We start from the raw sequence: 124,996 nt of genomic DNA, 5'->3' as shown, positions 1-124,996 counted from the left end.
TATAGCCGGGGCAAAGGAATTATGGGAAAAAACACTTAAATGGAAGCTATGACAAGATAATTGATAATCGATGTTGAGTTGCTGGGAACGGGAGGAGGTGCTAAGCAACTAAAAAAAAAAAATGTCCACCGGGATGGTGGTACAGGCGAGGGTACACACCGTCATCAGTCAAGGGCTTGTGTAACTCCATTTATAGCAAATCACAGCCCAAATACAGATATTGTCCTAGCAGCTGGAATACGATCTAGTCCTAGCAGCTGGAATACGATCTAGTCCTAGCAGCTGGAATACGATCTAGTCCTAGCAGCTGGAATACGATCTAGTCCTAGCAGCTGGAATACGATCTAGTCCTAGCAGCTGGAATACGATCTAGTCCTAGCAGCTGGAATACGATCTAGTCCTAGCAGCTGGAATACGATCTAGTCCTAGCAACTGTAAATACTATTTGGTCCTAGCAGCAGAAATATTATATCTGGTCCTAGCAGCTGGATTATTATTTTAGTCCTAAGAGCTGGAATATTATATCTGGTCCTAGCAGCTGGATTATTATTTTAGTCCTAAGAGCTGGAATATTATATCTGGTCATAGCAGCTATAAGATGTATCATGGAGCATCTTTCTAATATAGTACACAACTGGTATATATTTCTAGAAATTTATAAATTCCCATGTAAATGTGGCTAATTGGTAGCCTTAAGATGAAGTTGATTTCATCGTTTATCATTATTAAAGTACTGGTATAGTCAAATATTCGCTTCCAACAGCACAAGTTGCTAAAAAAAAAAAGTGGCTTGCCCGATTGGTTTTGATTTAATAGATACATGATATAACAGCATTAATGATTCGATTTGGTAAATTCGTAAGTAAAGATTTAATAGAGTCCAAACACAAAAAGTCCTGGGAAATTACTGTATATGACGATTAATAATTACATGCTTGAGATCACATTTAAATATGTGATTTTCCAATGAATTCTTCATTGCTTATCAATATCAGGGTATGGGAATTTATATAATTAGATAGCATATCCAGCTTCCACAGACGTTCCTTGTTTGACCTCTCATTTTAACCACTATATTCTTGTCTATTCCCCCTCAGAATACTGTAGATACCTCTGTACTCTCAACTTTCCTTTTGTGCTTCATAAGGTGCATATGTTAGTGCTACATAAGTGTTGATCTCTGTTAGCTACACAATTGTGATGAATTGTGTATTACACATACATTACTGATATAAAGGCATCCTCCATGGCCTGACATATCCAATTAGTGATGGGCAGTCACAAGGTCAACCCCCTTACAGTTGGTAGATTCAGCAACTTGCATGGATAGGCAGCACACTGTGCTCTAGGACATTAGTTGTACTTCTATTTTGCCAGAAATAAAATTTATAAACCTCACTAAACCAATTAAGCTCTTCAGGAATGAGTCCTTAATCTGCCTTTGCCACGTCATAAGGGGAATAATGGATGACCACGAAGAACATAGCCGAGATGTTCTAAACATGCACGAGTTATCAACCTAGAAAAACCACTTGCTGTGCATGAGTAAGGCAAATGGATGTACTCAAGCATTAAACATTGTTGGTGTGTGTGGACATACCCATATAAGGAGTCACAAAAATGCAGTACAACAATATCATTTTTTGTATTTCGGTGTTTATGAAGACAATGATATAGAAATACTGTATAGAGTAATTGAAAATAAAGTTGTCTTTTCCCCTGAAGTGACAAGATGACTGAAACGATGTAGAAATAAACTTAAAAATCCCTCATTAGCTCAGGACATTATTAATTCTGTTACTTTATAAAAATTGTCAGAAGAAAAATGTTTACCACGGGAAGGTCTTCAAACCCAACAAAATAGAGAAAAATACTTACCAAGGTACACAAGGCATTTTTATTTCAGACTGGTCATAGTTGACTGATTTCAACATAAATAACCAGAATTTAAGTTGAAGATTACAATACTGTATTGTCATTAACATTGGAATGACTGAGGCCAAATTTCACAATTTTAGTGTAAAAAATATTTCCAAGTTTCTAAAGCCATTAAAAATAATAAAATTACAACTATTTTGTATTTGTTCTCTATGGTGGTTTTCTTTTAAAATATTAGTATTTTTTTAATTAGTTTATTTATATATACAAACGTTCTTACATTCTTGTAAAGCACTAGCATGCATAGCATATCAGGCAAGTCCCCAATCATAATTTTTTCCCCAGAATACGACCTGCCAAATCGTTAAACAACCAGGTACCCAATTCATTGCTGGCAGAACAGAGGCTACAGTTAAGGAGTGGATCCCAGTTTATCCTCCTTTGCTTTTACGCACCAGGCCAAAGTGCTCACCAAGTGCCGAGCGAGTGCTTTATTACTACGCCACAGGGACTACAATGAGTATAGTATTAGCAACATTCATTACAACTACACATATATATATATATATACATGAATGCACTTAAAACCATATAAGATTTGCTTGCTTTAACCAAAATATTCAATTCAAACATCAATACCGTTGTATACGAATGTTCTTAAAACATGACAATTTGAACTAAGCCCTCGCACAAATTACAAAACATAATATTACATTCCCAATTTGCCAGAAGATATATTATGAATCATATCTTGGATGCGCTTCAGTTCATTAAATTTCCTAGTCATCTCTTCCAGTTCTGTCTCCTTTGCTGACATGGCTTCTTCATGACTGCGTATCAGTAATTCCAATTCAGAGTTCTGGTAGGTAATAAAGAAAATGCATAGCTATTTAATTAAAGCAACGATAATTCTAAATATTGTTTATAACAGTATACAGCACATATTTCATATGCATGCTAGCAGTACATGTAAAAGTGAAGTGCCAATATTATTTACGTTTTCCATGATAGATTACTATATATATATGAACAATCAATATTTTTGTCTCTGAATTTTATCTATCAAATGAGGTGTGTCTCAATTTACTTCCACACTGACAGTCCACATGCATTTGCTCATTTCATGCTAAATTCTGAACACACACACACACACCTGAGAGTTGCACTCTCCAGAATCTAAAAATTTATTTGAAAAACTCCAAATTAAAATGTTGGTTGTAATTCAACTATGCTAAACAATCATTTGAAACAACCTGCTTCAATCATTACTAATGGAAATGGGGGGGGGGGGGGGGAGCCACTTTCATCACTGTTCTTGTCTCTTTCATTATGCTCTTTAGAAAGAAACGGCTTTTATCATTTGGTTTGGTTTCCTTTTTACATTACACCATCTCCTTTTTCTCTTACCCCTCCCCCATTTACTGATGCCAATTTAGACTAATTGCTGCTAATTTTAGTGGAGCATTACCATTTTCTTTGTTAATAGTCCAAGATGGTTTTAAGAATTACTGTTGTGGATTAGTATAGTAACAGATTTTTACCATGTAGCTGGCCAACCAAAACAATAGCTGCTGGTGACAAACTGAATTTAATTATTTACACTCATAAATAGTAAACTTTCAACACTTACATGATACTTGTTTAACGGTAACTAGTCACTATCTCAACCAGACCTTTAGTTGGTCAACATATTACTCATAACACTATATAGGCTGTTTTTACAAATATCTTGTCTACAAATTCTACTAAACTATACATAAAACTAAGTATTATTTTACCTCTTTCTTTAGCTGCACTGTCACCTTCTCCACTCGCTGGTTCTCCTTCTGCAGGTCATCATAATCTCTTCTCCCCTTTTTAAGCTCTTCTTCTAGCTTTAGATTCTGTTCTTGCATCTCTGCAATAGGTACACATGTAAATAACTGTACAGATATTAAGAGTTAAAAGCAGACCTTGGTGAATGAGAGGAGTGAGGCAACAGCATGTCTAAGATGCCTACAAGGCAAATTATTGCTAAAATTACTGTCACAGCTATAGATATGCAACTAACTTGCGTAGTACAAAAGTAAACAGAAGGGTTTTAAATGTCAGCCACTTCAGGCAGGTATTTCCAGCCCCAAGCCAGGAATCTTCAATACAAATACTATACATACTGTACGTATATTAAACTACAACATATAACAAGAAGAGTACGAGTGCTTACCTATCAATATCTACAGCATATAATGTCATGCCCTCTCTGCATCACCACCTAGCTCTTTGCATCTAGTGTTAACAAATCTCCTAACATTCATATTAATGTCATGTTTGCTCTTACAATTGTGGATTGAGGCATCTTTAAAAAACCTATTCTTTAGTGCATTCATTTTAAGTACTGTACCCCTCAATATATTAAAAGTACAATACTGTACTTAAATAAATTTTTTGAAACTTGACTGCTTTTCCAACATCCACTGGTGTTCCGTTTGCTATATTTTCTCAGGTTAAACAAGCTGTCCATGTCCACCTTTGTTCTCCTCAGTATGTTGTGCGTGCTTCTTTAACCTCTTAATTACTCCTTATTAAAAATGTTAAGTCTGCCTCATATACAGGCATACCTCAGTTTAAGAGTTTAATTGGTTCCTGGAGACGCCTCGTATTCCGAAAACTCGCATTCCGAAGCTAATTTCCCCATAAGAAATAAAGGGAAATGAATTAATCCGTTCCTGACTACCCCAAAAACCCCACATCAAACTAAATTTTTATACCTAATTCATCTAAATAAACCTACAAAACTATGTTCAAGTTATTACTTACCTTGCTGTTGAATGCTGTAGGCGTATGGAAGATGGTGAGGAGGTGGGAGGAAGAGAGGAGTTACTGTTTGGAAGGGGAGTCCCCTTCCATTATCACATCAGGCAGTGAGGACTTCACTGGTATGCACACTCTGCCACATTTTGCCTGCATACCACTAGGACTTGCTTGTTTTACTAAGAATTGGTCTAATGACACTTGTTTTTCCCTACATTTTAACACTTGTCTGTAGTAAGACATCACATTATCATTTAAAAGGTCAATGCAACGGCCTGCTGCAGCTTTATCTGGGTGAGTTTTTTCAACAAAACTTTGTAGTTCTTCCCATACTTCACACATTTTCTTAATCAAGAAGGGACATCCTCTACTGCCTCTACTCACAGCTATTTTCTTAGGTTGAACCTTATCAATGGCTTTCTTGAGACCCATGGCAAGATATATAATGACAACTTTTATGCTCAAATGGCCAAAAAACCGATAAAAAACTGTAAATCCTTGTGAAGAATTCAGGTGGGATAGTCACTGGACACGAGACACTGGTAAACTGAGGCGCAATTGCCATGCCACCACGCGCCAGTCGGCCTGTACACGTATCAACAAACTCGCGTCCCGAGGTAACCCTCGCCTTCCGAGACATATTTTTGGAGTAAATCCTGCTCGTCTTCCGAAAAACTCGCATACAGGGACACTCGCATTCCGAGGTACCACTGTATCTGGAAAGTAATAAAATTGCTTTCCCCTTGAGTAGCTGTTGGTGCAGCTGGTGGGTCCATAGCTCGTGCTACTGGAACTTATTGTTCTGAGTAGCTTAATCTAAAACAACAACAACAGCTGATGGGGGAGGTGTTAAGAACTGTAGAGGTTATGTTACTGGTTGTTGTGGTGGTAGTCATGACTGGTTGAGGTCAAGGAAGTGGCGATTGAAGGTGTGGAATGTGGATATGGTGGTTGCACTGTGCTGTGGTGGTCATTTTCAAGTTTTCTACCATCACAACCTGGCCCAAAGCCGAGCTCTCCTAGCATGGTAAGCTATTTTAGTCAACAGCCCACACTCGCACATACTGTAACCCCGCGATTATCCGGGATTCAAACATCCGGAAAACGCCCTTATACGGCCAAAATCGTGATCGGATAAAGTTATCACAACATCCGGCCAAAATGGCCACAGGAACCGGATAAAAGCTGGTTTGGCCGGATGAATATTCGGCCATACCGTAATAAACCCGTCTGTGGCTCTAGACGCATGGTGGAGGAGGGGGTGGGGTGGGTGGGTGGCGTTGGGAGGGTGGGAGGGGTGCGTCGGAAGGGACCACCTGGGTACAGGAATTACCATTAATTTTAGAACACTTAATCATAGCCAAAAACAAATGAAATAAGTACTAGTAATTATGTAATAACAAATAAATAAGTTTCCTAAAAGTAATGTGCACAGGCTGAAGTTTCCTTCAAAAATATTGTGTTTTTTTCCTCCTGACGGCCTACGTAACGAGCTATAGCTGCCCCACCCCAAGTGGACCCGTCCAACACTGGTCAACCCATGTGCGTCCATCCCTCGTGTTATACACAGTGCTGCGCCATTAGTGAAATATTTTTTTAAATAACTTTTTTATTTTCATAGTAACTTTGAACATTTTTGGCCAAGACTATGTCTGGTAGCAGCATCAATCGTTCTGGAGGTGTTAAGAGGAAGAATGTTGTCCTAGCAATTAAAGACAAGTTATGTGTTGTTCAACCAGTGAGGCGCCACAGGCAAGCCAAGCGCCTTCAACAAGTGAGGCGCAAGCAAGCAAGCGCCTTCAACAAGTGAGGCGTCACAAGCAAGCCAAATGCCTTCAACAAGTGAGGCTTCACAGGCAAGCCAAGCGCCTTCAACAAGTGAGGCGCAAGCAAGCGCCTTTAGCAAGTGAGGCATCACAGGTAAGCCAAGCGCTTCAACAAGTGAGGACATGCAAGCGCTTCAACAAGTGAGGCGCATACAAGCGAGGCCTCACAGGCAACCCAAATGCCTTCAACCAGTGAGGCTTCAGCAGCTGGCAGTCAAAACTAACTTTGCTTAATGAACTGTACAGTAATTTTAAGTGTTAATTTTAGTGTTGTGTTAGTATAGGTTACGTAAATTGTTAAGAATTCTTAACTTCAAGATGTGTGGCATCAATCAAGCAGACGAACACCAACAAGGTAAGTTGAGGTTTCTAGTTAAATATTTAATAATTATATGTGGCAAGGCAATTCAAATTATGTTGTTTGTAGTATAAAAGTAGTTGGAAATTGTCACTTTTGGACTCGTAGGTGAAAAGGTACCATTATCCGAAAAATGTGATAATCCGGCTGGGGGTCCTTCCCATATAGTCCGGATGATCGAGTGGAGACAGTACTATATTAATCTCGCTACTTCAGCACAATTTAAATTCTTCTTGAAGGATTTTTTCTATTTTGTTATCTTCCATTATTTATAGGGCCTTATATGAACATTAATTCAGTGTGTTTTAATTTACATATATAGTATATTTAATAGTACAGTACATAATAGTATGCTAAACACTAACAAAATTATAAATAAGTTAAAATTCTCACTGTGAAATTCCCTCGTCTGTAATCAGTAACTTTAAAATTAAGGTTTAATTCATTGAATTTTTTAACCCAAGTTACCTAAAATCCTAAAAGTATAAAATAATGAAATTACAAGAGCATGATGTATCTGAAAACAAAATTGAGGCCATACGAGCTCTTCATGTTCAGTCTGTAGTGTATGTGGCCAGGAGTCTAAAGATGCACATTCAAACCCACCCCCCCAACCTATACAGCCTCAATATTTTCAAAACAAAAGTATAACATTTTATAGAGTACTGTGTTGGCTACTGGAAATGACTTCAACATAAAGTAGAAATAGATGTGTAAATTGGAAAATGGTTACTTTTAAAGTGGTCAATTGGGCTTCAAATTTATGACAATTATCACTATCAGAAACTTACTCTGATGTTTTTCCTGCTCTTCCCTGATTTGCTTGTTCAGATTTTTATTCTCATTGTGAGCATCGCCCAACTGTCGCTGGAGCCGACGAATGTTCTCCTCCCGATTGTCAAGATGATCTCTCAGTGCCGAGGCTTCCCTCTGTAAGTCTAGTGCTTGTCTTTCCATTTCTGTTTTCTCCTAGAATATATTAAGAAAAATTACCTTTCAGCTGCCCAATACAAATTACTGAAATGTCTATCAAATTAGACTCCATCAATTACTATTAAGAATAATGATGAAGGTTCCAAAGCTTTAAATTAGTCGAACATTTACTTGACAAGGCACTCGAAGGTATGTATTTTCCTTGTGTATAAATAATCTAAAGGATTCACCAAGTAAGATTGTACAGCTAAAACTCACCTTACGGAAATTATCTCTAAGCTGTCTAGCAGAGTTTTGTATCTGTGAAATGCTTGACTGCACATCAGTTTTTTCTCTTTGAGCTACTTGCAAACGCTCCTCCCATGAGCACAGCAGGCTCCTCAGATGGTCATTCTGGGTGAAATAATAATGTTCATGGTAATTAAAAGTGTAAATATATTAATGGTGCACAATTTATGTCTTAACAGTCTTAACTGTCTACCACCTTTTGCATGCATAATTAAACTAACTTAATATTACAAATATTGTTAATTTGTGTTGTGCAATCACCTTTTACTTCAGTTATTTTGAGAGCATTCAATATTCTTATGTCAAACTCTTCAAAGTTATTTTAAAATAAAAGTTATCCTTACCCCTTAATTACTTTTCTCTACCAACCCCACAATCATTACCACCTTTATTAAAGATTCCCTTTTCCATCTCTCACTATTAGAAGGTAACGATCACCTGATTAAAATGATTGTAAAGGACATTAATGCCTGCATAACCTTACAATGCACTGAATTCAACAACATAAACATTTAAATAATCCCAATAATTTTTGTCTCCCTCTGTATATTCATACAAAGGAGCTTCTATCCATTTCTGTGACACAGGTTTTCTAAAATCAATTGCATATTAAATATACTATATATAACTAAACATCTTTGTACTTCAAGTTTATATACCCTATTTCTCTGCAGGCAGACCAGAAGTAATGCCATATTAAAAATCCTACACCACAGGATCTTCTGTAATATAAATCACAAAGATAAAACAATATAGTTAACATATTAAACAAGGTGTGCACTCACCTGTACTCGTGTTTGCAATAAGGAGTAATGAGTGTGACGGTTTTGTACATCTGCTGCAGTTAATGCATTTTGCAATGATGTCTCCACATGGGCCATGGCTGCCATTTTGTATTCATACATTTCCATTATGTCTGTCAAGGCACAGTCCTTCAGCTGAAAAAAAAAGGGAATTTTGCTTTAGAACTGATTATTACTAATGATATGACCTCTTTCACATTAAATATAAAAACTTGCCTATTTCTGCAACGGGCCACCTGTACTTTGCAGATGCTGCAAATCTATCACGAACATGTGTGATGTACACCAAATCATGCCTCGTTATTTGGGTTTAATATACACGTTACAGAATTACAGTACCTTTCAACTCACAAATCAATTCTGCCAGCCATATAAATGTTTCTTAAAACAATAACTATGACATGAACGAGTAAACATTTAACTCCCAATTAAATACTGACTATATATTTTAACTCCTTAGTTAAGTATCAACACTTCAGTTCATTTTTGTTTTCCCAATTTTGCAGCATCATCTCTTAGGTTAGCCCAAAAATGCCAAGCTTATACCAGACTCAAAATTTTCTACTTTACCCTCTTTTCCCTCTACCTGAGACCAGGTTTTGCTGATAATTATATTATCAAATTACTTTGACGTGTATATGCTCCAAAGCCTTACCTCCATTTTATCAACAGTACCCCTAAGTCGTGATATCATCTTTTCCACATTTTCTTCACAGCCTGGAGAGAAAAGCTGTGGATGGCACCAAGACCCGAAGAGTCTTGTCTTGGAATCAGATTGATCAAAGTTCAATGAAGGGTTAGAGGAGGCATTAGCTTCTTCTAATGCCTTTATTAGTGCACCCACACTGAAAGATCATTAAAAGAAGTTACAGTATAAAGTACTTCAGATTAATCGATAACATCTTTACATAAATAGTTTCTCATGCACAGTGCAAAAGTTTTAGAGAATCTTCATGAAACATTTCAATTAATTCAGTTCCACATAATTTTACATTTGGTAGCATTATATATAACTTGTTTTAATAAGACATTTTAGATTTAAATTAATTTTAATTTTGGCATTAAGCAAGATTTGATTTTACAAAAGCTGTGCGTATACCTTTCAATTGGCACTGTTCCCTCAGATATAATGGTGACAGCTTTGGCCACAAGCTCTGGGGTGTTAGATCGTTGACATCGAACCAAATGGGTCATCAGAAGTGGATTATTAAGCATCTATTAAGTAAAAATAATAAACACATTAAAGAAAACATATACAAGTTAATATAATCACAAAAATTTATATGAATTTCATTTCTGCTCACTTTGCCCCATGTTTTTTATAAACATTTTGGCTGTGAATGGTCAAATGGTTCTGGCTAAAATCAAGTGTAAGATACTGTATAAACAAACCTATTTGTGGTACTAATACTGAACATAACTGCAACAATGATTCAACTCAACAGCATCTCATAGCTGATGATGAAAGCCATTTTAAAATACTCACATATATGTTGTACTGGTTGTACAAGCGAGGCAATCAAATATACATACATATACTATCATTACCTCTTCTCCCACTTTCATTGGATGAGCAGGAATCAGAAATGTTGCACCAGCTAATTAATGCTATCAGTAACTCAATAATAGATAATGAATAACTACAAAACTTGCACAATTAAAAAAAACTTCAGAATTTACCTGGCTATATTCTAACATAAATTCTGCATTCTGTGAACCGAGAAGTTTGACCACTGTGAGAATAAGAACCACTGCTTGTGACACAGTCTCCACAAAGGTGCTATTCAGGTCATTTCCCGAGAGGATCGAGATATCCTGGCTGCTTTTGTAACTGGACCCACCATATCTTCAAGAGAACAAGCAGGTTCAATAAACAATCACTTTCCTTTCGGGACACTTAAATCTACATTAACCTTAATTTATGTAAACAGTATAATAAATGTTGCAGTTCATCTTTTTACTAAATATGTATTACTGAATATTTATTTCTGAAATCATTACTTTGTATTTCAAGGATCTCACTTGTCATAATACTATTTTGAGTACACACTATGCCCAACACTTTTAGTCTGGAAAATAATGGTTAGAAATTGAGAAAAAGCATTCAAACCATGGCTTTAGTAAATGCAAACTACAGTGTTATAATTTCATGAAAGTTATATTCTGCCTTTAGGTGCATCTCAAAAATAAAGGAAACTCATATTATTTCTGCATTCTATCTTTTGTACCCACATTCTTATTAATTATACAATACAGTTAAGGAAAATGTTTCTATTGGAATAATCTATCCAATTTATTTTTTAAGTATTATGAGGCAAAAAAACAGCCGAGGCTCACCCACACCAACTTAAATTTACTGTGGGCTTCTTAATGTACTCCAAGAAAACTGAATAAAAAATAATTAACCAAGCTTATAAACTCACCTACTGGCATTTGGCTCAAAATCAGAGAAGGACTGCAGTGAAGTACTTCCCGAAGATAAACAAGGGATATCAGTACTCATAATTTTCCTCAAGAGAGACGAGAATACTGATGGCTGAAGTTCAATTGCTAGTTTCAGCCGATAAGCTGTATCACGAATGCAGAGTCCTTCTAACATTGATAATGTAGCATTGATATGGTGAAGTCGATTATGGTTAATATTGAAGTCCTCGTCAAATTTCAGCGACTCCTGCAACAATTTTTGGTTGGCGATGGAATTAATGTTCAGAACAGTAGTATTTATAATTTGCAAATCAATTTACAACAGTAATTTACTGTACAGTATATATTTTATGAAGTGCACTAACAAAGGATGACCAACATAGAATATATGTATAAATAAAAATAAAAATAAAAGTACTTACTGCAACTACACCTATGAAGTTGTCCAGATTATCTATGCTGACTGACGAGTCACCCACCACAGTTATGAGTGACTGTACAACTTTCACAGCTGCTATACCACTCCGCTCTGAATGCATCCACAACATTGCCCTAATACAAAATATTTATCTTAATACAAATGCAAAATACATAACAGCAGATTTAGAATATAGTGCCAATGTGGCATATAAGAACAGTGAAACTAATCATATACAGTATCATTAACTGTAGTAAATACTAGTAGTTAAGCCTGGCCTCAGACCGGGCTCGGGAGTAGGACTCGCAGAACCCTCTCCAGGCATGTTCCAGCTAACTTTTATATTTATGATCATATATTTTAGATACTAATCCCAGTTCAAAAACATTAACGAGCAAATAAAGGATAACTGGGAGCATCATATAATAAGCTTTTTTAATTCATTAATAGTTTATATTTAACACCTTATATATTGTAATATTCTAGAAACATAGTTAACTGCATGCATAAATATAGGTTACTATGCCAAATTGTTGACAACAATTGGAACTCCATTGTAGAACTTGCTTGCAAAATATATCCTTATAGAGAGGTCGTAGCTCAGACTGGTCCAGTTCAATAATGTAGTAGAGGAGATCAAGCAGTGCTTCAACAAGAGACTCGGGGCTGTTCTCAACCATGCCACTGATCAGTGGTTGTAAATATGATGTGTAGCTTTTGTACCTGAAATATATCTTGATGTCTAAATTCGTCATTTTATTTTGTTAATACAACTGCTAATAAATTGTCAAGTTACATCATGGATACAGCTTAAAGCATGCTTATAAACCAGAGAATTGTATTTTCAATGTTTAGATTTAAAGTATTTGTAAGTACAAACATTAAAAAAAATGTTTATAAACAAACTTCCTAAAATTAATCATTTATCAAGGAAAACTGAAGATCATTAAAAACACTAGGGAACCTCACTCTCTTAGGCGGTCTTCTACACTTAGACACGACACAAGTTCCCCAAATACATCTGCAGCCAATCGAAGCCAAGAAACATTATTTTCCATAAATCCTTCAGTTGCTGCAGTGAAGACCAAGTCCAAGATGTGCTCGGTCTGCAAGGTAATGAGAAACAAAACATCTTTAGAGTTCTGTGACCGAGATAAGAGAAAACAAATAGAATAAAGATGTTGTGAAATGAAGTGAATATCAAATGTAAATCAAAGCACAGAGATGATATGTTGGTACAGTATGTGGAATACCTGTACATTTTATATATTTTTAAATATACAATATTAGTTTACTTAGAATTCTCAAAATGTGCTTAACACTTAATAAGAATGCTTATTTTTATTCTTTAAATTATGTAGTATAATTTATTTTATTTTCTAAATTACTTAGTATGATTATATAATATAGAAAACTATGCTCCATTAATACTTTGCCTGATTGTAGCTCATGATGGATAATTGTGACATGCTCTTCTACAATTATTACAAATGATCAGCTGAAGGACTTACAAGGTTGAAGTCACCATCAGTTTCTTTCAAGTCCAGGTAGAACATTAGCTCAGAAGCCAGAAGTTTTATGTTGATCGTCGCTGTTTTCATGTCAGTCAGCTTCTGTACCAGGGCCTTTAATCATATTTAAAAACATTTTACTTATGTGGTAGTGATTTTATATAATACACAAATACTGTACCAAATAAGCACTAATCTGATTCCCTGTATATCATATAGAAATAATACTTTATCTTATTATAATATTAATTTAATAGAGCCCCCACATGTTGAGTATGGATAAAAAAAAAACACAGCATCCTCCAATTCAAGATGAAAATCTTTAAGACTGTCAACATGCAACCCATCCTTCTAGAAGATGGTACTTACAGCAACTATTTGGTCAAATGCACAAAAATGGACTGTTGCAGCCAACACTACATGTTTTGTACAAATAACTTTGTGGGGGGGATGGGTACATACAAAAACTTAAGCATACCTAGGCCTAGTATAGCATGTACTGGTACATAACAATATTAATTCATTGTGTCAGGAAAAATAGGCAGCCAGAGTGTATATATACATACATACATTAGGCTTATATCCAGGTTCCCCCCTCCCCAAGGTCGAATCACCGACCCCCCAGGATGCAACCCCCACAACACGCTGACTAACTCCTGGGCACCGCTTCTATAGCTTCTCTATTCATAACACAAAGAACTGCTTTCTCTCTCCTACATAATACCTTTACTTTTGTCCACATTAACTTGTAAAGCCAACAAACAATGTGGTGAAGTGGATGACATGTGGATCAATGTCGGTTGAGGTACATTTATGTCTGGCCAGTAACTAATTGGGTGACGACACCCAATTAGTGAATTGGATGTCGTCGCCACCCACGTCCGACTCATGCGAGTCACCACCCACGTGGCGACTCGCATGATCTTTCCCTCAACTAAGAACAACTTGATAAACCTGACACACCACCTGTTCCTGACAATGGTATATAATGTTCATCTACTTTACATAAATCTCTCATTCTCTGGTTAAAAACTGCATCAAAGTAAATAAATTCATTAAATTACCTTGTTGTTACCCAGACTGCGAAGACAGGAAAGAACTGGCGAGTTAGACCTGCACAGGTTGGCAAGTGTTGTAAGAGCCGGCACTAGGAGTTCATCACCACTGTCTCCTTCAGTGATGTGGTTTACCAGGTATGGTACTAGCTTAAGCATCCATGCTTCTGTACGTAATATCTGAAGAAAATCAGTCAAATATTCTATAATAAATAAGAAAAAGTCTTTCTCATATATACATCAACAAAATCATGATCATTCAATTGAATATATTATTCTTATTGTTCATACTAATTTCTGGTAAATTTTTTTCCACTAAATAATGCTTTGAGTCAATATGAAAAGCTCCTCTGAGTATAATCCTTTGATTGATCTCTAGAGAACATATATAATTATCAATGGAAGGCATCAAGCCAAGAAGACTAATTAGTATGGTTCCTAAGGAAAGGATCTGCCTTGTCATATTACCAGGATCTTGCAATGTCAGGCAGGATGATGCATACACTAACTCTTTGATAGTGAACTATGAGGGAAGTCAGATTATATATAAGTACATACCTGTACTGTACATGTATTTACGCCATAGCTGTGTGTGTTTCCTTTTATCATAATCCTTACACCAAAGTATCATTGCAAACATTTACATATCAGACAATTTTGTGCAATATGTGCAATTTTTTTCTATGCTAAACACCAAGTGATGAAAATATGTAGCAAAGAATCCATCAGTGTGCAGATGTAATATTACATGCAAAGATTTGGTGCTCGTGACATTTTCATACTGCTCTGTGTATTTTTTGTGAAAAGAATAATTAATACTCGGTGAAGGAAAAATGAGAGGTGGCTAACACAATACGAACCTTTATTTTATATGAAATTTCTTCAATGAGGCTCAATGTCTTGAGTGACTTGTCCTTGGTAAGTTTTGCGTCGACTAAGAAGTCACTCAATATGGGGACAATCTTAATATCATCTCTATTGAAGAAAAAATACCATATTAAATAAGCATTCATAATTAGTAAAACATTAGATATTCAAGATTATTTTTACTGCCAATCAAAATACTGTACCAGAGGATTTTTTTTTTACAATTACTTTCTAGTTCTGACTTTTGATTAAGTCAGAAACTTGTTATTTGAATAAATTTAAACACTCAAACTGTATTTTTGAATGATTTAATAAATCCAATGAAATGAGAGATGAATTTCCACTCCTGTCTTCATGAGACTGATGATAATCATAAAAATCCTATACAAATTCTATACACGGGTTAAGAGAACATCTCTGCATCATTCTCACCTGAGAGCTTCTCGGATTGACCGAGAACGGGAAATATGAGCAAGAAGGATGATGACTTTCCATACCACTGGCGATTTGGCATCTGACGAGTTGAGAAACTGTTCTAGGCACACATAAAATTCTAGCGTCTCCACACATGTCGGCTCAAATATGCTCAAGTCAGTCACCACGGACAAGATCTGCAAGTTCATACTAGGTAACAATTTAAATGCTTGGAAAAAGAAAGGTGAACAAAAGGAAATTGCAACTGTATGGTATATATCAGCATGAAGACGCTAGGAACAAGTTAAAATTTGAATGATGGTGAGGACTCAAGTTTTCAAATCCCTTCTTCTAACTACAGGTATTGTACATCTGCTGGCTTGTATACATTATATAATTAGCTTTTAATCCCTGACAGGCAAGTGCCTCCACACCCTATGAATAGCAAAAATAACTTGCTTTACAGCACATTAACTTGCAGGGTACCAACTCAAAGTTCTATAATAAATCAAAACCTGAAGTAACAAAGTGATGAACTATCCAAATCAACCGTATTATAAAATAAAATTATAAAAATAATGTCAAACCCATTATTACATTATTAAAAGCAAATGTAAATTGTAAAAAACTAGCAAAAATCTTTATTTGAAGCTTGCTTGTAGCAATTATGCACTAATTTATAGGCTTTTGTAGATTAGCAGTTTTATATTTCATTGTTTTGAAGCCACTTAATTATTTAAAACTGAGGACAAATGTGCAAATAATTATTTATACCACTTTTTTTTACCACAAATTACTGTAGTTTGAATGAGCATTGAAAATTTACTGTTAGACACCATTTTTTTATTTTTTTCTAAAACAATTATTTTTATTTGAATGGTAGAAAATTGGGAAAGGAAGGCATACTGTATATTTACAGGTACAGTAATCTAACTGCCTTACCTGAAGATGGCGCTGAAGCTGAATCAAGTTTTTGTCAGTTCTACTTCGGCGGTAGTTATAGGCAATGCTGATGAAGTTCTTAATTTGTGCATTGGTGCTCCCCATACTGCTCTAGTACTGACACTGTCAACGATGAGAATGTATTAAATCTATTAATTACTTCATATTTATTATTCTTACTCCATTTTCCTACTTATTAGTATTGTTTCAAATGTTCACATTAACGGGCAGTGGCAAAACACTGGATTAGATGTGTATCTATAAATTGAGTTTTACCATCTAAATGCTACCTAACCCAGTTGAACAAGAATTTTTAATAAAATGTTTTATAATGGTATTATGTACAGTACTAATAAAATTCAATTACACCTTCTCAATCCTAACCTAATAATGTTGATTCTGAGGTCGTATGTAACATACATCTCCTCTCTACATCTCCTATCAGTCAATCTTCTCAGGGCCTCAACGATCTAAACACACATTTTACTTCATTTACAGTGTTTCCAATATATCGTGTAGGGGTTCATGGCAAATCGACCCACTTGTAACTCACTCCTAGTCCAGATTAACCAATATAACCATTCTGCCACTCACCCACAAGGTGAGTAAGAGGTCCATAAGAAACTAAATAAACTAAATTATCCCCGTTGTGTTAGGGATCTTGGGGTCACGGTAATGTTAGTTTGACCAAAGTTCTTACAGGGAAAAATAAGTGACTTCCTTTTGCCTCGTGCGTTGCTTTCCAGTAGTAAGGTATTCAGCACATAGTCGTGACCAAGGTGGTATAGGTTGTCGTTGTCTGTGGGTCAGAAGTGGTAATTGAGAGCAAAGTTGGTGAAGCACGGAAGTGCCACTGTGTTTTGAACTGTTGTGGTGAGAGGCGCGGTTTTGCCGCGCATGTGCAGGGGCAGCGTTGCCACATCAAAATTGCTGAAAGTAGCAGGTTTAAACGTAGCGCTTTTGTAATTAAAGTAACATAATATTTTGTTTAGCAGCCGATATACGGTTTTCAGATCAATATATTTTAATACATGGAGTAACACTGCATGATTGTATTAATATTATCACTGCATGTATATTATAAAAAAAGTGCGATAATTGGATTACATGAATATTTGCTGCATGAAGCATAATTTACCTGGTATATGATTCTGCTTGGAAAAGCGGAAACGTTGCTGTATGGATGACAACTGGTTGCGTGTGTAACAAAACGGGGTCATAGTCATAGTAGTCATAGAAACGGCAGCCTTCAATTAACCTTCAAGATATTTTCCCTAAGTTTTCTAAGGCAAAGGTCAAAGTTCCTGAGCCCATTGTTTGTGCCCCTGTAATTTTTTCCACTAATGCTCATGTGATGGGTATAGGTTGCATAATAAATGATCAATTAATTATTAATAATCTTAAATTTTGTGAACACGCAAATTGGATATACAACGATATACTAATAGATTTATTGTTTGGGTCATTGTAATTGTATCGTCCCGTTTGTGGTGTAAAATATACTAATCAATAATTTTTTGTTGGAGGCAACCAGCTGACTCTGTTTACAAACATCGGTTTTGCCCTTGACACGGGCGGCACTATTTATCCTAGGCGAGAACTGGAGATAGGCTTTGAATTGGGGAGTTTAAAAATTATAGATAATGCCAAGTTAAATACCTGCACAATTACTCAACCTTTCACTCATATGCATACTAATTATGAAGCATCACGCATATATATGTGTGTGTGAAAAATAAAAACCAGATGTCATTAGCGACCATGAAATATACAATAATATAACGAGCCGTAAAGCAACATAAAATAATATATTTAGGTGAAAACAGTACAAAAGCAGATTTATTACTATTGTGAGATGCTAATGATGTCGATTCTTGTTAGTGATTTTTTAAGACTTTGGATGATATCGTCATGCATGGATCTCCCGCTGTGGCCCAGGAGAGAGTGCCCCGGGTCGGAGGTATTGTGTACACCAGTCACCAGGCGCTCGTGTTCACCTTCAATTTTAATCAATTTTTTTTTTAACTATGTTGAGAAGCATCATAATTTTAATTATAGTTGGACTGTGGCTGTCAGTGACAGCGTCACTGACACCGCTTAAGGAACTCACTGATGATAATGGTGCCTGGTTAGCAGATGACACTTGGGACTACGGGCCGGATGTTGGACAAGACAAGACCAATGTACATGAAGGCAAGTCAGACTATATATAACACTAGGTGGGCTTGGTCTTATTAAATACTCGTCGGACCTGAACATAGATTTAATTATTTAAGTCTGCGACATCTAGTTCAGTGTTGGGTACTTGTTTTGTTTAAGTAATTTTCCATGCAGTCCTCGTGGTGCAGTGGTAAAACGCTTCCCTGGCGTTTCACGAGCGCTTTAGTCTGGGTTCGTATTCTGGCCGGGGAGGTTTGACTGGGTGCAATCCTTAACTGTAGCCTCTGTTCACCCAGCAGTGAATGGCAGTACCTGGTTGTTAAACGAATTGGTGGGTCATATTCAGGGAAAAATTAGGATTAAGAATCTGCCCGATATGCCATGTGTGCTGGTGGCTTTATATGAATATAAGAATTCTTGCATGTGTAAATAAATGACAAAATAAAAAATATGTATTCCTGTACAGTATTCATCTTTTAAGGGTCTCGGTAGGGTTCGTTCTTTACTCACAATCGAGAATCTCGGGTTCGAAACCCGGGCGGGATGATGGGGGTACCTTTCCTTTCACCTATTTACTGCTCACCTAGCAGTAAATAGGTACCCATTTAATGAAATCACATTAACACGATGTATCAATAAGAAAATCAATCAGTCATGAGTAGGATTCGAACCCACTCACATGATATTTGCAAGCTAGTGCCCTGTTCCACTATGTTCATTGTGTATTTGACGAGAAGTGTTGGAGGAGAACTACTGGACCATTAGCCAGAGTGCGTAGATGCAATTCTTGAAACCTTGATTGGGCTTCAGTTGTAAGCCACTGGAATCCTAGAGGGTTCAGTGGAATCCCAGGTTGCGTTGCTTTTGATCGTGTCATGGCGTGATGGTCTAGGGTGCTAGCTTGGGAGTACCAAGTGAGCGGGTACATGGTTCGTACTGATTTTCTCATTGATAAATCACAATAAAGTAATTCCATTGTGTATCAATCATATTATTACTTCATTGGTATATTTCATAATACAGTACTGTTGAGTTTGTAATAGATCAATGAGAAGTTGCGAAGATGGGTTTAGCTTGCATGTTTCTGCTCCGATCTCTCACACTCAAAAACTCTGGTCACGGCATGGTGGATTATGTGCATGTATCTCATTCAGGTTAAGCGCTGCTGATTCCAGCAAGCAACTGAATGGGTAACAGCACAGACATCCTTATCCATGGTTAGGGGGATCTTAATATGCCTGACAGACTTCCTGTCTTAAACAATGTTATTCCAGTAACATACATTACAATACAAATATAAGAAATATACTTTGAAAGAGGAGCCCTTTAAGGAATCAAAGTAAAATGGTAAATGAATATAAAATTTCAACTTTAATTGTGTGCTTGCTTTGACAGGTACATTCTGGCAGATCACAGACATCCACTGGGATCAACAGTACAGCGAATTTGGGGATGCATCCAAAATGTGCCATGAAAATTATTCTTCTATAGAACACAATGGAATTTATGGCAATTACTTGTGTGATTCTCCTTGGCCACTAGTCAAGAATGCCATAAACACTATGGCTGAAATTAATAATAAGCCAGATTTTATTTTATGGACAGGGTAAGTTTTATTGTGTCATTGCTAAAATTATATTCTGGACTTTTTGTAATGTTCCCATTAAGATATACAATGTAATACTGTACAGTGTGATAAAAATACCAACATTTCTGTCAGAGTGCAAACTTCCTTTCACTTGAACAAATCCACAAGGACCATGTTCCTTTCACTTGTTTTATGGAGAAAAATGGCTTCACCTGAGCCCTATATAAGGCCTACTCATAACCAGCTTGACCACAACCCCCATGCAAGTTGTTGGTTTCCTGCAATCATTTCCCTCATCCCTCCCTATTGCAATTTTGTCTCCACTTCCACTAGGCTGTCATGCATGAAGTCAAGGTTCCCGCCAAACCTCCCCATCGCACACCCTCTTACAAGGAATGGAAATTATGGGTCAGGGACCCCAGTTTCCATGCCCTAATTTCCATTGTATGGACACCCACCTTTTATTTCTTACTATTCTACATCACCATTACATTTGTCTAACTGAAAGACTCCTTAACTTCACATGGCTAATTCATCACTTTCAATATACTGTATATCCTAGGAAATTATTCAAATCACAAAAGTTCAGTGCAAAAGCCAACATAATTCTGTCTGCTACTTAATTGTCACCAACACTGCCATAAATATTTAATTGAAATTTGTTACCATGTTAAAGAGTTACCCTACATAAATGCATTGTAAATTAGTTTACAACAAAAATTGTGCACTGGAAAATTATAGCAAACCTCTCTTACTATTTGCATATTTACTACATTATAATTTAATAAAAAAAATTGAAGTTTATTCCCATCTTGAAGTCATCTTGAAGTTTAATTTGAATCCAGAAATGGTCACTATAAATTCAGTATTATATTATTGTATTATAATTCATTATTATTCAGTATTTTATTTTTTTAATGAATGCTCTATTACTATACAGTACATAGTAATTTTTTTTTTCAAGATTAAAAAAAAAAAACACTGCTGCTCTTATGTTCTTACTCACCTTTACTTTTACTAATTGAAAAAGGTGCAAAGACATGTTACTAAGTGGTTCCCAGAACTGAAGCACGTGAGCTACAAGAAGAGGTTAGAGGCTTTAAATACAGTATGCCAAAACTAGAAGACTGACGAAAAAGAGACAATATGATCACTATGTACAAAATAGTAACGGAAATCGATAAAATGTATAGGGAAGAATTCCTGAGACCTGGAAATTCAATAACAAGTCATAGATTTAAACTATAAACAAAGCTGCCGAAGAAATATAAGAAAATTCACTTTTGGAAACATGAGTGGTAGACGGTTGGAACAACTTAGGTGAGAAGGTGGTGGAGGCCAAAACCATCTGTCAATTCAAAGTGACAGAGTGCTGGGAAGACAGGACACAATGAACGTAGCTCTCATCCTGTAACTACACTTAAATAATTACAAGAGAATAAAGTATAATAATAATAGTACAGTAATGAGAATGCAACTGATTCATAAGTATTCATCAATATAGAGCAGGGCAGGGAGGCTCATGCCGGACCTTTCCCCTTCCCCATCATGCATAGAACATTGCCAAAAAGTTCATTGGCAATTAATCATTGTAATTTTACATTGTCATGATTTTTACTGGTAATTAATTCCCACTGTCAACCAATTGTCATTTATTTACAAGTGTCAATTATTCCATTGTAATTTATTCTTCATTGCCAATTATTTGCTAATAAGTTACCATGTAAAATTTGGATTGGTAAAGTTATTCTATTGTAATTATTGACAATTTCTATTAAGTTATGCACATTACCATAGTTGGTACATTTAATTTCTATTTGTTATTGTACAATTCTAACTAATTTACTTTAAAATTTAATTAATTAATTAATATTCCCATTCCACATCTGAGTTTCACTTGACCCAGAAACAGTAGTACTGTATATAACATACAAGATTTATACTAAAGTTTTCCGTGAAGTCATCATTGGCACACGCACATTCATTACAAATACTGTATATATTTTAATGTAAAAACTATTATGTTAATTAGAAGTCAATAAGATTTGGTTGATTTTGCAGCAGTGTTGAGTGATTAATGTTCTGTATGACTACAGCATTACATGAATTGCTTGTTACATTGCAGGGATAATGTTCCTCACACGAATGATCCAGAACCAAACTTCACAGTAATATTCAACACAATCAGTAATATAACTGGAGAGCTGCGCACTACATTTCAGGATTCTGTTCCAATCCTTCCAGTTCTAGGCAATCATGATGCTTTTCCTAAGGTTGGTTAGCACTTTATTATAAAAATATGGTGTGCAATATATTTCTATATACTGTTGTTTGTCAAAATTTGTTTAAAAATAAATACTGTACAATGCTGTATTAATATTAATAAAATTCTCTACAATGTACATGTAATATTAAAATATCAAAGGCTTACTAATGCTATAGATTACAGTATTTTTAAGTGAATCTGAATATTACTGTAAATTATTTTTTTGCATCATGTTCATGGTTAGTTCAAAATAGGTTAATCTTGGCTAACAGGCTTGACATAGGTTACTGTTGTATTCGCAATTTCTTGTCTCGGTTAAACGTTAGGCTAGATTAGGTTTGATCAAATTTCTATGTTTTCACTCAAAAAAATCATATACTGGATAATGGAATGTTTTATCATTCTATAAGAATAAAATTTTGAAAAATATGATGACCATCATATTATATTTGAAAAATATCATGTTTTTGGAAAATTCAGCATGTTAGGCACTTGATCTTAAGCACAGCCTATATATATATACTTTGTGTGTGTGAATCATATTTGTCATCAAAATGACAGTACTGTATCATGAAATATTCTTGTTTCTTTGTTAAACGATTAAAAATATTCTCAGGACTATTTTCCGGTTGCGGGAGAAGAGTTTTATGGAGAGTACTTAACAAAAGGAGGCTGGTCATCTGTGCTGCCCAAGAGTGCACAACTGGAGTTCAGGCAGGGAGGTTACTATGGATATGAACTTCCCACGGGTGTTACTGTATGTATAATACTGTATCTTATCAAATCAGTTACACACACATTGTTATAGTTGTTGTTATAGATTCAGCTACTCGGAACAAGTTCCAAGTAGCACGGGCTATGGTAAACCCGTAACTTACCTGGCACAGGAGCGGGGCAAGAAGCACGGGCTATGGTTAGCCTGTACACGCACATGTTATGTCTCCATTAATGCATTAGGTATAATGTGTGTGTGAATCTTTTCAGTTATTATAATAGGGATCTTTGTAAAAATATAGGTGCATTATATTACAGTAAATAATAAATATGGATAATATGTACTGGGAAGAATAATATGAAAATATATCATAATTTTTATATGTACAGTATTTTGGAATGGAGTGCTATATTTAAAAAAAATTGTTTTTAATAAAGATTTAGTGGTAGATTTGCTTCACATTGTTATTGTTTCCATGTTGCAGGTGTTAGTGCTGAACACCAACCTATATTATGCCCCTAATGCACTTGGTGTAAACGCAAGTGACCCTTGTGGACAGTTTGCATGGTTAAGGAAAAGACTGCAGCAAGTTCAGGATAACAACTCCATGGTTGGTTTAATTAATATTCCATTTGCTTCAGTTAAGTTTAATTAGATTAAATTTTCAATTGTCTCCAAATTCTAGGTTTCTTCAAAAGTATGTTGGAAAAATCTGTTTTCCGGAGGGGAATGATGTGAACTCTTGGTCGTCAGTTTGTATGTAAAGGAAATTTTAATCATCATTCTATTTTTGTTTTTAGTACTGATGCTTATAATATGAAGAACTTTTTTCATATTCAGTTTCTTTACTTTGACCAAGTAAAACACAAAAGAGGAAGGTAAAGAGAGAAAAGTGTAAGGTGTTTAACATTTTCTATTTTAATATTTAACACAAATTATATTGTAACATAAACAGAGTGAGAGTAGCTGTTGTTTAAGATTCGCTACCTGGAACAAAAAGTTCCAAGCAGCACGGGCTATGGTGAGCCCGTAGTGGACTTTTTTTTAGAGTGAGAGATTGTAGGCTAATGTGATAAGTATATTAAGTACTGTACCAGGAATGGCTAAAATATTTCGAGGTATTTTGGCCATGTTTTCTCTTTCGGTGGTTACCAAATAAAATTAATGCTGCATATAGCATTAATTTTCCTGATTCCACAATGTGTGTGCTTTGCCTGTAATTCAGCACCCCCTTACAGTAATATACTTTTAGTACAATTGAGTCTTCTGAGCGATCACATTCAGTTGCTCCCAAAGACTAGGCTCCACTGTTTCTAGGCTAATTGCTTGACTGTACACTATGAACTGTAGCACAGTTCACACCCCATCCTGTTAAGATGTTTAGACATTTGACTATGAAGCCAAGATGAAGTCGTTATTATGGCTGTTTTTTGCAGGTGATCATTTCTGCCCATGCCCCTCCTGGGTATTTTGAAAGATTTGCTGAAGAACCATTTTTTAATGCCACGTACAATGATGCCTATGTTGATCTCCTGAATGAATTTGGTGGAATAATTATGGCTCAAATTTATGGTCATGAGCATACAGACAGCTTCAGGCTGTTCCAGACTGCTAAAGTTAAGTATAGAATAATGTTGTTGTATTTTTCCCCTATTACATGCATTTATTATCTTCTAGTGTCATGCTTTTTCCCATCAGAAATTTGTTCTGAAAAATTATTTAATTTTTGAGCTAATTTAGTGTATAGGTATTACTTAATAAATTATACAGTCAAATAGACTGAGGGATGGAAAAATTATAACGCATCCTTGAAAATCCATACCTCCATATAATGGATCACTCTAAACAATAGATCAAATCTGTCTACTGTATTTTCCCTCTGAAATTCAGAAGGAAAATCTGTATTCCAGAGAGGGATGATGTGAAATCTGGGTCATTGGGTTGTATGTAATTTTTAATCATTTTTTTTCTTATTTGTGCTAATCTTGCACATTTATATATATATACCTGTACTATACAAAATACTGGTAATGCATTTATAATTAGAAGTGCCTTGTTAAGTATTGTATTGTACTGCAAACTGTACATAAGTCAATGTGACATTTTCTCTCTTGTATCCAGAAAATGGTTTGACCTCTCACACTCAAGTATTTTATGTTATATACTGTATCATTATTTGCAAGTTAAAGCCATGTCATCCAGCAAGAGTAGTATGGGTTTATCAGGCAAGAGTAAAATGAACTTTCTTACCATGATAACATTTGGCATAATTAATATACTATAAATATACACATACATGTGCACACAAAATCATTATATATATATTATTCATGTCTAAACATTTGGACACAAAACCTGTAAATAGCTAGGCCCATGTCCCAGGAACAACTAACACAGCCTGGAAAGAACTTTGCATACAGGCTCAGAAACAACTGAGCACAGCCCAGAAATTGCAAGGCACGCAGACTGGAAACCCTAAGCACACAGCTCAGAAACCATCGGGCACACGTCCCAGAAATCACGGGGCAAACAGTCCCAGAAATCACGGGGCAAACAGTCCCAGAAATCACGGGGCAAACAGTCCCAGAAATCACGGGGCAAACAGTCCCAGAAATCACGGGGCAAACAGTCCCAGAAATCACGGGGCAAACACTCCCAGAAATCACGGGGCAAACACTCCCAGAAATCACGGGGCAAACACTCCCAGAAATCACGGGGCAAACACTCCCAGAAATCACGGGGCAAACAGTCCCAGAAATCACGGGGCAAACACTCCCAGAAATCACGGGGCAAACACTCCCAGAAATCACGGCGCAAACACTCCCAGAAATCACGGGGCAAACAGTCTGGAAAATGTAGTGCAGTCACACCCAGAAACTATAGAGCACAATAATGAAAAATTAAACAGGACTGGTCCTAACTGGGCCGTTTGAACAAGGTGCCACTGTACATGACAATCCAGATTTCACAGACACCAGTAAAAAATCCAAGTGTTAACTAAAAAATTGAAATTTTTGAAGAGTGATTTGACAGCAAAATCATGTCATTATTTAGATGGATCCATTATTCAGAGTTGCCTGTGTGGCAGTAATCATCATGGGTGTCATAATAGCACTGTAGTAGTTATTCCCTCCCCTTCCTACCATCTTCCTTACTACTAATAGTATTTGTATTCTACTACTAGTACTCTGTTAGTACAGGTATGGTACTCTTTAATTTTTTAATTACCGGGGTAGTTAATTTATCTCTGAAAAATTGTGCTTGGTCTACCCATTGAAGGGAGTGAAGTAAATTAATAGGTATACAGGATAAGAGTTTGATTTTAGTTAATGTGTATGGTACATACAATAATGTTTTTATCCAACAGGTGATACACAAAGTGTAGCTTTCATAGCTCCATCAGTGACACCCTGGTATCCGGCTCCCGTCAGAGGTGGAACAGCAGTCAATCCTTCTCTTCGACTCTACTTTTACAATAAGACAGCACTTTTGGATTATGCCCAATACCATCTCAACTTGACCAGAGCAAATGGTCCCTATTCTGATAATGTTTATAGAGACCAAGACATCTTTGTATTAAACAATGTCTCTGTGAAATATACTGGGCTGGAAAGGCCTGTGTGGGAACTTTATTACCAAGCAACAGAAGCTTATGGGTTAAAGAGTCTTGATGTTGTTAATATGAAAAATCTCTATGAACAGCTTCAGTTAGATGATGACTTATTTCAGAAATACTACTTAAGGAATTCTGCTGGATTTAATAATGGGCTGTGTGATGTGACTTGTAAAAAGCATCATGCATGTGCTATAGCAAATATTAAAATCAAAGATTTGAATAAGTGCATGGGATACCACCATTTTCAGGGTTACAGAGGACGATTTAAGCCATCAAAGTTCCACAAGGAATTTCCAATATTTATAAAAGAGGATGGGTTCCCTGTAAACTTTCACAGTACATCTAGTTCTCCTCTAGTCATTGCAATTATTGTTTTAAGCATGAGCTTAACTACAGTCTTAGCTGTTATTTTGGCTGTCATGTTAATTGCAATAACAATTAAGAGGAATAAGATACTAAGAAAAGAAAGAAGCCTGCCAGTAGTAGACCTTACATGGGGCCGACGGCAGCAAAACTACAAGCAGATTCCTTAGGGAAAAAACTAGATATTCAGGAAGTCACTAGATCAAGGTGGTTTCCCAATTTATCAGTTATGTCTGTCCATGAAGCTATTTATTGCTGAAGGACCCATGTAATTTCTTCTGTTCTCATTGGTCTTTCACTAAATAAGCAATCTCATTTGTATCTAATAGTCTGTTGGTGTTTTTTGTCCAGTGTATTCCCTTGTAAAACGGGCCATTCAGGGTTTGAAAATCCTTGACAAAATCAGAAAGTGATTGCATGTCGGAAGTTTAAAAAAAAACCACTCCCAGACCTTTAATCAGTATACTGTACTGTATAACACTGAAATTGTATTAGCAAATACAGTATAGTACACAGCATAGAAATTTAAATTTGGGTGATCAATAGGAGATTGAGAAAAGGTCTTTTATATTGAAAGACTTCTGACAAAAGCAGAGGACATAGCAGCACTGAATTTTGCAGTTTTATAAAATACTGTATCCTTTAGTGCAGTATCAGATCAAGAATTATGTCAAAAATTGCATGCCACACAGATAATGTGCTTATATGTTAATCCTAGAATATAGCTTAATGCTGTCTCACATTTCCACTCTAAAATAATTACTGGTGTAATACAGTATGTGGAACAAACTGCTTCCTTGTGTGTTTCTCGACATATTTGATCTCCAGTGCTTCAAGAAGCATATGTGGAGATATTTTTTATGGGAATGCATCACTCCATTGAATTATACCCAAGCAAATGTATTTCATATATTTAGTAAATCATGTGGGGTATTTTCAAGATACAGTATCATCCAAAAGGTTATGTATGTGCTCTTGATTATAAGAATACAGTTGCCATAACTGTCACCTTGTAACCTGTGATGGGGATATGTAATTAAAAGACAAGAGATTGCTTCAAGTCAGGTGGCTGGAGGTGCTTTAGTGTTAATTTCTCCACAGATTTGAGCATAATGTATTGTAATTTCATCACCATTAATATTAAACTTTAAATGCATGTATGTATATGTAATCTGTGTACTATATGTATGTATATATATATTTGGTTCATGGTTGTGCATTAATATAGTATGCATTAGAGTAAGATTCAGTAATTTAAAAGTACAGCATTTAATATACAGAGCAGTATAGTACAGTATGTACATCTCGGTTTTCTTTACAGTTGGATGATTCAGACAAAACACAATCTACAAAATGTTACATGGTTATACACAATGATTTGAATAACCCTAAAAAATGTTATGCCCCAAATGCAAGAAATGCTATCCATGTAGTCTTGCATTAGGAAGTAACTGGGTGCTCCAGTCAGAAAGGAACTTTTCATATACTTCACTGCACACTCAAATCACAATTTCTTCATTTGATTTTAGTACAAAAATGTGTGCAAATACAATTCTCATATTTTCCACTTTTTTGTTTTTTTTTTATAGAAAAGCAAATAAAAAATGCTTAGTTATACAGACTATCAAAATTAAACTGTACAGTTGAGGAAATTATAATGCATTTACAATTTTTAAAATGACCCTCAGGTCATTTTTACAAATACCTGTACACTGAAGTACTTATACATAATTTACAATTTCATATGTAACTACAGTATTTTAACTAATATATACAATATTTTGTGTGTGAAATTATAACCAGCTGCTGCTGTTACCTACATGGTGCACCTCCTTAATTCCAAACACACTCAAGGAAACACATCCACTTCATAAACTATTTTGGTCGATCAGATATTGCATCTTCAACATGAAGCCCAAGGCTTCCATTTCCCAGTAAGGCCACTAGCAATAGTGGCTGGTAATTACAGAATTGTATTTTTGTAATAATTTGCACTGAAATTCTAGCTCCAGCTGTGGCTCCTTATACATAGCATCAGCTTAATCCCCTTAACTGCACAGGCTATCTTAATGCATTGTCTGTCATGTCCTTGATTTTTTATATTACAGTATTATTATTATTATTATTTTTACATTTTAATTCAGTTTGCCTGGATGATAATTAACAAAGTCTCTATGATCATGGTTTAGCTGTAGTGACCGAGGGAAGTTGTGAGGCTTGAGGTGAGAACATGGGAATAATTTTGTCCGTTTACTTTCATTTTATTTATTTAATGTTTAGTACCTACATGTTGTACTGTATTAATTTGTCAGTAATGGCATTCATTATGTACAGCTTTGGAAAGATATGTATGTTCAGATTATGTGTATAAATATATGCACACCCTCTATTTATTCATACCAATATTATATACAATACATATATATATTATATTTATAATTACACAGCACACATTTTGCATGCAAATATATAAACTTGTACTGTACATGGATATCACTGATTTGCTGCTGTTAAAAGTTCACTGGTTCCTAGCATGGCCGCCCTGCTCAGTCAGTCACTGGATGCGGTGATGCACCAGTCATGGTCCACATCTTTAAACTAAGGTTGTAGGAAATTAAGGCACTCTGGATATTTTCCAGATATTGTATGGTAAACATTCGACAAAGGCCGCTAGTGTCAAATGATTCCTTCCCTAGAATGGGTGGGGCCCTTAAATTATGTCTGGGCAATTGGAGCATATGGGCTGATCACTGAAGCAATTGGAGCTGTGTAAGGATTAATATTTGGATCATATGTAATGTTTAATAATGACCATGGTAAGTCAGATAATGAAACCGATGGACCATTATCTTATTTTGTAATGTATAAGTGATTTGATTATGTTTTATTTATTAATGTAGTCTCATAAAGGGTTGTGAATATAATATGTGAACATAATGATAAAATATATAATATCTTGTACATTCTATTTTTATTAAGTTTTTACTTTAAAGTTAATATTGTATATAAATTTAGGTCTTAATGGTTCTATTTATGCAGCCCATTCTCTTGATTTACCTCAAAGTGCTAATCTGACCAGAAATGTATGAACCCAAGCAACCCCACAGAACCTACCGTTGCATAAAAAATGTGGATATTTGGAAAGCCACTACTTGTCTTAGCACTTTGTTATTTGTATGTTGGAGACCATAACGTACAAAATAAGCCATACTAGTTGAGAGGATAGGCTGAGACATTCTAGTTGAGAGATTGGGTTGTAAATGTTTATTCTCTGTTGGGTGGCGAGTGCATCAAGTTGTCACTCGTCACTAGCTCCATGTGTTCGAGTGCATCAAGTTGTCACTCGTCACTAGCTCCATGTGTTGTTGGTAGTTTGATTATCAAATATCGAAAGCAGATATTATTACTGTATACACAAAATGTCACCAAAGTTGCATCATAAAGCATTCATAGATAAATGATCAAAGAAAGGGAAGAAGCATTACGAGGCAGAAACGTGGAAAAAAAAGTGATCACTTGTTAATTTATACATTAAAGGTTGGACTAAACTAGTTGAAACCCTAAACCATTCTGTCCTATAGTAGTGTAATTTTAAATAATGCCTTGTAATGTACCAAATTATAAAATTCATCAAATTTTCAAAGCCTATTTTTCATAATCACTATTCATATTAAAATTATCTAATGTAGTTTTTACAAATAAATATTAGTATCACAGTGCCTGTGTTATTATTTCAAGACCATTTTCTTTCCACCTCCAGTACATTCCATCTTTTATATACTGTACTGTAGTTGCCAAGGCAATTCCAGTGTTTTGACATCTCATTTGGTGCTGGCATGTAATGAGTGCTCCTTTTATTGCCCTATCAGTATGCAAAATTTTTTGGAGTGTTCTATATTATCCTACAATATAATAGATCACCAAGGCAAATGGTTTTTGTTGATCTATAAAAAAACTATTACCTTCGACAAGCCGCTGACTTCCTGTCCTCGTTAAAGCCACTAGTGTTTCTTGGGGGAGCCCCTTCGGCTCCCCGAAGCTATCCGGGCTGATGTGGATGTATTAGACCCCTGGCATCAGTCAAAATGAATGGAGTTCTATGCCTACCGAGGACCACGAGCCAGAACCTAGCCTCCTCAGGGAGGCATGATGAGCAATGGCCTATATAAACCCCTGTGTGATTGGAAACATTCTTTGTCTGCCATCAACCGGGTCAGGCACCCTAAAACAAACCTTATCTGGTTAAACAAAATTGCTACAGAAAGTCGGACTGTTGGACAGACCCAGACCTCCGGTCTGCTCATGCTGGCTGTCATCTTCAGTAACATGTCTTGGGCTGACATTCGGCCATGGGGTTTTAAGAGGTCAAACAGGGTCCTGGCTGCTCACTACCTAGTCAATGTTCCCACCCTAATCAGGCATGTGTTGCACTGGGTCGGGGGTTTCAGCCAGTTGTCTCGGCTTCGAGTTGAGGAGCGAGTGGCGGCCGCCTCCTGGGTAAGTCCCTCTTGTTTTCTCTTTGTTTAAGTAGCTCCGGGGAGCCAAAGGGGCTTCCCCCCAGAAAACCAGCGTTGAATGTAATGAAACGGCACTTTCTGGGTGAGACCCAGAGGCTCCCTGGTAACCCCCTCTCCTTCCGGTCAGCAGTTTTCACGTGTTTGATATCCAGCCTCAGAACTAGGGTGTGGATAGCCAGCACAGGGGTCTAGGGCTAACACTTTCCCCTCCCGGGGAGGGATGAGCTATGCAGATGGTGGCGCGGTGAGTTGTGACGTCATGCTCGTTTTTCATTTGGGGCGTTCTGTCCAACAGTTCAGCTTTCTGTAACAATTTTGTTTAACCAGATAGGATTTGTTTTGGGGCACCTACCTTTCTGGGTACCTGACCTAGTCGATGGCAGACACAGAATGCTTCCAACCACATGGGGGTTTCCATAGGCCATTGCTCCTCGTGCCTCTCTAAGGGGGCCAGGTTCTGGCTCATGGTCTCCGGTAGGCATAGAACTCAATTCATTTTGACTGATGCCAGGGTCTAATACATTCATGTCAGCCCAGATAGCTCTGGGAAGCCTCCGGGTCTCACCCAGAAAATGGCGTTTCATTACATTCAACGCTGGTTTATTGGCCCTTCAGGTCAATCGGGTAAATATTGGTGAAAAGCCACCAAGTTATGGAGCACCTGTAATATCTACAGTATTATTAAATTGAATACTTTTATCTGAATATGAAAACCATACACTTGTATTGCATACATGTGTATTGCTTTTGGTGTCCCAAGTATCATCACAAGTGTGTAGGTAATTTGCAAAAGGTGGCATTATGCTTTATATGGATGGCTATACTATGTAGCTAATAGTAGTGCAAGAATTGTTTTTCATGGTCTATACGGAGAGGGCTTTTTTCTTATTAAAAATTTAATAAAATGGATAAAAACAAAAAATAATAATTCCTTTGTAATTATGCTCGAGATATCATATATAATATGTATAGAGAACACATTCAAGTTTCTTGGGCCACAATTTTTTTTTTACAATGGAGCAAAAAGTATATTTTAATTTATTTTCCCTATAAAAGTTTGTTTTTGTAGTATTTTTTAATAATATAGATAGATGGAAAGAAAGTTTTTCCTGGATAGAAATGCAATAAAATATGTAAAACATTAAACTCGTTTCTTTTCTATCCTCTGTGGGAACAACAATGCAAGAGGATACCATGTCAAAGGAGTCGGTTAAGTAGATATGGTCTTATAAACAAGCCTCCAGAAAACAATATTTACCCATATAAGTGTCTAGTACATATACAGTACAGGTATTGTGTACAGTATTTGGGTATAAAGTGTGCCCTCATTTTCAAGAGCAATTAGTACCTGTGGTACTTCTGGGTAACTGAAAATCCAGATAATTTAATAAAATATTCAAATATAATTTTTTGAACATTTTTATTGTTTATTATAACATCTACATGCTGAAAATACCTGTAATTGTATTTTAAATAGGAATACATCAATTTATATGTAGGAAACTAATAAAATTTTGGTGTTACAGCATTTGATACTGTATAACCAAGTGTCCTTTCTCGTCGGATTATGTCGATACTTCACAAATACTGGAATGGAGGTTAACCCCCCCCCCCCCCCAGTAACCTGTGCATGTGTCCAGAATCCGAGAACCCAGAAAATGGGGAACCAATCAATGGGAGTCGTATTGTAATGAATGCTCCCACTGGAATGAAACTCGTGACTTCTGAATGCCGGTTGGACCGGTAGCTCTTTGTTGTTACAAAATTTAGTTGACATTGAATGCTGTATACTTTTTGGGGGATTCATCAAGATAAGCATTATACCCAAACACCTGTACACTAAAACTATTATGCTCATTTACAACTTGATCAAGTATTCAACAACAATAACCTGTACACTAAAACTATTATGCTCATTTGCAACTTGATCAAGTATTCAACAATAATTAACAATTATTTGAAATTAATTCTACAAATGTATTGGGTATATATCAAATAATTTTATTGCCATATGAGAAATGCCCCTGTTCACTTAGCAGTAACCAAGAGTTAGGCAACTGTTATTGGTTGCTTCCTAAACAATCTTAATGGATTTCCTGTTTCCCAAACATGGAAAACCATGCTCTCCCAACAGCATAGTTTTCTCCATGTCTTATTTCTCTTGTTTAGTACTATTAGTGGATCATCTGGTTTCAAAGAGATCAGAAGTGGCACAGCCGGAGGCTTCGAGCCCGCTCAGGAATATACATTACAGTATAAGGAAAAAAAAATCAGATTCCATTCCAAGTGGAGTCCAGTGTATCTAAACCATGTAGTAGATTGATTGATTGATGAAGATTAAGCCACCCAAGAGGTGGCACGGGCATGAATAGCCCGTAAGTGGTGGCCCTTTTGAGCCATTACCAGTATCAAGAGCTGATACTGGAGATCTGTGGAGGCACGACTGCACCCTGCGTGACGGGAGATGTCTCCCGGACCAAGTGGTGACCAGATGGTGCCATGTAGTAGGTTTCACTAGAAAGACCCATCTTCCAACACTAAAACTCTTATTTTCTAGTCAATCTTTTTTTGCCAAACACATCACCTGCTACACTTAATGGTACTCTTAGTTTTTGCACTCGATATGCTTACTCAATAGAATAGAAAATCATTCTATTTTCTCCATTGTATATAATAATTGTAGCATATGTGGGCTATCTTCTATATTACACAATTACACTAGCATAATCAATCATATTCACATCTGCATTTCATTCATAAATTTAATCCATCAAACATTAAAATTATCATCTCTAACATAATTTTTCTTATTCACCAGTTAATATTTTTCAGAGCTTATTATTCCCACTATTTTTCTGCTTAAGTAATCTTTACACAATTTCACTCATCACACTCCCTCCTTTCTTGGTTCTCTATATCCTTCTGTTTACATTTAAAGAATTAACTCTTGCCATTTTCACATCCCATCCAGCACTTCCTTTCATTCTTCTACCAGTTTATGCACCATAAAGCATTAAAATAGTTTCTCGAGAAACAAAAATAGTACAGTAGTCATTGAGAAAATCAGGAGCCATGAGGAGGATTTGAACCTATACACTGGGTAATCCCAGCCAATGATGAGTCTACTAATTTTCTCATTGATACATCATGTTAATGTGATTTCTTTGTGCATTAGTAGTACTTGTTATTCAGAAGTTCAGCTGAGCAAAGGCAGATTAATTTTCTGAAGATTCATGGTTGTCAAGGTGCTCCTGGTGACGAATACTGGGCATAGTTGTTGAGAACAAGGTCAGTAAGTGAAGGGGGTTTGGTGCGAGCAGTACGAGTGTGCGTGGCACTTGACAAACCAGGATCTATTACCCCGAGGACTCCTCCAACTAGATGCAATGAGCCTGTCACTAATATCTGTAAGGAATATATATAAAACGAGACAGATAAGAAAACCCTTATTCTATAATTCTTGATTGCTCGCTAATGATGTATTGTACTGTATAGGAAACAACATGGATAAACATAATAAAAATCTAGAAATGATTTTAGTAAGAATATAATAAAGCTTGTGATACACTTAAAAAACTAATAATTATTGAGATGAAAGGGTATCAATGACATTTCTAAATTATTTTATGATCTGTTGGTCTAGCTTCAAAAAATAAAATAAAATAAATAACTCGATTCAGTTCTAGAAATGAGTGATAAGTGTTTACAGCAAGTTGCAATGATAACCAGGTGACAATTGTTAGAAAAAACAGTGCTGAATGTAATGAAATGTCATTTTCTGGGCGAGACCCGGAGGCTCCCCGGAGCTATACCGGGCTGATGTGTATATATTTACACGCTCCTGTGTAACCTGTGGTGACGTCATGCTTGTTTGCTTGTTTTCTGACTTGGGAGTTCTGCTTGCTCGTTCGCCTTTCGGTTTGCAATTTTTAACCAGTTGTAGTTTTTTGGGGGATTCCTACCTTTGTGGGTGTCTGACCTGGTAGATGGCAGACATAGACTGCTTCCATCTACATGGGGGTGTCTATAGGCCATTACTCCTCGTACCTCTCTGAGGGGGGGGAGGGGGGGCCAGGTTCTGGCTCGTGGTTCCCGGTAGGCTTGGAACTCCATCAACTGACTGTTGCCACGGTCTAATATACTGTATACACATCAACCCAGTATGGTCTGGGGAGCCGAAGGGACCCCTCCACAGAAATTACTATAAACATGACAGCAGATGGAGTAATGTAACTCTCTCAAACATACTACTCTTTAAACAAGTGTTTGTTCATTTGATGCATCACGCTATTGTGATTTCTGTGTGTAATGAAGTAAGGGCGGAGAGGTAGAACGGCCTATTGACATAGCACGAGTGTATGGGGAAGTTGTGTAAAACCCTGGTTTGTGTCTCGGAGAGGCTGCAGGATCTAAGTAAGTTCAGTAGAACTTCTGGTTTCAACTCTTTTGACCATGTCGTAGCTCAGTCAATTAAGGCAGCATCTGGGAGGCTCTCGGACGTAGGTTCGAATCCTTGTCACGGCCCTTGAGGATTTGTTCATTTGATGCATCACACTATTGTGATTTCTGTGTGTAATACTACACTTTGACCATATTTGGGTTATTGTATGCATATCCATAATGTGAGAAAATATAGAAATGAAATATGAATAAATTACAAACCTGCACTTGAGTAGCCTCTTGTAACCTAAGTGGTGGTGGAAAAGCTGGAGGTGTCAAAACCTCCCCTCGGAGATTAGAAATACGTTCACATGATAACCACATGAGAGCATCACGGATGCATGGAAATATTATACTTGGCACATCCGTTGCTAGATTTAAATTATCTTCCCGTTCACTGACTACATCATTTTGCGTTTTCTGCATCATTTTGCATTTTGTCTTACATTGTTTACCAGTCTCTCTCACAAGTCTGATCCAAGAGTTCCTTTGCCTTTCACTTCGTAAATGCATTTCATCAGAGGATACCGAGTAATTTGCCTGATCTGCAAATTATGACAAATATGACAATCTCATTTAGCAGTTGTATAGGGATAATGCAAATTTTATTATGTTTAAATCTCTTACAATCTTAACTTATTCTGGTCAAAATTATTTATGAATTGAGCATTTCGTGCATATACCGTCAATCCTTAAGAAGTGGAAAACAGGCCACATAAAGCACAATATATCTTGTACAAATTATATATAATGTAAAATAGTGACATCTGTTGCCATTGATTTGACATACACCAAGATTCACTGAAAACTCACCAGATGATGAACTCATAGTTGTGGTGACAAGATTGGTTGTGAACACAGCCAAATCAAAATTACAGGAAGCCAAGAACCGTAGCAGAGATTCAGGATCACGATCGCCAGTAGAATTGAACAGAAGCACACGGTAAGTTCTCGTTTCACTGAAAATGGAAGATAAATATATATATCATATTTTACAAAATGCATTAATGTCCTGAGGCAATATATAAATTACATATTATATGTGAAAAATGTGACATTTTTTCCATTTCCAATAGTGACTATTAGTATTTTCTCTGTCATTTATTTAAAACTTGAGTGACAATCTTTCCAAATAATTCTTCTATCATAAAAATCAAATGTTACGTATAATTTAATAACAGCACAATATTTTTGTATTACAGTACAGTACTTAAATTGTGGAAAATATTTACAACTATCCATATCAATTAAAATATAGGGTTGAAAATAAATTCAAATAATTAACAGAAAAGTTTGCTTGAATATTACCCAAATACAATACAGTACTAGCAATTTTCTATAACCTTCATATTATTTTAGAGAAAACATAGTGTCAACACATCTTGGATAGTCAGTGTAATTGGAGTGGAATTGATGTGCACAGGAACAACACAAGGAATGGGTGAGCATGAAGAACATTAGGGGTAATAAAGAGGGGATAAAGCAGAGGCTAATAAGTGAAAAAATTATGGAAAATACTGTACACTAATGGCAGCAGATGTAAGAACCAAGCTGGTCATGAAATATATGAGGAAGTTAAATAGGGAGAAATCAGTAATAATTAACAGCGTACTGAAGCCAGTGGGCGACCAGAAACTACTACCAGGATTTCTGTAAAATTCAAGAGGCAAATCTGGTAAACTGAACAGGTACTTTAAGCTCAGGATGTTTCAGAATGGAAGGAATTGACCAGTAAAGCTAATACTTAAGCACGGTACCGAAGTGAAACATAAAGGTAGGAAAAAAAAACTTGGGGACAGAAAGGCATCTTGAGGTTATGTTGAGATGATTTCGGGGCTTAGCATCCCCGCTGTCCTTGACCCGGCCTCCTTTTTGTTACACACACCCCCAGGAAGCAGCCCATAGCAGCTGTCTAACTCCCAGGTACCTATTTACTGCTAGGTGAACAGGGGGCATCAGGGTGAAAGATACTCTGCCCATTTGTTTCCGCCTCCACCGGGGAGCGAACTCGGAACCTCAGGACTATGAATCCAAAGCACCGTCCACTCAGCTGTCAGGCCCCTACCCGGCATACCACGAACTGTACATTAGCCAGGACATGTCCAACGATAGGAAAGTAAGAAAATCTAGGACGAAAAGCATATATACTATTATATGGTGCAAGGGAAACCAAAGAAACTGCATAAGCAGCACAATGAGGACCAGCAAGCCAGGCAGCAGAAAATGCAACACAGAAAAACAGCTTGTTGAAACATCCACTCAAAAGAAGCAGACACGAGTGAAGAGCTCAATATGCACTCAACCCCCCATTTAATATTGCAACTGGAACAATTGGAACCACTTAAAGAATAAAACTCTCAGAAATGACTACAGGCAAACGAACACTCGAGCAAAACCAAACTATTCTATTAGAGATGAGTAGCATTAAAATTCTGTACATATATGCTGATGGAATTACAGAGAGGAGGATAGAATTACAATAAAGGGTAGTGGGAAAACAACCACACAGCATCACAATAATGGAGATGAAACAGAGAGCATGTAATAGGAAGGGAGAGGATGAACAGGGTGTGGAGGTGTAACCCTGCTGCTACAGCTGCTCTGTAGCTTTGTAATAAAATATCACAGGCTACATACAAGATAAGGCAACAGCTGGGAGCATGCCAACAGTGGTAGTGATCATTTACAACCCCCTCATCCAAACACCACAAGGCTCAAGGAGGTGTATGATACTGTAAATGCATTGCTACCCATTTACATTGAACACTAGTTTCTCTTAATACCCCTAAGACTTTTACATCTGAATTAATAGAAATAGAAAATCAAAGGAAAGAAATATAAAAGGTCAAAGAAAATACCAGTAAGTATAAAAAAAAAATCAGAGGAAAACCATTAAGAGGCATTAGAATGCAGTTATAAAAGTTCTAGCACTGAGATGATTGGACTTCATCAAACTAGAATTCAGATTAAAGCTTACTCATGCGATGTATGAAGAGGTACAGCTTTCATAAACCAATCTACACATGCTTGCATGCTGGCAAGTGTGTGGGCTCCATCTATGAAAAATGTAAAATGGCCATATGACATCACCTGAGGAGTAAAAAAAAGATATAAAAATTATTTAATTGTTATTTTAAAGTTTTAAACATCACAATTTCCAGGACCCACCCATTCCTAGAGCCCGGTAGGCTCAGGAATCTGTACACCAGTTGAGAAGCGGGATCAAATTGTCAAAGCTCAAGCCCTGCAAGCACAACTAGGTGAGTGAGTATTAAGAGTAAGATATTCATTACTGAACCATGTATAGCTCACCTGAGTTCTTCCTGGCCAAACTACAGATTTAAGCCCACATACTTCTTCATCGGCAAGCATGAATGGCGCAGCAATCTTAAGGTCTTCATGAACTGAATGTGAACCATCCATACATTTGATGGCAGCATGGTTACCTGATATACAAGAAAGTGTTATAACACTGGTACCTTGGCATTTGAACAGGTCCAAACTCATTCAATTCAGCACTCAAACAATTTATTTGAGAATAAAAATGCTCGGTAGCTGAACATTTGCCCAGCACTCAAATGTAAACACATGAACAGACAAGTCAGTTTCCCAGAAGCTGTCATTCAGTGCATAATCCTATTAAACTACTCTGTAAACTTTCTCACATTTTCTTGCATATTTTTTATATTCTTAGCATAAATAAGTCACCATGGCTCCTAAGAAAATTAGTGACAAGCACTAAACAAGAAGAAACTAAGTTAGAACCATGATAGAAATGAACAGAGAACTTGTAGCAAAATATGAAAGTAGTGCCCAGCAGTCTGTTCTTGCTACCGAGTTTAGTATGCCTTAATGCCTTGGATGTTTCACCGATTGTTTCATCCCTTGTTTTTCTTTATTTTAATACACAGAGAACTATTATATCCATGTTTGCATCATACATGTAAAACCCAGACAATAATGGTTTAAATCATCATATGACAATGACCGCATTCCCCTAGTAACATTCATAATAACCACATTCGTTCCATGAAATGGTAGCAGGATTTGTTTCATGGGTCAAGGTAAGCTTCATTATATCCATACAGACCTATTTTATCCATATTTGCTCATACATGTAAAACTCCTGGGACAATAATTGTTTAAATCGCCTTTTGATGATACGTAACCGCAGTCCCTTACTGATCATCAATAGATCATAATCACAGCCTAAGGGCTAAATTGGAATGCTTAGTGTACAAAATATTATAAATGAGAGGAATGCTGACAATAAACAGATAAAGTATATACATATATATAGTTCTAAACATTTCAAATTCTCTTTCTCATTCTACAACACTCTTTGAGTTTTATATTCACAGATGTATTTTTATGTTTACCATATACATTACTTGTGATTATCTAGTTACTAATTGTACACCAATTTTGTAATACAGTATTAATTTTCTGTTGTATGCTTACTATACCTATCACTGGTAATAGTAAATATAGTAAGTAATTATTAAAAGAAGGCATGAATATCATTGGTAATAGAGCATAGCTGATTTTGGTAAAGTTAATGACATGTATGCAGAAACTTTAACTTATGAAACTCTAAATATTACCTTTAGTTTGGGAACTGATCCAGTACTGAGAAAGCTGAAGAGCAAGAGAAGCATTTTGATATTGGACACTTCCTGCCAAACCTAACTGCAGAGGTCGTTTACCCCATCCATAGCTCTCAAGGGGAGGTACCACATACAGCTCACACTGCAAATGTCAATAAAACAATGTCAAAACATCCTAAGGGCTTCCCCAAGCTGTCTGCAAGAGCACTGCACTTTTTGTTTTGCAAAAAGATATTCCAATCATGGTATCTCCATTTTGCTAAAAAAAAATAATCTACTGTATATCCTTAATTTTATCTGTTTAATACATTAAATTTCTCCAAAAAATTATTCCTCCTCAAATATCATCAACAATACAGTACTTAGCAACTGCAATTAAAAATAAATACTAAATTAAGCAAATATGATTTTATGTTAATTCATTATTAAAATTGATATATAAACACAATTGTCTCTTTCAACTGTCAACATTGTATAAAGTGTATACAGTATCCACTCAATTTAACGGTCTCTTTTATACCGATCTGCCGGTATTAACGACCGGTTTGGGAGACCGGTATCTGGAGCCTGCTATACCGGTCTGCGGTCGATATTACCGACGGTCGGTATTGGGTTTGTTGTGGCATCAGCGTCCCCTCACATGGCGACCAGGCCACCGACCTGGATCGTCCAGAGTCATATATTACATCTTAATTTTCTTTTAAAATGATTCACTTTAATGAAGAAAATTGTAAATTATTATTAATAAAATATTTTGAAACAGTTTTTATTAAGCAAAAGTCTTTGTTTTCTTATTAAATACCTTTCATAGTATAGGCACTAGGTATTTTTTTTTTCCCACGGACCTAGAATGTACTCCGCTGGGCCATGTGTTCCCATTGTTTACTGTGAACTCGCGCGGCTAGCTTCAATTGTGAAGGATATTACTGTACAGTACTGTAATTGTGATCTTCTTTTTAATTTACAAAATGCCAAAAGTTACCCAAAGGAAGCGCCTGACGGTTGCACAGAAGCTGGAGTTAATTAAGAAACTTGATAAAGGATATTCTCATGCACGAGCAGCAGCAGAGTTTAACATCGGGAAAAGTACAGTAAGTGACATCAAGAAACAGAAGGATACTCTATTAAAATATGCCTACTACACCACAGTCTCCGTGGTGTAGTGGTAAGACACTCGCCTGGCGTTCCGCGAGCGCTATGTCATGGGTTCGTATCCTGGCCGGGGAGGATTTACTGGGCGCAATTCCTTAACTGTAGCCTCTGTTTAACGCAACAGTAAAATGTGTACTTGGATGAAAAAACGATTCTTCGCGGCAGGGGATCGTATTCCAGGGACCTGCCCGAAACGCTACGCGTACTAGTGGCTGTACATGAATGTAACAACTCTTGTATATATCTCAAAAAAAAAAAAAAAAAAAAAAAAAAAAAAAAAAAAAAAAAAAAAATGCCTGAAAATAAGTGTACATACAGTATGTACCCTGTATACAATATAAACAATATAAAACAAGCGCTGCAGAGGATGACGTAATCTTCACAGCTTCGTAATCTTCAGCTTCATTAAAAGTAAGTCAATTTACCAATTTTATTATAGTATTACAAGATATTAATTGTTTTTTTTCAACCAAAGCTACATATTAGTCTCTGCAAATGTATATTCTATCGTCAGCAGAGAATAGGTGAGCTCAAAATATTTCGTCTTGGCTAGCTCTCAGTGACAAGGCTCGATCGCCATTGTTATGGCATGGCCGCCACAGCGTGTGTTGTAACATTAAAAATACATTACCTGCACTGTTCAGGGTAAATCAAAACACATGAACATGCAACAAAAGCTACATATTAGTCTCTGCAAATGTATATTCTATCATCAGCAGAGAATAGGTGAGCTCAAAATATTTCGTCTTGGCTAGCTCTCAGTGACAAGGCTCGATCGCCATTGTTATGGCATGGCCACCACAGCGTGTGTTGTAACATTAAAAATACATTACCTGCACTGTTCAGGGTAAATCAAAACACATCTCTAAAATATTATTGAGAAAATATTAACTTGCTGATTGATACATGAAATATTTTGCAATACAAAGGAATGAATCAATTTTTTCCCACCCATCTGGGCTTGATCAGACCGTGTTCACACATCATCCATGCAGCAGCCAACAACTGGCTTAATCGTCGGTGTGGCACTAAATTGGAATGCAATTACACAATGAACTTTATTTAATTTTAGTTATACAGTATAAAATATATCCTACCTGAATGTTACTTGAAAAATTACCCGACCCGACTTAACTTCGGAAATAACGGAGCTCCGGAAATAACGACTAGGGTACAGCCCCATATAGGCCGTTAAATTGAGTGGATACTGTAATTATAAAAGTACTGTACAGTATATTAAAAATTAATAATACAAGCAAAACCTACCTCCTTCTCCCTAGCCCTCTCCATCAATACAGGCAAAGAGGAGCTCTGCTGCTGATCCACAGTAAATGTTGGAGCCCCAGGCTTCATTATTCCTGCTTTGTGCCATGCAATTGACTCGATTGTGTTGCCTAGGATGGAGGTATGGTCAATATCAAGTGTAGTTACAGCACAAACCACAGGATTTCTGAAAGGAAACACTCAGAATATTCAAGTGTAGAATAGCAGAGTATTCTTGTACTTCTGTTAAGGTAACACACAAAACAAAACTGAAGACTGAACAGAGCATTTAGGGGCTGACTACAATGTAGAGAAACACCTAGTTGAGAGTAGACTTTATTAAATGTGTAGTTCCCCCCCTGTAAGGGCTTCGTCAAATGTAATAGAGAAACACAGTGCTAACTGCTCATAAAAGAATAATAATAGGTGGTGTGCTGACATCAGAGAGGTGAAGGATTAAGCAAAATTATATTTTTTAATGTATCAATATACCAAATGAGGTTGCACTGCAGAATTTTCCTCGATTCTGCCCATCCATTAACATCCCTGTCTTCCTCTCCTCCTACTCACAAATTTACTCAAATACATTTTTCACACGTTTGTCATCACACATTTATTTAACACACCTTCACACAGACATCCTCAAAATAATTTTAGATTGTCTTTCTGTAGGAGAGCTGACAGAGAACCAAATTAACGTTAAGTTGCTCACGTATCCAATCAAAAATTTTCTTAAGTGACTTCATGCACATAAAATATAAAAATATAGTATACCATATATATAATACAAGTTCATCTGTATGCGCACTCATGCTTTAAGTTTGAGTGTGTTCTATTTCACTATTCTGTTTACTGTTGGAGGTGTTCATCATTGATTTGCTCGATAAGCATATCATTCTTTCACGGTTCATTGCTACTTGAGCCTAAGACTTAGGTGTTTGGTATCAAGCATGAGTGCATTCAGTCATTTTACTCTCAATCATATTTGATTATGGGTTATTTGGTTTCACATCAGGTAATGCCTTGGCTCAGCTTCAAGGGGTTCTCTTGCCTCTTGTTGCCAAGATTATGACAACTAAGAAGCTAATAATGCCTCAAATACTGTAGTGCATAAAATACTTGAAACCACCAGGCAAATTCAAACTTAAGTTGTACAGTATTGTTACAATTATCAGTGCCATAATTTAAGAATTTTTTTTTTATTAATAAGCTAAATACAGGATTTAGCTCATACCAGTTTCATAGGTAAATTAAGACCTTGAGCAGGATGATGCATAGTACTGTACAATATTTCTGCATTCTTCTCAACATTTCTCTTTAGTAGCCTATCAAACCTTCCCAAACTAATGATAAAAAGATACTATACAGTAATATCAGTATAGACACTGCTGTCATCTTTCTTGAATATTAATTTCTACACATTTTGTGCACCATCTATTTTAATTATTCTTAACTAAATGGAGCAAAACAGGTATGCCAAGCATAACAAAAATACACTGAAAACACAGTCAATTTTGGTTAAAATTAACAAATTCAAAATATATATATATAACAAAATCATCACAATCTTACCTAACAACATTAGTACAGTCATACTCTCCTCCAATGCCTACTTCGAGGACAACAACATCTACTTCTTCACGCAAAAATATTTTAAATGCCAGGACCGTCAGAAATTTAAAGTATGCTGGCATATCATTTTCATTTTCCTGGAAAAATAAATTTTACACAAAAATTAAGAGGCCATTATTAAAAACTTAAACAATAAGCATAAGATAAATTTCCCTCACACCAAATTTAAGATTAACCATTTTAAAGAACAAGTTATATTTGCTGTGAAAGAAAAAACACTGATACCGTTAAACTGAAGAGATAGTAGCAAGGTTCGAGATGGTGGGCAAGTGGAAGTGTCTAAATATTGGAGAAAAGGCTATATTGATCGAGAAACTTTAACAAGGCTGTGAAGATAAGCATTTGGCAGAGGCTATTGGGAAAAGCCCATATACAAAGAGTACCTGACTCTCCTGATAGGAAAAGACAGGATTTTCCCTAGCAAAGAAGGAAGATCAATGGCCTTACTTAGGATGGTATCTTCAGGTCAATATGAGACCCGCAAGGAGGATGCTTAGGAACCACCAACAGAGGAGGAAACTGTGAAGTTTGTTACTGCAAAGTGTCCAAAGGGGTAAAGACAGAAGTTGGCACAAAGTGGCAAGCAGCCTGTTTACTATCCTCAGAATTGGATTCTAAGTATGGTAAGCTACCAGTGCTCTTAATATCCTATAAGAAAGTATATGAGCACATAAACAATCAGCCGTCTGATATGTGATTGACCAAGTCAGGGTTAACGTGGATCAAAGTCCACTCCCAGAAATGCTTGCACACTTAAGGGTGTCTGAGAAATGGATACAGTTCCCAAATAAGAAGAGTGACAGAAGCAAAGGGTGTGGCTATTAAATACAGAAAACACAACACCAGTCCTATAAACAAGACATTCAAATAAAAATCTAGAGGGGCACATTCAGCCTCAGAATCACATGCAGAGTCAGCATGCATTGGCTCCAATGATGTGTATAATTTGGTGTCCATCACCAGGGCAATGGAGCCACTTAACATATTGGACACCTGAATGTTTAAATATACCAGCACTTAGTAACTAATATGTTTGGAAATATTTGTCAAGTAATTTTCATACCATTCTGCTTTGTGTGCAGTTAGTATTAATTAAAAATCATGTGCTGTACTTCAAGATAATTAGTTAAATCATCATGAAGACAACTACTGTAATGCATATATGCCATGATGGCAAGATAAGTAAAACATGCACAAATACCTTCTTAGCAACAAGTCTATCATATACGTCCCAAAAGTGCTCAGTGAAGTCCTCTTTTGGTATCGGTTGGCCATTGATTCGTATTCTTTCACGAACAGCAACAAGATGGGGCGAGGAGTAAAAGCCAGTACGGTAACCATGCTCTCGTAAAATGCTCTCAACAAAGGCACATGTGGACCCTTTGCCCTTGGTTCCTATAGACAAAAAATACAGCACAGCACAGTATAGGACCAATAATACTGTACACTGTGGTAACGGTGTGTAATTACTGTACTGCAAAAAGTTTGTATTTTTTGTTCTAGTCTTCTTTTCAATAATGGAAAAACAAAAATCTACCAGCTCTCTCTCTACAGCCCCATGTGACATTCTATGATCCTGTATCAGAAAAGATATGTTAATGGGATGCTGCTGTTTAATAAGACATATTACCTTTCCTCTCCCATTAAGTTCCCTCGTGTTATGAGTACTCTTGCGCTGTTATAAGCACACTTATCTTTTTCAGTGTAATTACCTGGCAAGTGTTTATGAGTGCAATAGACAAATCAACACAATTTTTTATAATTATAATAATAATATACATATAATTATAACGAATAATATTGTAGTGGTTAGCATAATTGGATCACAATCAAAAGTTTCCATGTTCAATTCCCAGGCCAGGATAGAAACAATTGGGAAAGTTTCCTTTCACCTGATGTCTGTTCACCTAGTGTAATAGCACATATTTTTCTACATATACCCTACAATATTGTCATTACTGTAAATGGACTTGTATATTAACAAGAGGATGTGTGTTGCTCTGTTGACATTTAGGTGCTGACATCTAGTGGGACAGCCCATCCTCCTGTTTAGGTAATACTGTACAGTACTTACTGAATTATTATAGTAACGATGAGGATTATCGTACATATACTGGTATTGATGCAAAAGCCAATTAGAAATTAGAAATTGGTACAATTGAATTTGGACAAACCAGAAAAGTTTTTGTACTGATGTTGCAAAGAAAACTTAACCTTCCCAGGTCTAATTCATGCTATCTGAGGTACTTAGCAAAAATATATATACTGTATATATATAGAACATTTTCAATATACTGTACTATATAGTACATGTATGTGCTATACTAGTCTAAGGAATATTTAAGTTTGGTTTTTAGCTTTATTTTTTTGGACTGTATAAATACTGTAGTACCAAATTCTACTATATAATTGTTTCATTACGTCTATATATTTACAATGGTCCACATAGATACAAAAAGTACTATCTAAACCGAAGGATGGGTTGAGTGGGAATTGAAGGCATCACCTAGATGGGTCAACTAGCAGTCAGCAGACTGCTGCTAGGCAGTCTCTGACACTGAGTAGCGCATGAAAGGTATTTTGTATGTGCTAGACGAATGAACACTCTGGAGGTCAATCTTTGCTGGATAATCTTCCATGTCCAAGAATGACCCATTGTGGACGATACAAAAGACCCCCCTCTATGCAAATTCAAAATGTCAACCTATCCTGGTTATGTTCGGTTCTGTCCTTGAGAAGAGCATGATATTTCATAGGAGGAGCAATTTGGGTGCAATAGGTCATAAAGGTCTTATAAGCAAGTTTCATATAATAAAAGTATTAGTTTAATTTCCATTATTACTGTATAAATTCAGAAATATAAATACTTTATTGAACAGAAAAACGTTTGGAGCCATGTTCTCTTACCTGAAACATGAATGATAGATAACTTGTCAAGGTCGTCTAGTGATACCCCACTTCGCTGCAAAAACCTCTCAGAAGACGGTACATTCTGTGAGACTGCAGAATTTCGCTCCTGGCGAATGCGAAGCAAGGTAGCAGCATTGGACTGCAAGCTATTAAGTGTCCTTACAGCATCCTAAAAATACAATTAACATACATATGGTGAACTTTTAGTATCAACAAAATATTATTTACATTTTAAATCATTTTTAACTTGGGAAATTAGAAATGAAAAATATTATGAAGTATCCGAAAGAAATAAATACTGTACAAAAATTTGCAGGAGGAACTGTTTATACAAATGGGTCAACGCATGCTATGCTTTGTAATGTACAGTGCATACATACATACATACTGTACATGAGTATTCACCCATTAAATCAACAACAAAGTAGTGTAGCCTCTGTCATTCCAATCTATGATACATTTATTTGCTACTGTACAGCACATATATAACTGAAGAATATCTTTGATTTGTATAATACGGAACAAATTACTGAAATTGACCAAAAATTATTACAAAGGAAGGATCATTAATTTTTCGTTTCCCACTGTCAGGGACTAGGCACGTGTTAGCCATTTTTTTTTTTATGAAAATCATTCAAGCCAACAAATGACCATACCCAGAATACAACCAAAATAAATTTGAATAGTCAAATTGTACACAGGTGATTTACACATACGTAGCTCATTTTCCAGGTGTTAAAAATGTATATACAGTATGATACTGTATTGTTGGGTTAGGCTGGGCTAGGAGAGATTATATTGGTTTCAATACAGGAAAAAAATCTGCTGTGAACAATCTTGGGTATGAAATGACCTATATCCACCAGGTGAATAGACACATCAGTTGTAAGGAATTTGCAGGAGAAAACCCTCATGCAAAATGCACATATCACAATGAGGGATTTAAGGCAATGTGCCCAAATGACGTGTTGCCTGGGAATTGGGCTTAGAACCAATCAAATTTAATAATAATTTAATAATTTTAATAATTTTTTTATTTAGGTAAGGTACATACATAAAGAGATTTTACAAAGTTTGTTGGCTTTAAAGATAGAGCTAGTACATACAATGCCTAAAGCCACTATTACGCAAAGCGTTTCGGGCAGGAAAAACATTAATGACTAAAGCTTAAAACTAATGGGTAAAAAGAATAAAAAGAATAAAAAGAATATAAAAAGAATATGAATAAGAAGAATATAAAAAGAATATTGTGAGCTATGCTATAAGTCTATAAATAAATAAATAAATAAATAAATAAACCACCCTCATATATAATGTGAACTATATTTTGTTCATTTACAGTATAATCCATCAGCAGGTCATTGGGTATTGTTCTTATATACACACACAGTTCTGATGGGGACAGTCTATCATACACAGGCGTTTTGACAAAGATCTTTTTTCCAAATGTTAAAGTTGAATATTGTTAGGTTAGGTTTTAAAATCTGCTGTTGAACCATTGTGGGTACAAAGTAACCTTTGTTAATTTTGGAGAACTCATTTCATACATATAACCTAAATTAAAAAACATTTAGTATTGTAATCATTTGTACAATATATATTATATAATATATATATACTGTATATATATATAATATAACATATATATGAGTTGTTACATTCTTGTACAGCCACTAGCAAGCATAAAGTTTCGGGCAGTCCTTAATCCTTAATTAATAACAATCTTTAATCCTATGTTCCCCGGAATACGACCCGCCAAATCGTTTAACAACCAGGTACCCATTTCACTGTTGGGTAAACAAGGGGCTACAGTTCAAGGATTTGCGCCCAGTAAATCCTCCCCGGCCAGGATACGAACCCGGAACAAAGCGCTCGCGAAAAGCCAGGCGAGTGTCTTCCCACTACGCCAACGGGGGACTGATAATCCTTAATCCTCCAAGAAAAACCCAAGGCCACGTGTACCTCATATTGTCGCTCCACATCACTGTGGGGGAGCCTGGAGAAGGCCCTGAGAGCATGGTGTTGGGCCATGGAGGTGGTGGTGGTGGTGGTGGTGAGGGCAGTCTTGAGCCAGCGCCACTGACAGTAAGACAGCCTCGTCAGCATCACCATCCTCCCTCCACGTGCTGCCAAACACCTGCTCCAAGGCCGCCAGCTGGCCCGCCCAGGCCTACAAACCGCACTCACAACTACCTCTGTACTTAATTTAGGATTGTCTAATACATTTATTGGCCAAACTAATAAGTAACGTTATATTTAGCTTATTCATGTGTAACTTAAACAATCAATTATCTGGCAACCGCTAAATTATTACAAACTATTTAACCGCGCTGAATCACACAGTTAGTTATTCTGTATGATGCTAAATCGTTGGCATCAAACGATTTGGCAAATCGCTGGCATATACTCGCTACAATATAAATAATTTTAGACTAAATATTTATTGTATTAATGTTATGGTATCCTATTGTTGGGAGATACATCAAGGTACAGTCTTTACGTCAATGACTTACCGACCCAGGACGCAACCCGAAAAAGTTACCAAAAGGTTGTATTTAAATGGGAACTGTCACGCTGCTCTGGAAAAAGTGCAACACAGGGCAACAAAAATCATTCCAGAGCTAAGTCAACTCTCGTATCAGGAACAACATTGCAAACCAGGCATGACAGGGCGAACTTCATTGAAACCTTTAAAATACTTAACAATTTGGAAGATGCTGATATGGACAATTTCTTCAAAATGACAGATGTGACAAACAGGGTTAACCAACCAACCTCTCATTAATCTAATGGCAGAGGCTACATTTATCTCTGAATTTCTATCACCAATACTCTTCAGATTCAGATCCATCCTCATTATCTCAATCATAGCATTTCTTGGGCATTATAAGATAAATCTCATGACTTAATTTGTACCTTCTCCAACTTGCCCATCCTACCTTTACTAAAACAAGAAATTACAGGTGCAGCATAATCAATAAGGGATCTTACAGTACTCAGGTATATCATTCGTAGCACAGGGACTTCCATTCCCTTTCGACAGCATACCAAGGCCTTCAGAGGTTGTAATCTCTTCCGAAATTGTCCCAACAGTCTGTTCATCTCGGCTTATTTTCCGTCCTGCATTATGCATCAAGTTTAGACATGTATCGTAACAAAAGTAAGAATGAAACAGAGCGTAAAATAACTCGAACTTATATATGACTTTCTAAGTGTTAAATACCATTTCCATCTGCCTCCTTAGCTCAGGGGCAGAGCACTGGTCTTGTAAACCAGGGGTCGTGAGTTCGATTCTCACAGGGGGCACAAAGTGTTTATGGGTCCTGTGTTATGGCAGTGTGGCACGACTTACAATCAAGGGTCACGGGTTTTAGTCCGGGGCCTGGGACTAGTTGAGTAAGATTTCTATTTACATTATGCTTCTGTTCACCAATTAGTAAATAGGTACCCTGGAGAAGCAACTAAAGGCTGGCTAAGTATACAGTCTTCCTATTCACAACAACGGATGTTTATATAAGAAAATAGATATACCTAGCATTCGAGACAAAATATTAACCTAACACCTATGTGAGATGGTATCCATACAAATGAGAATGAAACTCTTGTTATGTGTATTAATAATGTTGTTTATAATGAATGTTACATCATTTGTAGTATCTATTTTGCATGTTGGGGGTTTTAAATGCTTGAAGAGCTGACTTTGAATCTCAAAAAATTACTTTGCTGTTTTTCAGTGCGTTAGTGACAAGTTGTAGTGCGCTAAATCCGTATGTGTGGAGCTAAGCCAATTATTCAGTCTCACACTTGCACACTTTTGGTCTGTGTACATCTGTTGTTTTTGTATAATCTACAGGCTGCTGCAGTGCGACCTGTTGACATTTGAACAGACCCATCAGCGTAAGCATAGTGTTTATGAGGCTGTAAGTTATTGATAAAGGAATGAATAGTGTCAAGTTTTGTTGCTTTGGGGAGTGCTAAGTTTTCCTTACTTTTTTTTGCTAATGGGCGTGTAAGACACTTGTATTTCAGGGAACAGATATAATGGAATATCATTAGCTAGTTCATAGTATGCAATATGAATATTCAGTTTAATGAGTGACAACACTTCTACTAACACAAGGTTTCAGACAACATGGTGAAGTTGATGCCTTTCCCATGCTTCCAGCAAATAAAAATAATGTTAATTATCTCGGCTATCAACAGAAGTCTAACATTAAGTTTACCTGGGAGCCACCATTTCTCTAGTGACTTCGACAAGGACAGGAAGCCGCCGGCTTGTCAAAGCTCCCCTCATTTTTCCTCAGGATTTTTTCAAGCTGAATTTTTAGGTGCAATCTTGACATTCAGGGCCTCGGCGGGTAGGGGGTTCCATTGATTTATTAACCCTGTACAGGTGACAAAAATCTGTTTTCCATCCTATATTATTAAATAGCTTGAAGTCGTTATTCCCTGTATGTATTACAGTTAACCTTCCTACAGAAGGGGTCTGGATCAGCAGCCCCCAAAGTGTTCAGTAGTTTAGGTTTCGATGAGATCAGCCGTCTTCGATTTGTAGTGTTGTTAGTCCTGTGGTTCTTAACCTTTCCTGACATGAGTGGTATCAGAAGAGAAATTCCAAGTGAATTTCAAGTGAGCAAATAAGTTCAAGCAAGAATCAACAAATCATAGTTTACCATAATTAAATATTTCATATAAAGCACTTGTATAAGAATATATTAAGAAGCAATTAAGTCGAATCCAGAGCAGGACAGAAATGGTTGGGTGCGTTTTCTCGCCATTGATATGCCGTTGCTAACCTAGCAGTAATTAAATAGGTACCCAGGAGTTATAGTCAGTCTGTTCAGGATTGCATCCTGGGATGGGTCAGCAATTCGACCCTGTGAGGGGACCCTGGATCCCCAGACGGGATCACGGTGAACCCCTGTACCCAGGAGTTATAGTCAGTCTGTTCAGGATTGCATCCTGGGATGGGTCAGCAATTCGACCCTGTGAGGGGACCCTGGATCCCCAGACGGGATCACGGTGAACCCCTGACAGTTGGTGTGGGACTACACTTGCGTTTCAACTTTAGCCAACACCTATGTTGACTTCTGTGCTGCACAGGCAGGAGGTGCTGCCAATCACCGGGAAGCAGCCACGTCGCGTAAATACAGAGATCTTGATCACCACTACAATTTTGTCCCATTGCCTCAGAGACACTTGGTGCCTGGGGTAAAAGTGCTGCTAGTTTTTTTTAAGGAGCTGGGTTCCAAACTAATTGAGACAACTAGAGACCCTAGAGCCGCCAGTTTCCTCTTTCAGCGCCTTAGTGTGGCGATCCAGAGAGGAAATGCTCACTGCATCCATATGGTTCCTGCCCGCCATCTGAAGAGCTGGAGGAACTTTGCAACCTGTGACGAGTAGCCTTGTACCCGGCATGTAACAAATGTAACCAAAGTTGTAACCCTTTTTGTGTAATGAAATTTTAAATACAGGGTGTTCACTAAGAACTCTAATTGACCCGGCCAGGATTCGAACCCATGCCGTCCAGGATCACCCCCCATATACCGTATATCCGGGTAAATATACTCAGCTACAATTTTCAGTGTATATACCAAGAGTTTATTTTACTCCCTGATTATGCTCAGTACTAACCTACACATACAGGTTAATTAGTAAGCCTTGTGTGGCCTTAATAACCCTCCAGCAGTTGCGGATTTTGGGTTGTTTGAAGTTAGCGGGCGAGAGAGAGAGAGAGTAGTTGCTAGGGTGGCCAACAGATGGCAGGGGCAGTCAGCATGGCTCACGTGTGGAGGAGCCTCACCCGGCACCAAGCACTGAGGTCTGCTACACGCACACTCGCAAACATTTCCGCCCCAAAACGCCTCAAGGTTTCTGCATACATTCCAGAGGTGCGGAGAGGAATGGCTTACAGCGTCTTGGAGAAGGGGTGCCCCAACACCCTCGACTACAGGGTGTTCTTGAGTGAGTACAGCGTTATTTATGCTTATTAGTATGATCTATCGGTCCTCTCTGCAGCTGGATGCCGACACGGCGAACACCGATGCTCTAATTAGTGCTTATTTATGGTGTTCGCGGCAGATTTGGCTATCTGTTACAACAAGATGTTTCTATTTTAATTACCTTCAAGTGTACAATGTTATTGTCGGTTGATAATTGAGGGAAACACAAGTAAACAGGAATGAGGAACATACTTGCAAAGTTTGTGAGGCTTTTATTTACCTGAAAGCCACTAATACTAGAGTGGATCGAGGATGACAGGAAGTCTGCGGCTTGCCAAAGGTCTATCCATTTGTCCTGATGATTTTTTTTTCTAGTTGGATTTTAAAATTCAACCGGTTTGGCATTTACGGCTTCTGCGGGTAGGCGGTTCCATGGGTTTATAACTAGATGAAAAAGCATCTGTTTTTATATACTGTATTTCACTTCATTTTTACGTATTCCACATAATTAATATGATAATTGTAAAAGCACAAGGCCTCATAAGTTCTTGAAAAAAATGAACAAGCGTTGAAATATGAACAGATTTGAACGGCCCTTCCCTGGTATTCTTCGCGGGAAAATTGAATGGCAGCTGTGTCTAACTTGTCAAAATAATTATTATTTCCAGGTGTCTTGTATAATGGGCGGTGTGATGATCCTCAAGACTGTCATAGAAGTACACAATCCTCCACTAGCACAATAAATTAGCCACCTCCAGCGGCAACGGTACAAGTACCCAGTGTGCTTGTGCACTTGCTCGACACACTAGGCTGTCGCATAAAAATATTTACTGTATCAGAGCTACATCTCGTCTGCAAGATGATTTATCGAACTTTTGTTGCCTTATTAAGCCCTTTAACGTTTTTGGGAGGCCTACTGTCATTTATTCAGCACGCCAGAACGTTTGGGTGACGATTGTAGTCATTTTTCAACGTCATGTCGGCTAACTTTATCTCGCCTTTTTTATATTTTATTTTGCTTTTATTGCATTTTTTGAAAATACCTTCATAAAGTACAATTTTTGGCTTTAAAAGATACCAAATTTGAATACTACCATGCATAATAACTTCAAAGTATGTGTTTGAAGTCTATCGCTACGCGATTTGCTCTTCTCCCATAATTAATTTTTGTAATTAAATATTAATGCAATGATGAAGATAAGAATAAAGCCTTGGCATAAGATTCTTTCAGGGGAGATTTTTTAATTTTTGACGAGTGATAAGATAATGTCAAGAGCGATATCCAGATAAGATGTGGTAAGTTATTAATAACTAATAATATTGGTTGTGTCGAATTTGACATGTCCATTATAAATTATTGTCTAGATTTTCTCCAGACGTTTGAGGGTTAATACTTGCTGAAGACCTCGAGGAGATGGGTGAGAATATGTTCATTCCCCCCCCCCCCCATCACCATGCTAAACAGGGACGGACCCCGTTAAAATGACTGATTAAAATGTATGTTGATGAAAGTTATGGTAGTCGGGAGAATAAGAAACTGCGTGTATGGGTATAGTAGCGGTAAACGGAGAACAGCAGTTCAATAATTTAAATACCTGTTAGCTTATAGATTAGAGGGTTTTGTGTAGCAGAGGTTGAAAGTACAGTCAGGGAAGCAGTGACTTCATATTAAAAAATTAACCATTTACCTTTTTTTTCTAAATTATTTTGGTATTAAGATGACTCATTTGTTTCTTATAATTTTGCACACACGTGTACAGTGTTACAACGAAGAAATTTGCGACTGAAACCATTCAGGTACCGAGGGAAGGGCTCGGGTTTGGTCAAATCTTCTTTCCGGTTGTCAAAACAGTATATATGTATCGTTTATATGTGTCGTTTCATTTTAAAATCCGTTGGCGAATCGTCTTATGTAACATATGACGTGCATCCTCGAAGGCTGTATTAATGAGAGGTGTTGTAACCTTGTATTTGTACGTGACGTGCAAAATAAGTACAGTAGTTAAAAGATGTTGAAATGGCAGCGAGATGCAGTTTTGTTGTGAAGTTGATGGATAAATGAATTAAAATGTTATGGAAAGATGTGGAGTACAAAAGCCTTATGGAAAGATGTGGAGTACAAAAGCCTTATGAAAAGATGTGGAGTACAAAAGCCTTATGCAAAAATGTGGAGTACAAAAGCCAGTAGATTGTAAAATTACACTTCTGTTTGATGGTCATGTCTTACTCATATTAGGAATATTCCCATCTCTTTGTAGTTCCCCTTCGTGATGCTACCTTGTTAGCTTTCTTTGTGCATATTATTCCTACTTCCAGCAGACACTCAAATGTCGGTACACAGTGATCACGCATTTCCATAAGGGTTTCCAACTTGACCTCTCTTTGCAGGTAACAATAGTCATAATAACGTGACTAAAAACTAGACAGCCAATCAACAAATCAGAAAATAAAAGAAGTGACGATGAATTCTTACATGAACTTCCCTAGTTGTACTTACCTAGTTATGCTTGCGGGGGTTGAGCTCTGGCTCTTTGGTCCCGCCTCTCAACTGTCAATCAACTGGTGTACAGATTCCTGAGATATGCGTGACTCGTTCAGTGTATTTTAAGTAGTTAACTAAGTAATGTTCATTTGATATATCACGTTATTGTGATTTCTGTGTGTATTAAGTAGTCTTGAAGGTTCATCGAACTTAATCTTGTTGGTACCCCGGACATGTTGGCTTAAGTGGTTTATCAGCGCTGCTTCAAATAGTTTTAAGATGTTGCCTACAAATAGGTTTCAGATACTTTTCTTCAGCGAAAATGATCCAAATTTCTTACTTCTGTTAGGCACTGGTTATGGACCAATTCGTGTTATCGATTTTACAAGCGTCATACAATATTAAGAATGGTAAGGTTGTGACTAACCAGAAGCGTTCAGACCGTAGGCAATCCAAGTAACCTATCGAGGACGATGCTGATTAGTCCGAAGAAAAGTCAATATTATATTGCTATTTAATTATTTAAATCGCCGGAATTTTAATGTTGTGGTCGATAGCCTCAAAATTGGGTTACATTAAGTGAGGTGCCAGATTACAAGGATATTTTTTTACCTAAAGCCGGATTGTTTCCATAATTGCCGGTACGCTCCTTTATAGGTTCATCTCTCCGAATGAGCTACATTAAAGGATTTTCATAATGGATTAGAATGATTAACGTCACGAAGAGAGCGTGGGTATGGAGAGCCGGGAACGGCTCAGCAGGGTGGGGGGCTAGAGAGAGGGGAGGGGGAAGGGTATGGGAAATCTATAAGCTATAAAATGTATCGACTCGTTAATGCAGTCACTTATTAATGTGTGGTTCATGCAGAGCGTCTGCAGTCAGCCAGACTGCAACTCTGGGGACTCAACACGCACCAGCCACACCCACCGATGATCACAACATTTAGAAACTTGCGTAAGGAATCGTTCAGGACCTTGTATACCACTTATGTCATACCAATCCTGGAGTATGCAGCTCCAGCCTGAAGTACATACCTAGTTAAACACAAGACAAAATTAGAGAAGATTCAGGGGTATGCCAGCAGACTAGTCCCAGAACCGAGAGGTATGAGCTATGAGGAAAGGCTACGGGAGTTAATCCTCTCGTCCCTGGAAGACAGAAGAGTAAGGGGAGACATGATAACCACTTACAAAATTCTCAGGGGAATTGACCAGGTGGACAAAGACCATTTAGCATGGGTGGAACACAAAGAAGGGGACACAAGTGGAAATTTAGTACCCAGATGAGCCACAGAGGTACCTTAACCACTCGACCAACCGTGACCGTACAAAGCTTGTTCCTTGTTGTTGTTATAGATTCAGCTACTCGGAACAAGTTCCAAGTAGCACGGGCTATGGTGAGCCCGTAGTGGACTTACCTGGCACAAGAGCGGTGCTGTGTGAGCTTGTTCCTATTTGTGTTGCTCACGTACAAATTCAAGCTTTTTCGCATTTGTGTTGCTCACGTGGCCCCACATAGTGAGGTGATTCGATGGAATAACTATGCCCAAGCTTACCACCAAGTGCCGTCGGGACGTTGGGATATAGCCTCGGCTTCCAATGTCTTTTGTACGGTCACGGTTGGTCGAGTGGTTAAGGTACCGGGTACGCCAGTTGCATGGTGCTCCTGGCTGTCTGGGTTCGAATCCTTCTGGGGTGTGGAGTTTTCAGTTTATATATATATATATATAATATGACAGTGTCAGACCACGGAGGAAGAATTGAAACAGGAATTTCCTTAAGAACGAAAATACGAAAGTACTTAAGGAAATTCCTGTTTCAATTCTTCCTCTGCGGTCTGACACTGTCACATTTTTCATCACGTGTTAACAGCCATGTGCTTTTCTTCCTCAACCTGCTGCATGTTAATGTTCTTTTTTTCTTTTCTTTTTTATAAATGTTGTTGATTTGATAGTTGTAGTGTGCATTGTTAAGGCCTACTTAAAAGGGCATTTATAATTGGATAAGTTACAGTACATTAATTACACAAAAGAAAGTGGCAATAACAGCATAGCACGTAGACGTTATTATATAGTGTGTAATTATTCAGCAGCGTCTCTCATTGTGGTCCTTGTTGGTGTTGAAGATTTAGTTGGACTGGGGGTGAGTAGGCTACACGAGGGTTGTTGCCCTTGTGTATGTATGGGTTACCTCGGCTGTAAGAAGTGGGGGAATACACACCACTAAGGGGTTTGTCTTGGGACTGTTAGGTTATTGAGACTAGCTTTTCAGCACCGTCCATCAGTAAAATTCAAATTCATAAATATTTAAAGTTTATGAAGTCTTTTAAATTCATTTAAATAAAAGGTTCTCAAAAAGACAAAGTTATAAAGAGACGATTATAGGATTGTTTCTACCTGGCCTCTCCAACTCCCAGTGGTAAGTTCCCTTTGTTCAGGAGGAATATGTCGCTTGTTCTTGACCGTAGGGACATTGACCTCGCCACAGCTGAAGGTCTTTGTCGCCGTTCTTGACCGTAGGGACATTGACCTCGCCACAGCTGAAGGTCTTTGTCGCCGCTCTGCTCCAGGTTACTCTAGGTCACCACACCCAAACCTGCTGCAGGCTGTCTCGACTCGTGTCTCCACCATGACCTAGCTTGTGGAGGTAAATACGGATGTCGGTGAAGAGGCTGAAAGTTGTGTGTGGAGACTCCATCTTGGCGTGGTGTATGCCAGGGTGGACATGGTGTTGATCTAACGGGGCTCGGTCGGCGTTGACACGGCCCCTCCCTGGTACAGCGTACACCTGTATTTCAAACTGTGTGCGAGACAATTTAAGGAGAAATCTGTTATGGAAGCCGGCCAGCGGGAGGTGCGCCACTAGGTTACCGTACCAGATAGGTCATCCACCTCGTCCCATGTCTAGGTCAGGCTGCCGCGCTACCCATCATACCACTATTTTTTTCCTACTCTCCACCACCCGATCACCAGCGTCTTCTAACTTTGTATAATAATTCTAATAATTTGATGGTTTACACGACACCCGTCTTGATCTTTTTGTAGTTGCAAAGAATACGAATAAATTTAGAGTGGGAATATCTCTTAATCCTAATATACCCCCCCCCCAAAAGGGGTGTACATTAAACAAGCGTATACATGTGATAAGTTTCTTGTCATATTAAAAGCAGGTTGATGACAATTTACCCCTGGGTCATTACATACACACACACAGATCACACTAACGTCATGCATCAAATGAACAATTTACCCCTGGGTCAGTCGCGACCCATGACGGCTAATAAAGGGGCGTAATACATCGCCGCGTTGGGGGATAGATAGTCAAGTAGGTCACGCTGACAAGGGAGGGGAATGTGTGGTTGCTTGCTGGAGAGGAAGGTAGTCTTTCAGCAGGGGAGCTGCAAGGTTTTGCCTTTGAAGTAGAGCTCTGACATTCACAGGTGTTTAATGTCTTGCGCATTTTGACAGATGGTAAGGGCTAGATGGGGCAGCGGATTGTTAGAAGTTGCTTCGTTTAAATTACAGTGTTTTATATATTGAGTTAATTTTGTTAAACTTACCTCGAGCAGAAGAGTAGATATGGCAGCGTCACTCACCTGCGAGTGAACAGTCATAACATTGTGAATACCACCACTTAATATCACGAAACACGATCTTCACAATAAAATGAGAGATACGTAAGACTATGTAGAAGACGTAGTGAAATGTAAACACATGGGAAACACTATGAGGCGGGGGGTTAGTAGTTTGGTATAAGGTTTATGGTAAGGTCTTTCACTAATGTAGACCACACTATAATGCTTTCCACTTTGGACCACTTCGGTCAGTTCGTTCCTCAACGGTCCAACCTAAACCAAGTTCCATCTGGGTTCATGACCTGTCTGTCCGCCCTATTCTTCCTTGGTCCACTCTAATGCACCACGTTTCACTTCTAGTCTGCACACCCAGTAATTATACTCTCCCTCTGTCTCCAGAGGTGCGTACTCGCCTAGTTGTGCTTACGGGGGTTGAGCTTTGGCTCTTTGGTCCCGCCTCTCAACCGTCAATCCATTGATGTACAAATTCCTGAGCCTACTGGGCTCTATCATATCTACATTTGAAACTGTGTATGGTGTCAGCCTCCACCACATCACTTCCTAGTGCATTCCATTTACTAACTATTCTGACACTGAAAAAGTTATTTCTAATGTCTCTTTGGCTCATTTGGGTACTCAGCTTCCAGCTGTGTCCCCTTGTGAGTGTGCCACCCATGTTAAATAATACATCCTTGTCTACCTTAGCTCTTCTGTCTTCCAGCGACGTGAGATGCAGTTCACGCAGCCTGTCCTCATAACTCATGCCTCTTAGTTCTGGGACTAGCCTAGTGGCAAACCTTTGAACTTTTTTCAGCTTCGTCTTGTGCTTGACTAGGTACGGACTCCAGGATTGGCCTTACATATGTGGTATACCAGGTTCTGAAGGATTCCTTACACATGTTTCTGAAATCAGTTCTGATGTTAGCCAGCCTCGCATAGGCCGCTGATGTTATTCTTTTGATGTGGGCTTCAGGAGACAGGTTTGGCGTGATATCAACTCCTAGATCTTTCTCTCTGTCCGTTTCATGAAGGACTTCATCTCCCATTCGGTATCCAGTGACTGGCCTCCTAGTTTCATTACCTTACATTTACTTGGTGGTTGAACTTTAGTAGCCATTTGTCGGACCATTCCTTCAGTTTGTCTAGGTCATCTTGAAGCCTCATACTATCTTCCTCTGTCTTTATCCTCCTCATAATTTTTGCATCATCAGCAAACATTGAGAGGAACGATTCTATACCCTCTGGGAGATCATTAACATTTAGCAGAAACAGTATAGGTCCAAGGACTGAATCCTGCGGGACTCCACTGGTGACGCCTCACCAATCTGAGGCTTCACCCCACACAGTGACTCGCTGTCTTCTGTTACTTAGGTACTCCCTTATCCAATGGAGTACCTTCCCTTTCACTCCTGCCTGCATCTCCAGCTTTTGCACTAGTCTCTTGTGTGGTACTGTGTCAAAGGCTTTCTGGCAATCCAAAAATATGCAGTCTGCCCACCCCTCTCTTTCTTACCTGATTTGTGTTGCCTGATCGTAGAATTCAATTAATCCTGTGAGGCATGACTTACCATCCCTGAACCCATGTTGATACGTCACAAAGTTCTTTCGCTCCAGATGTTCCACTAGATTTTTTCGCATAATCTTTTCCATCAACTTGCATGGTATGCAAGTTAGGGACACTGGCCTGTAGTTCAGTGCCTCCTGTCTATCCCCCTTCTTGTATATCGAGACTACACTTGCCGTCTTCCAAGTTTTTGGCAGTTCACCTGTTACCAGTGATTTGTTATACACCATGGAGAGTGGCAGGCACAGTGCTTCTGCTCCTTCCATTAGTATCCATGGTGATATTCCATCTGGGTCTGTAGCCTTTGTCACATCCAACTCTAGCAAAAGCTTCCTTCCATCCCTGCTAGTAATCCTAAACTCCTCTAGTGGTGCCTTGTTAACTATTCCTTCTCTTATCTCTGGAACTTCTTGCTCTAATAGAAGACCTGGCATTTTTTTATTGAGTTCCTCACACACTTGTCGTTCGTAGTGAATCTGTCTGCTCCTATCCTCAGTTTCATTACCCGTTCCTTAACTGTTGTTTTTCTCCTGATGTGGCTATGCAAAAATTTAGGTTGAGTCTTTGCCTTGCTTGCTGTGTCGTTTTCATATTGCCCTTCTGCCTATCTTCTCACCCCGACGTATTCATTCCTGGCTCTCTGGTATCCTTCTTTGCTCTCAAGTGTCCTGTTATTTCTATAGTTTCTCTACGCCCTTTTACTTAGTTGCTTTGCCAGCTTGCATCTCTGATTAAACCATGGGTTTCTCATCTGCATTTCATTTTTTCCCTTTTGGACCGGGATAAACTTGTCTGCTGCCTCCTTACACTTCTGTGTGATGTATTCCACCATGTGGAATATGTATGTGTATGTATGCATGTATGTATATACGACTGATCCGGTCGCTTGTGGTAGCTGTCATTGTGGTAACTTGTAACTATCGGTTGGACTTTTGGTACTTTGGTGTTTCCGTCGGGCGCCCCTGAACCCAACAGCCTTGTTCCTATCACCTGACACTGTTCATCCCGAATACTAGTTACGCGCGTTGGGTGGGGAGGAGTCAAGGTTTCCTGAGGTAGGTCGCACACTAATTTGCTAACTTGGATAGTTTTTATGGCGAAGATTCTGCTCTGACTTTCTCTTAAATCCAGCATTCTTTAAACCAGTTTTTCTGTAGGTTCTAACAATTCTACTTTCAATGAAGGTGTACTGGCGAAGCACACTGGTTGGGTCCGTCTAATTACCACAAGCTACCACAAACTACACAAACTTCAGAAAGCTTCCTGGCAATACGTTAGTAATGAATAAATATGATATATTAAGTTAGGCTGACCTAACCTAACCTAACCTATCCTATCCTAACCTAACCTATCCTAACCTAACCTATCCTAACCTAACCTATCCTAACCTAACCTATCCTAACCTAACCTAACCTAACCTATCCTAACCTAACCTATCCTAACCTAACCTATCCTAACCTAAGCTAACCTAACCTAACCTAACCTAACCGAAGCTTGGATCGTCGACTTGATTTGGCGTCACCAGCTTTTTATTTTCGTCTAATTTCTTTATAAAAAGATACTTTTTCAGATTAAAATTATGTTTTTTCGTGTTGTACATTCAGCACCAACATTATAATGAGTAAATATATCATATTTATTCATTACTAACGTATTGCCAGGAAGCTTTCTGAAGTTTGTGGTAGCTTGTGGTAATTAGACGGACCGCACTGGTTGTGTTTGTGAGTACGGGGTGAACTGGTGCGAACTTCTCTTTGATTGGAATGAGCCATAGCCCATTTTTTTTCCTGCTGGTGACCAAGTGCCTGGCCGTCAATCAGGACCGTGCAGCCTGTGAGGGTCATGAAGGAACAGAACATTACAAGACTCCTGAAGGTGCCCGACCACCCAAGGCATGAGTCTTAGAGTGTAGGTCTGCCAGTTGCGAGCAGAAATTGTCCACCTATTTAGGCAGTCTTGTGGGGCCCAAAATCATATATAAAATACAGATCATGATTACGAAGTCAAGAGTCTGGTAGAGAGGGAAGAGGGCGAGGGAATGACGATGCTTTTAACTTTCTAAAAAGAAAACAAAAAAGGTTCCCCTGTAACTAGACACTTGCCGAGCGTCAACTCGCCTGAGAAACCAAACAGGTTAACTGCAGCAGTTCTTGTAGGTGGGCTGTGGCGCGGGAGTGAGGTCATGACCTGTTAAGGATTTCACAAAGACTTTTTGAGGCCTCTGTAATCTTTCTGCGCTCCCTCTCAAAGGATGAGTATGGGATGTACAGTGAGCTAGTCGCCGCTGGCGACTGTTATACCTATCATTTTGTGTGTATGTGTAGGCTAAGTGTGGGAAGCTTCCCATTACGGCCATCTTATAATGTGCCGATAACATTTTCACAAGGAGTCGTTATCTTAAGGTTATCTGCAGATTAAGATGCTCTTGATATACACCTCTTAATCTCCCTCCCCCCCACCAACCTGCATATCACCCCTCCCTCATGCGAACACCACCTCTCCACACCCTACAAATATCTTTCTCCCCGCCCCCCCCCACCCTCTCTCTCCCCGGCACACACACACGCACGCTCGTACATATCACCACAGGTCACAGTTCCAAGGATTACGGGCTAATGCCACCTCTTGGGTGGCTTAATCTTCATCAATCAATCAGTTCCGAGGAGAACGGCCGGGTTTATGGTCTACCTGGAACCTGTTTTATTCTATGAAATAAAGGGTAATATGGAGTGTTAAGTGTTTACATACATGCAGGGTTGCAAATTTCGTGGGTCTTGAACCTTCGGTTGGCCTACCTTGCGGTATCTGCTTGACCTAGCCATCTGGGTGGCGGTTATATACTTATAACCGCCTGGTAGAATTCTACGTCTCTCTGGTGTAGTGGTAAGACACTCGCCTGGCGTTCCGCGAGCGCTTTGTCATGGGTTCGTATCCTGGCCGGGGAGGATTTACTGGGCGCAAATCCTTAACTGTAGCCTCTGTTTAACTCGACAGTAAAATGAGTACTTGTTGTAAAAACGATTCTTCGCGGCAGGGGATCGTATTCCAGGGACCTGCCCGAAACGCTACGCGTACTAGTGGCTGTACAAGAATGTAACAACTCTTGTATATATCTAAAAAAAAAAAAAAAAAAAGTAAATTTAATTGCTGGCGACTGACAAGGAAACGGCAAACATAGGCTTCGGTTGTCTCGGCTGTTAAATTTTGGTGGGTTATTGCAGTGTTGAACTATTTTCCTAGTGCAATGGACCTCGGTCGTAACATAGGAAAGTTCATATAATGCTGAGATCTACTCTATTCCTTCACGCCTAAAACTGTGCCGATGGACAGAATTCTCACTTGCAATCCATGCTTCGACAAGAAGCAAAGTACAATGCATTTAGCCAAATTGATGCTGTGGTCAAAAGAGCGCTCCCTCTCCCAAATTATTTACACTGGTGGCTCCTTGCACCAGTCCTATGGTGCAGCTGGAAGTGCAGTTGTTGACAGCGGGAGATGGCTCCTATTCCCGCTCGCATAAATAACTTGCGTCCACTCTTCAAACATAAGTGTTGGCCATAATCTTTGCACTCGAACGAGTATATGAATCCAAAAGTCGACATGTTAGTTGTAAATGACTTCTTGTCATCCTTGACTGCACTCTGGTCCCCAAGGCATAACTGTGACATGCTTGTCTGACAGCCCCCACTCCTAAGGTCAAGGAGGTCACTAACGTCAAGAAAACGATCAATTTAAAGTGTCTTAACCTAATCTACCAGAGGACCCAAAACAGAAAAGAGGACAGCACGTCACTTTCGTAAGTTGCTTCCATTTTCTAATGGGAAAATTGTTCGCCTTGTGTAACGCATACGAACCAAAAGCGACGTTCTTTGTAAGAGGACATGTTGTGTTTGAAGCTAGGCAAATATATAATAATGATAGAGTAAAGAGTTTGTCTCCTGTGGATTCCTTACCATATTGGCCTCTGAACACATGATAGATCTGATGAGTTAGCCAAAACATTTGCTCGTAAAAAGATTAAAAAATCCCTTGAAGTCCGGAGGACGAACTTCGCATCTTTGCTTGGCGGTTAAGGTCAAAGGAGCTTTCGTCTCGCCGGCTCACGTCACTTTCGTCATTCATCTTTAAAGTTAAGTATAAGCCCGGGAGAGATCCAAGAGATAAGTATCACCTGATCCAGTTTTTATTAGGCAGGCTTCTGTGTCCGGCTGGTGATTATTAGAAAGTTATAATGTCCGGTTTTGGGTTAAATTCATTAACATCGCCAACAACCTTACCTGCCCATTAGAGCTTCAATTTGCTGTTAAAAACATACCGGATGGTAGGTCAGTCTGGAGTGATCAGCAGATGGCTAATCATAACGATAGCTAATGCCATGGCCGAACTGGTTTCAATTTCGGTTTAGTCCAATGTCCGGAGTCTGATGACATATATACATCAGCTAAATGGGTGTGATATGTGATATACCTTTCAAGCTGTATGAAAATAGAGCTTGTTGTTGATGTGGGACTACTACATAAAACATCGCGCTCCCAAAGAATATGCACCCAAGTAGTGTAGGAGTTAGTATTGAGCAAGTTGGTCAGGAGGGAGTGGCAGGCAATATGTTTGAGAGTAGACCACTTTTTCTAGCCAATATAGAAGAAAACCCACTTTATACGAACATATTCCAGCGTGTGATGTCGCCAGCCGGAAGCCCTTAGTTGGGTGGGAGGGTGATATATGCAGGTTCTCTGAAACACTGGTTATTAGTTTCTGGAGAATTATGTACCTATTATTTTATGGGCTACTCTTTTTTTTGTATAAGTTAATATCTGGAATTTTTCAGGAAAGTTTTGTCAGGAAATTTCCCTGGATGTGACTACATCAATTTTCTTGGTGTTACAAGTAAAAAAATAGAGATGTCTTCGTAGAACTCCAGGCTGTCTTTACGCTGACCAGGGTAGTGACTCGCATGCTTAAACAATAGAATGTGGGTTGTAGGCAGGGTTGGCTTGGTAGCTACCCACTTGCCCGGGCCAGGGATTTTAGTTAACAAAAAAACGGGCGGGTTAAAAAATAAAACGTCTTTAATATGGGCCAACTTAGTTATTTCCCTGGTTGTAGGACCTGACCACTGTCGACAAAATTATTCACACACTTGGCATCGCTGGGGGGGGAGGGGGGGACTTGAACCAATTAAAGAATTCAGAAATAACTTGTCACAAATGTTCGAGAAATGTATAAATATTTAATTCAAAATGATCTACCAGATATTTTGACCAAACGTCACAAGTTTAGTAACGGTAGGTAGTGCATGCAGGTGATTGTAACGCTTCCATCGCTGCCCACTGAATAGATGTGAGGATGTTTAATAAGCAAATCAAAGTTGTATATATCTGGCTCACCTAACAACTGTGTTTGGTAGTCTTGAGGTAGTCGATGATGGTAGTTTGATAAACTGTAAAGAGACTTTTGATATAGTTATGTTAATGTACTACGTAACTAGCTCATCAGTGCTGCAACTTGCTTAGTTTTAACTAATTTTGGTACTGTGTAACCTTTAACGCTACCGCTCACATGATGGGGTATGGAGTGTATAATAAGTAAAGTAAACTAAAGTCTGTATGCTTGTACACTAACCCTTTGTGTTGTGGCTGTGTGCCTGTGTGGTGGTGATACTCTCGTCACATCACCCTTTCCACTTGTAAGTTTATCATATTGACGCAGAAATACATGTATGTGTACGTAGTATGTATATTAATATGTATTTTTGATTATGGGTGAATTGTATAAAGTAGTTGTAGTGTGTGTACCGTTTTCTGCTACCCTAGTTGTTGGCTAAGACAATAAATGACTGAAATAGTAGGATTGATACGTTCAGAATATGTAGCTCACGTTGTGGTGTCCATGTTATGCAACTTTTTATGAGTGTAACCAGCAAGGGTAAGTTGCCTACTTTCATTACAGGACCATAAGTATTTGATGTCAACCCTTGCAGGGGTCTAGATTCACAACGGCAGACAGCGAGAAAAGAAAGTATCTCTCGGACGATCGATGTAAGAAAAAATAAATACAAAAGTTGATGGGAAAGATCTTGAAGTAATAGACATAATCTGCATATAATGAGATTCGGGAATTATGTAGAATGTTAAGAAAAAAATCATATCAAGAGTATATTATGCCATAAACGGTGAACATTGTCTTAACTCCAGATTCCGGAAATCTTCGACGGTTTGGGTTGATAAGGCTGCCTCTGAGAACTTTGTGTCGGCCGGAGCTACGAGGATAGTAATCATGTGGTGGTTTCTCGGTAAATCCAGCTGATGCCAGATGTCCTCCTCGGATATTTCCAGGTGGTGCCTGACATGGTCTTTCCGACGTGACTCGTCTGGCAGGAATTGAAGCTCTTCTGCCTATTGTGTTAGATTCAGCTACTCGGAAGGAGGGAGGGAGGGAATTATCAGGAAAAGCGCCAAGCTATTACGACTATATAGCAATTGGAATGGGGTCAGGATAATAATTTGGGATGGGACGGGGGAAAGGAATGGTGCCCAACCACTAGGACGGTCAGGGATTGAACACCAACCTGCATGAAGCGAGGCCGTCGCTCTACCGTTCAGCCCAAGTGGTTGTGCTCGGAACAAAAAGTTCCAAGTAGCGCGGGCTATGGAGAGCCCGTAAGTGGAGGCTCTTTGGCGCCATTATCTGTATCAATAGCTGATACGGGGGATAGGGGTCCGTGGACACGCCAATCCAATCCAAGACAATAAGGCTGGTCAGAATGGTGAGTTTATGGGGTACACAAGTTTCTCTTCTGTCTATATCTGCCACTCTTATACTTATCACTAATATCCTCTACCTACGCGCTTCTCATATCGCTCCTATTCCTTAACCTGACTTTTCTCCTGCTTTCTGGTTTTTCTCTATTTTATATATTTACATTTTTTTCTTTCTTATATACAGTGTCTATAATTTAAATGTTTTCTCCTTAGCTTTTTATTAGATAAGACTAATCTAGAAAATGATTTACCAAAGCTCGTGGTATTGAGGGGGTAAGGAAGTGTTGTAAGTTAGATAAGGGCATGGCTATTTAAAAAAAAAACAGGGTTAGTATAAATAAAGTGAAATCCTGTGACCTCTGTTGTGTATTATATATATACTGTATCAATGATTTAGACAGACGATTGATCAGCAACATTTGCTGATCATCATACAAAATATGGTGAGAAATCAATTTTAACAAAATACTGGTAGAAGACGATTTAGATGGGCTTTTAAAATACATTAAACATACAGTATTAACATATTTTAATGCTGCCAAATGTAGGTTTCTACATTTGTCATTAAAGTAACCGGATATTAGTTTAACTGTAAAATTGCCAAATGTGAACACGAAAAATATATGCGAGTCGTGATTAGTAGGAATCTGAAGCTTAAAAAAAGTAGAAAGTTTTGAAATGAGGCAAAAACGAATAATGTGTATAAATTGGGTAAGTTTAAATTCATGAAACACCTTGGTTAATACGGATTTTGAAATAAGTTTTTGATTTATGGAACAAATTACCGGGTAACGCAATAGACGTGAGATCAAGTTTAAGTTCATTGAGATGATAAAATACATCTCAATAGGATGCAGTAGCATAGGCTATTTCTATCCCCGCGTATTTAATAAGGTCCCTCAAGGGGCTCACAAATCCATTCAGTACACAAGTTTTTAATCATATTTTACATTTCACATTCCAATAGTAATCACGTGGTATACTGTGAGATCTCTTATTGATTATGGTGCACCTGTCATTTCTTGTTTTGGTAAAGGTAGATTAAAAGAGGTTGGAGAAGGTACAAAATAAAGCTAGGATAATAATCTTAGGATGCCCAAGAAATGCTATGATTGAGATAATAAGGTTGGAATTGAACTTGGAGTATTATGGATAGAATTTCAGAGGTAAATGTAGCTTCGGCAATTAGATTGCTGAGAGACACGGGGGCTAATAAAGTTAATCCTCGCACTTGAAAGGGGTGATATTATTTAAGTATACAAATGAAAGGAAGAAGGAATATTAATATTATGCTAAATATATAAATAAATAATAGAACACGAAACAATGTATACAAATTTGACAAAGTCTAAATAATCCATTCTTAAATAATGCCTTGTTTAAGAATAGGGTTGTATAGAATATATGGAACAATAATAATACTGTACTAAATACTACTACTACGACCACAACGGCGATAGCAGCAGTAGTAATCACCTATCATTTATTAGAGAGCGAAAACTGGTTATTAGACCCCACCTCCTAGCAAATGGTAGTTGTTCATATCTGTATAAAATTACTAGGTATTAAGAGCCTGTTTTCCTAACCGTTAATAGCGTTAATGGTGTTTGTGGTAACGCAATAACAGAAGTAATAATTAGCAGTTTAGTGTTCGGTGTAGTACTAGCAATAATATAAATATAATTGACCATGTTCAGAATAATAATTTGATTATAATGGTGACCCAGTAATAGTGGATCCAGAATGCGGTACATGTGTACCGAGAAGCGGTGATTGATGGTACTGTATCTGGTACTACCCAGGGGGTGTGCGTCAAGTATCCCCCACCCCCCTGCCTGCCTGGGCAGAGAGAGTTGGTGGGTGACTTGTGGGGCGAGCGGGATGCATATAGGAGCAGCAGGAGGCAGCAGGAGCGGCAGTGCGGCTTTGGGACTCCACCAGCACAACCATCCGCCACCTGGTGGTGATCACAAGACCAGTTAACGGCAACCCCCCGACAACGAAGTCACTTAGGGGTTATTCATGTCCGTGCCACCTCTTGGATGGTTTAAGCTAAATCAATCAATCCGAAGTCACATCATCAACCACGACTAAAAGAATCCAAATACAGCCATTTTCTAGTCATTACCATTGCAAAGAAATCAACATTGAAAGTTGGTTTGACTGCAACTAAGTGTTGGCGACTCTCACGAAGACCTTGCACGTGGCGCTCCGGTCTCCCATGTTCATTTTACTAAATGTCCGTAGACTAGACTCTTGACAAGACTCAGATTCTCGGAGCTAACTGTGCATGTCTATTTATTGAATAACTTATTATATTTAACGTAATTTATTAGTTAGTAACCTATCTTGGTACTAAAGATGGGGATGATTGGGTTGTTGGTGGTGTTGGCGGCGTGTGTAGGGTGTCAGAGGGTGGAGAGTTTGGTGAAGAACAACGTCTCCCTGGTGATGCCTGATGGAAGAATAGTTCCCTGGTGGCCCGTTAAAGGCAGTGTCCCCAGCATCATCGGCCCCGGGGTCAAGGTCCATATAAACACCAAGGTCAATCTAGGACATAAACCTAGTTCTACGTTCGAAGCTTTGGGTATTATACGGAATGATCAAGGGAAGGAAAGCGAAGAGCAAGATGAGGATGGTAGCGATATAAAACGCGTGACCAAGGAGCCATGTGTTACTTGTGGGAAGCCATGTGGCGGCTCCGGAGGGAGCCAGAACCATGAGGGCACCAGGACGCCGACGGTGGTGTGGCCCGCGTCCACCAGCCAGTTCTCAGGACTCAACGTTACTGTCATCGAGAGAGGCCGCTTCAACACCCCGTCGTATCATATTTACTTCCGTATGTTCATGTTTTAATTTGTTTCTGTAATTACTAACACGTCCGAGTTAGATAGGGTTGACGCTGGATTTATGAATCGGCTGAGCATGTACGATAAGGTGGTAGAGAAGCTAGCTTAAATTTGATTAACTAACAGTTGCCTCTAGGAACCAACAACAGGTATAGGTAGGTAGGTAGGTAGATTAATGTATTAAGCAAACCAAAAGTTTTTGTGAGGGGTGATGGAAAGGTTAGAAATACATATGGACCCGGCAACTGAAACCAAATATTTGTCTAAGTGTAGTTTAAGTTTAATTTACTAAAGCCCCATACCCATTTCGAAGGCTTTGGCTCCAATTTTTTATATCTACAGCAAACAAAGTTGGGATACCGGCGAAGATATTTGGGTAAGGTTACCCATGGATTAAATATATATACTTTGACAACTTAAGCACTATTGTTCACATTTAGTATGTGATGTACAGTATGAGTATTTTTGCGGATAGTTTACATATGGTCAGGTCTCATTTAGGTTTTGAATTTGAGGAAGATTTTTGTATTCTATTTTTCATGTCAATAATCGCCTCGGGGAGACCCGTATTCAGCACAATTGGATAGCTAGCTAGTAGTGCTGAATACGAATAAATAAAACTGATCAAACTCTGCCACTCTGGATTATTTTGAAATTCTTGTATATTAAAGAACATTATAAATTACTTCAGATAAGGCAGCAGTTCCCAACGTTTTTGGGAACGATCCTATTATTTTTTTATGTTCACGACCCCGCCCTAAGGGGCCCAAGCGACCCAAGGGGTTGCGACCCACCCGTTTGGAAACACTGGACTTCGTTAGAAGTCGTGACCTCTAGTGAGGTCACTAACCCGGTGTCCTCTCTGCTAACACGTCTTAATTTTATAGTTTATTGTCCACAACGTATAAATTACAAAGTAATGGGAAAAGTAGCTCCTCACAATAATCCGTTTTCTATGCAACGGTTGACTTGGTGGGTGGCTTGGGTTGGTCCTTTACAGGTTAGGTTAGCACTTTGTATGTTGTGATAAATCGAGAGAAGTGATGCTAAGTCAGCAGAATAATTAGTGTGCCTTTCTTCCTTTCACCAGAGGCCAGCAGTATGACGGAAGTTGTCAAAGTTTAGTTAACTTATTATGCACCCTATACCCATTCTGTGGGCGGTAGTGGAAAGGGATACAAACATAATGGGTTCTTCTTGTTTGGTCATCATAATGAGCTCAAGAACTGAACCTCAAAACTCATTTAGTAAAGCGAGTTACACAGGAATTTTTGTTTTAGGCGCCAAGTGTAAATTTATGATGTATTTTTTAAAGAGTTTATATTATTTGCGGCAAAATCTGACCAGTTGTAAATTGTCCCGCCTGACAGCTGAGTGTACAGCGCTCGGTATTCGTAGTCCTAAGTTTGATGGAAACAAATGGGCAGAGTATCTTTCACTCTGGTGCTCTCGTTCACCTAGCAGTAAATAGGTACCTGGGAGTCAGACAGCCCTGCTACGGGCTGCTTCCTGGTGGTGGGGGGGACGACAAAAGGAGGTCTGGTCGAGGACCGGGCCGCGGGGACGCTAAGCCCCGAAATCATCTCAAGATAACCTAACCCCTATTAAGTTTCTCCTTTTAGTTTGTTGCATCATTTGTTTACTTCCCTCACAGTGAAGTATCCTGGTGACTCGTCTGCATGCCCTCTTATTATGCTATAGTTCAACCAAATTATTGTCTATCCAACAAACTGTTGCTTGGAGTGACCCACAGGTCCACATATATCTGGTTGATCTGACATTTCTTACATAATACTGTTGTGTTATGAGCTTGAACAAAATCTAAAAAAAAATAAAACATTTTTGTCAACCAAATTCATTCACACACATGCACTGAAGCAAGAGGATAAGCACATTAGTTTATTCAATTTATGAGGTATGTATCTTTGAACTATACAGTACTTTATTCTTATTGAAAATTTCAACGATTCGTGTTACAAATTCATTATTTCAGTGGTAGGCTGTGATCATTCTCCGATTCTTCCATTAAGGATTGCGTCAGAATTCAGAGTTGTATAAAGAAATTTTCATAATTTAACCTTCCCAGACTGAGATAGGTTTTCAGTGTACTGTATATACATACTGGCATCTTTTCCAATTCAACACATGGACTAATAACATTAACTTATATAATAGGACTTCATATTCCTTCTTTCCCCATTATCACCACCAGCACGATGTACTCTTTTGTTTGATTAGTTAGGACCTATCTAGTTTGCTTTGCTTCATCCATTAATTAGGAATATCATAAAATAGTATATCTACTATATTTTCTTTATACTAATTTAGTTTTTTTTTCTGGTACAGAGAATGAGAATGGACCCCTCTCTCCATTCCATGACGTTCCACTGTTTGCAAATGAAGGAAACAAAATTTTTAACATGGTAGTGGAGGTGCCCAGATGGACCAATGCCAAGATGGAGGTAAATATGGAACTGTACTTTTTTTGTTTCAATGACCGCCTTATTTACTTTGCAAGATATAAATCTCCTCTGCAGTGGTATGTAAATAAACACAAAAATTGTACTTTCAGTGGCAACCACTAAAACTATCCAGAACTTGCGTAAATAATAACCTTGGGTCAGACCATTTCTTAAGAGTGGATAAGCAATAATCAAGCACCGACTGAACATGAAGCCTTGTGCTTTTTTGTCATTAATTTAGCCCTTTGAGGTGGGAGCCTATCACTAGACACTTATGCCTTGTGAGTGTTCTCTTGTTCCTTGTGTAGACTCTAAAGTAGTCAACCTTGAGGAGGGTCTGTACACCTGCAGGCTTGTAGTCGTATTTGATGACTGAATGCTAATGAAATATTATTTTTAGAAGTTGACAATTAATGGCAACTCATTTGCCTTACAATATTGGTGAGGAGCATAAGGGATCACCCTTGAAACTGGTATCGATGAATCTATTGAGTACTAATATACCATGCATATGTATATAGAGTGGAGCACTGCATCTTCAGAGAGAAATATGTGGCCATGTGTAGACAATTCAGATTCTTGAGGAATCCTAGTTTGAGCACAAGTAAGTTTTGTCTTTTTCAAATGTCAAACTCTGGATTAACTGGTCACTACAGTGGCACTGGTCCGAGTTTATCTTTGCAAAGAGATTGAGCATAAATAATATGAATTAAAGGCCAAATTGGTTTTGGTACTTGGTGTCACATTTATACACAGGTGGCAGAGTTGTAGTTTCAATGCCTTATATGACTGAGTACTGGGAAGATGGGATTGTGGTGTCCCATTCTGTAATTAATTATACCTGATCTGCATATGTTGCTTGATCATTGCAGGTAGAGTAATTCACCTCATCACAATATGATGGTCAAAATTGGTTTATAATGTTTAAAAAAGCTTCAATCCAGCTAAAAAGTCAAAATATGCAATAAAAACATGATTTCTCTCTTAATATCTCACAAGACTAGTAAGCATAATGTTTAAGCGTTACATTAATAGTGCAGAAAGGAAAACGGTTTAGCTTATGCAAACAAACAACACATACAAAAATGTCAACCCATGGTGGACAGGCCACCGAACTTTCAAACCTCCTCTCTCTCTCTACACCCTCATCCTCTTCCTGAATTTCATCTCCCCATCCTTCTACCTCCCCCATCCTCTCCATTCCCTATGGACATAAAAGCGAAGTTTAGCTTATGATGGACAAAAGATAGTGATGGATGGTACTGTATCGAGATAAGTGACCATGACATCAACAAGGGTGAATTATAAGATGTTGGAGAAACAAGGTTAGGTTCATTGTTTCATATGCAGAAACTAAATAGTCACTGCTCTTACCTTGCAGATATCCACCAAGGATCCTTTGAATCCAATTAAACAGGATGTTAAGAAGGGTAAACTTCGATTTGTTGCAAACTGTTTTCCTCACCACGGCTACATATGGAATTATGGTGCACTCCCACAGGTAAGTTGGCAACTGCTGTCTTTTGACCTAAGTAGGCCTCAGGAAAGTTAGAAAGAATTTTCAAAGTACACTTGAATAGCCCTTTTAGCCCTATTTTCAATGTTTAATTCTGGATAAATTAGAACTCTTTATTCATTAAATTTCTGAAAACCTTTTTAGCACAAGAATTTATGAACCAGATTGTGGTATATTACATTACTATATACATACACCTGTATCATTTAATTTTTTTTTTTTATGCACTTTAAGACCTGGGAGGATCCCAACCACATCGATGAAGCTACAGGATGTAAGGGCGATAATGACCCTATTGATGTGTGTGAAATTGGCTACCGTGTGGCCAAGAGGGGTGAAGTCATTCAAGTGAAGGTAAGAAAGTTAATGATTACATTTTAATTCGGAATTGCCAGCATATTGTGTGGTCTGTATTTTAAGACAAAATGTTCTTTAATAGTTAAATCTGATCTACATATAAACTAAGAAATATTATAAAGAATACTGTTATAGTAGAATTGACAGTTATGCTTTTAGAGAGCTTGACCTGACAGTATTGATGAAAATACAGAACAAGTGAAGCCTGGTTATGCTTATTTATCATTGTTTCTTTTTTAATTTCAGGTGCTTGGGACTTTAGCTCTTATTGATGAAGGAGAGACAGATTGGAAGCTAATTGCCATTGATGTTAATGACCCATTGGCTCCACAACTAAGTGATATATCTGATGTGGAGAAGCACATGCCTGGTTTCCTGAAAGCATCTGTGGAATGGTTCAGGATTTATAAGATACCAGATGGCAAACCTGAGAACCAGTTTGCTTTTAATGGATTGGCTAAGGATAGAGACTTTGCTCATAAGGTTTGTATTTAATTATTCTCTGCAGAATTGTCCAATAAGACACTATGGTCTGTATTTTGAGAACCAGGAAAGGTTAAAAATTGTCAAAGAACAGTGGTGCTAAAAAATAAATACTTCTAGTATAAAAATACTGTATACTCAAAAACATGTCCTATCATGTGCAATAACTACCTGATACAATTTGGTTTATAATAGCAAACATCAGATGCAATGGAACTTTAGTATGAATATGCCCATTTATAGCCACACGATTTAAAAGGTACAATAAAAAAGTCAAATTATTAATGAAAGGTAATTATAAAGCATTTTGGTGGGCTGCCCTGAATTTTTTTTTATCTATACTGTACTGTACTGTATTTTAATACATTGTTTTATTACACCCAAGACATTTATATATTGTACAAAACATTACTGTATTAGACATAGTAATGCTGCTATTGTAAAAAACTTTTGCATTGCAGATTATCATGGAGACCCATGAAGCATGGCAGAATTTAGTAGAAGGCAAGACTGATGCTGGTGGACATAGCACCAGCAGTGTTTCTGTTCCCAACTGTGTCAACAAGCTTACGTCAGCGGATGCACAAGAAGTAGTAGATGGCTCTCCAGAGCCTGGACCAGCACAACCCATTGATCCTAAAGGTTGGCAGTTGCTGCATTCACTTTTATTGATTCTGTATGTAATGCCTTTTTTTATTTTTTACATTACATCATTATTACCCCATTGTCCACTTTCATCCGGACGGAAATGTGTACCCAGAGAATTGAAAGGAGATCAAATAAATTGGAGCACCGAGGTGACTCAAACCAGCGATCCATCCGCACACCTTACCCCTGTACCACGACATGGTATAAGTTATGCAACCTGGTATCTACTGAAGCCAGCCCAAGTTTTACATATAACTTTCCATGCACTCTAGTACAACTTCAGATACACAAAGAAATCACACTAAAGTGATATATTGTATACAGTATATCAATGAGAACATCAATCGTGTTCAAGGTCTGGCTTTTCCAGGCATTCCTGAACATAAATATTTTGGCTTCCAATGCCACTCGCAGACTGTTCAGTGATAGAAAGTTTTATTATAATCATTTCACATTTTGTTATTTGTTGGTTTATAACTATAAATTTGGTGTCAAAATGTTCGCAACTAAATTTTTAGATGCCAAAGCAAAAGTGTACTGTATGTATAGTTCATGTGCCTTAGTGCGTTCCCGAACATGAACATATAGCGCTTGGTAGGTCCCGCTTGGCAATACATAAAAAATGGTGTTTTAATCTAATCACCCCACATATTGTCATCAGAAGCCGATTATCCACTGCAACCTGCATACGGCAATGTATTTACTATTTGTCTGTTGAATCTAGCTATTAGCTCTTGGACCCCGTCTTTCTAACAAATCTATTTTTCCTCTATTATATCTACTGCATATATTTCTCTAACACTGGCATGTCAAACTGATGGTCCCCAGAGGGCCATGTGGGTCACATTTGTGTTGTCATGAGGGCCACACACACGACACCTAATTGAAGTCATTTAATACAAATTATTGCAGAATATTTTTATTACTTAAACTTAAGAAACATATAATGTGCTTTCAAATGGTTTAGCAGCTAGTCACATTCATGAATGCAAAGTAGTGAAGTAGTTTAACAAAATAAAAAAAACTGGCTTTTATGGTAAGACCCAGGCATTCATGCAAGATTGTTGTATAGCATAAGATATGTAGAAGAATGAGTAAAGTTTTAAATAATTTTAATGAAAGGAGAAATAGTTGTAAAATGTTACCTTGTGATAATTTTAGGGCTCAATGTCCCGGTCCTTGACCAGTTCTCTTGGTTGCTGAACTGGTCAACCAGGCTGTTGGATGCGGCTGCTCACAGCCTGATTGATCAGGTATCCTTTGGAGATGTTTATCAAGTTCTCTTAAACACTGTAGAGGGGTCGGCCAGTTATGCCCCTTATGTGTAGTGGAAACATGCTGAACAGTCTCGGGCCTTTGATGTTAAGAGTTCTCTGTGTACCTATTGCACCTCTGCTTTTCAACAAAAGCAGGCGTTTCAACAGTGTGCAAAAAACTATTGTATGGTGTATAATTCAGTTGATTATAAATAACACAAACTTTCCGTTCCAGTTGACCTGTGGCACTACGTTACCCTGAAGTGAACTACAGTGCACCATGCAGCCAAGTTGTGATACTTCCTAGCCCTGGCCTCTGTGGTGTAATTTCACTTGTCCATTCCCACTTTTTTGTTAAATTTTGAGTCCAACCTCTCTCATGCATCTTAAATTAAAAAAAATCATACTGATAGTTTGAAGATGAATAGTATAATTTTTAATTTCAGAATATTAGACTACCCTTCCTCAGATACAGCTCAGGCTGTTATTCCATTCCACATAGGTCCTCATAATTAAGTTTATCCTGTATGGCTGTTATTATGTAATGATTTAATTGGTTTGCCAGAAATTGGCACTATGTATCTATTGCCAAATGGTAAAACAAATAAAAATTTATATATTAAACTTATTTTTGTTGCCTATTCTTGAAAATGGTGGGGGAATGTTGTCCATACTTTGCATCTAGTGGTAATAAGTCAAATTTAATTTATGTCCTACTAATACATACAATTTCATAGTTAACTTGTATGAATTTGTAAGTCTTTAGCATATTTTTTCCTACAGCAAATAGTCGGTAAAGTGCTATGCAAGATTGTAGTGTACGTATTCACACAAAGAATATTGGTGATTGTAGCATGTCCCTCTATTGGCCAAGGGCAGGAGCTAGATGCTATGTACTTAAATAGTCTGAATTAAGATGACGACTATCACTATCTCTGGAGGCTCTGGCTACTGTGACAACATATGAGCTCTGACTTCATCCTACACTTGCTGCTACATATGTAGTGTGATTAAACAGCTTCTGGCGATATGGCTCCAGATAGATCAAATATAAACCAACCTGGTCAGTCAGAGACCCATGGCAAACTTCAAAGAAATATTGCACAGCCACATTCCTGAACAAAACATTAAACTCTCCAATGGACAGTAGACCTGTCAAAAGTAATTTTAGCAATAATTTACTATATGAACTTAGGGTGTACTCCACTGTCTAGGTGGACATATTCACCTGCACCTAGTACTCATATGGTAATTTTAAAGACCCATACCTCCAAGTGAGACAAGGAATGCATAGCATTTACACTTATCAAAAATTCGCCAAGGTGAAAGTGCCGAAATGTGGTTGGCCTGATAAGATCTTAATATTGTATATTTAGCAAGTAGAATCTTTCCAGCTAATGTGAATGAGTAAGATTTGAGGGTACCCACAGTGGTAAGACACTCAGCGTTTCATGAGCGCTTTGGCCTGGGTTTGTATCCTGGCCGGGTGCCAATCCTTAACTGTTGCCTCTGTTCATCCAGGTACTCGGCAGATACCTTTTTAAACGATTTGGCGGGTCGTATTCCAAGGAAGAAAAAAAATAGGATTAAGGACCTGCCCAAAATGCTATACACGCTAGTGGGCTTATTTGCAGTTGCCATGCTTTGTGAATGCTACGACAGATGACGTTGTCCAGGGCAGTCTAGTGAGGACTACAAGTTGGAAAGCAGTCTGTTTGAAGGGCTAGGGTAACAAAGCCGTCAGAGCTGGAATGGGCCAGAGCCATCGACAGTGTAGTCCAACTCTGTGTTAGTACATATAAACGAGTAATGAGAAACTCTAAGAAAGAGTTGGTTCCAAGGTACGGAGTAGCTAAAAATCCAGGGTGGGTGGAAAATTATGCTCTATTATTAAATTATCTAAAATTATGCAGTTTGGAGAACAACAACTGCATGCTATTCAGCATAATTAAGGCCAAAATTTGGAGAAGGGTTGCTGCTAATTTCCTAGGATTGAACTTGGTGTTTATGAGAGTATTATCTGATTATTGTTGACCTCGAGTTAAGATCGAGTTAAGACCAAAAAGAAGGAATAATTATTAAAATACTTATCAAATATCTTTTATTTCATTCAAAAGCACATAGTGCTAAACATGTTTAAACAGACGTAACCATAATTCACTAGGACAACCATATTCAATTACACAACACCCTAAATCAAAACAGGTACATTTTTTTAAAAGCAATAGAAGACCAGAGACTTTATAATTTTTTTGAATACTGTACTAGGATTATTCCAAAATGTTTTCCGTGGGAAGATTACGCGAGTCTTCTTCCTGCTGAAAAACCCTACCATAAATAGGTAGTAATGGACCTTCATCCTGCTGATATGTAACTTTTGCCAAACTCACTGCTGCTTATAGTCTGCAACTTTTTTTTTCAAACAAAACCATTCTTTCAGGGAGTATCATCTACCTGTTATAGTTTTCCATTCCTTTTATATCTATCTGGCAGTTTATAAACACAAACATGCCAAGGAAACCAAATGTCACTTTGGTTCTTTTCTCCAGTCAAGCAACTGGCTTTTATGACAACTGCAACACGAGTAGAAATTAAAAGTTAGAGTACTGTACTTGAATCTTCAAACTCGTTAATGCAGAGATGACCAAAAACTTAGAAGTGACAAGACAACATTAATAACTAGCTATACTTTTGACAAATCAGAACATGAATTTGCCTGATATCACCAAGAGAGAGAGATACTACCATAGTCAATTCAATTAAAAAAACAAATGAAATTTTATACCAGTGACAATGCTAAAAAGTATGCTATCAACAAAGCTTATTATTGAAATTGAGATACAAGTAGATACCATTGGATTTTATGAATTTGATCCAAATCACACAATGACAGAAGATTCAATAAATGCACTAATATACACGCCACCAGAAGGGGTCTAGAACCAGTTTCGAAAGATGATAAGAGTAGCTATACATAAATTTGGAATCTGGTAAGCTTGCTTTTCACTGCTGTTAAAGCAAAATTAAAAATATATCTGCCATTTACACCTTACCCCATAATCCCTGTACAATATAAATTATTTACATGCCTTGTCATGTTCACTAAAAACAACTCTTTGTACAAGTTATCACTGAATGCTGTAAGCAGCACACAGAGAGAGAGACACACACGGGGTACACACAATTAACCCCCTGTAACTAGGGTTTTCATAACTAGCCTACTATAAATATGCAAGTTAAAAATATGGGAGAAAGATTTCTATATTACAGTTTAAAGTAAAACTCAACTGACCTGAAATTACACTTTCCACACCCTATCACTGTAGATCAGTATATTTACATATACATTTCAATTATTTATACATAAATATACATACATATACATATTTTTGATCAGGTGTAGATACTATTTTGAAGACCAATAATGAATTTTAAGTTACTTAGACTCCCTTATATCCTATCTTGCTGTCTTTAATTTTTACAGAACAAACAGTAATCAACCTTAACAACACTGGCAGTTATATCCGCTGGTTGAAGGCAGCTGCAAGCAACAGCTACACCATTCCTTACCCAAATTGTAAACTTTTATTAATGGCAGTCAATTCTGCTGGTTGTCTCAGGAACTGTATGGAACTTCTGCTAATAATGACCACATTATTTCACTCCTAGACTGGATGCAAACTCTGGAAATAAAGGTTTAATATTAGTACAATCATAATACTGTAATATCATTTATGCTTCATAATTGTAAGTGTTAGACTGGTCCTATCAATAAAAAAAAAGCACTGTACCACTGCTAACAATTTAAATTTTAAACTGCTGCAAACTCTGCAATGGTACCAGCACAAGATATTAATTTTTTGTAAAATTATTATTTTCAAGTGTGCCATGTAACATGACCTTACTTCAAGCAGAAAATCTGTAAATGTTAAGTTACTTTTATAACTGTCCAGAGTGGAAGGTCTTGAGATTTTTGTAGAGCAGCTAAACGATTAAAGCAAGTATATAAAAGCTTTGTCTGTGCTTATATAATTTTGAGTGCATTTACTGCAGAAGATTTATTGCCCTATGCAAGGCACTTCCTATCTATCTAAACTACAACCACTCATATTTGTTTATCCTTTGCTTCAAGTAAGAGACTTTACATCTATTAATTTATCGTGCCATTTGTTTTGTAAACAAATTACCCCATTTTTAAAGAACATTTATCTATTGTGCTGATATAACTAGCACTGTAGCCATCTGCCATCCTGCTCTAATACAAAAATCTAAATTTGTTATAAAAATGTTTGGAAATAAATGCTCTACAAATCTGCAAAAGAACTGGCACAATATATAAATTACTGTATTTATGCATGGCAATCCTAAGCCTACAATACTGTACAGTATTTTCTAGACATTTCAACAATAATTTTTGTACAAAAATTTGCTCACACGATTGATAGTTAAAGAAAAACAATACTTTAAGATGTTCTTCAGCTATTTTGCAAAGCTACCTGGAATGTACAGTCTGCGTGGCAAAGCATTTTTTGGAGAAGAACAAATTTCCATTCATCTTTCATTGGTAGATATATTAATAGCCATGTAAGTCATTTTCTCATAAATACAAGTTTATAGAAATTATTCCTTTATTCACTAAGAAATGTTTGAAAATTCAACATTCTATAAAATTTCATTGGTGATATCTGAAACCTAAGGAATATTTGCAGTAGTTGTTATTTAAGTAAAATTCAAGGCAAGGTTTAAAACTATACACAGTTGAGTGAGATACTGTTCATTAGATACTATAATAAAACTAAAAATTTTAAGACCAGGTAAGATACCAAGAGCAAAAAACTTTAAGAACTGGGCAAGGAATAATGAAGTGGATACAAATCAATACAGTACATATATAGAAACAAAAGTTAAAGGAGCTGGCAACTTCAGCCAAGGAAATATATTGACAATGAACCTGAGCTTTCCCCAAGTCAGTAAATGGTGTTACTACTAAAAACTTGTATTTATCCTCACTGCCATGCACTTAAGCCAATAATAAGGCTGCAATTATTAATACTCCCTGATAAATTAAAGTACCAAGCTCATTAAATTGGCAAATACAGAATATTAGCATTTAAACTCCACATAATCAATTGTTACTTGACTATTAAGTTAATCATCATTAGGCTAAGCCTATATTAGAAAAAGCAAAGGCATGCAAATGTGGAGACATGAAGTACCTGGTCCTTATAGAAACATCACTTTGTCCTTACTCTTAGCATTTTCAAAGATAGTGTTAATAGCAGTGAAAACCTCGGCTGCAGGCCGGGAAGCATCTATCCGGTGATGAATGCCTGCAAATAAAATGGCTCGACTTTAACACACTGTATAATCAATTTTGTAATGTGTAATAAAATTATATTGTATTGCAGAAATTACAATGTAAGGAGAAATGAATAAATTTTGGCATAACCAAATTAATATATTCAAACATGTAAAAGAACAAGATAATTTAATTTTGGTTACAAGAGCAAATACTGTTGTACACGAAAAGATTTTGGCCAATATCATACGTTGGAATTGCAGTGTGACTGCACTCTACTAATATATATACAGTGTAGGGCAGAGTTGCTATGTTTTGTGAGTAACATTTGTTTGACCCATGAACTTCATTTAGGTTGGAGTACATAGTACTTTGAGTTCAGGTTTGGTTGACAACCTGGATGCATCCAGCCAATCAGGCACTGTAACAATCTAAGCGAATGAATCTTTATTGATAGAAGCATTTAGTTTCATGGGTCATTTGGTTCTTCCAATAATATGATTTAGTGGGGTTTGTTCTGGAGGAGTCTCAGTGTATTCTATTATATAATGCTTACTAAGACATTAATAAAACATTTAATTGTTAAAAACAAAAAATATGCAGAAACATATATAATCTGTTACAACACAGCCCATCCTCCTGTTTTTGTAGTACTGTAGTTATAGTGACGATGAGGACCACTATACTGTATATCGACGTACAATCAAAATTAGAAAGTAGAAATCACCACTATCAAGTTGGATAAACCTGAAACCTATTTTCTACTCATGTTGCAAAGACTAACCTTCCTAGGCCTAATACATATCTGAGGCCTAATATTGTACATGTGTGCTATACTACGCCTAGGAATATTTAAGTTGGCTTTTAGCTTCATTTTTTCTGACTAGTGTAACATCAATAGTACAAAGTTCTATCTAATTGCTTAGAACGGTAATCTTTACACTATGGTGCACATAGCTTTGAAAACCACGCTCTCTTAGTTGCAAAGCAAGATACGTATAGGGTCCCAGTAGTACAGTCGGGTTCGTTCCTGACGCACAATCTTGGATTCCGGGCGGGACAGAAATGGTTGGGCACATTTCCTTTCACCTAACAGTGAGCACGTACTCAGGAGTCAGCTTGTTATGGGGGATGACCCAGGATGATGCAACCCTGCCCAGGTTGCATCCTGGGCAGGGTCAATAATTTGAAAATATTGGTGGGGGTGTGACCTCGATTAAAGCCAAACGTGTATGAATAAACTCTGGCTTCATTTTCCCCCGGCAATGAATTATTACAAAATCTTTCTAAATGTTTGTCAATACTTTTTTTTATTGTCTTTAGTATTTTACATGGGACATAGTTTAAGTCCGTGAGAGATTCATAGTTTAACACCTCATACCATTCTCCAATCTTCTAATTTCCATATTTGTTTGCTAACAGGCATAACCAGAAAATTACACATGTATTCTGCCTCTTTTCATATTCAAGGGAAAATATTGTCCGATTCTACTGCATTGTTTACATAATGTCTTTGCCTCCTCCTCAGTTACTACTGTAACTTCTATAAATGTCTCCACACTTCCATTATCACTTTTACTAGAATTCCATTTTGACTGACCGCCACTGGAATCTGCTATTGATTTTGCAGTTCTCCGGCGCTTTATGTAGGGATGTTTCAATCTTTAAAATAAAATCTTTGTCGCAGTATATATAATATCAAAATCGCAGTAAACTCAAAAAATACTAAAAATCAACAAGGATGCTAATAAGAGAATAAAAGTGCACATGGTGAGCGATATCAATAGTATCAAATTCACCAAAGATTCCATCAAGGGACAGTTGGGAAGCAAAACACAAACATCCTGAAAACTTGGACATTCTACAAAATGAATAACTGTAGAAGGGAAAATGCAGTTTAGGCAACAAGGAGCAGGGTGGATGCCATTAAATGTCCATGAGAAACACGTATGGCTAATGCTTAACCTCACCAGAGCCATTTCTCACCACCCGTTATAGTGGTGGTGGTGGTAGAATTTTTCTAAGAATACCCATTCTTAAAAACTTCCTAAAACTTACCTTTCTTAGCATAGTAACTAACAAGGGGAGATGTTTGATTGTGATATGCTGCCAATCTTCGCATTAATATTTCAGGGTTGTCGTCTGCCCTTCTGATTAGGGGCTCTCCAGAAATCTGAGATATTAAGTGGATAAATACATTAATCTGACTGTTCATTGAATAAGTGTTTTCTATTTGGCTGTCATTGAGAAATTGCCAGAGGAAACACAGTATACCAGATGTTAAAATAACAGATTATGGGAAGATTAGTCAAACAAATTTCCTTTCTTACATCATCAGTCATAGGAGTTTTAGGAGGGTAGAATTCTTCATGATATGACCGACCAGATGGTGCATGAAAGAGTCGGCCGGTGATACGACGTACCAGAAGACTGTCTTCAATGCCAAATTCTATAACCGAGTCCAGCTTCTGTTTCCGTACTTCCAACATGTCATCAAGCTGATATTACAAGACAAAATTTAGAAAAGGAAAACTAATTTATTACTAAAATTTTTTTGTTTAAATACTGTATTATTTACATTTGCCATCAAATAAATCAAATATAAATATTCACACCAAGTAGTAACAGCATACCTTTTCAGCTTGGATGACAGTGCGTGGAAAACCATCAAGGATGAAGCCATTCTTGCACTCCGGCTTGTTGAGGTTCTGCTCAATCATACTTACCACTAACTCGTCACTCACCAGTTTCCCTGCATCAACAAGTACACAAAGAATAAGCAGATATTTCACACACAAACTGTCTACTCTCTCACTGAATACAGTTCACTGTGACCTACTGACTGATTAATGAGAACCTCTGGCTCTTGGCATCCAGGTAACAAATTACAAATATATACCCTGCACTGTAATTGAGGAAAACATGGAGGTAATCTTTTGGCAATTGTCTTTAATGTCAGATTTTAATAGACATTTACTAAAAAATCTGTAATGGTGCTTTAATGGGAATGCACTGAACATATCATCCCCGACTGTATGCAGTTGGGCATCGTTCCTTCCCACCGTCCCATCCCAAATCCTTATCCTGAAGCCTTCCAAGTGCTATGTAGTCATAAAGGCTTGGCCCTTTCTCCCGATAGTTTCCTTGCCTTCTCTCCCTTCTCCCTAACAGATCAAGAGGTTAGCTATCTAGGCTTGCTGGTGCCGGCTATGTTAGTTTTGGTAAAAATAGTTCCAAAATTAATGGCCACTTATATCAGACCTCTTCAAAGGAAGATGTAACATCAGTGGGAGCCCTACCAGAGTTCTGTTAGTTATCAACACGAGAAAAGAACTGCCTTGTGAAGACAATCCAATTTCTTTTTACATACCTTCTCTCCTTTTTGTCTATTATTATGTCTAACATGAACCAGTACTGCATCACCTTCCTTGCACCACCATATACAGTACAAGTCATTGAATATTAAAATAAATATGTGAAGGTGTTTTCCAGATGTCGACATTCTTCTTTAACGACAATGGTTTCTCATTATCAGAGGAATTCTGTACAGTATTTGGGTTAATCATGGTTTCCCTACGTCAATTCTGTATTGATGTTCTCCTGGATACAACCCACAACAATTGCCAAACTCTTGGGTATCTATTTACTACTAGGTGAACACACACACCAGGATAAAGGAAACATGCCCAATCATCTGCCCTACCGTGGGAATCGAACCCAGGACCCTTGAATATGAGCCACGGACGTGGAACGCTGCACTACAGGACCAATGTATGCATCCCTTCAGGAAATACCTACAGGTGAATTAAACAGGTAATTTAAAACACTGAGTGGCACCATACCTTCATCCATGATTCCCTTTAATCGTTTGCCGAGATCAGATCCAGATGCCACCTCAGCTCGGAGAAGGTCGCCTGTTGCCAAGTGACACACACAGTAACGCTCCTTCAATCTTGGAGCCTGAAATTTAATTTACTCATAGTATAATTAAAAAAAAAAAGATGTTGCAAAAGTTATATATGGTGAAAATTAAAAAGCAACTAATTAATTTATAAAATGTAACAGTATGCACTTAATTATACTTTGCTATACTGCAAGGGTAGGCAAACTCTTGGTAGTTTAGAAAATAACATTCACTATTGCATAAAATAAATATTTGTCATTTATCATTTTCTAATGACTAGCCTAAGTTATGGTGTCTTCAGCATTATAACCTGCTGTACAGTATATAATAATGTATACAGGAATTAATTTACAGGCTTCATAATAAAAAATAGCAAGTCAGAGGAGAAAAGGGAGGGGGAGGAGAGGGAAAAGAAAAGGGAAAGGAGGCGAGAGAAGGGAGGTGAGAGGGGAAAAGGAGGCGAGACGGGGAAGGGAGGGAGGCAAAGGGAGGCAAGTAGGAAAAAAAAGGATATCAAAAAATAAAAATAAAATTTTTTTTACACATTGTAGATACTTCAAGACCAAAAACCTCAAATTATGCATAAAATACAACATGGATTGCTATACATCTAGGATTAATGCTGTTAAACAGCAAAATACTTAGAAACCACAGAAATGCAAAGGTATCAGCTGCCAGGGAAAATGGCCGGGTGGACAACGAGAATCTTCGAGACAAGGGAAGGCAAATAACAGTACTACCGTACTCTAGTAAACATCTAGAGTACGATTTAATGCTCACATCCCACTCTCCCCTCACCACCATCACAGGAGACACCCCAAGCTAAAAAAAATACATAACCTTTAATGTTCAAATAGTTTAAACAAATGAGAACCCGTCAATATTCTCGTGGAACATGCTGCAAGGTCAGGTTCCCAACTGCACAATAAAATGAAAACATATTTGAGTGAAAGAAATGACTGGAAGTGTTAAATAAATGGTGAAGCGGAGGCACCACGGGCACGAATGATAGCGTCAACCACACGTCTGTCAGTTATACCTCCAACACACACACTGGAACAAAGGTTGAAGCATTCAAGGACGACTCTTACAAGCTCGTCCACGAGTTACATGAGCTGGATTATATGCCCGTCTTGCCCCGTGGGCAGCGAGCACAGCAACTACCAATGTCAAGCTAATTAGTCATTAGATGAGAAAAAAAGAAATGATCTGGATTATGTGCCAAGCCTTATTTCCTGCTACAGTATGTATTTCTGTGACATGTAAATGTTCACTTCTGCAACTACATAAGAACAAGGTAACTGCAGAAGGCCTATAACTTATCTTAATATGTGTTCACGCATATGCTCAGTGGTCAGCTGCTGAGTTGGGTTCATTTTGCCTATTGCAGTATAGTAAATACATTCTGTTCACAAATTGTAATGAATTAAAGCAAGATACCCAAAACTGAACTGCATAATCAAAATAGGGCTTAACATGGGCCAAGGTAAACCGGCAAAAAGGTCAGGTTCACGAGGCCAGGGAGGGCAGCATACCTGAGTGCCCTTGCCTGAGCCAGGTGGACCCAGCAGCACGGCGTTGATGCCAACGTCCGCAGGTGGTGGTGGTGCTGGCGCCGGCACCGCTACTGTAGGGGCCATGGTGGTGGTGTGGAGCAGGGACTAGCAAGGAACACTACTACCGCCACCCTGGTCGTCCGCCACACGCCGGTGTCCACCGTCAAGTGAGAGAGCGAGTTATAGGTGGCAAGAGACGGGCAGGAGCAGTACAGACACAGGAGGATCCGCGCCGCCTCACCTGCCAGCAGAAGAATCCAATGTTACATTAATGCTTTCACTATTGAAAAAGAAGGTTTCGTCTACTCTCTGGGGTACTTATAGTAGTATCTATATTTTGAAACAATTTCCATGCACGAGGGAATGCCAATAGTCCTGTGTCCTTACATAACAAAAGAAACAGCAAGAAACATAAGAGAAGGGCGCCCAGACCCTAAATAAAGCCAAAAGTAACGACATGTTTGCGCAAAAGATACATAAACCAAGAAGTATACCCAACTTATCGGTTTATCCACGAGTTTACTTTAGCTCTAGACAATGTCCATGAGTAAAACATAATTGGTGCTTAGTAAGCTCTTGGCGGCGGCCTAAATAATCCTCAAGATATTAATATGCCTTAAGACCAACACCAAACCCTACCCATGTTGGCGCGACAGCTGGTCCAGACACCTGTCACCCTCCGACACTCCCAAACACCCCCACCACACCCCGCCTACTTTTACGACAACCATATAGTTCAATTTAATGATCATTTTAGAGATGAATAAAGTGTGTAGGGAAGTATTATGGTGATGTCCGAAACTGACTGCCTGCCCGAAACGCTTTGCGTAATAGTGGCTTTAGGTATTGTATGTACTAGCTCTATCTTTAAATCGATCAATTTTTGTAAAATCTCTTGTATGTATGTACCTTACCTGAATAAACATTTATTTATTTATTTATTTATTTATTTATTTATTTATTTATGTAGAGGGTGGTGGTGAGGGGAAAGGTTGCGGGCGCGGGCGGTAGGTGGCGGGCGCACATGTCAACACAGGAGGCTGGCGGGGCGGTCATTGCTCAACCACCAACATTCAGCCTGCCGTCCTCACGTCCTCTGTTGCAGATGCGAAGAAGAGGCAGGGCGAGGACCAAATATGCACTTTTCCATACCAGATACCCAGGAGTGTAAAGAAGACACGGGGAGCACCTATGTAGTGAGTGGAAAGTTGAGGGGGTCGGGGGGATGTGCGTACTTCAGTGGGGCTCAACTGCTGCCACAACTCTTACCTTATATACGCTTATTTTCTCCCTCTTAACACACCACTTACTTTCTCATCACACTCTTAACATTTCCCTACAGAAATTTTGGAAGCCTAACTGCCTTTTAATATGTGGGTTAAACACTGCTTTGCCTAGTCATTTGCAGCCTATAGCTACAATTATGTACTATTTATAATTTTGTTATGCACGGTTTATATTTAATCTTGTACAGTAAGGGACATGGCAGACATCCCATTTTTTTCAATATTCACAATTTTGTGAAATGCCCATCACCTGATTTTTACAGTTTGTGTGTGTAGAGTGTGTGGTGGTGGTTGAGAGGAATCTGGTGTGAAGGGTATCGTTGGTGGAGGCACAAATGACCCGAACATTTCAAAATAGCTGAACTAAAAAGGAAAATTAAAAGTATTTTTATAAGCAGTTTCCCTGCCAAAGTGTTCTTGCGAGAGGAACAGAACAATATAAACAGGAAGATGACTACACAGAAATTTGGGAATACTGGTCTTTATTTAGATGCATAAAATAAGTGTAGTAGATCAAATAATAGATGGGAGGAGACAAAAATGATGCATGATTGCAGGATGGGATGCAGAAATGAATATAATTTGGATTCCATACAGGTCATACATGTATCGAACACACCCACACACCACACGCCCCCAACACCAGTACAATACCAATATTAGCCAAGTCAGGTATAAATTACTGCACACTTTGTGCCTTGAACTGCTATAATAAACTTTTTTATAAACCTCCCAGAAACAACACAGTGAAGATATATTTCTAGTGCCTACCTCTTGTCGTTGATTTGGTCAACAAGAGGCAAAGTCCCATTTATAAATGGCCTTATATAGTTGAATACAATGTTCAGAGTATTCGCATCAACTCAAATTTAGAAATTATGTGAATAGTGAAATTTTGATATCCCAAAATAAGATACATAGCCATGATCAAGTAAATAGTTTAAATGGAGATGCACTGGGTATTTCTTTTTAAAAAGAAGTTCTGAATTTACCAGAGGGCTACCATCTCTCTAATGGTCTCGACAAGGACAGGAAGCTGGCAACTTGTCGAAGATACCCCCTCATTTTTCTTTATTTTATCCAGCTCTGTATTTTGCACTGTAGCAATATTTTGGCATTTATTCCTTCTGTGGGTAGGAGGTTCCATGGATTTATAACTCCTTAATGTATGCACAGCACTTAATTCCACAAATTATTTCTACATAAAAGAAAATCCACATGTATGTATATTTTTACATAAAAGAAAATGTATGTATATTTTTACATAAAAGAAAATGTATGTATATTTTCACATACAAGAAAATGTATGTATATTTTTACATACAAGAAAATGTATGTATATTTTTACATACAAGAAAATGTATGTATATTTTTACATAAAAGAAAATGTATGTATATTTTTACATAAAAGAAAATGTATGTATATTTTTACATAAAAGAAAATGTATGTATATTTTTACATAAAAGAAAATGTATGTATATTTTTACATAAAAGAAAATGTATGTATATTTTTACATAAAAGAAAATGTATGTATATTTTTACATAAAAGAAAATGTATGTATATTTTTACATAAAAGAAAATGTATGTATATTTTTTACATAAAAGAAAATGTATGTATATTTTTACATAAAAGAAAATGTATGTATATTTTTACATAAAAGAAAATGTATGTATATTTTTACATAAAAGAAAATGTATGTATATTTTTACATAAAAGAAAATGTATGTATATTTTTACATAAAAGAAAATGTATGTATATTTTTACATAAAAGAAAATGTATGTATATTTTTACATAAAAGAAAATGTATGTATATTTTTACATAAAAGAAAATGTATGTATATTTTTACATAAAAGAAAATGTATGTATATTTTTACATAAAAGAAAATGTATGTATATTTTTACATAAAAGAAAATGTATGTATATTTTTACATAAAAGAAAATGTATGTATATTTTTACATAAAAGAAAATGTATGTATATTTTTACATAAAAGAAAATGTATGTATATTTTTACATAAAAGAAAATCCATATGTAAACAGTGAGTCACGATAATGTGACTGATAATTAACCATCCAGTCCACGCCTCGGACATTAAAGGAAGTGACTGTCAGATAATGGTCCCGGATGGACCAAAACATGCTCACTTTCTTTATTTTCAGATAGTTGGGTGTTTAAGAAAATACTTGCACATTTCCATAATACAACACGCACCTTTTCCTTATTTATATTAGAGCATTTATATGAATAAGTTTGTTATATTTATCGATTTGAATGCTTATAATGAAAGCATTAAATTCTGTAAATTAGTGTATTTTCAATTTCAACTGTTCTTAACTTTTATTTCAGGCCTACAACATTCACATAAATGGAGTGTTTCACTGTACAGTTCGATATAGACAGCTATATAGCCTCCATGAACAGCTCAGGAGAGACCTAGGGGGGTCAACGCTCCCTTCCTTTCCCCCAAAGAAACTCTTGCCCTTATCTCCTACTCAGACAGAAGAGCGAAGAGTCAGTCTGGAAAAGTACATTCTTCAGTGTAAGTATACATTAGAGGTTAACCAACATGAATTATTAGTGTAATATGATGCTCTTGATAAGGTAATTATTAGGAGCCAGTTTAACTATATGTAATGCAGCACATGGAAGAAATGTGGACATAATCTTACAAATAACTGTTTTAAAATCTAGATACAGTACTGTAATTCTGATACTGAAGTTTACATTTCTCTCAGAACCTTAAATTATCATGGAGTGATTAGCTCTGTGAATAAAAAGTGGTATCTCTCTAAATTTAGTTTATATATAATTTGTATGTAAGTTTTATATGTAATTTGCATACCTTGTGGTAACTGGTGAAGAAATAAGGAGTATATGATGAGAATACTTTGATCTGATGTGTACCATTAGATTTAATGACAGCACAAATTATATTAGGGGTTTTACTCAAGACCACTTGTCTGTCCCACACATTGTGAGAGGAAGACGCATGTGCTGAAGGTAATGCAATAGACCCAGAACCGGGCACCTTTGGATGCCTACCCTGATCAGGATGCAGCGAGGACCCCAGCCAATGAATTCTCCCTACCCTCTGTGACAATATACGGCAAAGTGGCTAAAATGACATAGGTGCAGCTTCCGGAACCAGCTTCCAGAGAAAAGTATGAGGGAGAGACCAAGCTTAATCCAACAGGTGGGAATGGACACCTTGCCAGCATCCCAACAGAGTTGAGTAGACGTTCATTCCATCAACCCAAAGGAGGGGGGTGAACAATTTTGACACCGCCTCTATAGCCCCTCTCACAGGCAATAGGGACTCAATCCTCGATACAGTAATCAAAGTATCCAAACCATACTGAAGCTGACAAGAAAAACAGCTCCTGGACAGATGAGATGCAGGGCGTGGAAGAGAACTGGCGATGCATTCTGTTATCCTTCGCAGTCAGAGGAGCAGAAAGGACATGCAAACTCACATGCCAAACACATTCTGGGGCAGAGTTTTGGCCAAACATGCAGGAGTTGAGTTCCTCAAAATATGAACCCTCCCATTAATCACCTAAAATTCCAACTCCATTTAATGTCACTGGAGCATTCGGTATGGTGAAAACCGTACCAAGCTCCATACCAAAGTAAACAAAGGGTTATTTGCAACCCAGGAGGTTGGAACCTCAAACCTAAACCAAGAGACAGGGACAGACCCAGACCCAGACTCACAAGAGCCATGGTCCTGGTCGCCCAGGAAAACCTAAAGCATGTACACCCAGACAAAAGTCGGGGACAGACAATATGTTGGCAATCTGTCTAAGAAAGATGAGTCAAGAGACAAGCCAGCACCTGGAAATGCACCCATTTGGACGGGAATTGAGAAATCTGACTAAAACTGTGACATGGGATAAGTAAAGCTCCCCCCTGTGTTTAGTTATAACTCGCACATGATGGACCAGAGGCCAAAAAGGGTTAAAGATTATTCACTGACCCCCCTTGAGCCCCTTCCCCCCCATTACCCTGAAGACCCCCAGTCCTCAAAGATCCAGAGATCTCAGAGAAGAGCTATGATCCACATCAGATGCCTGGGATGACTGATGGTGTCCCCTCCATGAAAGGAGAATCCACACCCATAGAACCCTCTAGAAAAGATGGGAATGGATCCATAATTGGGGAAACTCTCAACTACTGACACCACCAAGAAAGGGGGTAACCCCTGGAGAAGGCTCCATTATTGGTGAACCAGAAGGAACCCTTTGGACTTCAAAAACCTGTTTTGTACTGCTTCACTATCTGCTTTGGACTAATGTGTCTCCAATCAGTGAAAATGAGAAATGGGGCATTTCTAGCTGTAAACACTGCCTCGTAACCTTCTATACCTTGCACACTGATTACGTCTTGATGTTCAGGGTCTGTGCCTTTTTTTTATTATTGGGAAATGACTTTATTGTAGGGAAACTTCTTTAAGTTCATTCCATCTGTCGACCACCTTAATCAAGAATGAGAATTTCCTTGCATTTCACGACTTGATTACATATCCTGCTTCTACCAATGCACTGTAATGATAAAGATACCTCTGGTTATAATACCTAAAGATACAGTATACAGGATTTAATGTGAAAGTAAATTCAATGTTTTTATTCTAATGATTGATTATTTCATTTTTCTTACATGATGAACCAGTGAGCCAAGATCCTCGTGTGCTAAATAATGATGTGTTCAATGGTTTCCTTGTGTCTGCCCAAAATGAGACCCAGCGGGCTGGGGGGGGCCAAGACGAGGTGCCAATTGACATTTACATGATGAGTGGCCAGAAGGTGACACTCAGTGTTCCACCCACACTACAAACAGATGACCTTCTTGAGGTATGTAGTCTGTCAAGTTTGTAATAAACCTGGTTGTTTCCAGATTGAGAGTCAACTCAGAGCTATTCAGTGGTTCTTCTAGAAATAAGAAGTAATTAAATGTAATTAAAGACGCTTCTCTGGTGGGGCCCCTCAGTAGATTCCACTCTCTTCCCTTTTCCCAGTAGGGTATAGGGATTTGGGTTTGGGCAGTTCATGTGAGTGAGGGGGTGCAGGCTGACTGGAACCTTGTATGACCTGGGTTGCCACCTGTTGGAGGTTTGGTGTATTATGATGTACAAGTTCACAGCTTTGTCTGGCTTATCTTTCTCTGTCTACTACAAGCCTGTGCACAGTGGTATGTACATAACAAAAATTTCATACCATCCTACTCCTGTCAAGAAAAGTGTCCTTGTCTCCCTCTCCCTCTGGGCTCTATGCATCTGTGACAGTTTCTTAATTCTGAAATTTCTCTTTATAATTCATTCTCTTGCTTTGGCTATCCTCCTAAATTTTATCATTGTGCCTGCTCCCAATACTTGAAACCCTGTGTTTTGTCTTCCTTTCACATTTGAACATAAAACTCTCGCTAATACCCTTTGTGCTTTTGATATAAAACTTGCTTTTCTACAAACTAATACACTTCGTAGCAATGTGGTTCATACTACTACTACTGCTTCCAGTGCCACTAATGTTTGATTCAGTTTCCTGTTCTTCTTGTCCTCTTCAATACTTTAGTGAAACTGGCCACTCTTTAACTGACAAAACCTTAAAATAACAAAAAGTTCTAAACTTGCTGACATAAACAATGATCTTTTCTGTCATGGTAGGGACTCCAATCATCCTAATGCTTGGTCTTCTTTCAAATAATCTTTCCTGCCTCATTACCTCCAGATACGATCTTGTTAAATCAGCTCTCATGCACAATTAATCCTTGATTTGTTGTTTTTGAGTTTTTTACCTTCTCAATACATACAGTAGTTAAATGCTCATATTTTCTTAGAAAGATTGATCTGACGTGTGTCTTTTGGGTTTTTGTATTATTTCACTCTTTTCCTTTCTCTTCCCTTTTCTGCTTATTTTGTTTAGCTACCATTGGATCTTTTGCAGTTTCATTTATTTTTATGTTTGCTGGGTTTCTTCCTTTACTTCTACACTTACCTCTCCTTCCCTTTCACCTCACCTTCCTTCTTGTGTTATATTGACTGTGTCTCCCACTTCTGTTATGTCGTGATTTGATAAGACTCTTGGATGGACTGACACATCATCACTGCCTTTAGTGTCATGTATGTGTGGGCGTGGAGCACTGGCAGCAGATGGTGGAGCATGTGTGAGCGTGTAGCACTGGCAGCAGATGGTGGAGCATGCGCGAGAGTGCAGCACTGGCAGCATGTGTGAGCATGGAGCATGTGTGAGCGTGGAGCACTGGCAGCAGATGGTGGAGCATGTGTGAACGTGTAGCACTGGCAGCAGATGGTGGAGCATGCGCGAGAGTGCAGCACTGGCAGCATGTGTGAGCATGGAGCATGTGTGAGCGTGGAGCACTGGCAGCAGATGGTGGAATATGGGCAATATACTGTAGTTATAAGTGTAATTCTGTAAACTTTTATATCATTTGTAACTTTTGGCTTCCTATTTCAGAAAGTATGCAGTCACATTCACCTTCCAAATGAATTGGTTTACTACTTTGCTCTATTCCTTGTTAAAAAAGAAGAGAGTGATCTGATTGGTAAGTTTATTTTTACATATTTTAACATTCCTTTTTTATTCCGCTGAAGTTAGAAAATTTTGCCTTTTAATGATCATGCAATCTAGCTACAAAAAATTGTAAGATTACAGGAACTTAAAACAAATTCAGTGTTTGTTAATAATTTTCATGTTAAGAATGTTCTTAACCTCACTATTTGTTAAGTACCAGCTGAAACAAATCTCTCCTCGTTTTTTCTCGAGAGCTCATGATCCTGAAGATCATATTGTCACTTTAGAATATAAAGGGGTTTTTCGTGTTTACTGCTAAATGTTTTGATACTTGTGATTTGTTATAAAAGAATGGACATTCAAGAAAAACAAACTTCAAAATAATAATTCATTGTTAATACTAGTATTATTATTCCATCTTTCACTCACCCTTCTTTCAAAAATAATAAAAAAAAAATTGCTTCTGGAGTAATGATATTCTTCTGAAGTGTTATTGGAATTAGAAGTTAAATATAGACAATGTGTTTATGATGACTAACAACAAGTCTTATCTTTTATTCACTCCTTGTAGGTTTCAAATGAGATATTAAAAAAGAATGGAATAAGCTTAACCCACTAATTTCTGTTCATGTTTAACAGTTGTGAAACGACTGCAGGACTTTGAAAGTCCCTACATTTCTCAGAGATGCGTCAAAGGCATGCACAGGATAGTTCTAAGAAAGAAGTAAGTTCTTTAAAAATAATATTACATTTAGCCATATTTTATGGAAGCCAGAGTTAGTTGGTGAAAGTAAAATATATCTAACCAATGTACAGTATGATTGATAATTTATATCTGGAAGAAGTTAAAAATACATGTAACACTAAATTGGAATTGTGTATGTGAACAGAACCGTATGTTGTGTGTGTGTGTGTGTGTACACATCTTGAGAGATTAGTTTAAGCAGTTTTTTTTTGGGGGGGGGGGGGGCACGTTATCACTCGGATAGGCTATGAATCGTCTTCTGATATGATGCATACAAAACTTTCATAGCATTTAAAATTAACCTGCCATTTCTATACAGAATATGGACTTGCATGTATCTCATCATTATGTAATTACTGCATTATGTTGTAATGCTCTTAAATGTTGGTGTGGATGTTTTGGTAATATATGATGGTGCTAGTTTTCATGGTAGTACTGTGTTTTGTTAAGGGAACCCCCAACCCCCCGAGAGAGTTGTGGGGAAGGTAACCGAATACACTGCTAAACGTGCTTGCCTGAAAAGCACCCTAGTAGATAACACGGCTTGTCACCCTTCTCCGAAAAATCCCACATCTGACACATTATTATTGGTTTGTGGTGTGCTTAAATTTCTAGGTTTTCACCTAGTGGTGTTGAGTTGTTACTCTTGGACAAAGTTTGGTTGCCATGTTTTCATGTTGTTAGTTTCTTATATGCATTGGTTTGTTTAGTGATTCCTTTACTTTTTTGTATTATACTTTCATGGTAGGTTGATTTCCAAATTGTGCCTACATTGTGTCTGTGAGAAAGCCAGATTCTGGTCCTGTGCTCTATCTGGCTTTTATGAAAGTTGTCATAGGCCTGATTGGTACTGTCACCTTTTCTGAATTACAGTAGTACCATAACTTCAGAGGAACCACTAGAAATTCTGCACAAAAAATGATATTACATTACATTCAACACTTCATTAACAAAAAAAATAAGATGTACAAGTGAAAATCTGTTGATTTGCTGAATTTGTTAAAACTGTACTGTAGTTATATAAAGGCATGAACAAAATCCCTTTAATGTTGCAGTTACTGGGACCCTACTGTTGATCTTGATGTGATGGGAGACCGTGTTGGATTGAATCTCCTCTATGCCCAGACTGTGCAGGATGTAGAGCGAGGCTGGATCTTAACTAATCGTGAAATTCAGAGACAATTAGCAGCACTTCAAGCTAAAGGAGCCAAAAGAGAAGTTAGTACCTGAAATGTTTTGTTAAATATAAGGTGGTTCTCTCACCAAAAGAGGCTAGTTTCTTAATGTTCAAGGAATGTCATGATACATTCTCTATACAGAAATGTCTTTGGTGATTTAACTGTATTTCTAAGATGAATGTGAAAATTAAAATACATATACAGTACTGTAAAGAATCCTTTAGTTGAAATGGTTAAGGGCAAAGATGTCTTTGGATTACAAGAAAATTTAGTTGAATGATGCCTTTACTCTGGAACAGCTTCATAATGCTAGTCTAAAATATCATGGCTTTATCATTTGTTGTTTTAATTCCCTGATATATATGTGCCATTTCCAGAATGGCACATATACATATATTTGAGTGTATACTTACATTCAAAAAAAGAACTGATAATCCCAGTGACGGTCTTTTTGGAAGAAAGGAGCTATGACCAACTCAGTCCTTGGTCCATGCATTAAATAAAAGTGAAATAGTTAATTAAAATTAAATATACAATTGAAAACACTGGAAATCATTAATAATTAATTTTAATAAACTAAAGGCAGAATAATAAAATTAATGCAATATAATGAAATTAGGAAGAAATGCAATAAAAAAGGTGAATGCGGTAGTTTCCCTCCAAAACGACTAGCATTTCAAAATGGCTGTCGCTGAGCTCTGATTGCTTTAGCTTGATCTCTTTCTGGAAAGAGTAGATCCTCTCCATGGCAGAACTGGAGGGTATAGGCTTATTGAATTTGATGAACAAATCCTTCAATGCCAGGCTAGAGAACAAGCCCTTAATGGATTTATGTTTGACAGACCCCTCTCTGAGAAATTTCTCCAATTTAAAAATGGATTGTCCGGATTTGCTTTAAAATGGATTGTTGGTCCCCACTTTGATCCTTCTTGGAAAAAGGGTCGCCGTTTCCAGTCACGGTCTTCATAATGGACAGAGTTCCAGGAATTAAAAACTTGCTCCTGCCCACCTTTGTCAGTACAGTACAACCTCAGTTCAATGAACCAACCTATATGGGACCAACTCTAATCTGTTGCAACCGGAGATGCCTCCAGGATTTATTTCCCATGCCCTGTGGGCTCATTTCACTTAGCAAAATTTACATTTCAGCCTATAATATAATGGACAATTACTAAATGAACATTTTAGCAATAAAATTTAACCACATCTAGCTTATTTCTTACATCCTGAGCCTCAGAACTCATGCCTGAGTAAACAAAAACCATGCCGGTCGGCCGAGCGGACAGCATGCTGGACTTGTGATCCTGTGGTCCTGGGTTCGATCCCAGGCGCCGGCGAGAAACAATGGGCAGAGTTTCTTTCACCCTATGCCCCTGTTACCTAGCAGTAAAATAGGTACCTGGGTGTTAGTCAGCTGTCACGGGCTGCTTCTTGGGGGTGGAGGCCTGGTTGAGGACCAGGCCGCGGGGACACTAAAAAGCCCCGAAATCATCTCAAGATAATCAAGATGCCAACTCAAAATGAAAACAAACCATAGAATTTGGTTTTAAATAGCCTCACTAACTTTCCAAAAGCTCCAACTGTTTCTTGTAATGTTGAGTCCATCTTCAAAAACCATCAAAATAGCCATGCAGTATTAAGGGAGTTACTATTCATACCTTAATATTTCCTACACTATGGGTTGGTTCCACTGACTGAAATTTTAAATTCATTCAATAATATGAAGGACAAGAGAACCTGTCTGTAAAGCTAATTTACCTTCATCTAGCATATTTTCTATGCCTTAGCCTTGAAATCTCATTTTCAAAGGAAAAAAAAGACCCATATTAGTGAACAAAAACCAGTGAATTTCAAAATTAAATGAATCATAGAATTTGGTTTTAAATATTACAATTATATGCTCAATTATAGGCACAATATATGCCTTCCCAAACATCTTACTATTTCTTATAATGTTGCGCCCATCTATGAAAATCATTAGAAACGTGATTGGAGCCATATTAAGAGTTACCATTCATACCTAATATTTCCCATGCTTTATGGGCTGATATCACTGAGCAAAATTATAATTTCAACCTGTCGTATGAAAGGCAACAACCAAGAGAACCTGTCTGTTAAGAGATTTAACCACATTTATCATATTTCCCATGACCATGCCTCGAAATCACATTTTCAAAGGAAAAAGTCTTATATTTTATTGAACAAAAACCTTTACAACTGGAAATACAATAATGAAGAACCATAGAATTTGGTTTTAAATATGCTCAGTGGCATTCCCAAGGCCCCTAATTATTTCTTGTAATGTTGCTCCCATCTGTGAACTCGGTCCCAACATCCTAAGCATATTCACACATCCCCTGATTCAGCGAACTCTTGTTCGTTGATTCAGGTGAGTAAATCTTATAATACTGTATATTTACTTCATGATTTAACTAGTCTATTAATCTATTTAAATGGCTGTTGATACAATTTATTATATAGTTATTATAAATATTATAAATAATAATATAAAATTTTAGTCCTTTATAACAGATCATCTTTGATTTCAGTACCTGGACCTAGCGAGAACACTAAAGTACTATGGATATCTACAATTCCAGCAGTGCACTTGTGATTTTCCCAAACCAGGCACTCCTGTTTTGATTAGTGCCGGGAACAGAGAGCTTAATTTTAGGTAGGCTAATGCAAGTTTTATTTGTGATTTTATGGGTAGAGTTTCTGAAGATGTGTGCCTTTCATCCATATATTCCAAAACCTGTTTGGAGTGAAAGCTGCATATTTGCAGTGTAGAAATTAAACACAAAACAGCTCAGTATTGGATGCAGATTAACCAAGATTCTGAATCTCATGAGAAGTTAAAATTGATTGCATTAAGTGCCCCTTTTGAGTGCAGTTTGTTTCATTAATTGTGAGAGTACCATACACTGTATTTATGTGCATGATATGTTGGTCATCACATCATGCACTGTTTAATCATTTAGGTGTTTGGCTTGTGGGTCAGTCTTTCTTTCAGTATATGAATCATAAATAACAATTAAGGCAAAAATATAAAGTTTGAGACTATTTATGGTCCTTCAATCACAAATACTGTATATATTAATATTTTATCGTTAATTCTTTCAACAATATGTAAAAATAAGTGCTAACTCTTTATCCAGATTTGAGGAACTGATATATCAGAATTTAATTTATATGAAATTATTCAAGGAAAGAAGAAAGTTTAAAGTTTTGTTCTAAATGTATATAGTATTGCACACACTTAAGGGTTAAGCATCACCTATATATTCTTCAATCGGCCTTCGACATCTGTTCAACTTAAAATTAACACTTGGCATCGCAGCAAATCTTCACTCCAAATCTTTGACCACTGTTAAAATAGAGAGCATAGAACTGATGGAGAGTAGGGTGGGCCTGCAACCCGTTCTCGCACTTGCTTACGGTCAATATTGGCTTATTTAAGGGCCTCTGTTATATATTTAAGGTTTGTGTGCATATCATTATTTAGATGTGTTTTCTGCTGTAAATTAATCTATAGATAATCACATCCGTGTAACATTTTTCAGATTGTTAGTGTTTAATGTAATAAATTTCTTTTGTTTTAAAACTTAGTTTGAATCCAATTATTTTTTTCTTTTTCTTTTTTTTTCTCCAAGAATTGAGTGTGAAGATGGTTCTGTTAAGGAGGGCAACTTCAAGGTGACTCGCATGAGATGCTGGAGAATAACAGTACAACAGGTGAGTAGCAGTGCTGGTGTTATGACAAAACTTAAAACTAATTTGCCTTAAAAGATGCAGACTTAATGTTTCACCATAGCAAAGATACAAGAAAGCAAACATGAGCTAAAACAGTTAAGAAAATTAATACTTGGACAATGTGAAAGCTAGGTGATCGGTCACAGAAGTGAGTGTTTTTATCATCAGATCATCACTCATTATTATTATTATTATTAGTATTATTATTCATACATAGTGTAACACCCATGACCCCCCCCCCCCTAGAGTTCACAACCATGGAAGATCCATGGATGTTTACACATAAGAACCTGGGGTCTAATTCCATTGCAATGTTTGACAAGAATATCATGAAATATTACATACTTGAAACTAGCTGACTAAGACTAACCCAGGAATTTTTAATCAACATACAAGATAATCCAGAGGTCATCTGGGCTGACCTCTTGGAGAACGCTTCCCTGGGTGTGAACTCTCGCGGTGGGGAGGGGGTCATGGGTGTTACAGCGTAAACCCCCCCCTCCCCCCTTGCGCGGGGACACTTAGCCCCGAAATAATCTCAAGATAACCTCAAGATGGCATCCATTTACAACTTTTGATTCTAGGAATTACAAAAATTGAGTTTGAGATTTGAAATTTCTGGCCAGAATTACAGTGCCACAAATCCTCAACAATATCTGTTTTAAATATATAAATTACTTTGGATGTACTTTCCTGTGACTTGTATATGATTCATCTGATAATATTTTATATTTAACAGTAAACAAAAATACTAGTTAGCAATTCATCATTATTAGCAGAATTTTATGGGTAGTCATCACAACTTCAAAAATAAAAATAAGTGTTCAGTTGTCATATTTCTTTCAAATAAATCTCAACACGTAACTAATAGTCAAGGCCATCTAACGACAATGAAAAAAATTGAAACACATCCAAAAACAGGATTTGGATCCCTTAACCATTCACTTGATATAATATTTATGCCTAATATTGATAATGAATGATTATATTGATTATATAATGATTATACATATGTTTCCTGCCCGAAACGCTTTGCGTAATAGTGGCTTTAGGCATTGTATGTACCAGCTCTATCTATAAACCTAGCAATTTTTGTACAAATCTTGTATGTATGTACCTTACCTGAATAAACATTTTATTTATTTATTTATATTTATATCTTGTAACAGCCAGTAGAGGGGTCAAGCAGTAGTAGGACCAGTTCCACTAGCAACAGCAGTAATAGTACCAGCAGCACCACTAGTAGTAACAGCAGCAGCAGTAGAAGCAGCTGCAGTAGTCTGGAGGGAGGTCGTCATGTCAACTTGGAACTATCATTTGAATATTTGATGAGTCGTGAGGACATGCGTTGGGTGACTGTCACCAGCCCCCAAGCCGTCCTCATGTCCATGTGTCTACAGGGCATGGTACAAGAGCTTCTCACTCACAAGCGTGGTCATAAAGTTAAGACGGTAAATATTTTCTTCAGATTTTTATTTTTCCTCAAAATGTGCTTGGACCATAATGGTTCAGCTGAGCCCCATTCTGCTTGTACAGGTATTAGAAGAAGTGGGACTCACAAATGTAATGATGCAAGATGGTCATTATTTATGGATGAATGTACTGTATAAGTCAGATGTTATTGTGTACAAATTTCATTAAATTTAAATCTTGATATATAGTACAGTGCATTAATATAACATTGTGTCCACTACCTATCCATTTTAATGCATTGGCTTTCTCTGCACAGGGGTATACCCACATGTACAAAAAACAAATTTATACCCACATGTACAAAAAAAATTTTTTTACTATTGTCCAGTAGTCAATACTAAGAAATTCATCTTATTTTTGGAGAGATTTTATTTACAGTTACTTAAAGTTGTATGATTGTATGTTTTATTCTATTGGTCCCTGTAACGTTGCTGCAGTTGGATGTGACCTGGCCATGTGTTTGCTAACTTATGTATACTAGAAGCAAAATCCAGCTCTACAGCCCCTCCTCATAGCTATTTTTGAGGATGAATTTATGCCTTCTAACTTTACAATGATCTTGCTCCTAAAGCTGTGAATGGTGGTTGTTCCCACCACCTCCAGTTCCAACTCATTCCATTTATTTACCACTCTTACTACATATAAGTATTTCTTTACATCTCTGTTGCATGTCTGTGCTTTACCTGTTTCTTTTCTCGCTATGTTGTCCCTCGCCAGGAAAAAGATTGTCTAGGTGCCTTTCTTTCTCAAAGTTGTTCGTAATTTTAACACTTCATTATTATAAATAGAAAGGATGTCTACTAGCAGCAGTAGTGAGAAAATGCTAAATAAGAAAAGTGAACAAGAGTGGGAGGTGAGGCAGCTGGCAGAGGCTTTTGGTATTGTTGCATACTATTCCTAATGTAAAGGAATAGATACTGTAATGTAGGTTTTGAGTACAAAATGGGGAAGAACTGGTGGCAAAGGTTCAGGGAAAAATGTTTCAAGAAATAAGTGCCTGGGGAGTTAGACGAGGCTGCTTATTTGTGTTTCATGCAAGAGCATGGTGTGAAAGTACCTCTTACTGGCGAGCAGATCAAGGCACCAGCAGAAAGGTTGGTCTTTAACTTATAAATTGAGGAGTTTAAATGTGGCTGGTTAGCTTCAGATTTTTTATATAATGCATGTAATTAGTAGGAGGAAGATCTTGGATGAAAAACTCGTGCTGACCACAAATAAAAAAGTTTAAATCTTTAAAACCACATTTTACCTCTCTGATATAGCCTGTGCATCAAGAATGCTTATGCATAGATGAAATGGGCAAGGACAACCTCTTTTAAAGTGAGATAAAATAGGACAAGATGATATTGAAGAAAGCACATTGGTTTTGAAGAAATGTATGGAAATATATACTCATTTCCTGTACGGATAGTCGATAAGTGGAATGCACTGAAATACGTCATTGAAACAACCTCCATCTATATTTACAAGGCTAGATATGACAATTCAAATGTCAGCAGAATTCAAATATACCACATCAGGAACAATAAGGCTGGTAGTGGGACATGAAGAGCTAGAATTCACTTCCATTAGTTAGGGAAGTACTTCCTTCTCTATCACCACCACCGCCATTTCCTCATCACCTCTTTCGCCAACTTCATTTCTTTTAACCTATTCTACTATGCCTTTTACTTCTTCCTCTGCACCACCACCACCTCAGCCACTTGCGGTCAATACTCTTTATGTCAACTAGTGCTCATTACACATTTTGTAGTCATTATACTCCCTGCACTCATTGAAGAACTGTGTAATAAGTTTAGCTTGTGTATTCATTGCACTACCCTGGTCATATCTTAATGTATGCTGGCTCAAGGGGTCAACTTTCTGGACCCCTCTCTTGTAATCGAAACATATCTAGTTTACTGTTTTTGTAATTATGCCATACAGTATTGGGTTATTGCTCTCCAAGATAAATATTGTACTTATTAATGAAAAATTTATCATATAATGATAACTTTGATCGTACTGTACCTGTATGAAAAAAATTGTGATTGTATCCATAAGCATAAACAGTATTACCAACCCTTTGGTGTGCATTGGAATATTCCTCGTAGTAATTCTTTATTTTTGTAATATTTTGGCATGGTTAATATATGTGTAGGAATTCTTTGGGTGAGTTTCACCTGAGTGCAGATTAAAATTGAAGTGGGAAACTTAATCCAGTAAATTTACACAAACTATATTGTTACACTAATGTACATACAGTATTTTGATGTAAAGCATTTGCAAAGAGTTAATGTTTCTTAGCTTGTGTTTACTCTGGATATCTAAGTTATAACTATTCTTTACACACACATTGTGAATAATATCTTGATATTTAAAAGTAAATAATTTTCCACAAACAATATCCAGTACAGTATATATACATTTTCCTTCTCACTAGCCAAGTGAGCGTGTTCGAAAGGGAAGCCTGTCCTACATGCGGCGAGATGGCAGCAGTACACAGGTTACTCTAAATCACACCGGAGAGAGTCTACCAGTGGTAAGAAGCTTAATAGTTTGACACTATATTAATAATCTAATGAAAAATTAAGATGGTGTTTTGAACATTTTGATTCTCTTTGTCCAGCTTCCAGATACCAGAACAACTAAAGCATTTTTCTGAAGAAAAAATGTAGCGCATGAAAAAAAGAAATTGGTGCTACAGTAAACCTTCAGATAGTCATAATTAAGGCTCAGTATATGGAGAATGAGTAGTCATATTAAGGATTAAAATTGAATCCCATGCACTAATCTATTCTTTTATGTTGGAAAGAATAATGATGGTGTTGAGTTAGATCCCAATATTCCCTTAACTTACCCTATCCTAACCCAATTTCTCCTCATCTCACCTAGCCTTGCCTAATAGGATGCATTAACTCAGAAAAAATGATTTTGTGCAATGACTTACTTTCATATTCAGTGTATTTAAATTGGTGATGTATCACAGTGAATTTTAATACTGCATCAACAAACTCTAGCTTACCAAATGTCTCTTTAACTAAAGTCATTTATTAAATGGCATACAGTGTTAAACAATAAAAAGAGGACGTTAGTGTGAATCTATCTATGTGTTTAACATGTTGCTATATCTCTGATGTCACAATTTGTGAATTTCTTTTGGGAATTTTTTAATGCATTATTCAACCATTACCGAAGCAGCATCAATTCACATAAAAGTTAATAAATTTGTTATTTAGGAGTATTTTATAGTAATTTGGATAAAGTGTTCAGTCTTAGACCACTTATGATACTTTTCTGTAAGTTAAATTAAAATAATTTATTAAATTAAAATATTTTAATTATAATTAAAATAATTTATAATTACATTTATTAGCCTTTCGGAAGACACTATATACTTGACAATGGCATAGTCGGCATATTATTCCATCCTGATTTATACCGGTAGTGCTTACCTGTGTTTATAGGGAGCAAGACTCTAGGGCTCCATCTCATAGCTGTTGTAGGTGTACCACCTAATTAGCAAATAATATCCTCCTCTTACTTTATTTTGTGAAATCTCAAGAATTTTTCTAAATTCTTGAATTGGCTTGAAAATGGCTTTAAACTAAATAATATTGTATACTTGTATATTCATTTATTTACTGCATATTTTTTAACAAAATTCTCAGTCATTATATTTTATTCATTTTAGGATGGCAGTACACAGTCCCCAATAGGTGAGTTATCCCTAAGACGTCTCAGTGAGCGCCTCAGTGACCTAAACATCCTCGACAACCGTCCGTCCGCACCAGCTAAATCCAATGGAAGAGCCGAGCCAAGCACTGTTGAAAATGATGCATTTGATTCGATTTGTGATGATAATATATAATAAGGATGTGGATATAAACAAGATATTAATTTATTAGAATTGTTGATATTGAAAATACAGTAAATATATCAGTAGGTATTAGAAATAATGAAATTAGTTAGCATTATTCATTGACACAATTGGAGTAAAAAAATATTTAGGTGTATGAAGGCTGGCTCATTATGTCAGGAAAAAGGGTTATCTTTTGAGACTGGCTTGATAAGCGGGTGGTGCTCAGATCAAAAGTTGAATATGCATGTATATTTGAAATATTGACCATGCCATATCTTGTTCTGCTGTGGAAAAATGAACATTGCCTAACCTTACACTGTGTGATAAAAAAAAAATGTATGGACAATTTTGAACTGTATATTCCGTACTTGAGAAGTATTTTATGGTACACCAAATGGGTATGGCTGTATAGTTTGCTAAGAATGACAGAAATGTACATGTGTGGCAAGGATTATATAAAGTGTTAATAGTAAGTTATTAAAGCCATTTGCTTCTCTGACGATTCTGCCTTTTAAAATGGAGTGCCTTCATCATGACATTAGCCTCGACTGAGGAAATTTAATGATGAACTCCTTTGGGCTTTTTTGTTTTCTTTATTGACATTATACAAGAACAAATCATCAAATTTGTCACGTAATCTTGCAGTTGGACTTGCTTTTTGTGCTCTTTAGTTTTAAACATTCATCAGTGTCAAAGGAATTTGAATATTGTAAAAAATTTAATAACATTAATTCTCAAAATATTATTTAAAAGAGCTTATTTAATACCAAATTATGATTTTCTTTTGCATTTGAAGGGATTTATTAGTTTTGACAAATATCCTCATTCATATATATATATATATATATATATATATAATATTATATATATATATATATATAGTATTATATATATATATATATATATATATATATATATATATATATATATATATATATATATAATATTATATATATATATATATATATATATATATATATATATATATATATATATATATATATATATATATAAATAATATGTTAAATTTAATTCATATAGGGTGAATGATCATGTCAAAGTATTTTTGGGGATAGAATTCAATTTGAGCACAAAGCAGGTTGAATTAGATACAGATAACGTATATATTTATGCTATGTAAATGGGTAATATTTTATGAGCTATGATGGCAGAAGGTATACACAGGACATAGAGAGATACCAGAATTGGAATGTAAGCCATGATACCTCACAAACTGGTGTCCGAGTACAAAATATACAGCCAGTGAGGTATGTTTAGGCAGGACAGGTTTTTATGTCGAGAAGTTTTCAGAAGTGGTTTGATGCTCTGTTGCTTATTTTATAATGGTTGGATGAGAGCTCGAATGAGTTGTGAATGCTGTCGTTGTTGTTATTGTTGCACTTGCACTTTCCCTTTACATACACAGCACTGCCATTGCACTCCAAAAAAAATATAGGGACCAGAATGAATGGTTTTGCTGAATGAAGGATAGTATTTAGTCCTTTGCAAGAAGCTTGCTACTGCATCATATTACTGAAAGTAGTGAACACTGCTTTGTATAGATTATATTATTTCCATTTTTTTGGTTATCAATTGTTATTTGCTTTGCTTTGCTTTTTTTTTTTTCTCCCTTTCAGCAGTAGGTAGAAAAACTATTGTGGGTGTGGAAGTTTAGTTCCTTGTCTGCCCGGAGAATAGATTCTGCTGCTCACTAGTTAGCTGAAGGGAGCCTGCATCTCCTTGCACCTGCACTGGCACACGCCTTTGAATTAATGAATGGCAAATATAGCATGATAAACAGCTTGTGATGAGATTCCTCCATGTTAAGCTTTATAATCTCTTCTACAAGCAAATTAAGCTTTTCTTTACATTTAAAGATGGTAATCAAATTGCTGAATGTTCCTATACTATAAATATTGCATTAGTGTATTGTCTAAGCAAATGTGGGCAATAATTAGGCATCTTTACTCATCTTGAATGTAAAGTTAAACAGGAAATATACGAACATTATAGGAGATGATGATGTAATAATGTACAGAATTTTGTTTTGTTGTTCAATGTTTATAGGTTTATTTAAGTTTTATGTTTTATATGAATGTTCAGTGCATAATTTCTGATACTTAAGTTCATGTGCAAGATCTTTATTGAATACTTCATCCCTTGGAAATTTTGCACTTCATCTCTTTAACTAAAGCACAAGTGAGTTGTTATGTACTGTTATCTACTGCAGTTACATTTTGTCTGTGAAACAAAATCATAAAAATCACAAAATTTTAAACAGTATTACAGTAGTTTAATTTTATTTCAGTCTTATATATTTGTTTTTAATTTAAAAATTTTGTTTTTATGAGGTTTGTGTCCTTTATACAGTAATGTTATTTGTCAACACTTTATTCCTTAGAAAAACTGGTATGATTTGTTTACAAATTTGACAAAGTTATTCAGTTAGTCACTGTCCCAGAGGTTATCTGACTTTAATGGACTGTTACACCTGAGTTTTAGAAAAGTATCTTGAAAACCCATAAGTGAGCCTTGTACTGTACTCAGGTTTCTCCTGTTAACAAAGAGTGCAATACAGTATATGGGTAGCCAATAGGCTTTGAAGGACTTTGTTTATTGAAGATCATATTGACATGTGCTAAGTATATTGGGTTAATTTGTATTTGTCTTGAAGGTGGGTCTAAGTGTGTGATTTTTTTATGGCCTGTGTACCTGTTAATTATTTAATTGGCATTAATTGAAGGTTAACTAATGTTAAGTGATTAATTATGGAACTCATGAATTGAAAGTTTAACTTTTATCAACATCAGCACTGAGCATTGAGAATTTTTGGTATAATTGAACACGTTGGTCACTATTTTTTTATTGACATCCACCTTAGGACAGATCATTAAACCACTATATGCTGCATTGAGTCTGAGAGGGCTGAAGCTCAGGGAAATGTATGATAACGTCTTAGTTCATGTTAACAAGCCACCATGAAGATGTCTTTAATAGGCATTTAAGACGTCTAATTTGGCTTTTGCTTTATAACACAAAGTGGGGTATGAATACTGAAGTATTTAAAAAAGACTTTCAAGTACCACCCTATTTAAAAAATGACATGGTAATTGGACAAAATGGAAATAAGGAAATATTTTAGTATTAGAGTAATGTAAATGGCAATTTAGCACTAAGCATCTGAATGTTTTCACATTCTGGCAAATACAAATGTTGGTAATGATTGTTAAACTTGTGGTATTGCTTAACTTGGTTTTGTCAAAATTTATTTTCATTATTTATATAACCAAAGTTGGCAGATTTTTAAAGTACTGTATAATATTTATATAAAAATAATAACAATGATTTTCTGATGAGTAAAGTTCATTTACAATTACAGGCAATAACAAATATTTATTTAAATGTGCACCTTTATTCAAGCTAATAGCATCTTAACCCTTTGCAGGCAAAGTTCATAATTCCTGGATAGTTTTAGCTAGTGTGTGTGTGTGTGAAACACACACACACATACATACATACATACATACATACACACACACACACACACACACACACACACACACACACACACACACACACACACACACACACACACACACACACACACACACACACACACACGCATACATACATACACACACACACACACATATATATACTGTATATACACACGACACAAAATTAACTGAAAAGTGGGCAAGTTGAAGAGATTGGCAAAGGAATTTGGTATTCACATAAGTGGTGTTTTTGTTTTCACAAAATAGTACTACAGAACATTAAAGCACAGTAGTGTGCATGAAAATTCTTTAACTATACTGTAGCTTGTATTCTGCTTGCTCTGTATGGTATTGGGTTTACAAGCATAAAGCTTATCTTTGGAAAGGTAAATACAAATTGGTTTTGATCATAATTTTGATACTTTTACTTTATACTGTACTGTATTAGGGATCGACAAAATAGACAGGAATTTGTTAAACCTGCAACTTAGTTTATTTACAAAGCTGTAAAAAGTTCAAATAAGTGGGAATGCGGGGGATGCTGAAAACATCGGTAGTTTCAAAGTGGCATTTGACAAAGATATTGGGAAGATGAGATATCATGAGTGTAGCTGTCATCCTACAACAGCAGTCTGGTAACTACCTCTGGGAATTTTTTTTTATAATACTTCACTTTTCCATAGCAAAATTTTTCAAAAGGCATACCAGTAGTTTGCAAAGTACTGTTTCATGCAAATTGATCGTGGTGCCACTTCTCCATCAATCTTCTAGCTTTGGCACATTTAACGCTTCTAGCCTCTTGTTGTAGCTTGTTTTTCAGTTCCAGTAGTCATTTAGTTGCATGTCTTTTCATCCTATCCACTTTATTGACATGCTTCTTTAGTTATTGGCACCATACAACTGCTGCATATTCCAGTTTGTTTCATAAATATTGTGAACACTGTCTCTCTCCTGCTGTCTTTCACGCTGTTTGCAAAAGTGATTTTTCTTATATTTCTTCGGTAGCTTTGTTTAGTTAATTTAAATCTATGACCTCTTGTTCTTGAAGTTCCAGGTCTTAGGAATTCTTCCCTTTCAATTTTGTCAATTCCCGTTACTATTTTGTACATAGTGATCATATCGCTTATTTGTGTTCTCCTATTCCACATTCCATAACATGACATTTATTTACATTAAATTCCATTTGCCAAGGGGGTGCTCCATACACTTATTTTGTCCAGGTCTTCTTGAAGGGCATGACAATCATCTAAGTTTCTTATCTTCCCTATTATCTTAGCATCATCAGCAAACATGTATGTATAATTTTGTATTCCATCTGGTAGATCGTTTATGTAGACACTAAACATTACTGGTGCAAGAACTGAACCCTGTTGTACTTCACTTGTGACCTTTCTCCATTCCGATACATTGCCTCTGATTACTTACCTCATTTTTTGGTCAGAAAAATTTTCATCCATGTTAGAAGCCTGAAATAGAGGGAATACAGAGAACATATACGGCACGCATAGACGAGATAAAACGCCTAAATTATTGGGATCGTCTCAAAGCTCTCCAAATGTACTCTCTAGAAACGAGAGAGATACCAAATAATATACACATGGAAAATACTGGAGGGCCAGGTCCCAAATCTACACGGTAAAATAACAACGTACTGGAGTGAACGATATGGAAGAAAATGCAAGATTTAACCAGTGAAGAGCAGAGGTGCCATAGGCACAATCAGAGGACGCTGTATAAACATCAGAGGTCCACGGTTCAACGTCCTCCCAGCGACTATAAGAAATATTGCCGGAACAACTGTGGACATCTTCAAGAGAAAACTGGATTGTTTTCTAAGAGAAGTTCTGGATCAGCCGGGCTGTGGTGGGTATGTGGGCTTTCAGGCCACTCCAAGCAACAGCCTGGTGGACCAAACTCTCACAAGTCGAGCCTGGCCTTGGGCCGGGCTTGGGGAGTAGAATAACTCCCAGAACCCCATCAAGCAGGTATCAAGCAGCCTACCTGTCACTCCTCCAGTATGTTCCATTTTCCAGAACAATCTCGTATGTGGAACTCTGTCGAAAGCTTTTTTTTAGGTGCAGATAATTAAGTGCATCAATTGCTGTGTTAATGCAGTAACTGTACGTATGTTTTGACATACAGTACTGGTATAATTTGTAACATTTCTGTGAAGGGTTAAAAATGCATATACAGTACAATAATTAATTCTGTAAATCAGTGAATATGTAAACCTGTTGCTAATGTATAGCATGTAAATTGTGGCTAACTAAGAGCATACACAAACTTTGGTTGTTAGACCACATGTTAATTTCAGAGTAACTTCAAGCCTCTGGTTCAGTGGAAAAATGTTTAAAACTATCAAGCATGGGAGGATTTAGTTGTCTTTTTCAACTTTAATACAGTACTGGGTCTTAGCATTACAGGAGGATAGGAATCACCAATGAATCAAGTGTATAAGAGAAAGGAGCATTATATACAACCTGTCCTGTTACAAATTACGTCTGAATTTGGGCATTTGCCTGTGTGGGTGAAAATGGACGTAATTTCAAAATGAAAAAAATTTAAAATAAATTTTGGATTTTTTTTCTCCAAAACAGTAATATAAAATTAAGGGTCCTCAGGTAGGTTAAGAGATCGGGAAATTCTCCTAAAGTTTCAAAACATCATGAAAACATTAATTGAAAGCTTCCTCTCCTAACCTAAGTAAGTAAGCCGGAGGACCCAAACAGAAAACTGTACAGTACGTACATCACTTTCATGAGCTGTTTTTCATTTCAAATTACAGTACGTCCATTTTTGGCCATTACGAGCAAAAAGCGGCGTTATTTTTCAGAGGACGGGTTGTTACATGAGGCTTGTGGAAGTATAAAGTGAAAAGCGCACAATATTTCCTGTAACATTACTACTTATATTAGAGCTAGTATTATTAATGGTGACAGCATTCGAACTCACTTTAGTAACTATAATATACTGGCTTAAAAAAGCAATACAAGTGGATATTTCCAACAAAATTATAAAGGGAACTTCTTTGCAACAGCACCATGCTCATTAGTAATCTCCAGGTCCTGTACTTTGAATAGTTCCATATAAAGCTGTATCAATTCACAGGAAACTTTATTATAATTACAATATCTTATTTCTGGTATTGGCAGCATCCCGGCAAAAAAGTTAATTTGATGTTGTTCTTTATTAAGTGTCTTAGTTCAGTTAAGAATGCTACAAGTGTGTTGCTAAATATTCCAGAGCATATGCATCGTATTGATTACATCTGTACCCGAACTTTGAATTATTTTATTTAGCAATACAAATTGTAATTATGTGTAATTTTAATTATCACTTTTTATGACTGTCCTAAAGTTTGTAAAATACATTATTTACATGATTAAAACTGTTTTAAATACTACATCTGACTTCTCAAGTTAAGTGATAAAAATTCTAATAAGATACAGTATATATATATATATATATATATATATATATACTTTGTTTTATATCATTATTTTTATTATACTTTTGGTAGAACATGTTATTTAGTTTATAAATATCAGTATTCAGCAGTATTTGTGCTCAAATTTTAACACAGGGTTTTGACTCCTAGTAAATTTGGTTTCATTTCTATAATTTCTTAGTGCAAAATGAGCTTATTGAAATTATATACAGCAGCCTTTGCTAGCTCCTTTATTTGGGTGCTCTTTTGGTAGAGTACAGTTTGTACTACACCAAATTACTTGTAATTTGTATCACTTGATATCCAACTGTTGCATTGCAAACTTCTAAATGTTGTTATAGAGTTTTGTCTCGCTCATCTTCCACATGAATTGGATGCTTTTCTGGGCTTCTGCATGTACATGTTGCTATCTTTCTCTTATGTTTATACTGTTTTGACATTTGTCCCATTTTTGTTAAGTGGATACCATCCCGTATTAAATAATGGTTATACATTATTTATTTAGTAACATCTAAGCCACTTTTACAATTTCCATTTTGCTACTATTTCAATTGATGTTTACATAAGGTATTTATTTCATTTGTATCATAACGGAAGAAACTCTTGATTAGGTACTGTATTAGATTGTAAAATACACGAAAGCATGTTAACTGCTGTTTATTTTCTGTATTTGTTAATGAGAAGTAATGCTTTTATTAATCAACAAAAATACTTCCTTCACCTCAAGACCATGTTTCACTGATTTGGACTGTCTTCAGAAATAATTATTGCAGAGTAAGCACACACAATAGAAATTTTGATTTTGTAACTATAGAACCTTTAAAATTTCAAACTTTTTTCGTATGTTTATATAATATATATATGCAGTATATATATATATATATATCACACACACACACACATATACAGTATTATAAAATATTACACCATGTTTGTGTGCTTGTGTGTGTGCCTCCGTGTGTGCCTGCATGTGTGTGCTTGTCAGAGATATGAGATATATTAGTGTTCACTGTAACACGTGACTGCAGTTTGAGCAAGCCACTGAACCTACATTGTTAATACAAGCCATGACATGTTATTGTTTATAGTGATACTAAGATAGAGAAGTTTTATAGTACTGATGATGATGGGTCTTGTATATAGACAAATCTATATCCATATTCATCAGTAATGAGTAGGATGCATCTGCTCATGTATTTTTGTAGGGTCTTGTGATAGTGGATAGATAGTCATGTACATATCATTCTCCCAGACATTCACTTCTCTTTTAGTTTGTGATATGTTGGTATTGGTGTGACTGCATGCATGTACATGCACTTGAATTTTATTTTAATATAGAATGATTACAGTACTTATAATGAAATTTAAGTGTCTTTCATGATTAAGAGGTTCAGAGACTCTTAAGTGGTCTTATTGTCAGCATCAATTGTATTAATTTTCAATCTACACAAGTGTTGAGAAGGATAAATAGTAATAATATTTAATTCATTAACTTAATGTTAATACAGTACATGTTTAGGTGAATGCTATACAGTATTTCTATAAAATTTTGGCAGATACAGTTAAATCAGTGTATATCAAAAAGCACCTTTGTATATTAATAATATTGGTAATTTACATGATATTTTTAAAATTTCGAGGCTGACATTCCTAATAAGTTATACAGTAATGTCTTAATTGGTTACCTTTCTCACCATGCTATAATATCTGAGTACTGTACACAAACAAGATATTATAATTTAGAAAGTAGGAAAACATTAAGATGTAATATATTTTTCCCTAATTAATTCCCATTGTACAGTACCACAAGTGGGTATAACTGCTTGAACAAGAAACAGGTTGCAATTTGTTGTGAATTTCCTATAAATGCTGGAAATTTAGACTTTGTCTTTTATGGCTCTGGGATTTCACATCAGAGTGGTTATTTTGCTGTTTTGCCTGAGAATTTGAGCAGTCGAGTAGTTTGGGATTCACAAGGAGAAACCTACCAGCCAACTATGGTCACCGTGAGGTGGTTCATGGTTGGTAGCAGGAAAATTTGAATGTTGTGTCAAGTTCAGTTTTGTATTCTCCATATATATTTTTTTTCCATCAAAATAACAGTTGAGTGAAATGGAGAAAACTGTATGCAATAATAAAAGCTACATCTCATATACATGTGATAATGTGATGTGTACAGATACTAGCCAGCAAAGATGCATACTGTACTAATGTAAACTATACAGTACCTATGGGTAATTTTTGTTCAAATTATTATTATTTTTTTTTTTATTATGAGATATTATGCTTTACATTTGTGAATTTTTTTTTTGTTCACTGAAAGAAGCCACGTTAAATCACTGTACACACGTCATATAAAAGTGAGAAGCTCTCATATGGTAGACACTCCAAAATCCGGACCCCCCTATATGTCTTTTTGTCTTTTATAAGTACAAGGATAATGAAAACTTCTTTTTGTTGATAATAAGATCCCCCAACAGTCACACCAATACTCACATACATGTACACAGACAAATAAAGACTCATAAATTTTCAATATGCAAGTAGCTGAATGTATGTCTGAGGGGGATGGTATATGTACTGACCAAGCATCAGACGAGCCTGGATAGTATATGTACTAACCAGGCATCACATGAGCCTGGATGGTATGTATACTGACCAGGCATCATGTAAGTTCCTGCTTACCCCGGAGAATAATTTAGAAAGATCTGTGTACATTCGTTGATAATGTGGGGAAAATGGTAGGCTGCTAGGTAACTTGCCACAGTCTTATTTTTGTTTTCCTTTTTGTTTTCTGACAATTTATAACTTTTTCCTCTTATGAAATATGGTACTAATCAGGCAAATGTAAATTCAAATAGGACTTCAAATAAAGGTGACGAATTACCGTAGTCTGCAGTTGAACTTTATATACCAGATGTGGTTATTTCTGATCTTACGAAGTTTGTCCTGATTTGTAGAGATTACACTCTACTCTAGTCCTACAATGTATGCACTTGTTATTTGCAGTTAAATTTTATTTAGTTATTTGATTATACAAATGTTTTTGTGGCATAAAGCTGTTTAGTACTGTACTGGTAATGGATGGAATTAATGATACTCGTAAGTAGAAATTTTAAGTTTAATAAATAGGGGGATAGAGTGACAGGTACCTGGAAATTTATTATTAAAGAATTTGTGAAGCATATACTGCACATTCAGTACATCGCTGGATTACTTCTAAGAATTGTAATTTGGTAAAATACCAGTAATAGTAAGTATTGGGATCTTATTTTTGTGGGGAAGGAATTAAGTAACAGTTATTATGTTTGGGAAACCCATCTGTAACGCTTAGCATGTTTGGTGAAGACAAGAAAGTTGTAAAAATAAAACAAGGGAAAGCATTTGTGCCCAAATAAATTAAAATATTGACTTTAATTAAGATATTTTAATAAATTTATTTGACAATTTTAAATACTGGTGGAAGAGTGATGAGTGTATATGCAAAGAGCAATATCAAAGCTTATGTAGAAAAAAAAGTGGGTGTGTTTTGGCTTGACAAGAGGAACATTAAACCCACTTATTAAGATGTAGACCAATATAACGTTGAGATGTCTTAGCCTCTTTATAGCTCTGAATTTGTAGGTTTAGTGTTATATAGAAGTTTGCTGAAATTGTATTTTAAGAGATGCTATTGTTTTGAGTGTCCCTGATTTATAGAAGAGATTATGTTCAGTTCTGTACAATACAGGCAATGAGAAGGATTTTTTTTTTTTTTTTTTAGTTTGTCTTGTCTCATATTTATAGCATTGTGGCTATATGTGTATGAAGGAGGTGAGAGTGTAGACCTTGCTGTGAGGTGACAGCAGTTGCAGTTTAAGCTTTTGTTCACTACTTTGTTAGCTTCATCTGCTTAGGTGCATTTGAATTAAAACTTGACCTCACACCACTGCACTAAACTTTACATACATATTATATGGATGTATCATTCATCAGTTCTATATTTTTTTATAGGAATGGAGTATTACTCACTATCTTATAGTATGGAGTACTGTAAATATTTCATTATTTTATAAACACATTCTCCTAAACAAAAATATTTACTAATATACAGAACAGTATATTGTTTAATTTGGTAGTGGTTTACATCATTTGTGAGAATGATGCCATATTGCTTGGAGTAATGATATTTTGGTATACTGTATGTCATTAACTAAGAACACAACGATGATGTCTTGCTCGAATGTATCAGTAACTTCTGGGGGCCTTTCATTAGAGTAAGACATTAGTACTGCAAAGGTTAGAACACAGTTGTGCCTCAAGGCAGTGGAAGTCCTGATTTTCTGGAATTTTCCTCATATGAGCAAACACCTAATCATGACAACAGAGGAACAGCCCAAATGCGACTTCAGTTGCGTCTGGACTTGCGCTTAATCAAAATCCATTCGAGTGAGACATCACCATATTTAGAGTTCGTGTTATTTTGACCAAAATAATGTTTATTGCATTACATGTAAAGCTTATTAATATTGCTTTTGGTGCACCAGCAAAGCTGTTTCTTATATAATTTAATCAACGCAAGAAAAGCTGTTGTTCAGGCTAGTTATTCTGTGCCAAGATTGTTTTCTAACTATAATGAACAAAAACTTTAGATGTAGAAAAATATCTGTATTTTATGTTCTCTTGTTCTTCAGAAGTTGATAGTTTAAAGGGTAACAAAAATAAATTTTGTTTGCTGCTTTTCTCATATTTTATCATTTATTTTGCTCAAGTGCATATCCCAAGATTATTATATAACTGGAGGCACAGCGTAACGTTATAAGTGGTGTTATATTTTTACATTTAAACTTTACTAAATGTATTTTTTTTATTTTTATTGTTTATGTATTAACAAAAAATGTTAAAAAATAAAGATTCAGTGCAATTTTAGATGGAGGATTATTTGATCATGTATGTTGTAATTACAGTACTGTGTCTCCTAAGTTTTGTTGTTCAGTATACAGTATATTGCACTTAATTTCTTACCATTACACATAAGCTTGAAAAACTGAAAGTGGTGTATTTTGATACTGGCTGCCTACTCCTGATTGACAAACTGAATTATGAACAAAAACACATTAGAAATGTTTAGTATTAAAATAAGCTGTGTAATACCTGTCAGATGTTGGTAAAGTACTAAGTGAATGAGATACAGTCCTTCTGAATTTAAAGAAGGTTTTAGCAGATTTGAGTTTTCTCTGGGCTGGAAACCTCAGAGCTTAAGAAGCTTCTTAATGTAATACTTCACTATTGACAATGAGAATGGTGTCATTTTAAAATTTGGTGCTCAAAGTTAGTTTTAAATTGTGTACAGTAGTTTAATCTGTATTTTTCTTATCATACTGCACTGTAATAACTTGGTCGTAGTTTAGGACGTTTTAATGAGAGGATGTAAGTAGCTTATTTATGATGATACATAGTCAACCAGTGAATTAAAGTTTATATATTGATATACTTTTACTTTGAAAAATAATATTAAGTTATATACAGTACAGTATTTTATTATCAACTTCGGCATAAATTTTAATGTTTGCATGATAATAAATTACAACACAATATAATGGTTGTATGTTTACTGTGTAAAATTAGACCTTTAAACCACCATAATACTGTTGTTGTGGACAAATGGTGAGAAGAACGCTATGAATAGTATGAGTGCGGTAATTATAAGTTCTGCATTGTAAAGTCACTTCATAAATGTCTTCTGCTAACAATATTCTCAGAATACTTCACACTTTAATTTGGAGGCAGACACTTTTATCAGTGTACAGCATACTGTTACATACATCACTACTTGTATGGGAGTGATTTTTTAACCTATATTCTTTTTTTTTTTTTTTTTAATGTTAAAGATTAACGCAAAGTTGAAAATGCTGATGTAACTACTATTTTGGATGCTCCCAGATTTTTCTAGGTGGATAAACTATGAGGTGTTGCAGTAGCAAAATACCTCTATCTTTGTAATTCATCACTTTTACTCTTTTAAAAATGTTCTAAGAAACCAATAAAATTGGTATAGATCACTTTAATTTAAAAAAAAAAAGGAAATGCTAGGCCAAATTTGTTATTCTGCTAGAATTATCCGTTATCACTGATAATTTGTCCATCCCTCAGTCACTTCAGTTTTATGCTGTCCCTTACCTTGCCTTATCTTGAGGTGCTTCCGGGGCTTAGCGTCCCCGCGGCACGGTCGCCCTTGATCAAATTTGTCCAAGATTCTACTTAAATTGAAACATGGTAGGGTAATCATTTTTGTAGGTTACACATTCTTTCTATTTTATTTAAATTGCCATTTTAAGCCTCAATACAACATAATGTTGCAGAGTCTTTTTCGTTTTATATTTTAAGCATGGCCAGATACACGCGCACAACCATCTCAATATATGCTTTAGTGTAAAACGCCTAATTAATGCACGGGAAAAGTGTGCACACTCATGCACGTACACAGTGGAATCACGACTCTGTGCTTTCCATGCAATGTTTCAATAATTGCAAGTCCATGTAGCATACCATATTAACACTTTGGTAAATGTTTTTGAAAGATGCATATTTTGGAGTAATATTCTGTAAGACAGACAGTGCTATACTGTACTGTATAGCCATTGTGTCACCTCTTTTGATAATTTCTTTCTTCTTTCATCAAAAGAAAAGATAAAAAGAAACGCAATTACAGTACAGTACTTATGTTATTTGTAATAATTTTGTCAATGATTTTTAAAGTGTGCTCCCCAAATTTTAGCTGTATGATGCCTCTGCACATACATACATATGTTGTGGATACATAAGAATTATTAAATAATATGAACATAACTATACCTAAGTTTATAGCAAAGTGTCTTCTTTTTTTAATTGCAATTTAAATTGCAGTCTTTGTTTATTCATAAAGTCGTTTATTCATAAAGCAGTTAATTAAGTACTGTACTTACGAACATGTACATCTTTCCTCAATCTTTGACGGCTTTGGTTACATTTATTAAACAGTTTACAAGCATGAAAACTTCCTAATCAACTGTTGTTTTTGTTATAAACAGCCTCCTGGTGCTTCGGAGCTCATTAACTGTTTAATGATTGTAAACAAAGCCACCAAAGATTGAGAAAAGGTTTTCAGGTTCGTAAGTGCTCGCGTAACTGCTTTATGAATCCGGGGTCTAGTTCTCTCATCTTTTTCTCTCACTACCCTTTTCCCTATCTCTTCCTCCTTCCTTACTCTCTCTCTCTCTCCTTACCCCTTCTCTTCTCACCTTCCCTCCTTCCCTCTTACATACAAACCATTATCTATTTCTCTCTTAAAGTATTTGGTTGCCCCGTAGGTAAGATTGCGATTACTCTCAACATTGTGTTATCCTAAATTTTTTAACTATCCACTGGCTAATTCATTTATATTGTAACCATACCAAAAGGCATAAGCCATCAACAGATTATTAAAGTTAAATTTTAATAAGACTTCATCAAACGTTTTTAATAAGAGAGCCATACCTACGTGTAGAATGTATATTTTGTTATCTGTATATTTCTCGGCTGATTACTTTAATACAGTACTTGACAATTGGTCACTTTAGATGCTCATATATTTCATCAACAGATGTGCTCTAATTCATATGTTGACAAATCTGTATCACCACCACTTCAAGCATTTACAAAAAGTTCATGCTTTTAATATATATTTACAGTACAGTATATAGCATTAACTGACAACGCTTTCATCTCTACTCTTATTTAGGGCAAATTTTATGCGACTTGTGGCCTATACAAAAATATAGGTAATAAAGCCAATATTTTTTAAAGTTCAGTGGAATTTGCATCATATTCCATTTGCTGTAATGTGCTAACTATAAGTGACCATAAGGATTTATGATTAGTGATACTGTATTTTTATCCTTGAGGAAATGCATTGTAATGTATATAACCTGTAGCTGAACTTCAGATATACAGATAAATATCTAAGAATACAGTATTTGGGAATGAAATACTATACTGTATATATATGCATGAGAAGATGGAATAGGAAAAGATGCTCAGAAATATTACAGTGTAGTAGTGTAGATATTACTGGTCAAATAGTTCAGTGTACAGTTGTAAGGATGCAAGCACGCCTGGTGTGTGCCTGTGTGTGATTACCTAAGTGTAGTTACAGGATGAGAGCTATGCTCATGGGTGTCCCATCTTGATAGCACTATCATATAATGCTTTGAAACTACTGATGATTTTGGCCTCTACCACCTCACCTAACTTATTCCAACCATCTACCACTCTGTGAAAGTGAATTTTCACATATTTTTTTGGCAGCTTTGTTTAGTTTAAATCTATGACCTCTTGTTCTTGAAGTTCCAGGTCTCAGGAATTTTTCCCTATCAATTTTCTTGATTCCTGTTGATCGCCTCTTTTTCTTCTATCTTCAAGTTTTGGCACATTTAATGCCTCTAATTTCTCCTCATTGCTCTTGTCCTTCAGTTCTAGGAGCCATATAATTGCATGTCTTTGCACCTTTTCCAATTGTTTATGTGATTCTTAAGATATGGGCACCACACAGCCGCTGCATATTCCAGGTTTGGTCTCATAAAGATCGTGAACTATTTCTTTAGTATTTCACCATCCATGTACAGTATTTAAAAGCAATTCTGAAATTGAAAAGTGTAGCATATGCTCCTCACATGACATTCTTTATGTGGTCCTCAGGTAAAACCTTTCTATCTAGAACCACTCCTAGATCTCTTTCTAAGTTAGATTATTTTTTACAGATTTTTCACATAATTTGTAAGTTGTGTGTGTGGTCTTTTTCTTCTATTCCATATTCCATAACATGGCATTTATTCACACTAAATTCCATTTGCTGAGTGGTGCTTTATACACTTATTTTGTCCAGGTCTTCTTGAAGGGCATGACAATCATCATAGCTTCTTATCTTTCCTATTATCTTAGCATCATCAGCAAACATGTTCATATAATTCTATAGTCCTTCCGGTAGGTCGTTTATGAAGACAATAAACATTACAGGTGCAAGAACTGAACCTTGTGGTACTCCACTCATGACATTTCTCCAGTTCAGTGTGTGTGTGTAATAAGCAGAGAAACAGTGTTTAGTGACAGGTCGTATTCTAACATTAGTTTGTGACCAATACTAGCTTTCAGAAATTGAATATAAATTGTTTACTCTGTAGTATGCTATGCAAATGTTGGACTTGAAACCTGGACCATTAATTTATTTTTAAATCTTAATGAGTTAAGAATATATATGGAAATTAAATTGATGTAATTTTGTTAAATTCTGTTCTCCCCCTTCATCTCATATTACAGTACTGTACATACTGTATATGAAAATAGTAAAATTAGGGTAAACAACACAAACATATACTTGGTAAAAAGGTGAAAATGTGTTGCGTTTCTCCACTTAGACCAGTATAAAGAAAGAATTCAGAACCCGGTTATCTTGAAAGAACCATTCAGGATGCTGTAATTAATACCAACACTAAAGCCTTATTTTGGACATGTCAACTCGTGGAATTAACAGTACAGGTGTATGCATCATAGGAGTACTGGCTACATCAGTCATTACAGTTTTGGTACACATTAGAAGTAACACTTTAACTGCTCTTATCTCTAGTAACTACTAGAGGAGAGTAACTGCTCTTATAATAATCAAACTGCAAGAATGTAATTACTGTATTTATTTTTATATTTTTCTTTTAAATGGTAATAGTGATTCTTCTTGAATGTTACTGCTGTATGTTATGTGAGTATGTGACCTAAAACTTTAGTTCATATAAAATAGAAATAAAAGCTACAGGAGAAATGTGGGATAAAAGTAATCATCTGATGTCACAAATTTTTAAGTAGCATCGCTATAACTCACAACAGATTATCTCAAACTTTGAGATGTGATACAGTGTCCATTTTAAAAACACAACTCTTGTTCCATCCTTGTGGTACCTTATAAGTCTGTAACATTATCATATTATACATAAATATATTCATGAAATACATACTCATTTTAAGAAAATAATATTGTTTTAATATTTACAATCCTTGATTTGCTGTTCGAATGAAATCTAAATTCAGTTTCGTATTGGTAAAAATAAATAACATGCATGCTTACACTTGCTCTCCTGATAAAACATAATAGAAGTGCAAGGCATTGAATTGTTTGAAGGTTATGGCTCTTGTCTTAAATTCTAAAATGTACTATAATGATAAAAGTTCATACATGTACATTAAGTACAGTATAAGTTAAATTTGTTGTATGGTGTGTTACATAATGCAATCTCTATTAACAGGTGATTTGTACACCAGTAATAAGAGAACATTTGATCACTGAAAAGCAATTGTAAGAAATCTTACTGTCCAACAAAAAGAATAGTAGTAGGTTGAATAATTAATTGGAAACTTTTATGATGAGCTGTATTAAATAAATACAACAATGTACTATTCTCTAAACATAATTGCTGGTATCAATTCCAATATTATTTCAATGTGTTGATTCTTATGCAATGTAGAGACAAATGAATGTGGCACTATGTAGCTTAGAGCATTAGGTAGTGTAAATATTGCTATATAGCCATACTAGATTTGTGCAATCTCTTGATAACTACTTTGTTTTACTTATTACTCTCATTTCCTTCGTCCCCCAAGACTCAAGTAGAGGACGACCAAGCCCACAAGTTTTCTGGAAAATACAATCATTTCACTGGGTGGAGATCATTGGAGGTCCTGCAGCTGGCATCACTGTGTACCATAACTTTTGCTTCTATGTGTAGGACACTAATTTATTTATTTATTTATTTATTTATTTATATATACACAAGAAGGTACATTGGGATTGTGAGGATACATAGTATA

At 36.8% G+C, this 124,996-nt stretch overlaps 6 protein-coding genes and 1 non-coding gene across 10 annotated transcripts; 4 read left to right on the top strand and 3 right to left on the bottom strand.

Annotated features, from left to right (window-relative positions):
* Positions 1-2,118: 2,118 nt before the first annotated feature.
* Positions 2,119-17,437, bottom strand: LOC123769162 (protein CIP2A homolog). The gene is made up of 18 exons (XM_045760155.2): positions 17,208-17,437; positions 16,508-16,630; positions 15,584-15,762; positions 15,145-15,259; positions 14,294-14,464; positions 13,230-13,343; positions 12,688-12,824; positions 12,286-12,441; positions 11,723-11,852; positions 11,300-11,547; positions 10,557-10,722; positions 9,976-10,091; positions 9,532-9,721; positions 8,859-9,011; positions 8,044-8,178; positions 7,644-7,821; positions 3,657-3,775; positions 2,119-2,737 (listed from the first exon to the last, which is right to left on the bottom strand). Exons 2-18 carry the CDS (start codon positions 16,610-16,612, stop codon positions 2,588-2,590), a joined length of 2,562 nt encoding a protein of 853 aa, XP_045616111.1. The 5' UTR covers positions 16,613-16,630; positions 17,208-17,437; the 3' UTR covers positions 2,119-2,587.
* Positions 17,438-18,428: 991 nt separating this feature from the next.
* Positions 18,429-27,525, top strand: LOC123769164 (acid sphingomyelinase-like phosphodiesterase 3b). The gene is made up of 7 exons (XM_045760159.2): positions 18,429-18,700; positions 20,063-20,273; positions 22,381-22,528; positions 23,138-23,278; positions 23,721-23,846; positions 24,673-24,853; positions 26,604-27,525. The coding sequence occupies exons 1-7, from the start codon at positions 18,535-18,537 to the stop codon at positions 27,383-27,385; spliced, it is 1,755 nt and encodes a 584-aa protein (XP_045616115.1). The 5' UTR covers positions 18,429-18,534; the 3' UTR covers positions 27,386-27,525.
* Positions 27,526-33,135: 5,610 nt separating this feature from the next.
* On the bottom strand, positions 33,136-49,946 carry LOC123769163 (folylpolyglutamate synthase, mitochondrial). 2 transcript variants are annotated; one of them, XM_045760157.2, is made up of 11 exons: positions 49,699-49,946; positions 47,734-47,905; positions 46,028-46,221; positions 44,767-44,903; positions 43,198-43,381; positions 40,777-40,921; positions 39,485-39,618; positions 39,150-39,262; positions 36,986-37,131; positions 36,395-36,717; positions 33,136-35,137 (listed from the first exon to the last, which is right to left on the bottom strand). In XM_045760157.2, exons 1-11 carry the CDS (start codon positions 49,846-49,848, stop codon positions 34,973-34,975), a joined length of 1,863 nt encoding a protein of 620 aa, XP_045616113.1. In that variant the 5' UTR covers positions 49,849-49,946; the 3' UTR covers positions 33,136-34,972. The 2 variants fall into 2 exon arrangements, with proteins under 2 accessions (XP_045616113.1, XP_069165999.1); XM_069309898.1 differs by having other exon boundaries at positions 46,028-46,273; positions 49,699-49,890.
* A 1,024-nt stretch (positions 49,947-50,970) lies between these two features.
* Positions 50,971-51,042, top strand: TRNAT-UGU (transfer RNA threonine (anticodon UGU)). Its single transcript has one exon. It is a non-coding gene; the product is annotated as a tRNA-Thr (tRNA).
* A 2,443-nt stretch (positions 51,043-53,485) lies between these two features.
* Positions 53,486-78,254, top strand: Nurf-38 (Inorganic pyrophosphatase Nurf-38). 2 transcript variants are annotated; one of them, XM_069309896.1, is made up of 7 exons: positions 53,486-53,700; positions 73,255-73,370; positions 74,752-74,871; positions 75,121-75,240; positions 75,490-75,726; positions 76,188-76,368; positions 77,866-78,254. In XM_069309896.1, the coding sequence occupies exons 1-7, from the start codon at positions 53,496-53,498 to the stop codon at positions 77,895-77,897; spliced, it is 1,011 nt and encodes a 336-aa protein (XP_069165997.1). In that variant the 5' UTR covers positions 53,486-53,495; the 3' UTR covers positions 77,898-78,254. The 2 variants fall into 2 exon arrangements, with proteins under 2 accessions (XP_069165997.1, XP_045616116.1); XM_045760160.2 differs by lacking the exon at positions 53,486-53,700 and adding an exon at positions 69,945-70,898.
* Positions 78,255-79,717: 1,463 nt separating this feature from the next.
* On the bottom strand, positions 79,718-88,578 carry LOC123769166 (Adenylate kinase 2). Of its 2 annotated transcripts, none has more exons than XM_045760162.2 (7): positions 88,369-88,578; positions 86,772-86,889; positions 85,563-85,681; positions 85,260-85,427; positions 84,988-85,102; positions 82,847-82,960; positions 79,718-81,313 (listed from the first exon to the last, which is right to left on the bottom strand). In XM_045760162.2, exons 1-6 carry the CDS (start codon positions 88,471-88,473, stop codon positions 82,854-82,856), a joined length of 732 nt encoding a protein of 243 aa, XP_045616118.1. In that variant the 5' UTR covers positions 88,474-88,578; the 3' UTR covers positions 79,718-81,313; positions 82,847-82,853. The 2 variants fall into 2 exon arrangements, with proteins under 2 accessions (XP_045616118.1, XP_045616117.1); XM_045760161.2 differs by having other exon boundaries at positions 82,880-82,960; positions 88,369-88,573.
* An 811-nt stretch (positions 88,579-89,389) lies between these two features.
* Positions 89,390-107,535, top strand: LOC123769168 (sorting nexin 17). The gene is given in 12 exon segments (XM_045760163.2): positions 89,390-89,484; positions 89,486-89,585; positions 92,030-92,222; positions 94,352-94,533; positions 96,154-96,241; positions 96,850-96,934; positions 98,011-98,173; positions 100,683-100,807; positions 101,787-101,868; positions 103,056-103,337; positions 105,782-105,880; positions 107,033-107,535. Coding segments are annotated over 12 exon segments (1,647 nt in total). The 5' UTR covers positions 89,390-89,413; the 3' UTR covers positions 107,210-107,535.
* The last annotated feature ends 17,461 nt before the right edge of the window (positions 107,536-124,996 follow it).

The sequence above is a fragment of the Procambarus clarkii genome, chromosome 66 (genome assembly GCF_040958095.1).
Source record: "Procambarus clarkii isolate CNS0578487 chromosome 66, FALCON_Pclarkii_2.0, whole genome shotgun sequence".
Lineage (NCBI taxonomy): Eukaryota > Metazoa > Arthropoda > Malacostraca > Decapoda > Cambaridae > Procambarus > Procambarus clarkii.
This window is presented reverse-complemented; position numbering and strand designations above follow the sequence as displayed.

Bases quoted from the DNA above. Each gene is read 5' to 3' on its own strand.
- Nurf-38 (XM_045760160.2), top strand. From the start codon at position 70,421: ATGGGGATGATTGGGTTGTTGGTGGTGTTGGCGGCGTGTGTAGGGTGT. The intron at 74,872-75,120 runs GTAAGTTGGCAA...ATGCACTTTAAG, and splicing joins ATTATGGTGCACTCCCACAG to ACCTGGGAGGATCCCAACCA. The intron at 75,727-76,187 runs GTTTGTATTTAA...TTTGCATTGCAG, and splicing joins ATAGAGACTTTGCTCATAAG to ATTATCATGGAGACCCATGA.
- LOC123769164 (XM_045760159.2), top strand. From the start codon at position 18,535: ATGTTGAGAAGCATCATAATTTTAATTATAGTTGGACTGTGGCTGTCA. The intron at 23,279-23,720 runs GTATGTATAATA...TCCATGTTGCAG, and splicing joins AACTTCCCACGGGTGTTACT to GTGTTAGTGCTGAACACCAA. The intron at 23,847-24,672 runs GTTGGTTTAATT...TGTTTTTTGCAG, and splicing joins TTCAGGATAACAACTCCATG to GTGATCATTTCTGCCCATGC.
- LOC123769162 (XM_045760155.2), bottom strand. From the start codon at position 16,612: ATGGGGAGCACCAATGCACAAATTAAGAACTTCATCAGCATTGCCTAT. The intron at 15,763-16,507 runs GTAAGGCAGTTA...ATGAACTTGCAG, and splicing joins AGCTTCAGCGCCATCTTCAG to ATCTTGTCCGTGGTGACTGA. The intron at 3,776-7,643 runs GTAAGTTTCTGA...TACCTATTGCAG, and splicing joins AGAGCAGGAAAAACATCAGA to AGATGCAAGAACAGAATCTA.
- LOC123769163 (XM_045760157.2), bottom strand. From the start codon at position 49,848: ATGGTGATGCTGACGAGGCTGTCTTACTGTCAGTGGCGCTGGCTCAAG. The intron at 37,132-39,149 runs GTAAGCTTTAAT...TTCCATTTTCAG, and splicing joins CCTCTTCATACATCGCATGA to TGAAACGAGAACTTACCGTG. The intron at 36,718-36,985 runs GTGAGTTTTCAG...CATAATTTGCAG, and splicing joins AACTATGAGTTCATCATCTG to ATCAGGCAAATTACTCGGTA.
- LOC123769166 (XM_045760161.2), bottom strand. From the start codon at position 88,473: ATGGCCCCTACAGTAGCGGTGCCGGCGCCAGCACCACCACCACCTGCG. The intron at 86,890-88,368 runs GTATGCTGCCCT...ATTAAATTTCAG, and splicing joins GCTCAGGCAAGGGCACTCAG to GCTCCAAGATTGAAGGAGCG. The intron at 85,682-86,771 runs GTATGGTGCCAC...TTGTTGATGCAG, and splicing joins AAAGGGAATCATGGATGAAG to GGAAACTGGTGAGTGACGAG.